The sequence below is a fragment of the Labrus mixtus genome, chromosome 2, assembly GCF_963584025.1.
Source record: "Labrus mixtus chromosome 2, fLabMix1.1, whole genome shotgun sequence".
Lineage (NCBI taxonomy): Eukaryota > Metazoa > Chordata > Actinopteri > Labriformes > Labridae > Labrus > Labrus mixtus.
Genome location: NC_083613.1, coordinates 7,428,906 through 7,573,084, shown reverse-complemented (window position 1 = coordinate 7,573,084; position 144,179 = coordinate 7,428,906). Strand labels below are relative to the sequence as shown.

The 144,179-nt window shown below is 38.8% G+C and overlaps 3 protein-coding genes across 3 annotated transcripts; 2 read left to right on the top strand and 1 right to left on the bottom strand.

The window, feature by feature from the left end:
* Positions 1-3,455: 3,455 nt before the first annotated feature.
* Positions 3,456-23,334, top strand: hoga1 (4-hydroxy-2-oxoglutarate aldolase 1). Its single transcript, XM_061049369.1, has 7 exons — positions 3,456-4,076; positions 4,870-4,998; positions 6,373-6,500; positions 7,913-8,047; positions 16,751-16,847; positions 21,067-21,200; positions 22,578-23,334. Exons 1-7 carry the CDS (start codon positions 3,857-3,859, stop codon positions 22,725-22,727), a joined length of 993 nt encoding a protein of 330 aa, XP_060905352.1. The 5' UTR covers positions 3,456-3,856; the 3' UTR covers positions 22,728-23,334.
* Positions 23,335-38,867: 15,533 nt separating this feature from the next.
* Positions 38,868-56,260, bottom strand: LOC132983048 (MORN repeat-containing protein 4-like). Its single transcript, XM_061049275.1, has 5 exons — positions 56,128-56,260; positions 53,594-53,665; positions 45,623-45,737; positions 43,911-44,020; positions 38,868-42,410 (listed from the first exon to the last, which is right to left on the bottom strand). The coding sequence occupies exons 2-5, from the start codon at positions 53,658-53,660 to the stop codon at positions 42,262-42,264; spliced, it is 441 nt and encodes a 146-aa protein (XP_060905258.1). The 5' UTR covers positions 53,661-53,665; positions 56,128-56,260; the 3' UTR covers positions 38,868-42,261.
* Positions 56,261-59,397: 3,137 nt separating this feature from the next.
* Positions 59,398-141,604, top strand: lcor (ligand dependent nuclear receptor corepressor). The gene is made up of 7 exons (XM_061049338.1): positions 59,398-59,621; positions 100,070-100,135; positions 108,192-108,271; positions 111,213-111,345; positions 117,209-117,673; positions 121,566-121,650; positions 131,026-141,604. The coding sequence occupies exons 1-7, from the start codon at positions 59,525-59,527 to the stop codon at positions 132,161-132,163; spliced, it is 2,064 nt and encodes a 687-aa protein (XP_060905321.1). The 5' UTR covers positions 59,398-59,524; the 3' UTR covers positions 132,164-141,604.
* Positions 141,605-144,179: the final 2,575 nt, after the last annotated feature.

The window sequence follows — 144,179 nt, the reverse complement described above, 5'->3', positions numbered from 1 at the left end:
ATTATAGGGAGATAAACACCTGGCTCGTATCACAAAGGCTGCTTAGTCTTTTCTTTTGGTTTCTCTCCTCCACCTCCAGACACTTCTCACTTTCAACAATGCATTAGCCTACTTAAGTACTTTTCGGAAAGAGAACATTTGTTTGATTATTGTTATTGATGTATAAGTGGTGATGGTGAGCAGTTTTGTATATGTTATATTAGATCTTTATGTAGTAAAAGTGTCTTTATTTAATTATTTATATTAAGAACCAATGATTCTGTATGGCAGAGAAATCTTGGGACCAAAATTAAATCAGGTCTTTGACAAATGTGATAATACAATAATTGATTTATTCCACATCGAGTTCTGTAAGAACCTCTTACATGTTCAAAGAAAGACCCCAAACAATGCAGAATGTGGAGCATAACTCAGCCAATACCCCCTCCTACTAAAAATACCAAATCTGAAAAGTAGTGTCCCCCAGACCTACCATCTCATGGCCCTGAGCTGCAGAGAGCTGAAGCCATAGAGTTAATTAAAATGCTTATTGGCCTTAAATGGACACTACACATTGGCAGATTTCCTGAGCACTGTAAAAAGTCCTCACTAAGGAAAGTCCTGACAATGTACAGACTCAGCAAAGTTTCAGACAGACTCTGCTCTCACACTGCAGGTAGAGAAAGAGCTCCACTTCCTCACATCATTCCCCAAATCTCAGGCTGTGAATGAGGAATACTTCCCCAGAATAACATGAACAACACACACAAAGGCTATAACAACAGCAGGGAAAAACCCCATAATTATTAGATTAGCAACAAAACACACACACACACACACACACACACACACACACACACACACACACACACACACACACAGTCTACGCACATACCATAAAATATTAAACAGTCTCATGAACACAAATTGGAACAATCAATTCCATTTTCCACTTTCAATGTTTATTTGTTGTTGTTTTGTATTACCAGACTTTTATTTTTATTTTTAGTTAGTTTTGTTTTCATAGAATTTCATTATTACTTTTATTATCACAACACAATTAATTGATAGTATTATTACTACTGTACTGAAAATGACCATGGTTAATGTGTTTCATTTGTTGTTATTCAACTGTTTTTATTACATTAACACCAATAAAACACCTCGAATTGATTTGAATTACTACAGATTTGGGGTACATTTTGCTTTATCTATAAAAAACTATAAAAATCTAAATGTTTAAGTAATATCAAAATGTTTGCAGATATAGAATAAATAGAGCTGTTACATATAATGCTGGATATCACTTCCAACATAACTTTTAAGTTACTCACCAAAATGTTCTGTTTATAGTAAATGTGTTTTTTATATTTTTGGGATTGGATTTGTTTGGGCTTGATTTCTTGTACCATCAAACAAACTAAGCAAGGGATTTTATTTTGCTTTCCAACATTTCAGTTAATTTTACAAAGATGTTCTATTTTGCAGATCTTCTATTCTCCAGTCCCCCAAATGGCCTCAGAATTTGGCTCACATCCTGATACTTTTTACATTCTGCATTTTACATCCAGTATTGGGACTTTTTTGTCTTGGCAAACTAAAAGTATGGAAGTCTGAGTATTGAAACACAGCCATGCTGTTCAACCTGGAGACTGGAACTAAACGGTTTTCAGGTTGAACATGCCTCTGTACAAATTCCCAAATCATCCGCCAGCTGCTGACCCATCTGTCTCTCATTACATCATCACTCCTCCTGTGTAGAACTGGCTCACCACACCGTTTCCTCTGCCAGTTTATCAACATGGGCACTCTTGTAGCCTTTTTTTGTTATTATTATTTTTTTTTGCATGATTGGAATAAGATGAACTTTTTTGTCAATGAATGCAAGGGAATTTAAAGATGTCTTTTTTGCTTCCTGGTTAAATAACACAGACTATACACTATAATTACACACACTCAACACATGCATTTCATCAAAGGGATTAGAGCAGATGTTTGTCTGAACTCCATGAATTATATTTATTATATTTATTTATTTATACCATTTGAGTGACACTTTTTCATCAGGTTGTGTTGCACTGTTTATCTGTTGTGTTTTTGTGTCCACTGCTGCAAATCAAATTTCCCTTCCAGGGACAATAAAGATCTGAACTGAACTGAACTGATCGCATGCACCGTCAGCAGTTATGGGGTTCAATGCTTTGCTCATGTGCACTGGGCCAGAGATGATGAACTCTATAGAAGTGATGCCAGCCATCCTACTGTGAAGGAACTCTTCAACTATCAGCTTGTTTTGAACCTGTTTTATTTTAACTTTAACTTTTCATTGTGCAGTATTTTATTCTTCTATTTTCAGCCTTGTTGTCTTCATTTGGGTGCTTAACCCTTTTACATCACAACACACCAATGATGAGCAGTTTACATTCATTCATTCTCAAGGTGTTGTATGAAGATAAAACGTCCCTGCACCAAACTCCATTATTTACACATCGGGTTTTGTGCATGAGGGAAATATGTTAAAATTAAAAAAAGCATTTTCCACAAAAATGGTCACAAAGCTAGAACTACCCATATCAATGTTTCACGCTGCATAAGGATTTTCCTGAACAATAACGACAAGGTTTAATAAAAAAATTAATACATATTTTTAAATAATTACAACTTACAATTTATCATATTGTCATCTGTTTTATTTTATTTTACCGTACTGCCTTTTTGAGCACTGGGGTTAAAATGTTTCTCCACATGGTGGCAGTATTGTTTAGGTTATCAGACGCTGGGGATAAACATCAAATTCAAAATCTGTAACACTCCAAAAAAGAATGTCTGGTTTGCATTGCTCAAAACAAAACCATGTCACTTTGAATCATTGGTTACACTCCTGATGTGTTAAATTACAATATGATGTTAATGTATGCACTCTCCTATAACAAATGTGGTCATTGGCCTTTTTTTTCATAATTATCTTATTTTACGTAGGAATTTTTCAATAGTTTAAGTCTATTTTCATATTTTTCTTTGTCAAAAATCTTATTATAATTGTTGATGGAGAGACTATGTTCATATCAGGAGATTGAAGTGATAGTGACCTCTTAGGAGCCAAAAAAAACAACACAAAAGAAAAAAAAAAACATTTGTCTGCTTATCCGAAATCAAAGTTACTCAGATATGTATCCCATATTCAGATATCGTTTTTACAAACTAAGATAAGAGTTTTTTTGTTTTGTTTTTTACCATTTTAAAGGGAACATTGCCTGTACAGTATTATAATTTCCTTTTGTAGAGCTCTAACAATTCGACACTTCATTTTCAGATTTTTTTTTCTGTTTGAATCATTTTTGGTCTTTTAGCATGAAAAACAACAAACACCTTTTCTTTGGTTTCAGCAGAGGTCTTTTGGAGTAAAGACCCACTGAACCTCCTGTCCTTCCTGGGACAAACTTGTGGGTGATGATCCCTTCCTGCTGCTGGGCGGAGCTTCTGATGCCTTCAACGTAGGCAAACAAAATCAACATCGCCTGGTTCTACAGTAAATGTACAGTTTTAAGTTTCCTGACAGTAGAACTAATAAGTATTGTTTTAAATAACATTTACAGTCATGCAGGTCAATGAGGAAATATTACGAAATGAACCTGTCCGAGTTGAAACTATGGTTGAAACACGCTGAACACTCGCTACGGATTATAAAGCTGGCCTCTGAACGAGTCACTAAAGTGAACACTTTTGGACACTTTCAAAGTTGGTCGTATATCCTAAAATCTGGTGAACATTTACAGAAGAAGGTTAGTGATTAACAGTCGTCCTGTGCTGCAAACAGCTGCACAGAGTCCCAGCTTTAGAGACAGCGAGCACCTCGTCGGTCACTGCCCGCTTCACAATGCTCTGCGTGCGGACATGGAGAGCTCTGAGCCCCCGGTGCAGGAGCGGAGCTCACCTGACAGCAGCATGGAAACAAACCCAGAACTTCTCATCTGCTGCCAGGCTGGACCTGAGCGGGATCTACCCGCCCATTGGCACCCCGTTTACCGACAAAGAGGACGTGGACTACCAGAAACTGGAGGAAAACCTGCAGCAATATGCCAAGATACCATTCAAAGGTAAGACATGTTTCACACTTTTAAGTTAAAAAAAAAAAGCAGTGGAGTTTAGGTGTTCCGCAGTCTAAAGTGATTGGGTCATTTAAAGGGATAAAGATGATCCACGTTAGGGAAAGTAGAGCTAAATAACATGGTTTATTAAAGCAGAGAGGGAATACATATGTGTCACTCTGATAGGCTATACAACTGGAAAACTCTCAAGAAGTTAAATTTAACACGTGAACAAATCCTTGCTAAACCTGCTTTTTGTCAGTCAATGATCAGTCTGCAGTACCTGCTCAGTTAGGGACCTAACTCAGAGAGGACGAAGTTCAACACGGGGAAAAAAAGGAAAATCCCCTTGTTTTGCAGGTGTTTATCGCCATCTAGTGGTTTCCCATTGCTATTACACCAGATTTTTAAAGTCACTGCATTAAAGATAGACTGCCTACTTATGGTATTGCTGCTAACTTTAAGTGATAATACAAATTTACATGTTGGCCGTAATCCTTGTGAATAGTTATTATGGCTTACTGGCTGTAATCAAGTGTAAAGTGTGAATTATTATTCACACAGTTTGTATTACCTACAGGTACAACTTTGTGCTTTGTGTGTTAAAGAAAATGTGGCTTCCCATTGTCACGACAAGCAAAGTGTACGATGATGCACAAAAGCCTCTCTGGACTCTTTTCAGAGGTAGTACTGTCTAAAATGTGCGGCCATCAGGCAGACAGACACGAGGAGATAACTTGACCTTCTCTAAAGATAAAAGGGGGATTTAAAGGCAAACAAAATACTGTGTGTTGTGTTGCAGGTCTGGTGGTCCAGGGCTCTAACGGAGAGTACCCGTACCTGACAGAAGAAGAGCGGGTGGAGGTAGTGAGGGCCGTCAGGCGATCGCTGCCTGCAGGAAAACTACTGATGGCCGGATCAGGATGTGAATGTAAGTCTCCAGTACACTTTTAGTATTTACATTAAAAAGACCATCAAGTTCAAAGGTCACCTCTCAAAGTCTGGCTCATGTTATTTTTCCCTTTATTTTATTTTTGATTAAAAAAGACAGACACAATGGATAACAAGAGATTAAAAAAAATGAAACCCAAATAATAAAATGAAAAATACAATATTAAAGACATTATATTATAGATATTCCATGCCTTTAATATTTTTCCCCTTTCACAAATGAAAAACTGAACTTGGAGAAATGGTAAAATGAATAAAATGTGCTAACTGTTTACAGACTGGAAAAAAGCACTTTAAGGATAATGCTGGAAAATTATTTTTGTTTTTACTATTTCGATGTAAAAAGGGAAACAATCTAGTCCAGACTTTGAAGGAAAACCAGGTTTTACTCTTTATCCTCTCGGGGCTTCGGTGTTATGAAAAATCACTGAACTTGCAGGTTGAATTTTGTAGGTTGAGAAGACTAATACTCGTAGCAGCTGATTGTCCGTTGATTCAGACAATGATTAATAAATTGTCTTCCACTTTTACAAGAAAGCTTTGGTCTAATTTCTGTTTTCTAACATTTGCATTTTAAAGACTCTTTTGAGTTTGGCGGACAATTCAGACTCCTGCAGCTGCTTGAAAACACAAAGTGATTCTTCATGCTTTTCCAATCAAGACTTCAGTGACCTTGATTGTAATCTCATCACGATGTCGTCGTGGTGTCATTAGTTTTAAGGCCTTATAATTGAAGTCAAATGGAGTCTGTAACAGGCTGTACAGGAACAAAGAGAGAGGAGAGAGATGTGCATTAACTCGCTCTATAGCTTCTTCCTCCTTTCAGTGATGATAAAAAAAATCCTGCGCCGCTAACGATCAATAATTGCACAAATATTTGCTCAACATATATTAAAGGATCATGAGCGTTTTTGTTATCTGAATAATCCGGTTTTGCTCGGCCTTTATCCCTGAAATAGTGCTGATAGAGAAACTCAGTTACATTCCTGTCTTAAGCGTTTCTCTTCCTACTCTTTACTGCGTGTTCACCGTGTATAATAGCAGCCAAGGTTGTTGTATTTAGCTTCTTGAGTCGCTGGAAGCAGACATATATATATAGTCGATACGGTATACATGGAGGCCTTGGACATGAGGGCACATGCATTATGTGTACATACAGGAGCTTTAGTATACTATAGAAACACATTGAAGAGAGTGAACAAATAAAAACACATGAATCCTCCTGCAGCACTGAGTTCCTCTGAGATTTATGCCTTTGAATGTTTATCTCACTGAGGGTGAGGAAGAAGCTGCAGAAAAAAGTGTGTGTGTTTTGTTACTTCAGTTGTTTCTTCCACATTTTTTCCACATTAAGCAACAAGAGCCACGGTCAAGCTCACGGAGAAGATGGCTGCAGCCGGGGCGGACGCTGCCCTGGTGGTGACACCCTGCTTCTACAAAGGCAAGATGGACAGCCGTGCTCTGGTCCAGCACTTTACCAAGGTCAGCTGACAGTCAGACACACACACACACACGCACACACACAGTCTCTAACATGTCTTGGCTTGAATATATCCTTTAACTTACCAACAGCTGCAAGAGGATCTGCAATGGCTGCACTGTAGTCTCTGTGACAGTATACAAACTTTCACACCACCAGAGTCCATTGACAAATACAGTCATATTACCTAAACCATGGGGGATATTTGTGTACCTCTGCCTTCCACAGATTTGGTATTTTATTGGGTCCAAGCTAACCTTTTAAGCATTATAGTCAAACAGATATATATTTAATAAAAGAACCAATCAGGGCAGGGATAGTAACTCCTTTGTTCTGCATGGTAAAATTGCTGTTTTAGTCAATGGAGTTTGGTGGCTTTGAGATAGTTATTTGTAGTTATAAAAAAGGATCTTACATTAACTAAAGAAAGTCTGTTTTTATAGGGATCCTTACCAAAATGTTGTATATTTAGAATAACAATCTGAACATCAAAGAATTAGATTGCAGCTGCTGGCTGAGGCAATCCTCAAACTGTTTGTACCTCTTAGTGCTTTAAAATGTTATGTAAAAATGGCACAGAATTAAATTTTACCTTTTAAACCATAAGCCAATAAAGATTTGCCAAAATGTTGTCACTGTTCATGTTCAACTCTTGATAATAAACTCCTTCATCTCATCTAATCCACTGCAGCAAAAACAGAGTTCTCTCCAATAGATTGATGACATTTTAGTCAAAGTCTGAAGGCTTTTGAAAAATGAAGAATTAGCTCTAAATGCTGATTTCTTTTTTGTCACTATAAAGTTAATGAGTCTTTGAGTTTTGGTTGAAAAAAATAAACAATTTTAAGGCCCTACTTGGGGCTTTAAAACTATATTGGGCATAGTTTGACAGTTCATTTGACACGGTTTTGTTTTAAACATTTTTAATCAAACCTTAAAATAATGAATAGTGAGTAATATGCAGTTTGTTTTTTCAAACCCATCAAAACATCAGAATACTAAATCACTTGTTAAAGACTCTTTAAAAGATGCAGTAATACATGGAGAGCTGCTGTGAAAAAACAAATATTATAAAGGAGAGCTGGCATCCTGCCATAATATATGAACATGTAGTTGTATATTATTTTTAAGATTATGTTCTAAAAGTGCAGTAAAAATATTTTAAATCTAAAGGAATAATCAGTGTTCAGGAGGAAACTAGAACACGTTTAAGTTTACCAGTAAAACTTTGGAAGACTTGAGAATGAAACGAAAGTTATTGAATTCAGTAATAAAAAAAAAGACTAGCAGAGATATGAGCGTGTCTAAGGATATATCACATATATATCCTTAGACACGTTGATACTATATATATATAATATATATATATGTATATGTGTCTAAGGATATATTCCTGTGTTTTTATTCTCTGCAGGTGGCCGACTGCAGCTTGGTGCCGGTGGTTCTGTACAGTGTGCCGGCTAACACGGGCCTGGAGCTGCCGCTTGACGCTGTGGTTCAGCTGTCTCAGCATCCAAACATTGTCGGCCTGAAAGACAGCGGAGGAGACGTAAGAAATCCTGTTACAATCTCTTTCAACACAACCTGCAGCTTTCAGCGTGCTGCATGGAAACAGAACGTTATATCTGAGTTTGTGATAATTGATGCTAAGATGAGGCAGGATAGAGACAGACTACAAATATCCAGATCATGTATCAGGGCGATTGATTTCCCTGTAAATTGAAGCTTATTTAATATAAACCTGACAAAGCTAAATTGCATCTCATGAGATCAGAAATTGCTGACGGATCGTTTAGCTTAAGCACCCAAACTGGCTGGATTTTAGAAAAAAAAATGCCTTGGGTTGAAATAATTAAGCCAGTTCCATCGCTCACAGTGTTTCCCCTAGGTTTACAGCGTTATTCATTTAATCAAATCTTGATATTTGGAAGTCAAGTGTGAGGATCTTTCAGTTCGTGAGGACTTTGGTGCTGTCTGAAGACAAAGTAGGTAGAATGACATGACGACTTCTGGGTTATCTGGATTTGGTCATCTTTAAAAGTCAGTGTATCTGGTTGATCCTATCCAGTTAATCTGAGAAACAGGAACAGAAGTTAACTGGATTACCAGATCTTGGATAGAAAAAAAAAGATTTCCAAATCCAGACCATTCTCACCCAGATTGAATCCGTCGTACTACCCTGCCCTGGGATTCTTGACCCGTCTGTTTCCCCCAAAGCAATTACCTGTAGACAGCACGATGCAATGTTTTATGGAGTTTTGTTAGAAGTGGGCGGGGCTATATATGGACAGGGTCTATGAATATAATGTAAAGGTATACTGTAGTGTTTCATCGATACACATTCTAGTTTTTTTTTCAAGCTCATTATGAAAATGAAACTTTATTACATTCTTCCTGTAAAAATAAACGTATTAATAATGAAGCCATGTAAATGTAATGGTAGATTGCTCTGTCTCTCATACAGGAGCATAGATAATAAATATCCATCAAATACAGTACAAAGCAGTTTGTTAGACTTTGAGCTGTTCAATATTTATTTAAGCATTACACGATCCCCTTCTACCCCAAACTGACCATGTTGCTCATAACTACTTCGGCCACTAGAGGTCGCAGCCTACCTATAGGGAAATATGGATCATAACAAGCTGTTGCAAAGACAACCAAAGAGGTTGAACTGAAAATGATATTAATTTTTGTACTGTGAAAGCTGTCTGCTGTTTGTGGCTCGATGTTTTTCTTCCACACACAGATTTGAGTTAGTCTCTCCATGTTTTTCCAAAATGGGAAATCTAAGGAAATGACAGTTACAACGTTTATTCAACTAATTATTTGTAAGGACGTTTAATTTGATAACTAAGGGCGCACTTACACTAGTCAATCTGTAATATGCCCAAGAACGTTTTACCCCCAAAGTCCAGTTTGTTTGACTAGTGTGAGTGGTCCGTACCGTCTTCTTCACAGTCTCTTAAGAATACATCTATTACCAGCAAATACTCCATGCAGGACCAGTGAGGGAAAGGTGGAGACGGAGATATTTAGCAAGGCTCATTGTGCATGGATGGAAATAAAAATGTTGTTTTCACATATATTCAAATAACACTAAAAGCCATGCAAGCTTTTCTTTTCAAGGATGGAGTTGAAAAGAAAATCTGTGTAAGCATAATGTAATGCTGCACATTAGTAGAAACAGCACTGCGTTCACGAGTTGATTTGTGCAGCACGTATTCTGAAAACTTGCTGCAAAGTAAATGAGGAAGCTAGAACTAAAAAAGTGTGTGTGTTGAGTGCATGTGTGTGAGTGTGTTTGGTTTTCTCCCGCAGGGGTGAAGACAGGCAGAGTTGTTGAAAAAAAAAAAAAAAAGGAACATCTCTCGACAAACTCTTAAAACCTTCGCGTCTGTGTGGGAAGTGTTTGCAAGAAGTTGCAAATGGATTTCTGATTTGGGAAATAACATGTTTGTCCACTCGCCGGGAGACGGGAGCGTGGGAGGAGTTCAAGCACGGAGCGGCCCGGCTCAAATGTAGGCGTGAAAAGGCCAAACACAGAAAACAAAGGGTGAAGGGTCAATTTGAGGGAGGCAGACAAGTTGCACAAAGATTATTCAGAAGATGAGTGGAAAACACATCAGCCACATCCTGCTATTTTAGAAATGTCTCCCATTTGAAGCATTGATGGTCTTAGCTGGAATTGAATCTCGTTAAAACTGAAAGTAGATGTGAAAAGGGTTTTCAGGAACTGGAGGACATGTTAGCAGAAAATAAAAAGGTGTTTTTTGGTTGTCCATGTTGAAAGGCTTCTTCATAGTTATTTTCTTTTTTACTTTCAACAAACAGTTTTACTGTGCATACGGCAGCAGACAACTCAGACTAGACCACAAAGTGTTTATGCCACCAGAAGGTCAATTTCATCAGAGTCTACTGTCCTGTTGATTGATAGCCTGCTGGCATTTTGCTACATTTGAACTTTTTATTAGTTTTGAACTATACAAAGGTTTCTGAGTTTGTTAACAGTCCAAAGAAGAACTGTATGTTTGCAAGAATATCTAGCTTGTCTAAGCTTGGCATCTACCCAGGATATCCAAATGGATGAAAACAACACAAACAAAGCTGAGAGCTTAAAGTCACTCTGCTAAACAAACAGCTACAACACACTCTTCTGTCAGTCAAATCAGCTCCTTATAATGCCTCATTTTGTAAAACTCTTAACACTTTCATTTATTCAAAACAGCTGATTAAAAAAACTAGACTGTAAAAGTTGACATTTGAATATTGGACCTAAGGGGGGGATCCTTGTCTTTTGCAGTCAGCCTGAAGTGGACACTCGGGGAAATGCAGTTTTTGCACTTCTGTGTTGGCTTTATTTTTAAGCGCCAGAGTTTGGTGCTTTGGCAAAATGAGTGAGAGACTGCAGAGATTTCATTAATATGTCAATGATCCACTTTCACGTCTTTCAAACAGTCCAACTGTCAAGTTGCTATGAAATCTGAACTGAATGACCTGAATATCCAGACTTGCATGCGTCTATGTGTCTTTTCTGTCTGAACTTCTTTTAAATCAACCAGTACGAATACAATATTGGGGAAATCACTTTTTATTTCTTTAAATCGTTAAATCAACATGATATTGTGATGCTGATGAAAGTTTGAATCGTGAGACGTTAGTCCACCAAACATCTTTCCAGCACTTAATCTGATCTCCTTCAAATATGAAAGTCAAAGAGAAATAGATTCAATCATTTCACTCATCCATACAGCTGCCATTTGCTGCTTTAACATGACTCCTTTCATGAATCATTCAAATGTCTTTTCATCTCTCCTAATCTTCTTAAATCAGAATCCTCATGCCACACACTCAACTTGGCTGTTTTTACTTTTTGTGCTTTGAGCCTTCCCTCCTCATCACAGTGATTTAATTCAGACTGTATGTTCAATCCAAACAATTAAGGCCTCTTAAGTGAAATAATTAAAACGCCCACTACCCAGAGAGCCAGGAACATTTATAGTTACGTCTCAACAGCTCACGCTTGATAGATAGTCACACACTTAACTGTGACATGACGAGACTTAAACTAACGCTGCCATTTTTTCCTCAACTGTCAATAAAACTTAGCCCTGATTAGCAAGAAAAGCTTAATGAAGTTTAAGCCTCCATTTTCCCAGCATGCTCTGTCAGACTAATTACCATTCTGTCAACTTTTGAAATGACAGTTTTAATTTTAAGGCTGTGTAGAAACAGATGCGCTGCATTTTTTATTGAATTAGAATAGAAGAGCCTGTACAACATAAAATATTTAAAATAATCGCTCAGTTGCATATTAAGTTATCATTTTCACACGAGGTAAGTGATAACATAATTCAGTGTCAAAAAATTGTTTAAGTCTCTGGAAACCCAAATTCACAGCAGCATTCTGACTGTTTAATGAATAAACTAATGTGTATGATGGTAAGCATCTCAAAAGTACTATAAATTCATTTCACTCAAAATGTTGTCATTTCAGTTTCTGTAAACTCTCCTGATATAGTTTGAGTTTACTCGAGCTTTGATATTTTTTATTTAATTAATTAAGAGATTAAAGGAAAGGTCTCTATGTTATTATCATCCACAGGCCATTGTCAAACATGGATAGTTATCATCTACAGTGGATGTTTCTTTTCCCCCAGCCCACATCTCTGCACACTTTCATGTGGGACTTACTCAGAGTTCATTGCAAACTTGATGACGTGAAGAAAGTGATCGTACCGCCCCCCATATTTGCACTGTTCTTGGGGTAATCTTGTTGTCTTTATGGGAAAGGACATCTGAAGAGAAACAGGAAATGTTGGGAAGAGAGTGCTCAGACGCGCTTCATAAAACAAATATAAATATAGACGTAATGACGGCTGATCAGTTACGGTGCTTTTGTGAAAACACAATCTGAAAGCACCATGACCATGAACTACATTGGCAGGTAGACGTTGCTGTGCCATGCCTTCACAATCTTGATTTTTTTATCTAAATGGCTAACTGAGTGATTTTTGATGAAGTTTTCTAATGTTAACAAGGGCATTTTGTCACTCAGATTTTAAAGTCATGTCTTGGAAGTTTATTGATAAAAATCCACCCTGATCCTACATTTAGCATTTTAAACCCCTCTATAGCCACGTTTCCTCTTAGTGGTCAGGTTTGGTTCAGTGTAGTTTGGTACGGAGTACCATATACGGTTGATCTTGCTTGCGTTAGTCAAGCGTACCCTTACACATCACTAAATCACAGTGGCGTGACATAGTGTGGACAGCGAATAAAATGAAGAATGAGATGAAGAATATGACACAGTAAACAAAAATAAATGATGCCCTTATTACCGCTGTCGCACAGTAAGTAAAGATTATTTTTCACCAATCAGCGGACTTCAGTGTGTCTAGCTCTAACCTTTAGGGTCAGATCAGTATGCTTGGCACCCCAACAGAAGGGTACAAAAAAATAGGACAGTACGGATCAGTAGTTTTGGTACCATTCTCAACTTTTGACAGTGGAAACGCCAATTATTTCTGCCTTGCTCAGAACAGGCTGTTTCTACGTCTTTAAATGAAAATGAGCTGTGTTTGACCACGCCCCTTTCTGTAAGGGTCTGTGGTTTGGGCTTTCTCGCACCATGCCCTTTTTGTTTACAGTTGAAAGGCGGCCTCAGAGGGCAGAACAAACACCAATCTGTGGGAGTGTCACCCACCTTGGGAAGGGGTTACTTCCCTTTGTGATGTCATGATGGGAAATCTCTTAACCGACTGTTTGAGCTCACATTTTCTGAAAAGTGGAGCAGACAAAAGACGGAGAGTTTGGATTTTTATGTTTTATGTGGACCGACTAGGGACACATAATAGAGTTAGAAAAACATGTTTATGTGTATTTTGCACAATATATGACCTTTAATGGATGCTAAATGAAAATCAACCTTGTATATATTTATTCTAAAGGTGTTATTTAATCATTTCACGTTTTCAAATAAAGAGAAGTTGTTGAAGAAAACACAATTTTGTATGAATTTGTCAAGAAGTATGATCTCTGGTTGGCTATATATTTGATACGTATATATAATTTCACTCCCACACAGTGAGTTTCTTTATCCATTGCCTGTTTTGCTGTTCTGCACCAACTTTAGCCTACTTCTAAAGGCAACAACTTGTTTAGTAATAGAGATGCAGTTCTGAACTGAAATGATGACTTTGGTCAGTGCTTCTGTTGTCTTCTTATCCTTCAGGATGATAATGGACATGGGTGCACATGCATGTCATGGTCTGAATGTGTGAAAGGAACCTGATCGAGTGTTTCAGGTCTTCTTTCGGCGACAGTTAAGAAGCAAAAGAACAGAGTTATATAAGCTTCTTCAGTGAATGAACAGATCATGTAGGGTTCATTATTTCTTTTAACAGTCATAAAAATGTTAACAAGAATAAACCGTGTTAACATTTATCAAGTAAGTATTCTATCTCAAAGTGTTGAGTGGTCGTTGAATTGGGTAAGAATGATAAGTTCCTACTGATATCCAGCGCATACCGAATTGTATTGAATTAGCAAATGTGTGCATGTGTCCTGATGACTGTTTTTTGGGCCAATTCTGACAGATTAGACTGACAGGAAACTTTCAGATGGAAACAATCAGGTAAACCGTGTCCCTGTTGTGATGGTTGCTGGGGGAGAATGTCTCATTAATGGAATCTAATGATTATTTTAGCTGACATGTTTTACCGACGAATGAATGTATTTTGTTATTTTGCTACTGCATCAGAGCTCCGTGAAGTCCAAGTCAAATTTCCCACTGGGACAATAAAGTTAATCTTACTCTTAATCAACTGAAGAGACCTGAGAAAGTGTAGGCTGTTTCAGTGACATCAGGTGGAGTATAGGCTGAGGAAGCAGAAATCCAAATATCAGAGAGCCTAAGCCATCTGCCACTCTTGGTTGCTTTACGTTTTTTAAATAATTATTATAAACTGTAAAATTCCACTTAGTAGTGATTTTCACTACTTAAGATTTCAGAATGCATCCCATGAAGTCGGGAAATCTTAACACTGATTGGCTTTTGTGACATGTAACTACGTTTACATGCACACCATATTCCTGTATTAATCGGAATAATGACAATATTCTGATTGCGTAGGAGTCATGTAAACACCTTATTCCAATTGTCATAACCCGATTAAGCTCATTTTCCGATTATTAAAAACCGGAATAAGACCCCTGGCATAAGCCTGTATCAACCCGAATATTGGGTCATGTAAACGCGTTAGTCGGAATATGCTCCTGAATATGCTACTTCAAGGATTTGTTTACTTCTGCGCATGTTCAACATGGCGAGAAACATGCAAAAGACCTTCCACTTTTGGGACGAGGAGGAGACAAATTTACTACTACTACTACTTCTACTCGCTCCCAGCAGTCCTCGCTGTGAACTTTCATCCATAGTCTCCGCAGGGCTCCTGTTGGTATCCATGGCGTAACGCGTAGAGCTCCATTTCCCATTTCCTCGCGTTCTTGTCGTCCACGGTTGAGGGGGTGAATGAGAACGAGTGTTCCAGTCACACTTTGATGGAGAAGTGATAAGAATATTACACAGTATCGCGAAAAGCAAGCATCTTGGACTATTTGGTGGAAAGGCCAATACAGTGCGTGCGAAAAGAACACCCCTAGATGAAGTCTTGTCATGACGCTACTACTACTACTACTACTACTACTACTACTACTACTACTACTACTACTACTACTACGGTTTATTCGGAATATGCTGATTAAAATGTAAACGGGAATATTCCAGTAGATCAGCACTCTGCAGAGCATGTAAACACCTTTTTCGGAATATTGCCTTAACCAGAATATGGACCAGGAAAATGGTGTGCATGTAAACGTAGTCATTAGAGTCAAGCAGATTTTGTTCGTAGAGTTGAATTTAAAAAAAAATCTAGAACGGATTGTTAGCTGCACCTGCATGCAGATATACTGTATGTTTATAGAGTTTAATAAATACATGTCAGATTGGTGTCAGGATGTCATTATGCCGGATTAAGTTCTGTCTGCTCTTGCTCTCCATACAGACTGTTTTCCCTGCATACAGTAGAGCCTGCTGATACATGATTGGTCAATAATACTCCAACTACAAACATACTGCAAACAGAAACTAGAGCACTTGTTATAGTGAGAACCCAGACCCCTGTCATGTTGTAGGTTTTCACGTAGAACCTGAAAATACAGATTCATTTCAAACTATAATGCTTTTCATTACCTAATATTTTTCCTACTGAAGTGAGATATGGCATGGTGTTACCCTGAAGCAACAAAAAGATATCATCCTGTTGGTTGTCAGGACGCTATTTTTAGACTCTACTTTTAGTGGAAGGTTGGGTTTCCACGCTCTCATGCTGAACACTGAAGGCTAATGACAATAATGAGACTTAAAAAAAGAAAGTAATGAGTGTTTTTCTGTCAGAGGGGCAGACAGTACTCTCACTGCGATGTTATTTTCCCACTGGGGAGATTCATCAAAATAGCCAGCCTGAGCTTTCAGAAGACCAGCAGGAGCTCCTGAAACCTGATTGAGTGACTGATCAATTACAGTCCTGTGTGTTTGAAATGACTGATATGGGGAAACTGATTGACACTTGGGCGGTTAAAAATAGACCTTCCCTGGCAGCAGTGATGGAGACAGAAGCCGGAGGCTGCAGGTTCTTTTTTTTCCCTGTGGAGTTTTCAGCTTCATGTGCTGAGCAGCTGCAGAGTCGTCTCACGTTCTTCTTTGTACATTTCAGGTTTATTTGGATTCGGCGCTTCATATCTGGATTGACAAAAGAGATTTAAAAGAGGCAAAACAAAATAGAGAGATTATCAATTATTCATGAGCCTTCCCCATCCTCCTCCTCCTCTGTTTGAAGCTTATTCCCTTTTATTTCTCACATGGGACTTGTCTTTTTTCTTTCTCTCTCTCTCTCTCTCTCTCTCTCTTCTTCTTCTTCTTCTTCTTCTTTCTTCTTCTGTTTGGGATCTTGAACAACCCATCCCCCACCAACCCAAAAAGCATGTGAAGAGTCCATGCTCGTCTCAATCTGAGCGATTTGTTTACCTTGTGAGATGTTGGCTTTGTCGTCTTATTTCTCCTGTGAAAGCCTCTCCTGGGATAAAATAAACGACAGCAGTTATTAATCCTGACAGCAGGGAGGAGTGACGAATATGAAACATTTCTATTTTTTTTTTTTTACCTACCTCTCTCTCTCTCTCTGTTCCTCAGATCACACGGATTGGCCTGATTGTTCACAAAACCAAAACGCAGGATTTCCAGGTGCTGGCGGGCTCAGCAGGGTTTCTCATGGCCGCTTATTCTGTTGGTAAGAAGCCATTAAAACACCCAAGGCTGTAATCTTCTGTTTCCCTTTCTCCTCTAAAATAGTTGAGTTTTTGGGGGGTTTTTGGTATTTATGTAATTTATGGTCCTTATTGCATAATTACAAGTGTTAAAAAAACATCCACATAACTCATGAATTCATTTTTTTGTTTGTTTTGATAACTGGTCAAAAGCTCTCAGAAGCCCCCATCCATTCCTTTGATGTAACCATCGACTGTATATAAAGATGGACAGCTTGTCTTCATTCCCATTTGTTGTATAAATGTGGGCACTGACAATTTGCACACTTTCTAACCAAAGCACACGTTTAATTTGCTGATAAAACGGCAACGATCAATCAGGTCAGTACAGGCTACAGCAGACGGTCATGGAACTTTCCTTGACTGCTGTGTTAGTCCATGTTACGTCTCTTCCCAGCGTTCCTCCTCTACTCTGTTAATCTAAAGCACACAGCACCTCATTTGTCAACAAAGCTGTCAATCACCGTGATGTCAAACTCCATTGTATGTCATCCATCTTTTTATACATTCTGTGATTTACACAAAATAGAAAGAGTTCAAATGATCCCGTCAAGTTCAAGAACTAGTGGAGTTGGTGGACAAAAATGAAGTACCTGATGCTACTTGTGTAATAGCTTTTTTTTAAGCAATAACACACTGGAAGTTATGCAGTTATGCTAAATATTAGCACGCTGTGATAATCTCTGGGATTCAACCTGCTTCTGTCCGAGTCACAGCAATGCTGATATTCAGTACAACGTCAATCCCTTTTTCTTAACCTTAGCACAGAGACTGAAAAATGTACACAAGAGGACATTTCTTGTCCAATGTGAATTGCATGGCCATTTGTATTTCTTACCTTTTTTTCTTTTCTGTTTAAAGAGCTTTTCCTCTGATTAAAAAAAAAGTTTGGACTGTTCTGTCTTTTATTTTGATCTTCTCAAGGTTCAGTAGAGTTTCCTCCTTCCTGCAGGGATACATGTGATCTTACATGTTAAAGTTACGGTAAAAAAGAAACTCAGCAGTCTTTTCAGCAGCGTTATGAAAATGATGGCTTCTTAGTATGATGGCCACGTACAGTGTACAACAAGCCTGGATTAGATAACACATTCATGGATCACTTTCAATATGATGCTGTGGAACCTAATGAGTCATGTTTTCCCAGTGCAACTCACACACACACACACACACACACACACACACACACACACACACACACACACACTGACACAGCTCTCTGATCTCTGCTCCCTGACATGTTCTCATCTCCATAACTGAAATAGGGGATTAATTGGCTGTGTGTGTGTGTGTGTGTATGTGTGTGTGAGCAAGGTAAAGCTGACTGATTGATATGATAATGAGTTCATGCTGGGAGTCTGTGTTCAAGTATCAATACAGACTGCAGCAGAACGAAGTCATTCGCCCTCGTACTTCCATATTGCATCCGTAACGTCAGAATACTCGTGTCCCAGTGTCAATTCACATCGCTACACAGCACTGTGGCACGCCGAGAGGAGCTCGAGAAGCATGGCGTGTGTGCACATAGCAGGGGCTCCACATACACACATACTCAGGCATGCACACACACACACACACATAGTGCTGTTCTGCCTCGCCAGCTCGTTCCTTTACACCTCTATCAGCACCTCCAGTGGCCGATCAGCAGTGGAACAACTTTGCCCCCCATTCTGTAACCGTGTGTTACATGCTGCTCCAGGTCTAATAGTGTTATGTCTTCAAATGGCAGTCCGTAACGGCCAAATGTCCAAAGTCTTGTTCCCAACAGCTCACTACATTGATGCTGAAAGCACATTTTCACAATTGTTGGCAGGAGTTTACTAGTTATAACTTAGCAGAAGCCAACGCTTTAGAGCGATCATTTAACATTGTATTTTGTAACTCACCATCTAGCAACAAACCGACATGAAATATTCCGATTCTGCTTCCTCCTCTGATTCTTGCTCAGACAACTCGAACAAACGGATGTAGGAAGCGGCACATTGTTGCATTCACCATAGTTGTGAGGGTCCAAGGCAGACATCTATCAAATCCTCATTGGCACACATAAACTTTATAAAAAAGATGGACGAAACGGCAGCTCCCCAAAAGTTAGCCAAAACATTTGGAGCTCCCTGATATACACAATAATAAATACACAATATCAAAACCCATCGTGTATAGTCTACTAGAAACAGTTGTAAATACGCTGTCAATTCTTTGTCCACAATATCCCGCAGTAACACACATTAATGTGTTGAGTCTCCATTTAACACTTCACATCACATTCACTCAGGCTCACTTTAGCACTACAATTTTCTTGTGAAATAGTTTGAATTAAGAGGTGTTACATTTGCTGTAGAGGATAAACTGTCAAAATATGTACTATAATGAGCTACTGTATGTCATTTTGTAAAAAAATGATTGTTGGAGTCTCCGTGGGATTTTTTTCATCACACAGAGATTGGCTTAAAAAAAGTTCAAAAGACTGCTCTAATAAGTAAAATGAGATGATTTTGTATAGTTTTTTTTATAGACATGAAAGCTTAGAGAGATTCATAACTTTAAAATCGTTTGTCCATTTTGAAAATGTCAAGGCAAAGTTCCTGTAGCTTTAAAGATGTCATTGATAATAAAAAACTGTGTGTTGTTTGAGATATATTCCTCTTGCTTCTGGATCTAAATTCAACCTTAGTTCCTGCCCATTTCTGGACATTTTGAATCATATGCTGTCTCTGCTTCTGAGCGGGCACTCCCAGAGCAGTGAGGAGGTGGAGCCACTCACCTGTCAGTCGGCAGTGTTTGGTAAGCTGCTGTCAGCTGTGTGATGTGAGCGACGGCGGCCACAGAAGCATAAATCAGACAGAAAAAAATCCTCCCATCAGCCGCCGCCGGCTCGTCTATCAACACCATCAACAACTCCAAGGCCGCGAACGGAGGCTGCCACTCTCTTCCTCTCCTCCACCAACAGACACAGACAATGAGGTGTCACACTGAGAGGCCATGATATCTTGTTGCCTGGGAAAATGTATGTGTACCCAGCTCTGTAAATAAAAGAGAGACATCATGAGAAGCACTGCTGCCTGCTGAACTGTCAGCAGAGGAAAATAGCAAAATGGAAGGCGGGACTCTAAAAAGGATGACAGTTAATCATTTATTTCTGCATTTTGACAGCTGAAATGTAAAACCAGAGCAGTGATGGATGGATTTATGTAAGAGAAATATATGTCCAGCTTACCATCAGGAAGAGAATGCACATTAGTCCTTTCTGTTACGTTTTATCCTCGCTTGTTTGAACATTGAATCTGTCAGTGTGGAAGCTGGAGGATGAAATGCTCAGACCTCAAACTGGAGTGATCTTGTAGTTTCCTGTCCTGCATTTTAATGTTTTAGCACATTGTGCATGATTGGTAATAATATTCTAATCTAAACACTCAGTGCGTGAGTGATTGCACACAGGGAACTGTTCTTATGAGACTCTGCAGGCCACCTCTTCACACTTATCAACGGCATGAATTACACAGCCAACTGCAAAGAGCTGGACCATGAGTAATCTTTAGTTAATTGTCAAGCTAAATGGTACGATTATTAGGAACCAGGCAAACAGGAGAGGTGTCATATTCATGAATCGTTCATGTCACTCATGTTCCTGTGTTTTGACAAACCTCTAAAAAGTTAAGGTTGCAGTGTTACTTTTGGATTTAGGCCTTTTTTTTTCTTAATCATTATTTTTTTTTTTATTTACACTCAAAATGTCTATTAATTTTATTGTTCTTTGTGGTCACCTTAAAGAAACATTTTACAGATTTGATTGGTTTTCATGAAATTCATTGACTAGATGGATACAGCTGTCACTATGGCCAAAGTACAAGAAATGATCAGTGACTACAGTAATAATGACCCCCTCCCTATTAACAAAAATGTATTATTAGATTTTGCACTTCATTAACATTATTACTGCCATTTGATTGTAAGCATGTTATTTAGCATTCTAAAATGTGTAGACAGATGCCAGTGTTGCTTGCTCTTTTCCTTCTTTAAATAGAAAGTATAGTCAAAGGAGAGGGGTTGACGTTTTAGAAAGTCAAGAACACATTTCATTCTGTGACAGCATCTTATTGTTTCAGGTAAGCACAGAAAAAGAAAAGAAAAGAGAAAGAAAATGAGTGAATTGATCCTTTAACAGTCCTTGTGATCTGTGTGTAGGTGCGGTTGGTGGAGTGTGTGCGCTGGCTAATGTGCTCGGTCGGGAGCTGTGTGAGTTGGAGCGTCTGTGTGTGTCCGGCTGTTGGGAGGAAGCCAGAGCCCTGCAGCAACGCCTCATCGAGCCCAACGCCGCCGTGAGTACCATCTGCTGTGCAGTGGACACTTTTATCCACCGCCCAACCCAAACTCATCTGAGACAAACTCACACTCATAGTGACAGACTGGATAAATAATATCAAGTGGTAGCATTAAACCCCTATGGCCAAAGACACACGAGACAAACCATAATAGTTTTGGGCTAAAAAATGATGTGTACACCATTTGTAAATACCAACCCGGTAAAACGAAATACAACTCCTGACTTAAAACCATTCATATTGATTTAAATATTATATTACATTTTATCTATGTCTAATAAGTAAGTAGTAACTACAAAATGAAGTGACAAAATTCAGATTCAACCTCTGAGATCAAATTATAAAGGCAACAATGAAGTGCTATAAAACTACAGTACCCTGAGTGTCCACTTGAGGCTGACATCCAAAGTGAGTCAATCCCCATTATGTTCCATATTTAAAGCCCAACTTTACAGCAAAAATAAACACGTTTACAGCCTTTACAGAAAACATTTATTTGATGTGTATAGCTCATTTCTTTATTCGTGACAACTGTTCTGCAGGGTTTTTTTTTTTCCAACTCATTTGTTTAAATAAAAAAATAACTTTTAACTATTAACTTGGGTGAATAAACTACCCGTAACAGGTTTATTAGTTTAGCTTGTTTACTCTCCATTTAGCCAGTTAATTAAATAGACTGCTAGTGACTTGTCCTAACTGTTACCACTCACCTGCTCCACCCTCTGGTCCAATAATGACCACGTTTGGCTTTAAAAAAATAAACAAGATGGCAATACAATGCCTGACTGTAGGCCCAACAACTGAGGTAACTGTATACAGTCTACAGACAAGCTGTAATACTTACAGTTCAAATTAAATACAACAACATAAAATATACAAGTTTAGCTTGATTATAGACAAATTGTTCTAGCTTTTACACAACAGAATCTGAGGTTTAAAAGACGGAAACAAGCAGTCAGAACTGCTTACATGGATATAAAGAGTGTTCATTTTTCAAATTGGAGCTCTGAGTTAACTTCTACCAAGTGAGCAGAGCGCCGGCACTTAGCAACACACCGAGGTTAGAATGTCAGAGCGCTGCCTCTTCTCCGAGCTGCTCGGAGCCTGAGTGAGATGTGTGAGGAGACAGCATTGAACAATTAGCTTCAGGCTACAAATGTGTCTGCTCAGGTGTGTTAAATGTCACTGCCCTGACCACATCCACACTCTAGGCGTACACCTCCACATTCTGCAGCATGGAAACACAAGCTCACTGGTATAATGACGCAAGACACCAACGAGACGCAGCAGCCAACTAACAAAACTAATAGATTTGAATGATTTAAAGGATGTTTAGGGGTACACGGAGACTGATTGGGGTCTTTGTGTTTGAAGGTAACAAGGAAGTTGGGAGTCCCCGCCCTCAAGCAGGCAATGGAGTGGTTTGGTTTCCATGGCGGCGCCTGTCGTTCACCTCTGCAGCCGCTCACAGAGGCCGAGACTCAGCAGCTGAGGCGGGACTTTTCCTCAAACGGCTGGCTTTGAGGGGACCCTCAAAGAGTGTGTGAATGTGTGTGCTTGTCTGTGTGTGGGTGTGTTTGGCTTCACCTTATCTGGAACCTTTTACCTATAGACTAAATCTTATCAGTGATATGGCAAATAAAAAGAGGACACACTGCAAAAATGAACGCGTAAAAAAATATCCAAAAAACCAAAGTTATTTTTAAAATGTATTTTAGACAAACATGTAAATTCAACTCAAACTTACAACATGTATTTAACTATGTAAAAGAGCATTGCCAAGCAGACCTACACATACCATACAACTTTTCAGTCACAAAAATCTTCAATCAAAACTTTAATTACTTTAAGTTAACATAACAAATGTTAACATTTACAGAGTGATTGATGGGTCAATCAGTCACAGCAGGTCAGTAAGTTCACTCTGCTGAAGGTCTAAAGAAGTTTGTCTGGTGAGATGTGACTGTTTGGATGGAATTGTTGTAGCAAAGACGTTAGCTAAGCAGCATAGTTCATATAACACGTTTAATGTGTTTGACTGAAATTCTTCCACGCTTACAACGTTACATTGAATCTTAAACACTTTTTATTTACTGTCTACTTAATTCTAAAATAAATCACTGTCATACCATTGTTTGGTTTTCTGTTCAACCCTAGGAGTGCAGTTGTAAAATTGAGTTCACCTACAAAGTTAGAAGAGCACATTCTGTTTAAGCACTCGTTTTTCACAATAAAATTAGTTTTTATTGTGAAGTTAATTTTTATTTTAGTTTTTTGTCTTTCTTTAAATCTGTATGCATACAGATTCTGTTTTGGTTGAGATGTTGTCAGAGTTATATGAAGACATAGGAAGGAAATCTCATTGCTGTTATTATTTTAATGGAGGCGATTGGACGGAGCTAATGATTGAAATCTTATTTGGCTTATGCTACACCCTTCTGGCAGTTTTCATAAAAAAAACCAAAAAAAAAACAGGTAATATTTCTCCTTTACAAACACTGAGGAAAACAACTGATCTTTACAAAAAGTACCACAACACACCAAATACCACTGAATGAGGGATGTTTAACATGGCACTGCCTGGTTGATCCTGTCAGTAGCACAGAAAATAATATATTAATAGAGTACTACACTATGCATTATTATTATTACACTTGCTCTTAAGTGTCAGGGAGTCTATTTTTGAAGAAAATGCATCATCAGCAGACTTACATTAAAGTTCAATAACTATTTAATAAATGATGTGTGGAGTGTACACAACAATTCAGAGAAAGCATTGTGTACACATAAACTAAGATGAGTGATCGATAATGGAACATTGTCTGCACAGTCTACTCTCTGAAAAACACAAATCATTACAGCTTAGCTGAGCAGATAGAAACTGGTTCACTTAAATGTTTGCATTACATTTCCTGTGTGAATTTATAGTTTGTTTCAGACACAAAAAACATATTTATTTCTCGATTACATTACATTTCCTGGAGATGATTTCTCAGACAGAAACTAACTACTGTTTTTTTTTGTTGCAGCTGGGGAGGGCTTGTTCTAAGGTCAAAAACAGATAGATAGATGGATAGTAAGACAGACATGCTAGAATTCCAATTTGTGTTTGGATATTTCAGTGAGAGAAGCTTCACCTGAGCATAAACTGAAACCTACATGTTTATGGGAAATTAGATTCACTATTAATTTGTTTTGCCAGTTCAGCAGGTAAAATGTTTTTGGAGCCTGCATTAGTGTAACAAGTAGTGTTTTGAACATTTCTGCACTTGCCTTCAACTACAGCACAAATCGAGGAAGGACTTTGTATTTATTGTTTGAAGATGTCTTCAGCAAAACCTAAATCTTTCCTTTAAAACATGTTTTTTTTTTGTCAACAGGAGAGGTTGGAGGTTTATTGAGTCTACATTTAAACACAGACCTGATTGATGTCTCCACTGCTAGATCTCAGATCAGACACAGTTCAGCAGGAGGCTGAGCTGCAGGTCACATTCACAGTGTGCAGCAGAATAAACTGCAGGAGCACTCAGATGTGAAAAAAAGTTAAAAGCTGTCATTATAGCTACAATTAAAGCAAAAAGTGGCAGGTAGCCAAGCAATAAGAGCCTTTAGTTTGATTTTTATAGCACTTGCTATGCTTTCATTCAACAATGACTCCAATTTGCACCTTTTTAAACAAGAGAGATTTTCAAAAAGAAACCCTAGATAAAGAAAGGATGCACTGTTTTACTGTGTTCTTAATGTTTGACTGGGACAACGTTCAGGAGAATCCTCAAGGACAGCTGTCATAATACAGCCTTTATGTTGAAAATACCACTTTATTCAGTCACAGTTTCACAATTCTAGCCCTTTATGAACCGAGATTCAAACCTTTTCAAATGATAAACGTTTACAGGCTCTTTCACTTTGGCAGACATTTTGACTTGTCAGATAGTATTAATATTTGCTGTATTTAGCCCAGTTAGCGCACAGGATTCTTAACTTGTATCTTCTATATTACTGGGAACGATTAGGTGTTTTCCTATCAATGTTTTATTTTGACAGAGATCTGAATATAAGTTTTACCAATCAATCATTTTTTTGGATATGACAAACCTGAGAGCAGTCACCTGAGGCATGAGATCTTCAAGATTCTCTTGTTCAGTGTTAGTGAACTTTGCACCCTGATGGGATAGTGATGATGACCCCCATTAACATTAAGAAGATCTCATGCTTCAGGTGACTGCTGTCATTGGATCTTTCCCAAAACTTCACCATATGGCAATAAGTCCCCAAAAAGCCTGTAACTAAGATAATTAATCAAATCAAACATCACAGGCTACGTGAGAATATTGTGTGACAATAGAAGATATTGTTTTGGGGGGAAAAATAGTTGTTTTTATGTTTCAAAAATGCATTCAATATCAACACGTCAACACTAGGCAGGGTAAATCGAAAAAAATTCTCAACTAGACAAACTGACGCAGAGTACTACAACTTCTATCTAGTGAACATGCAAACTATTTGAACTCTGCAACTTTCTTTCTGTTTTCATGGCTGCATGTGTCATTGTGACAGAGCAAGGCTGGCCATAAGTAAGTCAAGTTTATTTATATAGCACTTTTCACAGACAAAGGTCACAAAGTGCTTTACATCAACAAAAAACAACATACCTAATAAAAACATGAACAAAAGAATACTTAACGGACGGCATTATAAAAGCCTGATATAACCAGGAACAATAATTGGCACAGTAAAACTGATCAATGGGTAGACTGGGTGGACCTTGTTATAGGCCTGTCTAAAACATCAACGTTTTGAACTGTTTTTTAAAGACTCAACAGAGTCAGAAAGACGAAGTGAGATGGGCAGGGAATTCCAGAGGACCGGTGCCATGGACTCAAACGCACGATAACTTCACAGTCTTCTGTTGACTTTTCTGTGGTCGCTGTTCAGGAACAAACATTGGATGTCTCTATGATGTTACTCTGTGGACACATCACAAGGGGCTGCATGCTGAGCTGCTGCTCGCTCTTTTGTTGTTTAGACAATCTCTTTGGGTTTGGATTCCCTCAGAGTTAATGCTTCATGAGGCTTTTTTACCTTGCTCCAAAACAAATGTACAGTATAGTTATTAAGACCAGTGGACCAGTTCAAATTGGTCTCATTGGTCTCAAGCCTTTTGCAAGGCTTTGTGGGTTTTGAGCAAAGCTGTGATGTTCTGAACATTTGAACCTTAGAAGACGTTCCAATCACGCACCGATATTAATTCAAACCTTTTGGGACCTTTATTACAAAAACCAAAGAAAATGAATGAAGTCTGTGCAACAGTGAAAACACCTTCAAACCTTTTACCTACGTTGAATCAGATGTTCAAGGACTTCTCACACTATGAGCTGGATTCCTTTCAGTCGTTCATTTGTGAAGTCACTCTCAAAGGGCAACCGTGCTGCTTTGAATTTTTCGCAAAGAAACCAATTCAAAAGGAAAATGTATTGGATATTTTTTGTTTTGAAAAAATGTCCTTTTCCTTTCCTCTATTTATTTAATTAATTAATTATAATTAACATTTTTGCTTTCTCACTGTGAAAACTCTTAGACTTCAATGCCTCCTGAAGGTCAATCACAATAATTTACCAAGTTACCATTGCTGGTCAGTACTCAAAACTTGAATTCCTTAAATAAAAGAAAAAAAAAGTTAATTTGTTTTCTTCTTCTTTGTCTGAGCTGCAGTTTCATCAAGAAGCCACATGGCGGCGACACGCCCCACCGAGCACTTCTTGCTGTGTGTCAAGGGCATCCCTTTGATCTCAATTAGAGGATCTTGCACCCAAAGGGGGGTTGGGGGTGATGCCAGCGCTCTTAGAGGGTATACACACACACACACACACACACACACACACACACACACACACACACACACAGAGGAGGGGGAGAGAGAGTGGGAGGGGGCCATGTTTGTATCTAGCTCCTGCTCCTGGGGCGAACAAATGGCGAGTCAGCAAAAGCTGCCCTCAGCGCTGCAGTGTCACAGAGAGGAGGGTGACGATGACATGAGGAGGACATCCAGTGAGCACACACACACACACACACACTTCCTCTTCTTGCTCCCTCTGCACCTCATCATCCCTCTACACCTGACAGATCCTCGTCCATCTCCTCCTTCCCTCCATCTCTCTCTCTCTCTCTATTCTTCTCTCTCCCTATTTTCTCTTCTCTCTCTCCCCTCTTTCTTTCATTCTCTTTGCACTCTCTCTCCCTCCTTCCTCTCTTGTCATCATCTTTCTATACAGTATCCCTGCCTCTCTCCATCTTCCTTCCTCTCTCTCTTTCTCCTCCCCTTCCTCCTTTTTTTCTCTCTCGTTCCTTCCTCTCTCCCCCTCTCTCAGTCTTTCTCTCTCTTTTTCACCCCTCCCCCATCTTCTTTGTCTCTCCTCTCTGTCTTCCACTCTTTCTCCTCATTGTCTTTCCCCTCTCTCTTTCTCCCCTCGCCTTTGCCTCCCCTCTCTCTCCCGCACTTTTAGTCGCTCCCCCCTTCCTCTTCCCCCCCTCTCTCTCACTTCCTCTTTCTCAGCTCCCCTCTCTCCATGGGTTTTCTTTCTCTCTTCCTCTTTAATTTCTAATTATCTATCTCTCTTTCTCTACCACTCTTCTCTTTCCTCTCCATATTTTATTTTGTATACCTTCATCTCTTTCTCCTCTCTCTCTCTCTCCTCTTTTTCTCTCTCTTTTCTTTACTTGTCTCATTCCTTTCTCTCCCCCTCATTCCTCACTCTTCCTCTCTCCCTCCAGGCGATGTGGTGACCTCTCTGTTTAGTGTACCATGTAATGCCCGGTCCCTCTCTCCCTCTCTTGTTTTCTCTCCACACTCTGGCTGCTCCCCAGTTTAAAAACCCAGCTTTCCCAGATTCCTCCCCCTCCCTCCCTGCCTACCTATTTTTGACTCCTTTTCCTCCTCCTTCACCTCTCATCTCTCCTCACCTTTGATTAGCTGCTGCCTGCCTCAAACCACTCTCCTTCCACTCTTCTCTCTCTCTCTTTCCGAGACTACATCCAAATCAGTCAGATAAATATGAAAATGTCTCCTTTAACACCTCCAACATCATGTTGCCAGTAAACTTTTTAGTCCCTCCAAGCCACTCCACAAATGACAAAATAAAGAAGATCACGTTACATTAAGCACACTTGTGACAGTTGAACATTAAACAAGAAGAAGAAGAAGAAGCTCTTTTTCCGGCTTTACAATATAATCTTCTCCATGGTTGAATATTTTTCTGACAACTAACACTCTAAAATACATCACTTGGAAGTTGTGAGTTTGCTGTTAAAATAGTACCTGTGATCACAGGAAGATGATGAGGAGGTTTAACAATAAGTCTGGTGATAAATCTATCTTTTTCTTACATACATATTTTCACATGCAGTCACATCATCTACGCTGAGGGGAGGAATCCTAAAAGCTGTCATCATGTTGTACTGCTGTGTTTCAGGTTTGCAAGTCGGTGGTTTAAATGTAGAAAATCATAAAGGCTTAAATCATTTCACCCCTTTGATCGACTTGATTGACCTGATTGTTGATCAATAGATTGTGGAGCATCCAGAGGGAAATAAGGAGAGATTGCAATTTATTTGGCCAATTCGGATTTCCAATTTTCCCAAGGTATGACCTTCCTGTTATGATTTTGGCCTATTCCCATTTTTCTTTGTTTCTTTAAATAACTATAATGGACAGTAAAAACAAGTTGTATCTGCGTTATAAAGTACTGACTGTTAATTTACTGTTTTTTTTTTTCTAAAATCTTCAAGTCTGAACCATCACCTCTCAATCTGACTCAAACAAATCTCAAAATATATAGAGCTGCAAGGAACTGTACATGTCTTTTTAAACAAATACAAGTGAAATACAAAATAATTGTTGTATTTCAGTTGCATTAAGGTTTTACTTTCCCTTGAAAAAAACAACACACCAACTTCTTTTAATCACTTTAAATATTTAAATAACTTGTAATCTCGAAACAAAGAAAAGCACACTGTAGTAGAGAGGTAGTGTAACTGTTACGCTCTGTTCATATTCTATGCCTACACACAATGGTCCGTGTCAATTCTGACTCGGGTCAGAAATCTATTTTACATTAATAAAAGATAATGAGTCCTATATTTAATGTCTCAGAGAGCAGAGAGAGTGCAGTTTTTAGGTTTTACACCACCATATATTATCTGTGTGCAGGTCAAACAACTGAGGATCAGACTGAAGAGTGTGGAGATGGATGGAACTGATGAAAAAAATAAAATCAACATATTTTAGGAAACATATTTGAGGGACTTCATGAAGCATTTCTGGGCCCAATAACTGTAGAAATCATCATGAATGAGATTTCTTGATATAGTCTTGGAGCCGACGGGCTGTTTAATCATAGAGCTGCAGGGAGTGACCAAGTAAGCGACAACCTGATTAACAGCTAGTTAAACTGGGTGTTGTAGATCTAAAATTAAGCCTAACTGAGCAGCTGCTTGACCTACTTCTCCCCCAGAAAGGAGACATACCTCAGCAGAGAAATATAAATCAGCACTGATTGTTTAAACGACCTGTATTTTAATGTATCTGTCACTAATGAATAATAACTCTCCTCCTTTAAGAGCTAAGGAAGAAGTAGTGAAACATTAGAACACAGCAGAGTTGGTCTGTGAGGGGGCTCAGAGAAGTTGTAGGTTACTTTTAATGGAAGATATCCATGAGTCCATGAACCGTACACAGATTCTCCTCAAACTGCACCTCCAGCATGTCAGGAACCGACTTCCCTCTGTACACTCCCTCTGCTAGATTCATCATCACCACAGAGATAAACACTTCTGCAAGGAGAAACACTGAAAGAGCTCCAAAACTTTGCAGACACATAGTGTTTGTAGTGACTGAAAGGTGAATAGAGGATTGTGTGCAGTCCAAATGAATGCTGTATTAGCAGCTGAATGGCTTGTGTTTGGTCTGTTACTGACAGCCAGGTAGGTTTGATAATCTGTTGATCTGTCTCTCTGGTTTCGACTGATACATCTCAACAACTGTTGGATTTATTGCCAGAGATTCATGGTGCCCCGAAGAACAAACCTTATGACTGTAGTGATCTCCAGATTTATCACCCAAGGCTACTTTAACATGTCCAAAGTCTGGTTTGTCCAGTACCAATACCTGAGGAACATCCTTTACGTCTGTGATTCAGTACTAAACATAGTGGGCTGCAAAATCCACATCCACGTTCAATCAGACCTGACGTTTGACCCGCCCCTTTCTTTGATATTTTGATGTTTAAAGAGTGCACAGTTGAACTAGAAGAACGAAAAGGTGGGAGGTTCATGCAAATGACAAAGAACTACACAAGCTGTTAGTTGTTTGTGGAGAAGTGTGTTAGAGAGAAAGGACACTTGTCTTCATTTTGTAGTTTCATACTGAAAGACAAATCAGTATTTTGATTTTTTTTTTTTTTTTTTTACTTTTTCATCAATATTAATTCAATTACCGGTAAACTTTTTCTTGAGTGATTTCTAGGACTAAACTAAATACAAGAAATATGCAGCCATTACTTGATTATGCTAAAAATATAGTAAACTAATTTAATCAAACACTGCAACAACAAAAAAAAGTTAGATCAATACTTTGCGAGGCCAAGTGTTTGCCTGTCCATGACCTAAGGCTCTGGACTCAAGGTTGAGCCTGTAAGATTAAATTGAAGTCCTGTTCCTGCTAATTATCAACATATTAGCATTTTTATCATCATGCTGACACACCGGTGTAAGTACAGTGTTTAGCCCCATAAGGCCTCACAGAGCTGCTTTTAGTCTTGTTTAATCTGTTATTGGACAAACATGCCTCATTTATGAGGGTATTCAGATCTGATGGAAAAGTTGCTTCATTTCTAGCAGTAAATGTGTTCAGTTCCTGGTGTTAACAGTTGAAATACATGTGAAGTTCCTGCAATGGTTTATGGAAAATGTGAAAATGAGACAAAGGAGGAAAGGCTTGTTTTTAGAGCTGCAGTAATGTTAAACAAATGTTACAACAAGGATCCACTGCAGAAGATAGAGAGAGGCCTGTGTCTATACGTCCAGCCGTCTCAACTCATTAGAATTCAAACACGCTGGACTTTTCAATTTGAAGGAACAGCTCTCACCTCCTCTTGACCACACACCTTCTTTTGTGCTGACACCAACTTTCTCTCTAACTTTCACTGCAGCATGCTGCTGAACGCTGGAGCTCAACCACCTTTGAGCTGCAGAACAAAAAGTCAGATTGAACATGACTCACAGAGCTGCAGCAGGAATCCGCTGAACTCTGCAGATGGATGAGATGATTCTGAGCATCAAAGTGTCGATTCCTCCCTTGATGGGACTCAAAATGTTGAATATGTAGATCATGTCTTCACATCCCTTGGTACCCTCACCTCCCTCCCCCTCTTCCCTCCCCCACCTCGGGTCTGTTGGATGAGCTCGAGTGTTAGTCCTCTTCTCCAACATTTACACATGCGGCTCCATTCCTCTCGCCCTCCTTCAATCTGCTCTTCTTTTTTTTTTCTTCTTTTGTGCCTGAAGCAGCTGCAGGGAGAAGGCAGTGTCGTGCTGAAACGTTAAAATAAAACCATAAAATTAATGTGTCCTGGTCTTAAAATCAAGATGTGCTTTGATGACTTCCCTGAGGGGAAACTGAAATATAGACTCAAATTGATGCAAGCAAAAGGAATGTGGGGATTACTCTGACTGTCCTGACATTTTAAGGATTACTTTTTTTATATCATCATATTTTTCAAAACCAATTTAGTCAAAACCCGTGTACACTTATTCTTCAATTTGACATAAATATCCCTGGGATTATTTGATTCTTTTTTGCTATTAATGTGCTGAATGAATGTATCCATAAGTCTGTGTTATACCTTCAAGCTTTCATGTACAAAGCAATGCTCGCACATGTTGTGGGATAATTGTATAAAAACTCCTTAATATGCCTTATATCATAGGATGACACTATCACACAACACTATCCTGAAACACAATCTGAGAAACATGATAGGGGGACTCTATGTTGTTCAAAAAAAGTGAACAGTTACAGTTAAAACATTTGACTTGATAAAACCCTATTTTAGCCTTTGTGGGTGTTCTTTAGGACACACAATATGATTATTTCCCTCCCTGAAAATGATATTCAATAAAATATTTTTGAAGGTTCTAGCAGTCCATTTATTTTGTAGACCTTTGTTTAAGCTCCTGTGTGGAGCTCTTATTCACTGTCTATTTTGGCACCCTCTGTGGACAAAAGAAAAACCTCTTCTCTCTGGGGATTCTTCCTGTGCACGTTTTAGTCGTGTTATTTAACAGAAAACTCATCTTGTTTTCGTTTAACAGTAAATTGTATCACTCATCGAGAATCTTTGCCATGATAAACGTAAACAAAGGCTTTTTCTGCAGCACGCTGTTAATAACTCGTCTGACACAGATAAAAATGCATTCATAGAAATGATCAATCTCTCTGCTTTCAGTCTACTTCATAACAGCAAAAGAAAACCAACACAAAGGAGCTTCAAACTTCTCTTTACATTTACTTAACAGCAATCAATAAATCAAAAGCTCTGACAGAAAATGGATCTGTGGGTGAAAGGCCTTCCAATAATTTCATCCAAAAGATCATTTAAATGAAATGTTTGGATGGTGAATCTTTTTGTCTGTTCCCAACTTTATCTGCACGCACTTCACTCGCACCCATTGTGCATGAAGGCAAGCCCCGTTTCCACCAAGCGGTCCCATTCAGTTCGGTTCGGTATCCATTTATTGGCGTTTCCACCGTCAGAAGTTGGGAATGGCACCAAGACAAGGGATCTGTACCAACCTACTTTTTTGGTAACCTTCTGTTGGAGTGCCAAGGGTACCGATCCAACCCTAAAGAGTCCCTTGTTTACTGTGTCCCTGTTCTTATAGAACATTTAACTTCATTAACAGCGGGCTACACTGCGTTATGGCTGCTATGATGTCACACTATTACACATCTGGTTTACACTCTGCTTACCAGATAAGGGTACAGTTGGCTGTGGAAGCGCAAGCAAGATCAAGGTTTACTGCACCAAACTGTACCGAACCAAACCTGACTGCTCGGTGGAAACGGGGCAAATGTTAACTTCAGCTTGGATAGCAGAGAACGGTAGGTTTGATAGTTAGCGATGACAAAGATGCTTTGCATTGCTCTCCATATCCCTCTGTCATGGATTTATCCTGCATACCTTCAAAAGAGCGTACGCATGCTGTTTTTATTTTTCTTCTTAATTTGTCTAAAAGGATTTACAATTTATTGACAAAATACTTTTGTGGGGAGGTTATGACATTTGTAGGCTTCATTAAAGTTGTTTTATCACATGAAAAGAGCGGGGACTTTGCAAATTGGTAAACATCAGCTCTAAGCACTGTATATATGGACCATTTTGGTGTACTGGTATGGGGCTGTGTATATAAAAACAATGGACTTGTGCATTGTTAATTACATATAGGACTATATATTTTGTGTGTGTGTGATGGGGGGGGGGGGGGGGGGGGTCATTGATTAATAAACCATCATCAGATACTGAAACTACCAGACTTATTCTTCCCTTTAAGGGAAGAGGCTCTGAAATGTGTCTGAAATATGATTCTTATTTTTTTTTTTAAGAAGTCAGGATGTGTCTGATGTCTCCCGTTAACACACCCCCTCCTGTAATCCTCCTAGTGTAAGAGTATAAGTGCTGCTGAAATTTTTATTTTGAAAATTAACACACATATTATAAACATCCCCCAACGTACTCATGCATGCATGTTTAGACTCAAAAGCTTGCACCAGCAAACTCCCAAATGTGTGGTTGTGAGGGGAGGGAACCCAGAGCAATTAAAGACATGCAAAATGCATGCTGTTTTTTTTTGTCGGCTTTTAAATGACAGTTATTCGTTTTTTGTTGCATGTGCATCGACAGTGTGCGTCCCTGCAGTGCCAGGCCCCTCTAATCAGTATGCTGTGTGCACTTCCTTTCTAAACATGGCCGAAGCTTTTGGGAGCCGTGAAGCTTCACAGATAAGATAACAGACAAAGCCGGCTCTCTTTAAGGAGGGCGTGAAATAGAAAAATGGGAGATCCCTCCCTGCGGAATAAGATGGGAATAACAGCGGGAGGACAGCACTGAGCAATCTTGTGTTTGGAGGATGGATTTTAATTAAACAAAACAGAGTCAGATATGAAAAAAGGATTGTAGTTATGAAACAAAAGAAAACATGCAAAAACATGCTGCAAAAAGCTGCCACTTCTGGTGTGTTAGGTGAAGATGATCTGCAAAGCATATTTAAATACTTCACCATGGAAACAGGCTCAATGATTAGGGGCAAGTAGGCAAAACTGCTGCAGCACTTGAGATTGAGATGATACAAATTAAGGCAACTCTTGACTGTTTCCAAGGAGACGAAATAGGCGGAGGGGTTAAAGTCCAACCTAAACACACCTTAAAGCTATTTTAGTGACAGCAGAGCGGAGAGTAGATGGGGGGAGGGGAGGACGAGGAGGAAGGAGGGGTGTTTCTGACAGCCGAGCTCCACAAATAATCGCTAGACCTGCCAAGATGTGTGATCAGAGTTCAAAATCCCTCTGTGTGTGTGTGTGTGTGTGTGTGTGTGTGTGTGTGTGTGTGTGTACGCCTTTCATTGTTCTGTGGTTTCAGTGTTTCATGTCTCCCAGCGGCCTCTCACACCTCAGCTCGGCAAAAAAACCCAACACATACACAAAAGAAGAAGAGAAGGTTTGTAGTTCAGTTCATGCATTTTTTTCTTTATTGTTTCTCCTCTGAGGATTCATTTCCATTTAAAACCCCAACACAACTTCTTTTTTTTTTTTTACTTTGTGACATCATCATCTTGCAACAAAATTCCTCAGAAACGACAAAAGTGACATTATGGCTGTGACAACGAGGTACATACCTCAGGTTTAAGTTTTCAGATGTTTCTTTTTGGGTGTTCAAAGGTGCCAGAACATGTGAAAACGACCACACGTGTGTGTCAGAGGGTTTGTTCAAATGATCCCACGCTATCTTTATTTTATTTACCAGCGAAAAAAAACATTCAGATGAGTTACATTTTTACCTCGTCTGCATGTTTAAGTGTCGGAGAAAAATAACGTATTTTCTCTCTTAACCAAAATGTAAATTGTTCCTGACTAAACTCAAAATTTTCAAAACTGACAATGAGGCAATTTGTGTCAACCATAGACTGTAAAAAAAAAAGATGGACGACACAAAAGTTCCCCGATAGTGACTCCAAAAAGTGTCTGTAAGCGCATGTTATTGGAGGATATTTTCACTTCTTGTCAACAGGAATGACGTCCATCTTTTTGTACAGTCAATGGTTTCAACATTGACTTCAATAGGAGCTCTAAAATTCTGCCCACATGTTGGTTGTGTATGACTCCTGAGAAAGCTCCACCGGCTGAGCTCTGAGTTAGGTCTGGGAGCTTTGAAAAGTCAAATGAACCGTTTGTGTGAGATTGTCTTCATCATACTGGGAACTTAGTTTCACAATTGAAGGTGCTTCGTTTAAATGAATCGTAGATACATTTCAGTTTGTGTGAAAAAAGATGAATGTAGATTTGTCATCTAAACTGAGCTAGAACAAAGTACTTAAACGTTGACAATGTTATGTTTATTAAAGCTAATTTCATTTGAAGAAATATTTATAAAGTAATCACTTTTGGCATTGGCTCCAGAAAACATATCATTAGTGGTCTTGGTTCAAAAATTATTAGAGTCCATTCATCAGCAGCTGAACTAGAAAAAACTCCTAGACATGTCCCGCATTAAAAACCACATAGGTCATGTTCTAAACACGACATTTCCTTTTACCTTAAAGTTTTACCATTAACATGTTTCATGTTGGAGGATGAATCAAAACTACTGCTCAATTTAGAAAACGGTTGTGGTATGGGTTACTGAAAGTGAGCTGGTTATGTTGACTAAAATCATCAAAATGATTTATATTACGCAACTTTAACAGTAACAATGTTCTGATTTGCCAAGGACTCGAACCCCATTCTCCTGGCTTAAGGTCTAGTGTTGACTGGCAACTCATCAGTGCAGGACATCCCTGAAAAACAGAACTCATACCCAGTGGGTCTGAAAAGAAAGGATGAAACAATATTGTCTTCATTTCTATTTTCAAGTCTTCTTTGATACATCATTTGTTCATTTTGTAAACGGTGGCCACAATTAAGAAATAAAGCCTGTTTTTGCTAGCCAAAATTAGCTTCCCAATTCACACAACATTCATCGAAAATTACAGATGCCCCTTGTAAAAAAAGATGGTGCTTGAGTAGCTGATTCATTTGCATTTGCTCCCTGTAGCTCCACCCACTTGTCCAAATATGGTCATTTCTGGCTAAAAAGAACCTAGATGGTGACAACCGGACTACAAATGAAAGGCCTTAAAGTTGTAGTACATACACCAATGGCTCATGTCAAGGTGGCTAAGCCTACTTATTATGTACAGTCCAATAAAGATTACATTTATACAACAGGTCTCATCGTCTGAGAGATACTCACTGAATGGAATGAATTAATACTCATTGTTTACAATTAGCAGAGCCATCGTGTTTTTGTTTTTGAAGAAACCGTGACAAATAGATAATGAGGGACGTGAGCCTTTTCCTTTTATTGTCCTTCTGTTGTTGAAAATCAAGTTATTACCTGAATAAGTATAATGCCTTTCAAAGCTTGAATATAATTGTTGTTAAATCATCTTCCAGACATTTGAAACGATTTGTTCTGCCTAAAAAGTGAAAGCAGAAGCTGAGGCCTGCAGTGAGTGAAGGCAGCGTGTCGGTCGAGTCGTTAGTCATCAGGCTATAATCTCAGCAGACATAACTGGTCAGCTAATGTCATCCACCCACACTCTGCCTGTCCAATTTTTCTTCATTACGCAGAGAAAATACAAACAGCTTTTAAAAAAACAGTGACACTTAAGAAAAAGTTGGTAAAACAGTCAGAAAGTATTTAAAGTATTCAAAGCACAGTAGAAGAAGATTTTTAGTTCAGGCACTTGGCAAACTTCCTCTGTCGTTTAGGACTGATTTTTTGTTTTTCTGTTTCAAGTCCTTTCCTTTAATTCTCATCAAAGTGGTGATTATGCTAATGTGTTTCTATATGTGCCGTACAGTGTGTGTGTGTGTGTGTGTGTGTGTGTGTGTGTGTGTGTGTGTGTGTGTGTGTGTGTGTGTGTGAGAGAGTTAGAGGTGAACACTGTGGAACAAATAAAAATGACATTGATTACATCTCCAGTCCTTAAATGTATGTGTGTGTGTGTGTGTTACATTTTTCTGAACACAGACTTTGCCTCTTAATAAATACACAGAGAAAACAAACATTTACATTCAACTTAAACAAACAAACAATCCTTTTGTAAAACAAACACTATATAAACAGTCATAAAGCCTTAAAGAAGCTGAAATATCAAAGACCACTTCAGAATGTACAAGTCTGAGTAAAACAACACAAATAAAACAACGTTTTCTCTCATTGTTTGAAATCAATCCCAAAACAGAATATTCAGTTTCATTTGAAATCTATAACCACTTTTATTTTCCTCAACTTCATCTTTCTGTGTTTTTTGAAATCTTTATATTGGATGATCACGATCATTAGTCTTTGAAATATATATTGACAGGAGCAATTAGACATTTTAATGTAAGACTTTTTAAAAATCATTTTCTTCCTCAGTCATTTAGAGAGATTGATCCAAATTTAAAATAAAACAGGCTTTCGGTCTTGCTTTGCACAAACCCTGGAAACAGGGGGAAACTATAATAGCTTGGCATCAAAATGTATTGAACTGTAAGTATTTTCTCCATGATGAGAACATTTCTAAAATACCTGACAGTTTCATTAAAGGAACAGTACAGCTTTAATGAAAAACAAGTATTCAGGTTTTTTTGTCATGGGTGTGGTTTAAAGATCTATGTGCTTTTCATCTGCTATCTTCCCTTAAACAGGCAAATCTGCAAGCTCATGTTTAATTTGCTCTGACAAACGCTTCTAGTCACCTTTCAGATCTCGTCAATCACTACTGAAATGGGCAGGTTTTAAAGACCTTCTGGTGTTTTCACACATGCAGAAAACTCCTGAAAACATCTGAAAATGTTTGGGTGAGCTGCATGTGAGTCTAATCAAACACTCACATTTTGACTTTTCAGCCTGCTAAAGTTTCCACATGAAGTCTGGGTTTACTCGAAAAAAGCAGCAAACTCAGAAAAATGCATCACAAGCAAGATGGAGGAGTGGATGACTTTCATATCACGTGAGCGGTGGGTCAGCCTTGTGTAACTTTTTTCTGCTCACCTGTGTGTTTCTCTCCTCTCTTGAGTTGTGATTACGTCCAATAACGTTTAGCACTGATAGAAAGGCAAAAACTGTAATTTCACTCAAAGTCTTTGCCTTGCTGCCTGGCATTTTTAGCGTCTCATACATCAAGTCCAGCGTTTTTTTTGTATCAAAGCTCTAACAGCTGAATTGTTTAAAAGGATTTTTTAATTTCTATTTTACACATTTTGAAACATAAATAAATATACCTTTAAAAGAACAGTGTATCAATATATGACTTGACAGATTGCACAGAGACATTTTATTGAGGAGTTTTTTTTTTGTTGACATCTTGTAGTCAGAGTGAGTTTTTACTTGAGTCCCTGAGGTGGAGGGACGTTTCTTTATTCTGTTTTAGGGTGGATTTCAACTACAAACTCGTTTGTCATGAATGGAGACCCTTCACAGTGAAATATTAAATCAGCCATAACAACTACAGACAGTGTTTAACACATGACATCTGCTGGAAACCTGTTGTGTTAATATCAAACGGCAACATTTCAAGTTGAGATTTTTAAGGTGCATTTTTTTTTTTTTAAAGGGTTTTGTGATCCCTAAGTGTTGTTTTTAGTGGTAAGGAACATGGGATCATAAGGACATATGTACAACACATAAAGAACAATCACAAAATACAAGGTCACAAGGTTTTTGCATGATAACATGGCGTCCAAAACTGACAGATCATTTCAGATTCCACTTCAGCTAAAGGCAACAGTCAGCACCATTAAACAGTGTCTCTGCTCCAATCCCAGAGCCAATTAAGAGGTGTGAGATTCCTCCGTCAGTCCCACTGTTCTTCACGTCGCTCGCTGTCAAACTGGTCAGTGGGGAACACATCAGGCCCCCGAACCACATCCTAAATTAATCGCACTCTGAGATAATCACATAACCGGCAATTAACTCCCATTTAATACCCCACCTACCCACCCACCCACCCTCTTACAGTACAACTACACATGCACATGTGACACATCTACACACCGATCTCATTACACAGACAGATGCTGATTCCCAGCAGGCACAATGCACTATGAATTATGTGTTAGTTATCACAATTTAAGCTTAACAGTGATGCTTACACTCTTTTTTTTTTTTTTTTTTTTTTCCTTTTTCTTTCGAGGGGAGAGGAACTTTGGTGAGTTACACGCAAACACTGAACGCACACAGTGACATCATTTTCAGGGACGTGAAAAGGAGAGAAAGGAAACCAAAACAGTGAAGAAAAGGTTTTCAGTTCAAAAAGATACAAAAGACAATGTGAAGTTATCTTTAGCTTTGTTTGGTTAAGCGTGTTATGGATACCTGATAAAAAATTCTCTTCGGACTCTTCTTGCTTTTTAAGATATTTGAATAAATCACTTGGATATGAGGTCCTTTGCATGCATTTATGGAATGAAACCCTTTCAGTTCAGACCGCTCTCTTCTATTAGATGATGCTTTCTGTGCAGAGAGAGCCACCAGATTCTCCTCTTCTCTGACTCTGAAACCTGAAGTACAGAATATCTTGCTTACAGGCTGAAAATGGAACATTATCAAATTGCACCTCCAAAACAGAAATTGCACTCATTAATGCAGCCTGTAACACTGCAGACGTCGCACTCCCCTCCACCCTTCCCTTCTGATGTCTAGCCACTGATTCTGGATCAGCTCCAGCCTGTTGGCACTGTGTGTTTGGCACTGAGGGAAGATTTGTCCACTGATCTGAGATCAGATTGGCTGTAACGGCACTGCGTGAAGAAAAAAAAAAAAAAAAAAAAAGAAAGATACCGCTCACATTTACGTTAGCCAAGATCGACACCCTTCTGACAGTCTGCTGGCTCATAGTAAACCGTTGATTTTTAAATACCAGAGCACCAATGAGGGTTCAGAAGTCAGAACTAATGCACCCTTCAACAGGAAGGCAGGAAGTACAGTTAGCACTGATTTGGTCATTTGAGTGATTCAAAATAAAAAACTCTGATTTTGAAGTTTAAATTTGGCAAAATGTGTTTAAAAGGAGACTTAAATAACATTTAAATTTAAAGCTGTTCAACACTTTTCAATGAAGTCATGGAAATGATGATTTAGTTTCCTACTAAACACAGGGAAACATGGAGATAAAGTTCTGTTACTTTAGTTAAAGTCTTAATGTCTAGAAGCTAGCAATAAGTAAGCATTACACCTCGTCACTTCAACAGTTCCATCATTAAATTATTACAAACATTTGTGTTGCATCGAAGGCTTTTTGTTTATAAAGTTTTGTACTCATTTTGTCAAAGAGTAGATGATTGTTGCTGTAAAGACTCAGTCAGTCAAGGTTAAGACATTTGTCTAGTACACAGCCCAGAATCTGTATTCATAACTTTGCCTGAAAATGCTTCTACACCCTAAATTCAGATCAGGAATGTTGGCACTAATTGGAATTCATTAATTGAAGGTGAAATCATTCAGTGTGCATCACTAAATTAATTAGTTCTAGATGACATACTTTTTTTTTCTGGGAAATGGCCTTGGAAATGACTAATACCATTTTTAAAGATATCATTTCACTTTGACTGGAGGGTTCAAACATCCTAATGACACATCAGGTAGTTTATATCAGCCTTCACTTTCGAACAGTCCGACCGTTTATCTTGAAGATGATATCTTCTAACAAATTCAGTGTAACCAATCAAAAAACGTTCCCACTCAACTTTAGCCGTAAATCATAAATCAGTCTCATATCACGGCCTCCCTGTTACATCTTTAACGACTGTTCACGGCAGCATCTGTTTCCATCATGTTTGATTTAAAGTCGGTTTTATTCCTTTCTTACAGTTAGTTAAGGTAACACAGTCCGATATAGAAGCACACATTATTGTGTAGGTCAGAATTATAACTCAACATAGATATTTATCACTGGAACCTGAATGATGGCACATTACTACTGTCCATGGGTATAAATACAAATAAAGAGAAAATCCATCAATGCCCTCTGCAGGTTTTCTCATTTGCTGGTTTTAGCTTCAGGTTGTTAACGTTAATGAGGCTTTCTTTAAAAAGTTCTTCCTATTAAGGCTACAATAGATAATTATAGATCCACTTTAATTCTTTGAGTTTAGCTCATTTATTCTTTAAATTACTTGCAGATGTTGGACGCTGCACCTAAGTAGAAAGATTGAATGATTGACCAAGGAAACCAGAAATCTTCCAGCTTTCAAGATTCAGCTTTCATAAACCTTAAAATGTTTTGGCCCAAATAATCAAAGTTTAATCCTTGATGTCTGGACGTTTCTTGTCATAAGATAAACAAATCAGTGCTTACTGGAAACACCTAGATGCACTTTTAAATAGAGCTATATAACTGAGCCTGACACAGATTTAGCACCGTCGTTAGAACTGAACACTTAAACTGGGGTTGGCTCGGCTGATCCTGAATCAGTGGCTTTCTCATCAGACGCAAAAATAGAGTGTTACATAGAGTAGACGTGGCCTACTAGACCCCTTTGATTGGTACTCCAAAGAATACTGCAAGTTAAAGGTCAGAAAAATGAAATAAGACAGAAAACATCTGCCTGGAAATGTACAAATACAGCAAACGTTTAAAAGGAGGTTTGGTGATATGCAGTCACAGAAACTGGATGCAAGAAAACCAAGAAAAACCTGAAGAAGTCTGATGGGAGGAGGATGGTTCTGGTGGTGGGGCACTGTGGGTAATGTAGTCCTGTTCACATGGCCAGAGCTCGGGCCTTGGCGGCTGCTGCCTGTGCCCTCTGCAAGGCTCCCTGGCTGTTCTCTCTCCTCATCAGCTGGTTGGTCTCAAACAGGCCCTCATGGCTGACGCCGCCGGGGCCTCCGTCAGAAAACGTCAGCACTCCTGGACCAGACACACTCATTTGAACTTTTTATCCAAGTGAACAGGAGCTGAATGCACTTTTTGAACATGTTAAGAAATGCTGGAGACACAAATGTGGATCTTTGTCTTTAAGGTTTGGGCACAGAAAGATTCCCACATATAACCCCACATGAAATGGATTATTGTTCCTAAAACACACCATGTCTTAATGTTGGCTTCTCAACCAAAGTACATAGAATTCTTGATTTTTCAGGGAACTATTAAGTTTCTTCTGCCTGTTGTAAAAAGCTTGAGGCCTATACCATATAATTGGTCCATCTGATGTATGCTTTCTTGTGATGATCCATTGATACTTGTGATGCTGCAGTTTAAAAATAAAAGTTGTTGCGACAAAATGCTGCAAGTCTTGAACAATCAGAAATGTTCAGTGCGACAAACCTTAACTCCAAAGTTCCTGTACTTTGGAGAGACTATTCCCAGTACAATGACCCTTCAGGGGGAAAATAATGTCCCTGGAATCTAATAAAGACCTTGCTTCCTTAAGTGAAAACATATTAAGTTCCCCCAGTAGATCTGTGTTAAATAAATCTCATTCTGTTTGAATCATTCATGAAAATACTGAGAGTAACTATAAGGAGTCAAGTGAGCAGTAGGTTTTTATTTCTTATCATAGCTTATATTTAACAACATATATCTTTGAGCTGCGTATGAAATCATAGTTTCTAACACTTAAAGGAAGGTTTTATAAATCGGACTGCTTTTTGTCTGCTCTGGTCAAACTGATTGCCGCACAACACATGAAACTTTCGTTTGATTAATTCCCTGGATTAAAATATATCTTACTCGAAACTAAGTCTCACAATAATGTTTGTGTTTGAGCCCCTTAATCTATTGTCCTTTCCTTGAGTTCTTGTTCCCTTTAAACACTGGGTTAGAGTTCACTGTTACCTAAACTTTGGTTGATGTTTAACTAAAGACAGGAAACAAAACTTATAGGAACGGCATTCTCTTTTAAAAACACCTCTCCGCTCTGATTTCAGGTAGTTGAATCTTGGTGAAACTGAACAGATCTTTACGTCCCACCTCTATTTTTACAGGCACAAAAATGAGCCTGCTGTCACAGTGACACATTGTTCTGCAGTCTTCAAATAAAAAGGTGTTGATTACCTCCAGAGACTCACGGTGCAGACACACAGAGGACTTCAGAAGAGACAATTATCACTTATTCACTGATTAATATAATGTAAAAGTGTTTAAAATGTTTGGAATCACAGCAAAGAGCAGAGGGAGGTAAACCCAGGGAAATGTGAGACAGAAATCTCAAAGCAAGTGTATTTATAGAGCTCATTTCAGCAACAAGGTTATTCAAAGTGCTTCATCTCAGAACTTAAACATGAACTGTTCCCTTCTGGAGGAAAGACACAAATTTAAGGTATATATATTTAAAAAAAATAAGCTGCCAAACGTTTAAAGATCGAGGTTCTCATTGCTAAGGAGAAAGAGTTCATTATCAAGTCTTACCGTATCCATCAACACAGCCGCCTTTAAACTCGCCCTCGAACCTCATCCCATCATAGCGAGTGAAGACGCCAGAACCTTGAAATTTGCCCTGCACAAATTCCCCTTCATACCTGCAAAAAGATCCACATAAAAAAAAAAAAACCTTTACAAGTAGAGAAATAACTCCCACAATGCTACAGTTTTGACGCATTTAGAATTGAAACATGTAAAGAACATTGAGCAGAGAAGGATGAAGGACACCTTTCAAAAGCACGAGAAATGCTTTTATATTTTCAGTAAATTAAGTGTTAGTAAGAATTCTTTTACATGAAAACGATTTTGAATTTCTTCAAAAGGCAACGAGCCATAGAAAGGCAGCACTAAATACAGAATTGAGCAAAGAAAGTTAAACGTCTGTTGGGCAAAGGTCTGAAAGATAAAAAACATGGGGGGTGTTGCTCATCTACTGATCTTCAGATTTTATGTACCTGTACAGCCCATCAAGTCTTTCTTTTGGATACATCTTGTATAGTTTATGCAGGTCACCTCTTATAATAAAGATATTATAATAAGACGTTTCTAAAGTTAAAGCAACGGAATTTGAATTGGGGATTCACTCTTTTCTGTTTCTAAGGGTCAGAGAGTCACATCCTTTAATGAAATTCTTTCATGATCAATACCTTTATACACTCCAGAATGATGGACATTCATGTTAAACTTTTTAAATGTTTGGCTGATGATTTTTTTTTAAGCACACACTATCTGCAGATCTGTGGTTTGTTAAAATGATTCTATGGGCTTCAGGGCGACGGAGTGAATTTTGTGCTTCAGTCTGCTTAGTTTCTGTTTTATCTGCACTGGTTCCAGTATGTTTTCAGTATTAGGGACTGTAATGTGTGCTTTATCTTATGCAATTATTATTATTTTTACAGCACATTTAAAAACAAAAGTTTACTTAACTCATGTACACATCCCACTAACAGGTGTCACCAATTCTGCGACCATAATCATCTCCGGCAAGTTTCAAAAGTCGAGCAAAAGCCCAGTCAGCTTTAGATTCAAGACTTGACTTTGGAACGCTCAAAAAAGGAACACCTGAGGACTTGAGGGTGCGGGCTGGCTAAGTGATGAGTCTGTAGCTTTATGCCAGACCCATGCAAGCAAAAGTGATCAGTAAAATCTTAAAATCTATTCTAAAACTAACAGGAAGCCAATACAGGGAGGCTTAAATGGGGGCGATGTCATCTGTTAACACCAGTAAAAAGCCTAGCAGCTGCATTTTAAACTAGCTGGAGGCGGGAGAGTGATTTGTTGGTAATTCTGGAAAAGAGGGAGTTGCAATAATCCAGACTGGAGAAAATGAAGGCATGGATGATTTTTCTAGGTCCCATTGAGAAAGCATTATTTAAATTTTGAAGATAGTGCCTGTTTGATAGAAACATAACTGTACAACTTTTTTTTTTATGTGTGGTTCCAATTTAGGTCACCAATTATTGTGGCTTAATCATTTGGCCAAGTGGCAGCATTTTATAGAGAATAAAATCAGACCTAAAACTGAACCTTGCGGTACTCCACAGGTTATGTTACCATATTGTTATCATATTGTCATTATATTGACAGTAACCCATCAGTGGTATTAAACTTCTGTAACTTAAGGTAAAACTCTTGAAAAATGTTTTAAAAAGTGATTTGATTTTAATACAAAGATCAAATACAGGAAATGCAACACAGACCTGGAGCTGTCGGGGAAGACAAGCACCCCACACCCATTGAAGAGTCCATTCTCAAACTGTCCCGTGTAACACATTCCATCGCTGAAGGTCAGCTGACCCAGGCCGTGACGCAGACCTGCAGCAGCATCACACAGAAAGCAAGTTTATGAAAAAAATCAGGGGACAATCTTTACATAAAAAAACAACAATTATGATAAACCAGGAGTGTTAAAGCTCAAACTCCACTCTTGATTTCGATCCTGTGCACTCTTAGAAAAGATGTAAAAGGTGTTGTGCATGCAGATGTTAATGTGTAGTATTAATTTAAAAAAACTTGTCTTTCTGTGTTCCTATATATTTCACAAATTCATCACCAATTGTGCTGCAAATGCCGTTGCAATGGATCTTTTGGTGATCTTTGTATCCTCATACACTAAACCATTGGTTCTCAACTGGTCTAGCTTCAGGACCCACCACCAACTCCTTCATGAAAAATCGCAACCCGAATTCAGATATCTTTCAAGGGCTTCATAGACTTTTTGACACCATATTTTTTCCAGGCACACATTAGCGACCCACTGAAAATGGCTCTGCGACCCACTTTTGGGTCCCGACCCACCAGTTGAGAAACACTGCACTAAACAACATAGCACATGATCTGAGACCAAATAATTGATTCGAGAAAAGTATCATAGTGCATGACCCGTGTTTGTCCACCCATCCACAGCCTCAGACCACCTTTTCATTGTTTTTGGTTTGGATTTTATTAAAGCCAAACCCACAGTTAGTTTTTTTATTTATTTTTGTGAGTTTATTTTTTGTGTAAAACAAATAAACTTAACTAAACCATCCCAGCAAACTTCATCAGCTTCTTTCTAAAGGTTTTGTGGAAATATACTTTAAAATGGAATACATTTTTTTCAGATTAATGCAAAGAGAAACAGAAAGAAGTAAGTTAGTGTCCATGTGTACCATACTTTCATTCTTATTTCATATTTCATAACAACATCCATGAGACTTGGTTGGAAAGCCTTCAAATCTTTGAATTGTCCTGCTAAATATAAAAATAGTATAATAATATAAAATCAGTTGTGTGGTAAAATTCACAACTTTTGTCTATATAACTATATTCTGTATTTTATCTGTCATCTGTGTTAAATTCATATACTCTCTATTTCATATGTAAGAACTTTGTTTACTATGTTAATCCACATGCTTTCTGTTAAAGCTGTAATTAAGTTATATTTTACAAGGACAAGCTTTTCCTATGAGCTACTTAAGACAGCAGACTCCAGCACAGAGGTGAAAAATACAGGACACCAAATACAAAAATGAAACCTACATAACAAAGTACGTTTGGCCTTCCAAGATCCTCCAGCTTGCTAATGAGTGGATGCTATAGAAGCAATATAAACCTGAGATATAATACTCATTCTATATAGTGACTACTTCAACAGCAGATGCACATACTTATGTGTGACCTACTCAAACAAAAACAAACCCTTTTACTGGAAACCAGCACAATCGGCTTGCAATGCTCAGAAATCGTGCCTGCATGGATTCTGTCCTTGGAAAAACAAGTTAAGTTAAGTTAAGGGTTAAGTTTTGTTGTGGTCTGAGAGACCCATGCGAAAGTGAGACATCTACTGGACATCTACTCTGAAAGTTGCATATATCTTTAGACATGTTTTATATTTAAGATTTGATATTCTGTTGTGTGTGTGTGTGTGTGTGTGTGTGTCTTCCTGCCCATCGTCTGCTATGATTGTTAACTAAAAAGTTGCATATCAGCTCCTGAGACTTTGCAAGATTTCCAGTTTTGAGAGTCCAGATTCTGTGTGAATGGAAACTTTCAGTGTTTGGTGTGCTTTTTATGTCATGTTGTTACTCTCCACACATTATAGACACTTAACTGTTCAATAATGTATGGGGTCTCTCACTTTTTCAACATGCTAGGTTTAAAAATGTATATATTTTAATCTGGGCCAGGCTAAAGGTATTCCAGAGATATCAGATTAACAAGGATTAATTGAACAGCATCAACCAATCATCGAGGAGAAAGCATCCAGAAATGACATACAGTGTTAGTTACAGCAACTTATTGTGGCTTTTGACTTCCACTTCCCTATTTGACTAAACCAGGAGTGATGAAGTGGAGTGGTTAATTTTGGCTCATTCGTCCCCGTTGCACAGTTAGTTACACTTCCCCCCTTGGGACAACTGCATGTGTAAACACAACCTCCAAATCATCCTTTAATTTTTCTAACTGACATTACAGATTGATGTACAAGGTTAGAGTAAATTTGCACAATAAATTCACACATTAAAATATCCAGGCCCAGAAAAAACGGTTTTATTTCACCATGAATCCTAAATCAAATATTTCTTCACAGTTTTGGGAGAAGTGTGTAAGTAATTTAGGGAAATGAAGAGGTTAATAGCATCATTATTTTAATTAAGAATTCTCAATTAGCAAATCACAGATGGTGCTAAATTTCCTTTTTCATATTTAAAATGTTCCCACAGAGGTGAGACCTAAATTTCCCTTAAATTTAGCAACATTTTCAGAATTAGCAGCATGGCAACAGAAGGAGACCGGGAGGGGAAGCGAAGAGAAGAGAGCATTCCTCCCTCCTTGCCAGGCTTTATTACCAGGCCCAGAGGGAATTAGGAGAATAACTGGATGTGAGGCACAGTTGGACAGGGGCTCGAGAAGGTCCTAGGTTCCTCGAAGCAGCTGTAGGCGAGGAATAGGATTTACCGTGAGCTCGCCAAGTAGCATGGATACTGATGGAGGGGAGAGGAGTGAGGAAGCAGAGGATTGGGATTTACAGGAGGGGGAGGAAGAGGGTGAAGCGAGGGTGAACCCGACGAGTGTTGTCCCTTTGCTCCCAGCTAATGGCAAAGTAAATTAGGCAGCCCATCTGTCAGGGCTGCTTAAAGTGCTGCTCTCTGCCTAATCTCAGCAGGGTTTTCACGGGAGATTTGGAGATGAGATTTGGCCCAAACGAAATCTGGTTCTCTACATTCCATTTTCAAAGTCTTTTCCTCCCTCCCAAACATCCTGCATCCATATGGGCAGATGTGTAGAAGTGTTTGTGCGTGCACGAGTTTGACTCAATTAAGTCTATATGGCTATGAAAAAAAAGGGCCAACAGGGGCTTAAATCCAAACTCTTTAGCCCGTGGGGAGCCCTATGAAGAGGGTGAGAGCCCCTGAGGCGAGAATTTCACGGACGAGCTGCTGAGTGTCAAGGGGGCCGTGGGCATCTGGACACAATGCCAAAAATGACATCTTCAATCAAACATTAGAGGAGTGTTGAAGTAGGAATGGTGTTATTAAAAATAATTTAATTAAGAGGCAAAAGTGTAAGCAGTTTAGATAGACAGACAGACAGATTGGCTGTAATTATAGACTGACATTAGTACTAACATTAAGAAGTCACATTAAAATTAGAATACAGAAATCTGTGCCATTTCTATAAAAGACACAATAAAACTACTCCAGTAATTAGAACAATTAAAATTTAACTGGATATAACTATCAGTATAATTACTATAGAAAAAAAATTAGACAGCCTGCAGGAGTTTGATTGCACATTTTGGTAACTAAAACAAATTTCCCAGGTATCCATATCATTTTCTTTTTACTGATCACGTATCTAACAGAGATGCAATGATTGTGATTTATTTTGGCTGATTTCTGTTTTTTTTTTTAAAGGTCTGACCTTCCAATATCAATTTTGGCTTATTTCTATTTCTTTCTTGAAAGAACGTATTGATGGTAAAAAAGAAAAACATTTTGTTTTTGTTTTCTTTTACGTTAATAATAAAATGTTGACTGCTAAGTAACTGTTTATTTATTGTTTTTAATCTTCAAAACTACACCTGGATCCATGAGAATCTCTAATTCTCAATCAGACAAATCTCCCTAGAAATGCCAAACCCTTATTTCCTGTATTTGTGTATGGTGTTCGTGGCTGCAAATAGTTTTGATCCAGTTTAATATCTGTTAATAATCAATATCATTAATCATATTTATAGTCTCACAGCAGGACAAACCTTTAATCCCAGGCTTACACACTGAGGTTTTATCATTTCAGTGTTCCATCAAAACCACAGACTGTTACAGGAATATGAATGAACAAAATCTTAACATACTGTACTCCCCCAGCCCTGAGTAGTGAAATAGAGATGGTGGGAGCGCATACATACGGACAGTACAGATGCACTTTGGGCAGGGAGTTACTTTCAGCAATTAGGGGTGAATGCTTGGAAACGATCTGTGTTTGTCCTCCAGTTTGTCAATGCTTTTTCTCCTCTGCTGATGGGAACCTCACATCCTCACTGCTGACAACTTAGCTTGAGTGTGTGTGGCTGGTGGGTTAATGATTCTGTCGCTGTGCATGTGGCATGAAAGTTGTGGCTCATGTGTGTTAATCGAAACAGAAACAGCTATATTTGTGTGGACCGGCAGGTCACCGATCACAGCCAACAGGCTGAAAATTGGACGATTCCCTTCATCAGCCGGTCAGTCAGTGCATTTAGCGTCAAAGTTTAAACATTTTGGTATTGTGACAACCCTAGAATAAACAGCCAGATATACAGCACAGATGTGACAAAGTAAAAAAATCAGCCAGATGTCTATAAAATATACACTCAAAACACTGAGTAGACTAGATCTGATTACAGAGAATACACACTCAGAATAAATACTGTAACAAGAATACACTATGAGGTAGCACACTATCAATAGAATACACCATATACTATACACATTACTTTTAAGTGGAGGTACCTACATTAAGACAAACAGTTTACTTGTCAGAGAAGGGACAGGTTGTCTGCTTCAGTAAGGGTCAGTGGATTCCTCTCTGTCCCTTCAGATCTGATCCCTCCAGTCTCTAATCTGTCACTCAACTCCTTTGCAACGCCTCTCTCTAAACTCGTGTCGGGTCATGGTCTCCGGCTTATTATGGTTCAGCTGAATTTGTCCTGCTTTTATGGCAATCAATAGCGGTAATGCATAGATGTTAAACGACTGCATGGGCAGAGTACAGTTGTAAATGGCCTTTGCTGTTACAGTTGATGTACCCGCCCGACTTCCTGTAACCTGATAGCCCCCGGTGCCTGTCTTCAACCTAGCGCTCCTCTGAATTATTCATGTGACACCATAGACCTCTGCCCGACACACATCTACATGTTTGTGTGCAAACAGTGGCCTGACACACATGGACACAGAGGCGCAACGCACGACACGCATCAGTCTGTGTTCATGACTACATCTCTATTCACACACACACACACACACAAAAACACAAGTATTGATTCTTTAAATCATCTTGTGTTAAAAATGTAACAGAATATGTAATCACACATCATAAGAAAATATTTCTGTCATAGAGAAGGGAGTTAAAGAGCTGGAAAATAAATCCCCAGGTGTGCTTCGGCTCTGTTTACACATGGAGTTCTAAAAGGTGGGGAGTGCTACTTAATTAAAAAGAGATTAACGTCAGGTAAAACAAGCTATTTACAAGTAAATGTGGAAAGAGGGAGCCATCTTAAAAGGCATTAACATCGAGATATTGTCCAACAAATACTTCCCATGAGGGAAACTATCTTGTTTTAAGATCACAAGACATAAGAATTTGTCGGTGAACAGACTAGATGACTGTTTTTTGAGAAGAGGACAAGCTTTTAGCAAGATTTTAACCAACTCCAGAGTTAGCTTATTGCTAATGATTAAGAGCTACATGTCAGGGCAACTATGTAACCTGAAATTGATTCGGAGATCTCTCTTTATTTCTAAACTGTTCATTAAACATAAGAGCAAAAGTCCTTTAAATGCTGATAGACACAAAAAGGTAATGTACATAACGAGGGACTTACTTCCATCTGCCCATTATTGTTGCTTTATTGAATCCATTTTTCTGACTTTTATTGTTTTTTTCATAAATGCTATGACTTCTGCCTCTATGTGGAGCACATAAAGTTTATGTTGCATTTTGTGTCATATTCAAATTCGTTTTTCTGTTGATAACATCATATGATAACGAGCTCTAGTGCTCTAAAACCTGAATGTAACAGAGCTCACCATAGCTAAACCAGTTTTTCACTAACTGCGCAGAGACCATATGTTTCTCCCTGCAGACTCACGCTGCTTTGGTGCCATACTTTTGTTCTTTGTTTAACCTTGCCCTAAAAGTCGTCAGTGTGTCTTTGTCAAACTGAAAATACTGGTTTAGGTAGTGTGATATCCTGTCCCAGCGGGCACTTAAGCACCAGATGGTCTGTGTGTGCATGTATGTACATTTTTCTGTAGTGGCTGACTTCACTGACACATTTTTCTGTCTATTAGCTACAATCTGTTCAAGTGCAGGTTCATTTTCAAGACAACTTGTGCTGTGACTCAAAGAGCAAATACTTTTCTTCTCAGCATCCGTTCGTCAGGAAAACCCTCTGGTCATTCCTTAAAATCTGCTATAGCTTTCTTTTAACACAATTTATATCTAACAACATTTCTGTGATCCTTTTTGTCAGCTGGGTTTGGTCGCATAGGGCTCCTGAGTGATTTATAAGGCTGAAAGCCCACAATTAAATAGGAATAGTATTTCATAGAAACCTCTGACATTTATATTCAGAACTCATGAAACAGCTTCCTTGCTGTTATCCTGTCTATTTAACCCGTTTCTAAAGCAAATCTCGACTAAAATCGATCTAAAATAATTGGCATATCATAATGTGTTGACAACATTTCATGCCAAACCTTAAAGTTTTTAAAAAGCTTCAGGATAGAAGCTAGATCATTTTGGATTCATGTGCCACTCGTGTGAATTTTATAACCTGAAGGTGTGCTTTGGGTTTGTCTTTTTAAAAAACTGAAGTTGGGTTTGCATTCAGAGGAAACACACCAAAACAAACAGTGTGGAGCCTTGAGGTCTAACAAACATGCTGGATGCATTGCCTCCCTAATTAAACATTTACAAATCAAAGTTCTCTTGAAAGTTCAAAACATGCATTGTACCCTGGGGCAAAAGATCTATCCAACCAGAATGTGTCATTCATTTTCACACTACTTGTCAGCAGTAAGGTGAACATGTTTGTTTTCTACATGTTTTTCAAAGGTAAATGTGCATCCATGTTACACCGTAAGCCAGAGAGACCAAAGTGCTGATGCTTGACACTGATTGGTCAGATTTCTCAAGACAGAGGAGGAGGTTGAGGGTTTGGGACTTTTTCTTCTAAATGAAGTCATACAATTCAAGTAAATTGATGTGTGTCACTCGTTTCAGGCTACTGACAGTACTGTCAGCAGTGAATAGAAGGAGATTATTCAAAAGGGTCCACTGTTAGGACTATGGGACAACTAACTTTTGAGCATTTATTCTAACTATTGATACTGACTAAAATGTGTTAAAATATTCAGAAAACATACACCAGGGTCTCCAGGTTTGAATTGAACCAATCCCAAAACCTGTAAAATATCCGACCGTACTTAGCAACATCATAGATATGAAACTTTATCCCCGATCATGAAAATATAAACGTATAGAAGAACTGACAATCAGCAAGTTCTCAACATGGCCTACAGGGTCAAAAACACAATTTAGTTGTATAAATATTTGGACTGGTGTCTGTAAATGCAAATAGCATCTTCACATACTTGTGTGTATTTCTTACAGAGCTGCCCCTGGCCAAAGTGAGGCAGCTGGGGCCTTGAGCAGAATTTCTCTTAGGCCCCCACTGCAACCTCCCCTCCATTACCTTGGTAATATTTGTCATATAGACATCAGCCCAATCAGTAGGAAAACAATCTTGCAAAAACATGAAGCCCCCCCGAGATGATGAAGCTTTACGCACAGAGTGTGTTCTATGTGGGGTGGACCTGTACTTCATGCTCTAACATAACCCAACATTTAAAGAGACGCTTCATTTGTGTATGAATGCAGACAGTGATGGAGGATGGACAGGTGAGTGAGCAGGTCAGTCTTACCTTCTTTCCATTCACCATGGTACTCCTCACCGTTGGAGTAGCTGAAGGAACCTCGTGTCAGGGTCATGGGTCCTGATGGCACAAACAACAACACACAGAAATAAAGACCTAAACACACAAGGTTTCACCTTTTGACATGCCATGGATTATTTGCGACTTCTTGAATACATTTTTGAGCGCAAAGATTATGCAGCAGCGAGCCACAGAATACCCTCTTTGGTATGACAGACAACAGCATTTTTTCCCCTGCAATACATCCCAGGAAAAGCAAGACACTGTACGACCTAAAAGTGTGTGTGGATAACCCAACTTTGAAATGTGCTGACAGTTTTCCATTGTGATCATTAAATGTTCTGTATTATGCCTCATTGGTTGATTAACAAACCAGCATGAGTTCATCCTGGGTGCTGGTTTTGGTTTTATCAGACTATAGCTGATCAGCTCTCCTTTGTTTTCTGTCTACTTTGGGAAAGGTTAGTCTCCACCTGCACTCTTCTCTTGCACTGAAAAATGGCTTGATTTTCTTCTGAATCAGAAGAAAATAATATGGTAATGCACAATCTGCACAGCTGACAGTGCAACATTTAGTGCTGATTATAACGTTTTGTATGCTAAATACTAATAAAAAATGTAGCTGAACTAGTGCGGTAGCTTTGCTAGGTGTGGATCTGCTGCTTAAAACACTGTATAGTAAACACCAGACAGGTCATAAGTAGCCAAAAGCCCTATTCAGAGTGTCATTTCCAGGTGCAATATTTACATCCCTGTGACGTATCGCCTACAATGTGTATGTCCCAAAGGCGTAATCGTGGGGGGGGGGGACAAAGTGACCCCCCTTCTGTACTGTCTTTGGAGGTAGAGGTGTTACAGGGGCAAGACAGGATCAGCTAAGCCAGCAAGAGAGCGCAGCGCTGTGTGTGTGTGCATGTCTGAATTTGTGTAGATGTGGAGCTCCTGTGCTTCCGCCACACAATGTAAATATAAAGACTGAGACACCAATATGACACCGTTTCAGAATCAATGTGCAAGAGTCTGGGAGAGTTTATACACATACAGATAGACCTGTTGGATATATGCTAACAAGAAACCAACAATAGGCATTTTCCTGACAGCTGTTGAAGGCTCCCTTCTCTTTTTTAGTCAGGAAACAATCAGCTGTCTGTCAGCTAAAGATATCTCATCACAAAAAACAGACCAAGTTGCATGCAATTAGACCAAGACATGGTTAAACACCTTCTTTCACACAATGTCACTATCACAACAAACGCACAGTTCCAACCACTACATCACCCATCATGACCTGTTTGTTCATTTTATGTGGCATTATATTGCCAACAGTTTTTAGGGTTCTGTATTGAAATGAATTGAAAAAAGTACATGTAGAAAAGTTGGGGAACGTCTGATGTGCAAGTTTAGGTTACTTTAAAGCTCATCTGGGGTCCAGCTGATTTGACCAAGAATAAAATGCGTTTGTGTAGTCTTTCTACAATCTTAATATGCTATCAGTGCATCACATAGCAAGTTAACAGGGCACTAGAAATGCTTGTGATAACTTAAAGTTGTATGCTTTTGCTATTAGCTTTATTTTCGGTAACTCTAAACGTGTGCCCTAATGAGGTAGTTGATCTGTGGTAGGCTGGTGACGAAGGAAAGGGTGTTTTATTAGAATAGAATAGAATAGATGTTTATTGCCATGTGCACAGGTACAGGACAGTACAGGTACTTTGGAATTCTTGTGCGTTTCTCCCTGAGTCAGTTTCTACAAAAAAAAAGTTTAAATTATATATAAAATAGAATAACAAGAAAAAAAAAGAGTAGAAAAGTACAACGACAAAAAAAAGTAAAAGTAAAAATAAATAAGTTGTAGTAACAGCTAAGTGATTTAAAATAAACTGTACAGAAGTTATACACTGTATTAAAGCAAATATATAATACAAAAAAATAACAAAGGGGAACACTGTACAATGAGATGAAAATATAAATAAGTTTTCTTGTCTCTAACTTTCTACATTTCTTATTGCACACATATTTTTCACATTATATAATTGCACTGTTTTTTGTTTATTGCACACTTGTATTGCACTGTGAGGTGGTCAACTGTCCATTTAGTCTATTACTTTAGTTTAGGCCTTTTATTTATTGTAATGGTCTATCTGTGCTCGTTGTTACGACCTGATACTATACAAATCATGTTTGACTCTAGCAGGATATTCTTCTTTGTCAAGCGGCTGTGGTCCCAGAGGGATGTGCTCTTCTTTTTCATCTGTCAGACTGCCACCGACAGCAGCATCAAAGAAACATTTAGTCTTCACAACACTAAAGGTGACATCTACGGTCCGTGAATTAGTCTGAATAATTGCTGAAATGCCATCAGGCTCTGTCAGATTAGAGGAGGAGTGTGTATCCCTCCATCTAATGTTGCCACAGTAACGGCGCTCAAATCTCTTCCATCCTGCCGGCATGAAGCTGTCAGCCTCCCACAACACGTACACACAGCCTACACACAGGCCCGGAGGAATAAAATAAACGTTTACCTTGTTTATTAAAGAGCAACTCAGTCCTTTGTCTCTACATCACTGAACATAGCGGCAGGTGGAGGATTTCTTGCTCCTCTCAGCGACTATTTCGCCTTTTCCGTAGCTTGCTAGTTCCTTGGCAGGAGCTAACTCCGTGCAATCACAAGGAGCCGTCATCTGATTGGCTGCCGTACATCCGCTTCGTCTTAACGCGAGCTCTTATTGGCTGCTCTTCTCCCCGCTGTCCCGCCCTCCGTGGGAGACATCTTTGTCGAGGGCAACGGGTTCAACGAGTTAATTAGGTGGAGTGCTCCACCGTTAAAGCTTTTTGCCCTTTCCTGTTTTATGTGCTGCCAACTGTCTCTGCAGGATTGTAAAAACGACAGCGAGGTTCCTGTTAATGATACGGTGTCGTTTCACGTTTCAATTTGGTGATTAGACACGCGTTTTGGCGAGTTTTATGGAACTTGATTTATAGCGCTAAAACAGCTGCACTGAGGTTTTGACTGTTTGTTAAATAACTTATGGATTCAAAGCCTGTAGAAGAATTCGTCCTGTAGAGCAAGGTGACCCAATTGATGCAATACTCTGTCGCCCTAATTTAGTTTTTACATGTAAACTAGGAAATGGATTGAGCAGTAGTCTGTTCAGGTGACTTCAGGGAAATTGGAAGAATTTTTGCGTTTCCATCTTTGGTGAGCTTTCTCATCATGAATTTTTTAAGTAGCAAAATTTCTATGAAGTTGTTTTCTATCCATTTTAGGAGAAGGGAAGTTTTTTTTAATTATGTTCTAAAGATGAATCGCCTACACTTACCCTTTTTTTGTTATTTAATAACAGAATAAAGGGATGATCTTTCCCCCACATTTCTCTGACACAGGCCTGCACACAAAGTTCTCTGTACAGTAGCCTAACATTAATGGTTTGTATCTAACATCATGTAAAATAGTGTTATTCTGGGAATTAGTAGCCAATAGTTACAATGTTACGTCTATTTCAGTAAAACCAAGCACACATACATTTTATTGTTAAATCAGAGCATTGTTTTAATGTCTAAATGAACTGCTGTTGGGAGCCAAAAGTCAGCCCTTATTATTATTGCCGTGCTTAGACAAATGACCCGGATCACTCAAAAGAGCTCAAAGTCCCATCACTACTTGGCATGGCACATGTTTTATTGAGGTTAGGCTAGGTTACTCTATTAGTGTAAAATGGACAAGCAGAATTTTACCGGGCATTTCTTGGTAGCTGGCAACTTCAGGCAAACATCGTCCATGTACATTTTTGTGTTTGGTTCTGCACACATTTTTGGAACAACTGATTTGGAGCATATTGAGAATACACAAAGGTTTTCTATTGCAAGGTTGATCATTTTCTATCAAAAGTTGAAGAAATGTATTAGCTTTGACTAATGCATTGTTTTTTTTTTCATCTGTGTTACCTGATATTGTCCCTGTTGATGGACATCGGCCCATCGGAAAATAATGTGGCATGAACCGATGTCAGTAGCCATTGTTCATCTGTTGTGTCATATCAAATCAATGCTGGCACCATAACTACTGATTCAGAGAGACATTTTTTTATTGGGTAGAGGAATCCCCTGTTGGACAAAATTCAGATCTGATTTCATGGTCAGATATGAGAGATAATGATGACATTGGAGGATTCTTACACCAAAATAAAAAAAAACCATTAAATTACTAAATATTATTATTATTATTATTATTATTATTAGATATTAGTATTTTAAACATCAGTATTAGTATTGTCACTGATTTTCACAATCAACCATATTATTTGACCCTGTAGGCTTGCCCCGCCCATAATTTCACATTAGTGAGGTCATGACATTTTCACTTTATCACAGCAATAGGGCTCAAAAAAAGTTTTTGTTTTCATTCATAAGGCGAGAAAAAAATACCTTTTTGTTCCGCTCTTCCATTCAACCTCATGCCCCGATCACCCTGAATTTACCCTACTTTAAAATGAAAAAATGGACATTAATGAATTAAACTGATTAATCCAGGTCTATCAATATCAGCAGTTTACACCGTAAACTCCTTAATCAAGATTTCAAACATGCAATATTCATTTCAGAACATTGAAGATCTCATCACTGTTGGGTTTTTTACCAAACATGCAATGCAATTATATGTCAAAGATACAGTCTTGGCTCAGGGCTTTGTCTGCTGAATCCATATATAAAGAGTCAAAAGTATGTTAAATGTGTTCTTTACCAACCCTGGGAACAAATTCCTCTCATATTTCCTTTTTTTTTCTTCAATAACAGCTATTTTAGGATTATCATGTGTTCCTTCCTGGCAACTGCTCATATAATGCTTGGTTTCATTGAATTGTTGGGAAAGCACTTTTACAAACAGAGTAAAATCCCCTATCTAAACCACATTTTGGAAGTCACACCTTGGAAATAGGCCATAATAAAGATAATGTAGCTTTGTAGGCTATTGGATATTATCTCCATTGTCAGTTTTTTCATGACACACTATCTATTGGAACCCCTCTTGTGATCATCTGTAATTATTAGTTTACGAGTTGTTTTGTTCAACAACGTAATAACTAATGGCTATTTAAAATCAAATGAGACAATTTTAAACTAAATTAACACTAATGAATGATAGGGGGGGGGGGGGGGGGGGGGGATCCTGAAGAATTTTGGGGGAAATTATCTGTAGCCTATATGGCACTCAAGATGGTTGACTGAAACAGCTTGGATTTATTTGTTTAGGAACGGCCAGTAAGGAAAGGTAGGACATATCTTATCCATTCAACAGAACCTGGATTAACTATTTAATTGACCAAAGAAGAATATTAAGTCATAGCCTAACTGAATTGACTGTTTCAATTGTAAACATTGTGAGCACATGAGCATCTTTACACTGAAGGCTTTTTAAATTGTTGAATAAAGTGAGCCTATACTTCTTGTATAATTTTGATAACATGGCCCCTCTGTTTGCATAGCCCTTCTAGCCTACAGTTATACTGCTGCACTGAAACATATATCCGCTAATTGAAACAATGCAGCTTCTTTATGCACATTTTAAATCCGCGGCACACCAGCGCCCTTTGACACACTTAGCTTTGAGCCATGGCAAATTTGGATCACAGGCGCCATGTGCTGTACCCTATACAACATTAAACAGACAAACATCCCGTTAAACCTCCAATGACAGCACATCCTCGCGCAGAGATGCTGGGAGGGGATGAAGGAGGAGGAGGAGGAGAAGGGGGCGCTTTTGGTGGGTGGGACGAATGAGCGCTATAGAAAGGGGGATGCTGCAGCCCCGTCCCCTTCATATCTCACTCCACCCAGCCCTAGAATAAAAAAGCACCGGTGACGTGCGCGCAGGGAAGCATCCAGCAGTATGTGCGCGCCCACGGGAGGGGCCGATAGAAAATGGCGAGTCTGTGCAAAAGGCAGCAATGCACGATAGAGAGGCGCGGCTTTCGGCAGGAACTTGACTCTTGGAGGCACAAACTCATTCACTGTGTAGGTAAGCTCTCTTGGCATTGTGTGTGTACGCGTGTGAGTCGTGGTCCGGGGCGGCCGAAGCGTGCCGGTCCCTGTGTTTGTGTATGTTTTTTTTTTTTTTTTTTATCTGTAGGACCGGAGACCTGCGACTGTAATGTCCACTGAAACCTATAGGCTCTCAGGAAGCTGTCATTTTTTTTTGCACCGCGCTGCTGTTGCCTGGCGCTGCTTGCCTCCCACCGGACACAGCCAAAAAGATTCAGCTCTCAAGTTTCTGAACTCCTGCACTGCTTTATCGCTTTACCTGCAAAAGAGTCTGTATGTGCTGTGTTACTGCTGAGTTTTGTTTTATTCAAAGTATGTGCGCTTTCGAGCCGCGGGGGACTTTTTTTTATACATTATTCCATGGCTGTTTATTTATTGTAAGCAGGGAGTGTCACGTGTGTAGACGGAGCTGCGCCTCAGCCAATCACATCCCCCTCTATAGGCAGGCCCGTGCCCGCTTGCGCGTAACCTGGGTTGAGTTTTTGGACGAGGGGGGGAGGGCGGTGCGCGCTCTCAATCTCCAAACATGCCTCCCCCCGCCTCCTCCTCCTCTTCCTTGACTTCCCTGGAAATCGGCTTTTGGGAGCGCGCATTGCTGCATTGGGGGAAATGTCAGTGGAAATAATTTTGTATTTTAGGGGGGGAGGTGTACAGGCGAGGAGGGGTCGACAGGGAGAAAGCCTGTAAACCGGGTTTGGTATAGGCCTACTTGTTGACACGGGCGCTGCTATGGATTTGGAAAAAGTCTGCGGGTGGAGATTTGTCCGGTGTAGTTTGCGTAAAGACATATTTGTTAGGCCATATGTTGAGATTATTATTACAGTACGTGATCTCTGTGTCACTGCACAATCAAAAGCAGCGCATGTCAGTCTTTGTCCTCCTTGTAAAAGCCCACTTTGTTACCTCTCATCGCTTTCCACATTAGTTCATGTTGGCTTTTTATTTTGGATTTTCTTATCTATACATCTAACCCACCATTCAACCACACCCCCTTCCTCCCAAATCCTCCATTTCTGGTGTATTTCATTAGCTCACTTTAATCCGGTTGCACTGACCTATCCCGATGTTATAGCAAAGATTATCATCCACTCTTCGCCTCTGATCTCCTAACCTCTACGGGTCTCCTCGACTTTCTGCCCGGCTCCTAATCTGGCTTTTATCGGCTGTGTAAAGCGGAGCATCTCAGCGGCGGCGGCAGCAGCAATGGTGGAGCTGGTGGAGATGTTCGGGGCTGTTTTTGGACGCACTTGTTTGTCCAGATGTTGAGCACTGACCTGTCACCTACTTACCCATCCGAGCGTTTTATAATAACTCACATGGCCTGATTCCAGCGCAGGCAAGCGGGGCTTTTTAGAAAGCAAACCTCCTAATGAGGGGATGTATAGTGTTGAATTAAAAGGCTGGTAATCTCTGACCTCTGGATGGTGTGATCAGCATAGAGCCATAAGGAATCACAAGCAGAAAATGTAAACAAAAGGCGTCTCCTCCATAATGCACTTCTATTATTGTCGTTTTTTTTTTCTTTGAGATTATTGCACAGAATGTGTTAACCTATTTTCTAGCTCAGTCTATTGAATGCAGCCGGCTTTTTTTTTTTTTTTTTTTTTTTTTATGCTTTTAGAGTCTAATTAGTGCTGTTTTAAGGATTTACTGGGTCACTGGGTTGGAGTTAAAAGCAGTGGAGGAGTCCTCATTAGACACATTTTGGATGGTTGTAGTTTCACCATAATGAAAGCTGAAATAAACACATTAAGGCATAAGTTTATAATTCTGATATCTGTGACTATAAGTCTCCACATTATTTCTGTAGTGATACTAAAGTCTAGAGAGAAACCATAAGAATATAATCACAATGTAAGCTCACTATGTGCACCTTGAATCCATGCAGTAATACCACAATGATACCACAGCTGATACACAAAGTAGAATAATGAACTCACAGTGGGGTATTCCAGATTTCTTTAGCACTCTGTTTGAGCTGCTGCTGTGTGTGTGTGTTATGATGTGTGTGTGTGTGTGTTATGGTGTGTGTGTGTGTGTGTGTGTGTGTGTGTGTGTGTGTGTTTTCGACATTTTTCTTTACTTCTGCCTTTTACTCTTCATTGGTTTGCAATGCGTGATGAGTTTTATGACCAAGCGCAGCAGAAGTTATCAGCGCTCAGATTGAAGTCTGACATGTTTATCTGTTTGACGGCTGATCAGATTATGAGACTGTGAGAAACTGGAACATTGAAGGAAGTTGTTTTTATTCTTAATGGCTTACGAGTTTGTCTCTGAGTTTGTTGCCTTTACAAGTTTAAGAGTGTACAGTTTTGCATTTTGTTTTAAGGTCTAATTAAATAAATCTAATCTATTTTTATTAGGGCTCTAACTTTCACCAAATCATTATAATCTATGCATCATAATCAAGCAAAGATGTCAAACAGTTGCTGGTTCCAGCTTTCTAAAGTCAGAAGTTGTAGCTTTCTCATTTTGTAAAGGAAAATTATTTTCAAATATTGGACAAAAGAAGCAATTTAAACATCACGTTGGGCTCAGGGACATGTGATTGGCTTCTTTTCACAAGTTCATCACATTTTCTAGACCAAACAATAAGTTGATAAAATGTATAAAAATCTAATAATTAACTGATAATAAAACATGTGGTGTAACAGTTATGTTAGAGCAGCAACTGTTGCAATGGGCCTTGACAACTTTGTGTAAGGTAGAGCTACAGGCGACAGTTTTTCTTAAAGTCCATAGCTCAATTGATCATTACAAAATCTTATAAAATAGTGAAAAACAGTCTAAAACCCAAGGATGTTAAATTAACTTTAAATATCTGATAAAAAGCAGCACATGTTTACGAAACGGAGAGTTAAACTATTAACAATGGTTTACATTTAAGCTTGAGAATTGACTTACAGATTTATTAAAAATAGATGAATTAATTGATTGTGAGTTTCAGCTGTAGATTTAAGAAAACAAATCTTTGGTCCTTTGGATAAAAGGAGGAAGACTGAAAATTACTTACAAGAAGTGAGAAACATTTAATTTTCACTGAGCTTCAGTCCAAAACCCTAACATGTTGATTTTACTTTTTAGAACAAAACATAATCAGCAAATCCTTTTAACGAGGAGACCCTAACTGTTTATTTCACCTGGAAAATAAATAAGATTCAAGAGTTAAAAAAAACTAAAAAATATAGTGAATATTTCGGTTTGCCTAAAATGAACCTAAAGAAAACAAAAAGGTAGGCTTATTATTTAATTGACTTGTTGTAGGAAAAAAATGAACAAATGAAGCTCCAAAAGATCTGCTGGCGTGACATATTCGTTTTCCCTTTGTTGTGACTTGTTAGTCACACCTGAACTTACGAGCCTGTCTCGTTATGGAGCACATTTTGATCATTCGGTGTAAGAAGGTCAGGTGACACAGGTGGACATTTCTCAGCTCTCGGTGATGTGAGAGGATGCACCTTGTCGCCTCGTCCTCTTGCCCGCTGCTGTTCTGATAATAAAGTCGGTCTATATGCCACAGAAAAGGTTAACATTATTAGTTAGTAGCAATTATATCCCAACTGCTGATTCCTTTGGCACATTTTCTGGGTAAGAAGTGCAGACAATTTGATTGCTGAAAGGTTGCAGCAGAGAGAGAGAGAGAGAGAGAGAGAGAGAGAGAGAGAGAGACTGAGAGAGAAGAGAGAGAAAGAAAGTGAAAGAGATACAGGGAAACAGAGGTGTAAATCTGGGGGCAGATTTCTCTTTGTTTCAGTTAATTCATGACTAAAGTGGGTTTTTTTATTAAATACAGCTCTCTCTCTCTCTCTCTCTCTCTCTCTCTCTCTCTATCAGCAGTCTGGTGACTTATTTTGACTGCAGGCTAACATTGTAGTTCCTTGCAGTACTGACATATTTTGGGGGATGCCCTTTCACACATGTCCCACACAACAGGAGATTGTACATGTTTGCTGGGGCGGTCCAGACCTTTATTTTTTGGACTGGTGTGGCCGACCTGGGTCAATTACTTATGCAGGGGTGGCATGAAGGAGAACAATTGACTGTATAAAAGATGGGCCACATGTGAGCTCCCCAAAAGTGAAGCCAAAACATTTGGAGTTCCCCCTTCTGACTGGCTGAATTATATGTCATGAGCTCCACTTCATGTGAACTGCTGGGACATGGGAATTCAAAATATGATACATTTTATTGTCCCCTTAGGGATATCTGTCTTGGTGCTGCACACATTAAGCTGCCTCCACAGTAGAGAAATAACCCAATGAAAGTAAACGACAATCTGCATGTAACAACGAAGCACATGCCAGTGAAAAACACAATCATATTACGTACCCAACCCAGAAACATAAACATTTTATGCCAATGTTGTTTCTGTCAATACAATTAGTTCTTTTATGCTATTAGAAAGGGCTGCAATACCATGATTGACAGCTCAGCACTAAATGATTCACCCTCAGATCACTAGAGCTCTGTTAGTTTACAAGTCCCTTTTTATTTGCAGTGCTCGTCACTTATTAGCCACATCTATTTTCTACATTTCTTTTTTATAAATGAATGAATAAGATGGAGATGTGTTTTGCTGGAGGTTGTGACATTTGACAGCATGGCCAGACTCTCTAGAAAACGGCAATATCTCCCAATTAAATCGGCCACGTGCATGATCATCCTTTTGTGGTCAGTGCGTCATTAAGTGAACAGATTTCCCTCTTTCTCTCCATCTATCTCTCTATATCTGTACTCCCTCGATTACACGGTGCACTCAGAGTCAAATCCCTGTCTTATCAAGTCCACAAAATCCCTCCAGCACGCCTCCTCCCCTCAGAGCGGACGTCTTTTATTTCAGTAATGGACAGATGGACGCCCCCAGAGATCTGCCGGCTACTTTCTCATCCTGTTAATTCTTTTCATGGCTTTTTTTTTTGAAAGGGAAACAAAACATGGCACATTTATCGGGGAGAGTGGCAGCCATCCCACCCATCGACTGGACCCTCTGCCAACACTGTAAATCTCTGCGTACCCTTCTCATCACACACACACACACACACACACACACACACACACACTCACTGCTTGGTTTTAGTGTGTGTGTCTGTGGATCTATCTCAAGGGCTCATCCATGCCAACCAGGAGCCCCGTGGGAGGAGGGCTGCTCTCTTTAGGGTGGGGTGGGGGGTTGGGGGTTTGAGTGCAATCTGTGGAAAAGCAAAATACACCACTGGCACTGAACGAATGTCGACAGAAGGTGTGTGTGCGTGTTAACGTGTGTGTGTGTGAACCTCATTTATCCAGGAAATCGTCCACTGAGCTCTGTGCTCTTTTGCAGCAACGTTTTTTTACACATTTATCAGAACGTGTGTCATCAGTCTGCTTCTTTTAGCCCAAATTTTGAGTCAGTTTTTTCCTACATGGCCTGTGGAAAAAAAGGCAAATATTTCACAGAATGATCCATTTAGTGTGACGGAATCAACATGGAAAAAAATAAGTGAAGTTAGGAGTTTTGTTGTTGTTTGTTTTCAGTGTCAGGTAGCAGGATTTGTTGCTCTTAAAGGACTCTTAGAAGTTTGGTCTAGTATATTCTGAAAGCTGAATTCAACTCAATTTTCTTCTCCTCCTTTTGTTTTCTTCAGCAGGCAAACTGCAAATTAAATAAGCAGCTGATGAATAGAAAATTTGTTTCAGCAATTAAATACACAGTCGCATTCTTCTCAGTTTCAAAATTCTATATTTTTGTAATTTTGATATTTTCAATTCAATGTGTTTTGCCCATCATTAACATTCTGTTTTTATTTACATTACGTTTCCCAATTCTTTTTTGATCCATATGCTCAGGGTTTAAAAAATAACAAAGAGCCAACACCTTGTTATTCCCTCTTTGAACCAGAGACCAAAGTCCTCCATTTCCTTCATCTAAACTTTGTACACAGCGTTCCTGCCCCAACCCAAAATTTATATAACCTTTCCATTGTCTGTCTGTGTGTGTGTGTGTGTGTGTGTGTGTGTGTGTGTGTGTGTGTGTGTGTGAGAGAGAGAGTGTGTGTTTGTGTGTGTGTGTGTGTGTGTGTGTGTTTCTTTTGTTATGTGAGCTACCTGACCTCCCTGGTACATATCTGACGCCATGTGGGCTCATGCACTAGAGGAGTTTGTGTTTGGAGTACACACACACACACACACACACACACACACACACACACACACACACACACACACACACACACACACACACACACACACACACACTACACACACACACAAAGTTGTCGTGGCTTTAGAGCAGCAGGAATGTTTACTCTGACCCGCCTTCTCTGAATTCTCTCTGAATTCCTCTGTGTTCCTTAATAATGGAAGCTTTTGTGTGGAAGGTCAGATTTGAGACATTTGATTTTTAAAGTATTTGATCAATAACATTAAGGTGTGTATGTGTGTAAGAGTGGGTTTCTGTGTTTGTAGGACTAGCTTAAGACATTTTTGGAATGTTCTTTCTTTTTTTCTCTACACTTCTTCAAAGAGCTGTGTGAAGGTCAACTCCAAAAGGGAGTGTCTTAATATTTGAAGAAGGGAAGGAAAGTGTCTGTGTCTTTCCTTGAATTCCGTATTAATATTATTAAAGTAAAAGTGTGTGTCATCCAGTCTGTCATTAACAATTAATTTATACTAAGTGGCACCTCAGGACTCCTGAACAAGAGGATTCAGCTAATGAGATAATAATGGAGCTGAACAGTCGGTTAAGCAGAGTTAAGCTGTCATGGTGCACAGTTAAAGGGACAGTCCGCAGGAAACTACCTGATCACTCTCAATTAGCAGAGAAAAGATAAATGTCTTGTTCCCGGCTTCTACAGAATGAAAACTAACTCCTCTGCTGCAGCAGGAAGTGAAGTATAAAATCTGTGTGTGTGTGGGTTTAACCTTTGCCGGTTTGTTTAATAAAAAGACTCACCACCCACTGGGCATTGCAGCGTTGCGAGGCCACTGCTGCTGCTTTGGCCCACAGGTGCACCCTGGGAAATGTAGTAGCTTAAAGAAAGAGAGCGCCAGATGGGGGAAACAATAGAGGGGGGGGGGGGGGGAGAATGTATGTTGCTTTTACACGACCAGCCCTGTGAGGGCACACGACGGACGAGTTTTGCACAACAAATGACTCGTAAACAATGAGCCATTATTTGCAATTCAAAGATTGAATGGCTGGTCATAATTGTTTTGCCTTAGACAAGGGAGTGCAGATGAACACAGGTAAACCCTCCGCTGCTGCTTCAAAACATCAACTCTGTAACCCAACCAATATCTTTTTTTTCTAAACATGTTTTTCTTTTTCTAAAAAGTAGTAAAACTTCAGTTGTTTTTACTTTTTTTTGATGCCATAGAATCTATCTCCTCTGTGATTCCAATAAAAAAGTTTCACACCAGTAAGTTGTCTAAATCTGCTGTCAGAAAATCGGAATGGATCTTCGGTAATGTTTTGTTAACAACGCCCCGAAGTCATCACCCCTCAATGAACAATCATAACATAACAATGAATTGATTAAACAGTATGAAAAGTTACAAAGTCTCTGGAGTAACTTTACAAACTGGCCGGAGGAGAACAAAAAAGGAGGACTTCAAAAACGTGACGATCTGGACTTTGTAACTTAAGAAACCAATAACTAACCACAAAATGAAAAACTGCATTTTGAGAGGAGAGGTCCTTTGTTTGACCAGAAAACCCTCATAAACCTGTTTGAAGATCAAATTGGGTCTTTTAATTATTAGTTTAGGCTGTAAATTGTACTTTTATTAGTCTCAGTGAAACAATACCAATAGGGATAATTATTAACAACATAGGTAATGGGAGATAAGTTTCTGAAACCACATGGTAAGCCTTTAAAATTTAAAACATCTCAATATATTATGAAAAGTAAAAAAATAACGTCTTAAAGCTATCAGGAGTGTTCACACAAATCTGTAGTAAAGGGATCTTTTGGTTCAGTCTGTTCGCTACAATTGTGTTTCACTTCCTGTTCCTTCACTTTCAGCTATGTTTAATCAGCATTTTAATAATAGCAATAAAAAGACCTTGGTATAGATATGAAATGTCACTTTTTTATTTATTTCTTTTTTCTTTTTGTCCCACCTGGATAAACACGCCAAAATGCACATTCACAATGTGAAAAAGGACACACTTATTTGAGAGTGGGAGTGGGTGGAAAAATGCAGGAATTAACATTTTCATTTGTAGATTTTCAAAAAAACGTGTGCAAGGTTTTCTGAAATGCTTCGTTTTCTTTTTCTCTTTTCACTCAATATCTTAGCAAATATAGACGTTGTGAGCTACACACTGCAAACCATCATCTTCGCTATGTCAGAATGAGCTCAATTTCAGAGCTGTCTCCATTGCGGCCACATTCAACAACACAACAACCACAGCCGGTGTCATGGCGATGTCAGCGTGGTGCAGGCACACAGGCGTCTTTGTGTGAAGGGCAGAACAGAGGAGGTTCTCCTGTGATGTTTTCTGAAGCTCCGGGCGTGTTGGGGTCTGACTCACAGCGCTCGAGGAAGACTGACCTCGCTGTCGTTCTTCCACATATAAAAACAGTCAAGAAGCTCCTCATACAGGCTGACTTAGGGGAATAGATTCTGCTTTCTACAAGTACAAAGTAGACAAATCTGATACAAGATAGCTGCTCAGATTAAGATCGGAACATCAGTTGGACATTTGGTCTGAGAAGTGAGTGACTCCATGAGATCTGATTTTAATGGATGGTAAGGGACAATTACAGGTTTACAGAAAAAAATGACATTTTTCCCAAAGTGCTACCACCAGTACCGAAATGTGCCTCTGATCACAGTTCATCAATTGAAAGCCACATACTGTAGAGAGCTAAATAACAGATTTATATTACGTCTGTAGTGGATTTCATGATCCACAAAGGATAAATCCTTGTTTTTGTAGACTTCCCCTAATTCTCCTCTAATGCTTCCACATAAAGCTTGATACTGGATTTATGAGGCAGACAATAATATTGATATTTCAGAGAGGTTGTGTATTTTATGGCTTCATGCTAAATTCTCAAACAATCTGAATAAGGATCTTTTTTCCTTTTTTTAAGTTAAACAAAATAAATAATTTTAAATTTGAATAACTAACGTCACAGTAGGGTCAAGCGATATGACCACGTCATTTTCTACATTTTATTTCTTGTTAAAGCTTAATATGTAAAAAAACCCCAGATCTTCAGTGTTATTGAAGAGGTCTTTGATTCAGCCACACCACACCAGGAAAACAAAATCGAATGAGCAAAATGAGAAATCATTTACTGGTTTCGTAAGTTTTAACACTTATCAAACCATTTCAATCTGGTTCCACACTGTTACAAACTCAAAAGACACTCTTAATCCCGATAAGATTCTTGAAAGGGATGGTCATTTTTTCCATCCTGATATTTATTTCCCCTGTCAAAGCCTTATTTGTCACGAGGCTGTCATTTGGTTTGGTCTGTGCTGAACAAACACCACATGCTCTACAGTATTCCATAATAATAATAATAATGTTTACCTCATATTTTACATTATATCAAAACAATCTCAGCCAAACCTTTTAGTATTTTGTTAGTTTGGTGTGAAGACTGTTGTGTACTTAACTTTTTTTAATGATAATTATTGCTATTAATAAATTAAAAAGGCTCACATCAAGCAGTGCTGCATTTGAATTTAAAGCTGACAGTTGAGTTAACAGGGTCGCACATTAATGTCCGCTTGGGGGCAAAAAGCCTCTTAAAAATTCATAGCACGACATCATTAAAACAAATGGACAAAAAAAGTCTGTTGTTTTTTCACCATGCACTTATTGAAGCTGTGTTGTTGACACACTGCAGGGCCACATTTATCTCCTTTGGTACACAGAGCAGGCAGCTGGTAATGAGGGTTTGATTATTTCTTCTGTGATTTGTGTAAAAATAATCAAAAACAGTTGCAGTCGGGGCTTTTGTTGAAATGTTCTATACATTTATTGAGAAGATTCAGAGGTCAGCGTGGCAGATTTTCTCTCAGATAAGAGCAGTTTCTTCAGCACTGCCTCCAGCCCAGCCTGGCTCCCACCATACGAGCCATTTCTGTTTCTTTGTCTACAAACCTTCAGCCTGTCATTCACCCAGTTTTTTTCTCTTTTTTTCTGCAGACTGCCCGCTGCTTTGACAGTTGCTCTAACGTGTAGGTGTGCGCAGTCAAATAAATTTCTTGTCCTGTTTGTGAGTCACTTGTTGTATTACCTTTATTTTATATATATCTTTATTAACTGTTAAAAAAAGATGCTGGAAAATCAAATTGGGTTTGGTGAAGTTGTGGAGAACTTTTGGAGGAAAACTAAGCTTTGATTCTCTTGACCATCACCTACTTTTGCATTCTCATGAGTCTTATTAGACTGTTGTTGTTTGCCTGCACGCTGCAGCAATGTACATCAGTAGTGACAAGAGTGACTGTTCTATTCACCATGTTCATGGTGCTGATCGATCTAGAAGCGGTGAAAGGAAAACGAATGGTAAGATTGTCAGTGTTATTACAGCTAACAATATAGACAGTAGAATGGAAATATAACAGCTTTTGAGCTTCCAACCTTGAGCATAACGTCAAAGGAGAACGTCTGATGTTCTAATGGTCAATGCAGCCAGAAGCAAAAAAATTGAGGATTTTTTTTTTTTTTTTTTGCAGCTCAAGCCACAAGGGCTGATTTATTGTGCTTATTAATCAGCAGTATTGAACCACAAACCTGGCAACCCCTGCTGATAATTTATGGTCACATATCCCAGTTGGACTGTAAAATTATTTAATGCACCCTAATGCTCACAGACCCCATGCATCTGGCTTTAACATAGCATTAAATGGACACACACACACACACACACACACACACACACACACACACACACACACACACACACACACACACACACACACGGTACTGTACATGCAGAATGGAGCTGGGCAGGATAAGTGGAGATGACAGGGCCAGCTGTGCTATGTGAGGGGCCAGGCTGGCTGGCAGAGCTGGGGGCTCTCAGCTCTTCTTTGTGTGACCGTGTCACCCTCAGTTAGGTGTCAAGCCCACCAGGTTGCTGCACACTAACACACACAAATACAAACACACACACTGAAATAAAAGTGAAGGTCAAGCAACAAACGCTGTTCTGCTGCCGCCGTCACTCCCGTCACCAGGAGAAAATGTCACTTGTATTTTTATCTCCTCCATCCCTCCTCTTCATAGTCCTCTCTTCCCTTCTTCTCTTCCTTCTTATTCGTTATAATTTTCCTTTCCCCTGTCCGCTCCTTTCTTCTCCTTTTACGTCACTTAAAAAAATGAAATTCATAATCTACTTATCCATTTTCCTTTGTTTCTTTTTGTTAATCCTCTCATCATGTTCTCCTTTCTTCTTCAGTGACTTTCCCCGTTTGCTTTTATCTACTCTCCTTTTCTTCCTCACATTCTTTACTTTCTCTTCATATTGTTGTTATTAATCGTACTAGTCTCGTTTGTACATTTTATAAAAATTATATCTTTCAGTGTCACTGCACAACCCACTGCAGGTCCTTCATCGTCTAATGCATGGAGAATAAGAATTCATCAGCTCTCGTCCCTTCTCTGTTTCCCTGAAGGATCTCTCGAAACGTTTCCATTTCTTTCCTGCCAAGAGGCACTTATATTCAGAAACTTATTATTGGTCCATTTTCTAACACCACCCCTTCAAATAAGTGTGTGCATGTGTCAAACACACACATACAGGGAGTGCAAATAGCTGGGGACATTTTTGTCTCAGACTTAATTGAGGCGTAGGCAGGTTGTTATATTTCTCTGCATATTTTCTTTTGTGTTCATTTTTATGCTTTACATACTTTTCTTCTACTAAGTAATATTAGTTCTTCTAACATGCACGTACAGAATTCATGCCACTGAGCTAGGATGATGTAAAGGTCCAGATCTCTGTTATAAATGTGCATATAAGCTTTGGATGGATTGTGATGATTACATGTGCACACAGTTTAGCCGCACAATATATACAAAAGGTATATATATGTACAAAAGTGACATTTCTGTGGGCTCAATATTCTAATTGGGATATAAAATATGATGCATGTGGTGCAAGTTTGTAAAATAATTGCTAATTTAGTGCTAAAAGAGGTTTAATGATTTTAGAGCTTGAAGCATGCAAAAGAAATGAGAGCCCCCCCCCCCCCCAATGTGACACTAATTTGCAGTCTTTTGGTATGCTTTGCTCAAAAAGCTGCATGAAACACATTTATCTCTGCTTGATTAACATGGAAGCTCATACAGTTTGGAGATTTCAGCCGCCTGTGTTGCAGTTTTGACAATGAAACAATGAAAGCTCTGTGCCGCACGCTGAGGAGCTGAGAGCCGTAGTAATGAATGGAAGGGTCAAAACCAGAAGGACAAATTCCTTTGAAACATCATCTAAGAAAGAAAAGGAAGGGCTGGAGGGGCATCAGTGCTGGGCAGTGAAGTGGGCCGGTTATATTCGGGTGGAGGTAAATGTCAGTGAGGGATGACCGACCTCGAGAGAAAATCCAAAAACTGTATGGATGTAGAGATCTCTCTGTTAGAAACTACGCTTGGTTATTAAAAGCTTTACGACGGTTGGGATAGGAACCTGAGGGAAGAAATCAACTACGACTCCCAAGAAGCATTGCGGTGAGAAAACTCTTACTGAGCTTCAAATTCAGTAGATGTGCAGCTGAATGCAGAACCCTTAAGGTCGATAGATAAATTTAGCAATTTTCCGTTAGAACTCAGATTGACACGGTTAGCTTTAAATGTCTCTATTGCAGCATTTGAGGATGGTGCTATGGATGCTGGTCTTCAAATATAAATGAACAGAATAGAAATGAAGTTTCAGACACAACGTCGTCTGTTGTATTGTTACATGTTGCAGGAGAATCCTTTAATTTTAGTGTGGGATGAAGTAAAGAAAAACCTTTAAGGGACATTTTATAGTGGAAATAAACAGATTACATGGCTGAAATTATGAGGATTTTTTAAGATTTGTACATTTTTCCTTAAGAAATGTACAGTAGTGCAGTTGGTCGTGTTTAAAAAAAAAAATCGACTTGAGTTTCCATTAAGGAGAAGATGTTAAAAAAGTTTGTTTTTGTGTCAATTAAAGATCTCTAAAGAAGAATCGGAATGGGTAGGTTAGCAATCAAAGCATACCTTGAGTGGGCTCTCTTAGTGTGGGATGAAGTAAAGAAACTTCTTAAAGGGACTTAACAAGAAGCAGCAAAGCTGATAGATAGGACACATGTATTCCACCAAGAGATGCTGTCACTGATGAATGTCAAGAGTTGTCAAGTGGATCCTGGCTTACTGATAAAACACAGATTCAGTATGCTACATTCAAAGTTTGAAGGAAGGAAAAGTCTTGTTAACGGCCTACTAGCTAGTAATGCTAACCCGGCTGATGTTACATCCTCAATCACTGCAGTTTTAAAAAAAAAACTTGCATGCACGGGCAGCTGAGGTCAAAGGTTGCTTCATGTTTCTGCCTCATCGTTTGCTTTTATGATGGGATATAATCTGAACTAAAATCTAATTGTAGTCTTGTAAATAGTGGCCTTGCAAGATACTGAGTCTTTGCAAAATCTTGTAATTTATGACTCATAGGCCTTTAGATATCAGAGAGTCAGACTTTAGTCTTTTAAGGGTCGTCTAGAAAGTCTTTCAGGGCATAAGGACTATAAAAAAAACAAGCATGTCCAGGCATTTTGTGGCCATATTGTGCATTGTTGAGAAGAAGAAATTGTGTTTTGACGTGTAAAAAAAAAATATTGCCGGTTTAGATTAGAACTGTGTGAATGATGTGAACGGTTTCTTCTCCCTCTAACTTGTAGTTATTTGGTCTCCTTACTTAAAAAGCGGCAGTGAAGTCATTCTCTCTGGCTTATTATCTCTGCAGGCTTGTACGATTTGAGCCTTTATCTATCAGTGATGCAGTTGAAGCACTACAATAAGATCACTGTGGTGCACATGAAGGAGCTGAATCCTGTACAAATGAGTGGAAGAGATCAGATCCACAAGGACAAACTCATGTGAGTCAAATCAAAAAGAACATGTAAAAAAAAGACGTATTACATTTACGAGGGGTCGTAAACAGCCAGAACATTTTTTCTGTTTAAAACAAAAAGTGGAATGGATATATAAGCCACAGCCGCAGAAAACACTGCTCTACCACATATCTGATGGAGGTTAAATCACTTCAGGACAAATCAAACATAGCCTTTGTTCAAAAGATTAATCACAGTTTTGAAGTATTTACTGAAATATACATTACAGGAAAGCTTCCGGAGTAGTGTGTGCTATAACAGGAACTCTTTGAGACAGTTTTCAGGGTATATTTTCAGCTTCTGCAGAAAGAAAATGCTTTCTAAGATACACAGTGGAGTGTTGGGTGTCTTTATCTGAGTCACATTGTCGTGCAGTGTGTGCGTTTTGGATGTTTGGTTAATAAGTCTTGAACATTTTGTGAACTAAGGTGTGTTTGGGCCTATCAGCAGCTCTTTGAACCGTCCACCTTTGGACTGCCGAGACAAATTAGGCAGGAATGCAGTTTAGGGAACAGTTCAAGGATAGACACGGTTGTAAACCACTTCCTGTGTGTGTGTGTGTGTGTGTGTGTGTGTGTGTGTGTGTGTGTGTGTGTGTTTGTGTGCACACAAAGAGTTAACCAAGAGAATATTCCTCCATATCAGTGATAACATCATCTAATATTAATGTGAGGAGGCTCTGCTGCCTCTGTGTCAATATTGAACTCTCTGCTCTTTCTTTCTCTCTCTCTCTCGCTCTCTCTCTCTCTCTCTCTCTCTCTCTCTCTCTCTCTCTCTCTCACCTTTGATTGGCAAAAAGGTGAATATTTATGACCAGTTTAAGGCTCTCTTGGGTACAGTGCTATCTAAGTATGGTCGTATATCAATGACAAAAGATTTAAGAGAGCACAAAACAAATGTAAAGATTTATCTGCCTGTTAGTCAACAGATACTCAAAGGATCACGATCAGATATAAAAGCACTGCACACCAGTTTCAGGACTGGCTGTTTGTTGCAATGTGAGCTACAGCTGTAGCAAATTATTCAATTAGTGGATTGATATTTCCAAAATGAATTATTAACACCTCAAAATGTAAGTATTTGCAGACCTAAATGTAACGTCTGTTGGTTTAAAATAGTTCACAAAGACTGTTGAAGACGTCTTTGTGGACTGTTTTTTGGTGTGTTATTTGAAAACGTTTTGTCATCATTATGCATACAATATGTGTTTGTATGTGTCTATGTGTGTGTGCAGACCTACAGTGATGTATAGACATTTTCATTTTGTGTGTTTGCTGTTGTGAGTGTGAAGTAAGGTGACTAAAAAGCAGCCTTATGGTTATATTCTTAAAGTGTGTGTGAGTGTGTGTGTGTGTGTGTGTGTGAGTGTGTGTGTGAGTGTGTGTGTGTGTGTGTGTGTCACATGGTTGGCCCCTATTAAACTGACTGCAGCACTTAGCTCCAAAATGGCTTCAGATCTCAGGCGCTCAACATGGGGTGTACCTTTTAATGCCATTGTGTGTGTGTGTGTGTGTGTGTGTGTGTGTGTGTGTGTGTGTGTGTGTGTGTGTGTGGGTGTGTGGGTGTGTGTGTGTGTGTGTGACCAAGTGCAGGTGGATAAATAATGTTTATTCTTCTCTTCTTGGTTTCTTTTTTTTCTTCTTGATAAAATGATTCCTCTGCTTTTGTTTTAATCTCAGTTTACAGGACGTGTTTTTTTTTCTTCTACTTTCTGAAACTGAACCCCCCGGAAACAAAACTCCTTCCTTTTTAAAAGATCAATGCGTAACTTCTCAGTGACTCTTCAGTCCTGTGGCTCTGCTCCTGGAGTCATGTCACAGCATTTAAATGACCCAATTGCCCAAATAAATGCAAAATTATTTTAACAGTCAAATTTGGTCTCGCTGGTCTACATACCTTCAGCAGGAGCGGCTTTGCCATTCAGCTGCAGTAACAAGTTGTTAAATAAAGGTTATAAAAATATAAACCAGCTTCAGAAAGAAACAGAGAATAAAAATAATACTGCTTCATCCGATGTTCAAGTGGTTTTAATAGTTGATGTAGTCTGTTTTGGAGATGAGGAGACCCCTGAAAGTATTTTGGCTTTCAGTAAAAACCATGAGAACAACAACAACAAAACAACAGATTTTTCCAACCCGAAAATGCTCTTTACAGTTGTTATTACTGGTGTTAATCACCTTCTGTTTTAAAGAGAAGACCTTTAATGTTAATCTGGATTCACTTGAAAAACCTCTTGAATGGCTTTTCAGTCCTTTTAGTGGTTTTAAAAACCAAGTCTGTTTGTTTCAGAGTCGTAAAGTAAACATTTGTTGGGCATTTGGCTCCAGGTACAAAACCTCATGAAACAGGGACACCACACTGATTAGTGCTTTGTTCATAAATGTTATATCGTCTCATGCCAAATTTGACTGACTAGATGTGTAATCATTTAGATTTTGTGCACTGATGACGAATCATTGTCTTTAAGCTTACTAAAGTTCATATATACTGAATATCACAAGGAGAGAAAATTCAAGATGTTTTATGTTTTTTGGAACAGCCTTTTTCCGTTTTTCTGAACTAAAAAGTAGTCACTTACAAACAGACAATCATCCTGTGTGTGTGTGTGTGTACGTGTGTGTGTGTGTGTGTGTGTGTGTGTGTGTGTGTGTGTTTAGGGGAATTTCACTCACTCAATGCATACATCCTTCCCCTGATGTGCCACGCTGTATCTGAATCCCTGCCTTTGTCCTTCACCCTGTAAGCAGCACAAACTTCATGTGAAAATCATATGATAACAAGAAGCTGCAAACACAGTAAATTCATTGAGCACAAAATCCCCCCCAACCACACACACACACACACACACACACACACACACACACACACAAACACACACACAAACGCACACACACTGAAGTCCAAAAATATGTCTTTGTCTGAGCAGCTCAGGGCCTCCTGACCTTGTTAGCTCACCCAGATTTCCACCAATCCTCACATCTGGCTGATGCTGCTCGGCCTAAAAGATGTTTAATGAATGTGAACACACGCCCACGCACACACGCACATGCGTTGATAAGTTGTTTCCTACTGATCTCTGTCATTATTCTTGTGTTGTAAATACATCAAGGCAAAAAGACTCCCAAGGCCCAACTTATTATAAAAGTGAAGTGGATGTGAAAAATTTGATTCTGTTTATTTCAAAAGTTGATTTGAAATGTTAGATATGAATTTTTATTTCCAAATCTCTGTTTCTAAGAAGCATCAGTGCAAAATGTTTTTTTAATTTTATTTTCATTATTATTGTATAAAAAACAAACAAACCTGTATCTCCTTTAAATATATTTGTTTTTCATTCCTAAATAGATCTAAATATTATTTGAAAAGTGTCAAAGATGTAATAAAAATGGACCTGAGTTTCCATCTTGTTACAAAAAACAGTCTTTGTCTCTTTTCTCTGACAAAAACATTTTTCATTTTTACCTAAAAAGAAAAGAATTGATCATTCAAATGTTTAAATAATTTCAAACACCAACAGCCGTTTAAGAAAGCTGCCGAAACTAATAACAGAACAAAATATGATTCATTTGACTGAAATGAGTCAAACTATCCAATCAAAGTTTTTAGTGTTTGACTTTTGTCTCATGCTGTGATGTTATGTTCAGAAATGTATGGCTGAAATGCAAAGAAAGCATTCAATAAAGGCTGAGTTAAAAGAAAAGTGAAAAATCAACACACTTTAATTTGTCTTTGGTAATGGCCGTGGTTGGTTGATGACACTTTTGCGACATAAAGAGAAAATCATTTTCATTGTTTTGGATAGTTTATATTGTCTCTTTTATGTTGACACGGATTTTATTTTGTTATTTTTGCCAGTTATTTAGAAAAAAAAAAGATCTAACGAAACTTTTACATGTAGTTTTTGTGTGTGTGCGTGTGTGTTGGAGAAGTGTGTTTGACAGTTTTCCTCTGTATGTGTGTGTGTGTGTGTGTGTGTGTCAGGCTGCTCTTTAAGTTTTCTCACCATTATCTCTTGTGTGGTGTTCTCTCTTCTCTCTACTGCTGGCTCTCTCACTCTCATTTTGCACATATATCTTACACAACACACACTCAACATACACAGCACACACACACACACACACACACACACACACGCAAACATACATAAATATAGAGTTAGTCCATCAGTTAGCCAGCATGAGGCCTCAGTAAAAGCCTGCATGTGTTTATGTAGAGAGGGGGAGGAGAGGGGCACAGCGGGGCAGTTCCCTCTCTCTCCATCAGTTCCTTTGTCTCTTATTCAAGGAGGGGGACGCCTACTTCTTCTTCTTCTACACCTGATATAATGTAGCTGTGAATGTAGTCTGTAGTTTGACAAAGTGAGTCATGAGAATCTGAAATGATGAAAATGTCCGTGGGGAGCAGAAATCAGTGAATGTGTCACAATATGAGTTTTAAATGTCAGTTATATCACTAATAGTTCAGCAGCACAATTCTCCTAATGACATCATGTTCAACTTGTCTTTGCTTATTAATCAACAGAAACACTCAGCTTCAGTAATGATGGGATTATTACAAGAATGTTGACAGTGGTGTGGTTCCAGTTTTATCTCAAAGTTTGCAATTCTAAGTATAACCTGCATTTTTCTCTCGCTTTAATTAACACAACTATTGATTCAACATGTTCATGCATTCACTTCGATTTTCTGTCACACAGATATCATAGAGAATAAAAAGTGAAAATTGATTGTGATGAGAATTTTGCAGATCTGAAAATCTGATCCTCTGACTTAATATTGTGAAAATATATATTTATTAACATTGTTAAATTTACTCCGAAAAAGATATTGTATATTTCCAGAGCTGAAATAATGACTCATTGATAACTTATAATTATGTTTATAAGGGAAACAAACAATTGTTACTTACATGTTTACCAATCAGAAATTACACCAATAACCATCTTTATTTATATAAGTTCATTTTTTAAAAGTATTTTTATAACCTAAAAATAAATATAAAAAGCCCATGCTGATGAAATAATAAATGAAAAGCACAGAGAAACTAAATGGCTTTAAGTGGATAAGAATAACGGATATAAACAGCATGAGAAATATTCCAACATTAATTCAGATAATCAAACATGAATTTAGTTTGATTGTTAGAAACATTTTGACGGACCCATCCCAAAACAATCTTTATTTTTTTTTTATGTTCTTATTTTTATTTTATTTCGTTTTTTAAAATATTGCGCATATTTCCCAGAATTGAAATTCATTTTTGCTCCATTGTCATTACAAAACAAACAGATATTTTAAAAATTTAAACAACAAATTCATTCAACAATAACAAACCTTTATGTTACAATATAAATACAGTCAAACAACAGGGAACAGCTTCTGTAAATGTGACAAATATATACAAAAAGACAAGAAGGGGAAGAGACCGAAACCATGGAGCAAAATTTTCTTGAACCTTATATTAGATTTATTTTATATTGAACTGAAACTTATAGTTTTTATAACCATGAAAAAGGCCCTATCACATTTCCATTGACATAATACAAACATGTACACACAGCCACGGTTAAATGTTTTAAATAAAATGTATTGTTCTCTCACCAACTCTCATTGGTTGAAGCAGAATCTCTGAAGGATAAACGTAGCAGAGTGAAATGAAATAGGATAAGATGGACTAATGTGAGCGACTTGTACTTTTCTGCTCATTTAAATGTTGAATTGACAATCTTGAAGTTCAGTCTGTAGGTTGGAAAAAAAAGCTTTTTAAAGGGTCAATGACGGGCTTGAATTCACTTTTAGAGCAAAACATTCATTGAATTACTTCAGGAAATTAAAGGAAGGACAGAAGGAGTAAGAGAGGAAAAGAAACTGAAGAGGTCTACAAGGATCAAAATGAAGGGATGTCATTGAATGAAAAAAAAGGATATAAAGGGGGAATGTAAAGGGTATTACTGTGAAGAAGGATGTGGATGTGAAAATGTAGGAAAAGGTATAAACAGAGTTTCTATACTGTGTCTATGAAGGTCGCATTAAGATCCATCCTCGCTCAGCGTGCGGCGCTCTCTTTAACCCCCACACACAGTAAATATAGCATCATCACATAAAGCCACTGTGTGTGTGTGTGTGTGTGTGTGTGTGTGTGTGTGTGTGTGTGTGTGTGTGTGTGTGTGTGTGTGTGTGTGTGTGTGTGTGTGTGTGTGTGTGTGTGTGTGTGTGTGTGTGTGTGTGTGTGTGTGTGTGTGTGTGTGTGTGTGTGTGTGAGTGTGTGTGAGTGTGTGCCGACCCCTCCTTCTCTCTTTTGTCTCATCCAACATTTAAATCTTATAAGGAATTTACCCACGTGCTCCGGCGGGTCAAGAGGAGAGGAGAGAGAGAGAGAGGGAGGGGGCCAGCTAAAGAGGTTTGACTTTCTGTCAAGGTTCAAATACAAACTCAGGGGGGAAAAACGTACCCCAAGAAATATTTTAAAATGTTTCAAAATAATAATATTGAGAGGATTTCAGCAGCTTGCCGTGCGATTAGATAACAGAAAGTCAAAGATACGAGATGATAAACATGCAGACGACAGAATCAGGAGGGCATCCTGGTGGCTCAGTGGGCTAACAGCAGACACACACTGCAGTCAATAGGAGATGTAGCGCTGTAATGTCTTTGCTGGCAGGCATGGTGTGTGTCGCTGAACAATGAGAAGAGGGTGGGTTTCACACATGAAGATTCAGCTCCCAGTTTTGTCGTGCGGGAAGGAGACACCCTGCTGTGTCACCAAAACAAACCACAGGGCTCATTTTCTTTTGATTCATTCGTTCTTCATCTATTTCTGCGAGTTTTCTAAACAAAAACACGTCTTTTATTCACTGCTTTTGGCACCGGATCCACATACAGATTCTGAAAAATGGTGTGAAATTTGCTTCCAGCATGGATCAGTCTTCAGGGACTAATCAGCTTTTTTTCAATACAAAAAAGGTTTTGGGAAATAGACATACACAATGCTTGAAAAATAAGCTCTTATCATTTGGATATTTTTTTTTAAATAAAGAAATAGCAAGGCAATTATGAAAAAGCATGTTTTTATCCGTCCAGTGTAACAGGAGACATCCGGCAATCATCTAACTTCACAAGTATAACCTTTGATTTAGAGAAACTTTAAAAATGTATTCATTTAATTATTCAGAGTATAAAATCCATAGTATGCAAAAGTACTGAAAGCTTGTATCAACCTCCAGATCGTGACTCACATTTCAGTGTGCAGTTATTAGTTTGCTTGCATTCTTTGGTGATAAAAACAAGAAATTACTCAACTTCCTAGAACTTCTATTTTTGATGATGTGGTTTTGAAACAGGTATCGATATCATTTATTTATATCTGGTATTATATATTGAAATTTAAAATTCTGGTATTGTAGCAACCCAGCTGATTACGGATATAAAAGCAATGCTTTCAAGTTTTACTTTGGTAAAAGAACAAAAAATATGAGCCCAAAAAATACCACAGGAGACATCATTCCTTCACCTGTGTGGACGATTTGCAATAACCACTCTTAAGCATATCTATGAAACAGCGGAGGTTTGTAGATGCTTCAGAAAAATGTCAGTTTTAGATTATGATGAATAAAAGTTTACACGTCTGTGCTTTCATCTCAAAAGTGATTTCATTAAAACAAACATTTTGGCACCTTTAAGAGCAATCTTGAGCTATCCTTACATGCTTCAAGTTTTAAATCACACTGTGATGGTTTGAAGAAGTGCCAGAGTGGAAGTTTAGCTAAGCCTAACACTATTGAATTCAGGGTTAAATTGTGTATAATCAATAATATATCAATAATCATAATGTATAAAGGCTAAGAGTTGTGTATAAGTTTGCATAATGAGAGGCATGGTCAAGTTGCCTGACATGTGGGCATAGTGTAGCTGTTTGCCTCCTCAGCTCCACCACTTTGCCTCTGTCTGCGCTGATCGAAAGTTTGAGATAGCATTTCCAATATGGCGACTGCTATCGCTTCATAATGCCTCTTCAGTACCCAATGGGTGATGGCACCGAGACGGTTTCCATGTTTTATAAAGTCACAACATTGCTCAAGTTTTAAATTTGATTTGGCCTTAATGTATTTCAATATGAAGCAGCTGTGGGAATAGTGATGTTAATATAAACATCATATAAACATTACAAGAAACACTTGTGTCTTGTGCAAATCCCTGAGTAAAATCTTGCCCCTTTGTCACTTCAACACAGAAATGAATACATTCATATAAGCTCTTTGTTCTCTAAAGAGACCTATGTAAATAATAGTCTATTTAATGAGCTTGATCATTCTCTACTGTATTATCAAACTGTGTACAGTGCTAAGATGTTTTATTTATATACGCTCTCACATATCCATTGAGTCCTGTTTACAACATAAGCCATGACTGTGGCCACGCTCCGAGTCTCTCTTTAGTGGAGATTTTTGTGTTTCATCTCACCAAAAAACCGAGGCACACAAAACCCTCTAAAGTCATGTGGTGCGTTCAGGTGCAAAATCAAAATCGGCTTTTGATTTAACAAACTGTTGTTTGTTTCTTTCCGGTGTCCCCTTGTTGTCAGAGGTTTGATGAAGCCAAAGTTTAACACCAAAAAGTCTTCAAAAATGTTTGAACAGTCAGGATATGAAGCATCCAGTGGAGATTAAACGTATTCACAGCAGCTGCTCCAGACGCTGGAAGCTTCACATCTGTCCACTCAGCGCTGCTCTGCTGTGTAAAAAAATACAAATAAAAAAAAGGATCCGACGCTTAGTGGAGAACCTCGAACCTTTCCTCCGGCTTTAATCACTGGCATTAAAAGCTTAAAAAAAAAACGGCCCACCCAGCCTGCTTCTGTGTTTGGATTGGGTAGGGGGTGGGTGGGGCTGGAGGGTGGGGTGTGGAGGTGGTGCGTTAGGTGGCCGCGGTCCTGCTTGCACAAATTGGATTTTCTGCTCTCCAGTAGCTCAGCTGTTCACTAAACATGATGTCACTCTAGATCTTTTCTCTTTCTCCTCGTCTGTCTCATGCTCCTCCTTACCCCTCTCTCTCTGTCCTCTCGCTCTCTCTCTCTCTCTCTCTCTCTCTCTCTCTCTCTCTCTCTCTCTCTCTCTCTCTCTGCTCTGAGCGAGTTTTAATTCAAGTGAAATCTGGGTCAAGTGGGGAACAGATGAGATTGTTTAGCACAATATCTCTGCCTGATGCTCAAGAACAAAACAAGTAGTGTGTTTTTTTTATTCAGCATGTGTGTATTAGTGTGTGTTTGTGTGTGTGGTAAAGCAGTGCATCTTTGCTCAGTGGTGTGTGTGATGGTACAAGGAGTCACTGAGTCTCATTAGTGTGTGTTTGTCTGTGTAACAGTTACAGCTCAGAGTCCTTCAGGCTGAGATGTGCCAAATGACTCAAACAGAATCAACTCTGAAGCAAAAACACTCTTCCAAAAACCAATAAGCTACGAAAAGTGTTTCTGTAGGAGGCTTACCCCATCACTTTGATCAAATGGGACATTTTTATTAAATTTAGATCATTTTCTTTGTTGTGATATTAAAGCCCTGTGCTATCATTTTCTTTTTTAAAGCACTATTAAGCTTTACCTCTGGTATTTATTTTGCAGTTTTTTTTTTACTTTCTTGGACATTTGATATTATTTTTTGATTTCATCTTATTATTTTCAGTCTTGAAAAACTTCTTTTAAAATTGAATCTTTTCTATCCATTTTATTCTTTTATTTTCACATCTTTGTGAAGCACTTTCAGCTGTGTGTATGTATGAAAGCGCTATAAATATAAAGTCAAGCCAAGTTTAGTGTTACAATAAAACCGAGCCCTAGCTGCCTTTAGTCATATTTCTTTTCCAGGAATGTTAATGGAATATATTTTAGGGCCTTATTTGGGTAGAACTTAACGATGACTAACAAGGAATGGAAATACAGGAAGCTCTAAAGATAAAGTGTAGCTCAGTGCAGCCAAACAAACAAATAAATGAAGGTGAACGAGTTCACTTTTTGGACAGTGGATATGAGTGTGAACGAGTTCATTTGAATATGTGTGAACTGATCTATGAGCAAGCACAACAGTGGAGGAATATGTAGAAAGTCATGTTTAATGTGTGCCATAGAAAAAGGTTGGATCATTGAGCAGCATTTTGTTTCTGTTCTCTTTATCCAAGTAGAAATATGTTAGGCTGTTCTTAACAACAAAAGACTTTGTTGACTACAAATCTTTCAGAAGTCTTTTCCTGCTTTGGGAATATTAAAGAAAGCAGTGTGAAATCAGTCTGAACTGATCAACTCTTTTTATTTCCCACAAAACACCCTGGTTTTATTATCCAGTGAAAATATATTTTCTTTGCTTTAGTTTCTGGATAATTGATTGAGTTTTGGTTCATATCCCAATAATTTGATTCTGTTTGATTCTGGAACTTAAAATAAAGCTTGACTCTGTCTGGGAATCTTCTTCGCTGTGCGTTGCTGTTCAGTTCAGCTCGTACATGTGAGAGGCATCAAAATGAGGATTTCAAGCCTCATAATTTTTGGAGACAGACTTGTGACCATAACTTTTAATCTCTGAGAAAAATCTGAAGTGTGGAAAGACAAAAGTTAAAAGTTCTTCCCTTCATCATGAACTTCATGAACTTCATGATGCTAAGGAAATAGTTTTTTTCCATATCAAAATTACAAGGGACGTTAAAGTAGATCTTTTCTTGAGAATGAAAAATAAAGCAACTTAGTCGTCATGGAAATCAAATGATGGACAAGAATGTGCTCAGACAGTCATGGGAGTGTGATCAGAAGGATTCCGGTGAATAAAATACTTTGGCTTTTAGGCAGCGCGAGAGGAGAGTTTGTGAAGCATGGAAATGGAAGTGTTTTCTCTCAGGAAATCTAACACCATTCTGTCTTTTCAGATGTTTGAAATATCTCGTGTGCAGTTGAGAATTTTGGTTTAAAGGTTGAACTCGGATACAGACTGTACGATTTTGGTCTGGCCAAGAAGCAAGATGATGAATTGTGACAATACGGTCATGGCTACAAAACAATGGTCTTTTTTCGCACTGTGAGAGAGGATCAAAGATGACCCTTCTCACTGTTTGGTGACCGAAGATAGCCTGCAACAAATGTCTGATGATGAAGATGAACCACATAAAGCTGGCATCTTCACCAGAATCTAGGTTGATTAACTTCCAGACATTTCTTGAAAAGGTCAAATTTCGCAAGTTTTGTTTCACCCACAATGCTACGCATCTGTTAATCTGTAGTGCAATCCTGAAGGCTAGATGAGTTTTCCCTTTACATTCAAATAAAGACAAAAACAAAAAAGACTACATAAACCAGAAATGTGACGGTGAAGAAGACGGTTAACAGAAAATGTCTGAACCATCTCACTCTCTTTGTCCGCCTCCTGCCACACAACTGAACAGATCAAAATAATCCAACCACACCGAGGTGCACATTACAATAATAAACACAGGCATAATGCACTCCTATAGTCACATAACTCTGACCAAACACCATACCATCTGTTGTTGTTAACCTCCCCTATGTGATGTAGCTCTTCATACTGACAGAGTCCAAACTAAAGGTTAGGGCTGAAATGAGGGAGTGTTAAAAAAAAACGAGCTGCTGATCAGACCCATAATGATGTTGAAGTTGTGAATGCTGCGGAAAAAAAACCCAGAAACACACACCGCCAAGTCAGCTCAACTAACAAGATGAGATGCCAGCCTTGTTTGCTTTCCATTCTTGTTTCTCATTTGATAGTCCAACGCCTCATTTGTGCCATGGATGTTTTTATTATTATTGTTTTGTAACACAGTGGAGCCATTATGTTATCTTTTCTTGAAAAAAAAAAGGTTATTAAGATAGTAAAATTCCCCCACCTCCCTTTGCAGAGAGCTTGATAGTAATTACCAGTGGAAGATTGAGCAGGGAAGGCTCGGTGTTAGCAGATAATGACGCAGACACAGACTTCGGTTTCACAGCTCTTTGATGCTAACGAGGAGATCCAGCAAGCGACTGTTTACTTGTGTGCCATCACCACAGAACTTTCCAACAGTCGTACATACGTTCATTGTTCAAACTTTGAAGAATCAATACGACCAACCATCGAGTGAAACATGCTCGCTTGCTTGACAAAAGCTCATAGTTCTGGTTTTATTTGGTCCAACCCCGATATATCCCCCAAATAAGACATATTCAGTCTGATAGTTAGGGAAGGATCCTGTCTGGAAACATGGACAAAGAGATATAAACTATTCATTTATGTAAGATCTTTTTTTTTTTTTTAATTCAGAAACATTCACTACCTTGTTCTCATCAAAGCCAACACTTTTTAACAAAACGTTTTTATTTCTCTAGGGATCATTTCCGTGGAGATAATGGACACAATAATAACAACCTGAGAATCTCGGGGGACAGAACGAACCCTTTTGGAGAACATGTTTTTATTGAGCACATTGCCTTCAAGAATGACTTTGCCGCTATTTTTGGATCTATTGGTCATTTAAACAAAAAAATTCCTATGGTTTAAATATATCGAGTAACATTTGAAGGTATGAATGATGACACTTAATTCACTTCCACAAAACAAGTACAGAAATGTCTCTAGATGATGAGCAGGTGGAACGAGCATACATTTGCAGCTGAGCTGGGGAATGTGTGTTTGGGGTCAACTTTAGTGGAATCTCTTAGTAGGGGCAACGATGTCAGCCAAAATCATGAAAGAGGAGATAAATTCAAGGACAGAGGGAGGGCCGTGTGTTGCCCTCTTCAATCTGAAAGGTTTCTGTTTCCAGTGGATTGCAAATTGCTGCCCTTTAGAAATGATAAAAATCTCGAGTGTTTGTTGGAGGACCTCGTTGCAGAGAAGCGAGGTTGTCTTTAAAAGGCAAGGTCTCTGTCTCAGTAATAGTTTAAACCTTTGTTATTTTAATAACTTCCCTCTGAGCTGCAACCTGACTTTTTAGATTCTTTTCATGAATTTAAATAGATGTTGATGAGCAAGAAAATATGTTGAAGGCATCAAAAAAGGGGGCTGTAATTCATTTCATTTCTTGTTTTGTTAACTCTGTATGACATTCATTTTCAATGTTTTTTCCATCTTTCACTCGACCTTGCAACGTAATGAAAGACCTAGACATGTATGTGGCGAGAAACCTGTACTGGCAATAGAATGAAAAAAACTCTTCTCCTTTTCATGGGGAAGGAGAGAATTATGCATATTTAAAATGTAGGAATCAAAGGTCTTAGAAGTAGGCTACTTCAAAAAATAAAATAAGTTTCTTTAGAGGAAGCTGAATGAAAGCTCTGGCAAAGTTTATAGCATGTTATCATCATTATTTGATCTTTTGGTAGTGTCGCTAGAGTTCATGTGTCAATGTGCTGGAGTACTGAAGGCCACTGCCAACAAAAACCCAGACACTGACCCATTCAACACCCCCTGTCTCGTCAAGTCAGTCACTTTGAATTATTTTGTGCTTTGAATTTCTTTTCTTCAAAAAAGCACTTCTTATATCAAGGACATGAAGCCACTTTAATAAGAAAGATTTAAGACTATACCTTGTATTCATATATAAAGAAGTACAGGTCTATCTGATGCTGATGAGCAGACATACAGTGTTCACGTGTGTTCAAACCAAAAGGGAAATTTTGTTTTGCGCATTGTGATTATACAAAAAGCTCAATGCAAAGATGCAAATTTGCAAGGTGGGTTCAATTTGCATCAGTTGAATTTCAACTCAGAAGTTGTATGACACTATGTTTTCATTCCTGATCTTATAACTGAGTTTGTTTTTTACACGTAAAAAAATCCAAATGTTTTCAAAACAGCGACTTGATGTATTTATTGCGACATCATTCTGGACAGTTTATTCTTAATAGATCACAAAGCAAAATCTGTTCATTTTGGGTTCTTACCACAACAGAAATCCAGATTTCAGTGAATGTGTGACAGTTCGTGAAAGTGAATGGTGGTAGTTGGTGTCCATTTAAAAAATCCTTGTACCAATCTCAGCTAACAAGTCATCAAATCGGTCACTGGTCAACATCAAACACCTAGCATATGTTGCAAATAAGAGGTTCTCCATTGTTGTAATAAATGATGGGTATAAGAAAACAAATCTAGAGGAAAGAGGAGACAAGTATGAAGGATGTTTGACTGAATAGATCAGATCTGCTTCTGGAAAAAGCAGTGCTTTTTCTAATAGACAAATTCTCGGCATTAAGGGCATGTTGGCAGGTAAAGCATGTTAGTTAATTTGGAAACCCTTCCAGTACACTCTCGGGCTCAGAGGCAGATGGTTGAGAACCGCTTGTGCAGATGGTGCCAGTGCTGACTGACTGCAAGCACCAACCCTTAGAAAAGATTAACCAACACAACGGGTTAACTTTCCACGTTCTTCTCCTATTTGTCGTCATTAGTTGAACCTCCTAAGATCTCACTTCCCGTCTATTATTTTTTTCGGGCTTTCAGTAAAGAGGTGCAATCATACTTACAGCTGTTAGCGTTCTTTAGCCTCAAACTGACCATGTGCAGGGGAATCCAGGCTTGTAAACAAAAGTCACATGACTTGTTCATATCCGCTTTGGACAGATGTTTAGTCAGCTGTCATGTTGCCAAGTTTAGAGATTTTTCCTGTTAGAGTTGAGTCAAAATAAATCCGATTTGAGGTCCCTTTATCTTTAAATAAGCGTGTTGGATTTCTCAGAGCTCCACACTGTTAAAAATGATTAACTGAGCTTAATTTGTGCAGATCAGAGTCAGATTGGGATTTCCCTCGATTTGTTGTGTCATGTTTGATTTTTCCATCTATTAACTTAGCATGTTATGCCTAGTTTTGTATGCTCTATTTCAATAAGTACATTTTTTACACAAAGAAAATCCAACCAATAATGAAAAAAGATTGGTTTAAAAGATGGATTCAAAATGGTCTGTAATGGCTGAAATGTAACCCTTGGTGGTAAATCTCCCCAAATTGAAGTACGTTTACTAAAAGTTCTTTTTTTTTTGTCGATGAGAGGGTCCGATTGTTATTCTTTTTTGTCTGACAACATTACAGAGAGGTTCCATTTAACTTATACCCTTTTAAAATAAAAAGCAAAAAGTAAAAAAAAAACGATTTTAGATTCACCAGAATGAACTCTTACATTGCTCTCTTCAAAACTACCAGATTACACAGAAAACACTGCCCTGATCAGTTGTTTTCTTTCTGTATTGTTTGTTACACAATGAATGTGTTATATCCACACAAACAATTTGAAATACCAGAGTCATACAATATAAAAGTAAACAAACAGATGAAGGCATCACCAGAAACTACCCGGTTATTGTTTTTGTTAGTCTGGATCTATTGGGTCTATTTCTTTGGGCCATTTGTTCCCCAAATATATATTAAAATGGCCACAGGTTTTAGAATGCTGGTTTTAAATTACATACATGTCATTGTTAAGCAACATAATTTCTACAGAGACACCAAAACCCTCAAGAACTGAAATAAAAAGCAGACTATGAACACTTAATCAGTTCATCCCAGTAGTGTCAGTCCAGTCTGTATTCCTGCAGTCTGTTCTCTCAGGTCTTTTACTCCATCATTTAACTATTGTTTACCACTTAGGCTGATTAGTTTAATTGGCACCCAATATAAGAACACACCAATTACCACTCTCATTCTCTTCAGTGCTTTTCACCCCTCCACTCCCCCCCAAACTCATTCATTTGAACAAACACAAAAACTCCCCCATCACTCCTGTAATTGTTTCCAATTTGTTTCTTGTTAGCATTTGCATATACCTGCACCTCCTTCTTTTCTTTCTTGTCCTCCTTCCAACTGGGTGCAGAAAGAGAAAAACATGCAAATCAAACACTTAATTGCATATTTAATTCAGAGTATGGAGAAATGAGGCAGTCAGATATGCACAGGCAGATCAGAATCAAAAGCAGGAGGCTAATGCAGAGAGATAATATTTCCAGGTGTCATCACCCGGAGCACAGAGGGCAAAAGGAAACACAAAGACCATCTTCATCCTCCTTCCTGCTCTCAGGCACATAATTGAAATAATTAGATAATTAGACAAGTAATTGGACAGATTTTTTTTCCCCTTTCCTTTTGCTGTGACGTCTGTTAGGCTGCAGCAAAGCAAACTCAAAGGAAAACCGAGCACCATTTCATAGCAGCACCACACCCCATCTGAGTGCCCCAATGCATTATGGGGGAAACAGGTAGCCAAATTTGCCTTGACCATTTAAAAAAATTTTTTTTTGCATTTTTAAAATCACTCTTGCATACATACATTTTCTGTGTGTGTGCGTTGAAGAGGAGAGTGATCTGCTGAACACACATGCAGTCATCCGATGTGCTGCTCTTTGATGTTAGGGGCTGATTCGTCAACCAATCAGGGAGCATGACCTATTTAATGTTCTCCCTCCGCTCCCCTCCCCTCCCTGAGCCATGACCATGTTCAAATGTAACAAGTCGGACTGTTACAATACCGTGGCAGCAAAACTTCAAAATCCACTGTTTCATGTGTGCATTCTGGTCATGATTCACCTTCTTTTGAGGCACAGCCCAATTCCGATTACTCAAACATTGTTTTTCTTCTTCACGTGTGTGTGTGTGTGTGTGTGTGTGTGTGTGTGTGTGTGTGTGTGTGTGTGTGTGTATGTGTGTGTGTGTGTGTGTGTGTGATGGTGGTGTGTTAGTCACAGAAATAGCTGCCAGTGCACATCAGCCTCCTTTGAGCTCATCACCGGATACTTCAGAGGGAGAGAGAGATGAGATGAGATTAGGGATTTGGTTTGCTGAGAAGCCGTCAGATTGAATCGACACACTCTGTTTAGGGGGTGTGTCTCTTTCCTTTTCGTGTGTGTGTGAGTCAATGTGTGTGCTAGTGTGTGTTTCCTGCAGTTTGTTTGAGTTTCTGTGTACCTCCACACCAATCATGCACATATTTGCTTATTAATTTCCCCCCTCATTCCCCAACACAGACACACACACACGCACGCACACACACACACACACACTTACAAATATACATGCAATCATTCTGTAAATGCACAATCACACTGCTCAAACTTTGCCAGGGGTGGTTGTGACTGTGTAAACAAGCTTTTGTGTTTGGCAAAAAATTATTTACTGAAGTTTGGTCCCTGAAGAGAAAAAAAGGATTTGGTGAATTGTGAATTGGCCTTGGTTAAATGACTCTTTATTTTGCAAGAATTTGATAATGGTTAAATATAACTCATCCATTATTTGGTATTTTGTAAAAAAGTAATGTTTAAATGGCATTTATGTCAAACATCGGATAAACCAAATAATTAAATGTAATACTTTTATTACTTTTGCTTTCATTGTTTCAGGAGAGATTTACTAAAACAGAGTTCATCAAATTGCTCTGGCTCTAAATGACTAACAGGTAAATACCATTTTAGAATTGCTCCAGAAGATTACTTCTGCTGGAATTCTCTAAAGGGTGTTGTTATTGAGTGTCATTGGTTTTTATTGTTATTTTCAATCAAACATATTGTTTTTACCAAAACAGACTCTTACAATGAAACGTTTCTGGTAGACAAAAATCTCCTTTGTTCTCAAGCTCCGCTGAGGCACCAAGGTATATCTGAATTTTATTTCTAAACATCAGTCAGTTAAACATCCACCAGTCAAACCAGGCAGCCAGTGGCCTTGGGGCGACATCTTTGGGTAAGAAAGAAATAAAAGAAGGAAAAAGAGCTTTCAGAAAGTGACTCACTTTAACAACCAAGGCCAAATATTGTACAAGTATCTCTCTCTAAAAAAATGTAATAAAGAAAGAAAAATGACCAAACATGACGTGTAGGTTATAGAGCAAAATATGTTCTGTATTCACAACAAATAGCAAATTACCTAGAAATAACATTTGCTTACTAGTTCGTTAGCTTGTCATGTCCTACTAAAGGCTGCACTGAAGCTTTGGACTGCTGATGTGGTTAACTGTTTCAATCTTATTTACCTTAAGATAGCTAAAAATGCACTGCAAATAGCCAAAGGAAAAATTATGTTTCTTAATTCTACAGTTGCCTTTTTTTTTAAACCTCTTCTCCTAAAGATTAAAATCCATGTCCTAATCATAATTTATATATAATGTGCATTTTGGTACATTAGCAGAAGCTAGCACTGAGGCTCAGGCTCCTTTGTGTGTGACGTTAAAATGGAGGCTGACCATGCAAAGGAACATACTTAGACATGAAAAAGATCAACTCTAAGGTTAACTGTACATTTCATTCTGCAGTCCAATGCCTAATGTACCCCATTAGACATACTGTATAGTTTATCACTGTTAGGAGAATCCAAAACACAGTAAATATGGAACGTGTGGAAAAAATGCATTAGTCTGCCAGTAAATTTCTGTTTTAGCGTTTCTGGTTGCTGACTTGTCATGTGATGTCCCCGTGTCATTCCAAATCCTGACTCCTTTGCCGTGTCCCTCACTGTCACCAGAGTGGATAAGCCTGAAATGTTGCTTTATAGAGATTATACACAGGGTCAAAGAGCAAAGGATACAGGGTTTCTGTTGTTTTTACCTAAGAAGAAAAATGTCTCAGTCTCTAATTGGAGCTAATTTGGAGAACGGAGATTATAAAAATCTGCTGCTGGCTTCCAACAATTTGGGATAAGAACACTCACACCCATTCTTTTACCAAGAAAATCAATGTCCGAACAAAGCAACAACACTTACCAAAAATGTTCATCTGAGTTGTCCTTTGCAGCTAATGTGACAGGTTAGGAATGCAGCAAAATGATGCTACATTCCTAACCTGGGTCCCTTGATCACCAAGATTGTTTTGTCTACTTGCATAAAAGGAAATGATTTGAACTTAGGGTTGTACCGCGTGTACAGTTTTAATAGTGCTGTTACTGTTGAAAGAGACTGTACAGAAAACTTGGGAATGTAGCCCTTAGGGTTTCACATGGGAATGTATGTAATATATTGGTAACAGAAAGCCCCCATGGCTACAGTATTTCACATGTGTTTTTTATTTTCCCTTAAAAATCAAAGGCTTGTTTTAACATCTTCAGAGGGCTTTCAGCACATTAGCAGACCAAGACAAGGCCTCAGCGCTGTAGCTGTGCTCGAACCAGCTGACCAAGCATCAACTGTTTAATTCATGCTTTTCCATTAGCATCTCTAACATCCACTGATTGGGTGAGATCACCAGTATCATCAGATCCTTTTCATACGGCTGTACTGAGCACCCTTCACAACATGTCAAATCCATTTTTGTCATGCCAGACTGCTGCAGCTCCTTCCTTACAAACGTTTCCTCATGTTTTAAGCTAGGCTTTGGTTAAGATATTAATGTACGAGTGGAGCGCTAGTGCTTTCAGACAGTAACATTGAAGAGAAAGGCAGAACCATTCTTGTGTCTTTGCCACGAGCGAGTCTCAGCTGCTGGCCAATTGCCGTTCAACCATGAGCAGCTTTGGCCATAGTTATTCTGTAGTGTCTTGCGTCCTTGGCCTCAGTCTTTGTGTGCTGCATTGTTAAGAATGTAAGAGAAGAAACGTTTCCACTTTAAGAGGGATGAATTAAGAAAGTCATCCTGTCCCTGTAAGATTCTTCTGCGAGACAGATTGTGTGTGAGTGCAACTTCTTTGCTAACACACAGCCCACATCGCGCAATGGAACAAACAGGACATCAATGACCTGGTGGCTTTTGTCGCCACTAGGTTTTAGATGAACATGGGATGAAAATGCGACCACCACAAACTAACTCTGTCATGTTCAAGGGGGACTGACACGCTTTTATTCTGCTTGTAAGGGTAGAGAGGAATAATGTTTGGGTGAAGTCCAGCTGTGGAGGTAGTAACAAAGGCCTAACAGAGGGGAAATCTAAGTGTTTACAAGTCACACCTCTCACACTGGGAATCCAATATGACTGTGTTGTTTGGTCGTATGTAAAAGCACAAAGATGGAGGAAGGTGTCGCTTTGTTATTGCGCTCTTTCGTAAATTTCGGTATGAAAAAGGTGTCAGGTCTAAGGTGTTAAGCTAACTTGCCTTGTCGATCCCTCCTACCCTTCTCCTGCATGTTGTTTCACTTCCTCTTCCCTAAAGGCCAGATCCCTGTTAGGGTTAATTAGGTATTGATTTGATCATGTCCAGGCATGGGGGCCCTGTTCTGTGGACCTGGGTCATGCTAAATTATGAATGCGCATGCAGTACTATATATAGTTTATGTCAAATGGTCACAAGAAAGCCAAACATCGGGTCCCCGTTCTTCTGCAGTCTTTGTTTTCCTTCCCTCTGCATTCCCTGTTCATTCTCACATCGACTGCTTCCTCCGGTGTTTGGCGTCTCTCCACAGCTGTTGTAAATGGGAAAGATGATGTTTCTTCCCATGCTTGTATGTGTGTATGTGCATTGATTTGACAAGCATAGCCTGAATACATTTTTGAATAGCTCAGTTGCTCTCAACAGACAGCGAAGCATTGCTCCAACATCACTCCGGATGTCCCCCCCCCCCCCCCCCCCCCCCCCCCCCCTTACATGTTTTGATGTAGTCCTAAATGGATTTTTCTGTTGTCATGTCCACATTGAGGCAAATTAATTAAACATTTCCTCGTCATTTGGCAACGTTCTTTCCAAAACAAAACGTCTAATGGTTTCTTCTCTGGCACAGTCCACGTTTACTCTGTTTTTGTCTCTGCGGGAGCCTAACTGATAGATAGGTCAGGTCAGTGTTTACTAACAACACATTTATCATATCGATGGTACCCAGCCATCATTGTCACACCACAGCTTAACAGCACACTTCAAAACAGCCGATCCAGGTTGTTTTCAGATTTAACCCACCCCCCATACCCTCAGGTCTCTTGCTCCAGTGTTCCTCTATCTCTCCATTTGATTATCTCAATCTACATGCTTTAGCCGATTAAATTACTAGATTTGGCATCTGGTGGTCCTCCACATTTCATAGAACAGACGTAACATGTGCAACTCCTGTACTGGTTGCTAATGGCTTCCATCTCACTTGCATTGTCTGCATTGTTCATTTTCCCACAACCATTGCTTAACGGGGGGAGGGGATGAATAATCTTGCCTTGCAATTTTGAATAATACAAGAATCCCAGGCACTATAGTGGAGCTTCAAACAAAATAGATCAGAAATCAGAATCTTTTGTTGATGTTATTAACTGACTCTACTCATGAATAAGGCAATATTTACTGCTACTTTGAAAATGTTGCTATAGGTGGTGCCTTTAAATATCCTGTTTCACTTCACCACAAGTGTATATTCGCGACAAAATTTGTTTTTACTTCTGTACATCTCAGTATAATTTTCGGACAATTCAATGAGTATAAGGGACTGGTTTGATCATTTAATTTACAATAACAAGGCAAAAGGGATTCTGCTGCAATGCAGATTAATTATAGCACTAATTAATGTTTACAAGTCATATTAAACCCTAAATACCTTTATTAAACGTCAGCTATGTGTATCAATAACAGCATGGTTTATTGAGATTCTTGTATCAATAGATTATACTTCAAACTCATTGTCTGCAGGTAGTGGGAAAATCAAATCAGTGACTTTCTTTGCTTGCAGACAGTGGATGTTAACATGCCTGCATCTAGGTTTATCGGGGTTCTGCTGATCCTCCTCCAGGCATCTAAGTTTGTTCTGAAACTGGAAGTGATCATGGTTCATTTTTTTGGTATTTTCAATCTTGGACACATGAGAAAATCTCCTCAATCTTTTAATTTCAGTGTACAGTTCATGTGGTCAAATTTGTTCAAAATCTTGCATTATGAGTTGTCTTTTGTTCCTTCTGGTACAGATGTGTGTGTCTTGTGATTCTCTCCATGCATGTGTGTGTTTTAATGTGTGTTGTAGTGCATGTGTGAGTCCCTAAGTTTGTGTCACACTGCTCTGGGCTGTGCTGCCGGACGCTGAAGTGAAACGATGTGACACAGTGGACGTTTCAGGGATTGGGTACAGCTCTGTGTGTGTGTATGTGTGTATATGTGTGCATTTTTGCATAACACACTGACAGAATCCCAGGCCCCATGATGCTCGATGTATAGATGTGTATGTGCATTCTCTCCCTCAACCATGTCATGTGTGAATGCTTTTGGGCCCACAGTGCGTTCACTAACTGACCTACATTTCTGGAGCTTTTTGCCTGTGGCTCGGGAGACTCTGTGGCTGTAATCCCATCTAGCCAATCACATCCCCTAAACTCGTTTGTCCAATAACATCCTAGAACTCATCTATCCAATGGCAGCCTCTGCCTTGAGGGGGGTCATCTTCTACTTTACGCTGGCCACTGCTGAGGGTGCACATGTGACCGACTGTCAATTTAAATATGGAAACACTCTGCATCTTATGGCCCAAATAGTGCAGAGGCCTGTGTAACTTTGACTCTCAGAGCTCATTACTCACAATGCAGCCCTAATTATTTCCCCTTGACTTGAAAGCATAGCTGTGTTTCTGTGAATATTGGCAGCTGGAGCCGAGGAAAAAAATTGAAGCTTTTGAAAATTCTTTGAAGCTTCCGATTTTTTGTTATCAAAGCTGCCTTTGTAGGCCGTATGAATTTTGCATGTGCAGGTTTAAGAGAACTTTGTGATGTGGATGTGGATGTGTGTGTGTGTGTGTCTGTGTGTGTGTGTGTGTGTGTGTGTGTGTGTGTGTGTGTGTGTGTTTTTTTCTACTTATGCAGTGCTGAATTACTTTAAGAAAGCAAGATAAGAGGAGAGGTGTTGTATCCTTGCCAGTGACATTTTCATGTGGCTGATTTGAATGACCAAAATAAGAATTTAAATTTCATACAAAGTTGTAATGCTGTCCCTGACACAGGATTATGTCACTCTAATCTTAACTTCAAATAAAACCTTCTGAACACTGACACTAAAAAGTATTTTTTTCAGGCTCTGTGTTTTTAATGACAGTTAAACCAATAAGGATTCAGCGGACACAATGAGGGCTGAATTGAGGATTCTCTTCTGATTATACTAGTTTTGGAACATCAAAGTAAATGTTTTGTATAATTTGGTCACTGGCTTTGATGGTCAATCTTTCATACATATCTAGAAAAGGAAAAAAAAGGATTTTCAGATGGTGTTGTGTTTTGTTAATTTTCTGCCTTATGTTGCCGCTGTTTGTTGGTGGTGCCCCCCCCCCCCCAAGCCCCCTCCTGCTTAGTATGTGAAAGGTGATGTGCCTATCATACCATCACCAAATGATAGGTCTTGCTGGAATCTAAAGAATAACAAAACTGAATTTGTTCCTGGTGCTGGGCCAGCACAAACTGAAAGAAACAGTAAGTAAGTATTAATGAGGGATTTGGCTCCACAAACACACACACATCAGATTAATGCGACTAAATGCAACATACTGGCATTTCTGCAAGTATAAACCCATAATCAACAATGGCCTCATTGATTTGAAACGAGCACATTAAAGTCGTTTTTTTGGTATTTTACTTCAATTAGCTGAAACAATTGAAAAGACGAGTTGATACAATTTGAAGCAATTGGTATTTCACCCCTGTGGTTCAATATGACAGTGAGTGTTTGTTGGTGTTCTTAATGTTTATTAGTCATTTTGCAAGGTAATCTTTTGGTTCAAAGTTTCATGCATTGGCCTATCAGAACAAAAATGACAGGTGTAGTTTTATATTTTGTTGGCAGGTATGGCCCAAAAAACTGCCTCGTCTATTCGTCTTCTTAAGTGTTAGCTTTAATATTGTCCTTCTGAGGTGTGATCACATGATTTAATTCCTGAAGTTTGTGGTTAACCCAGAAATAAACTCAATCTTTGTGCGATACAGTCCATAAAAGTCTCTATTGTTTGTGTTGATTTTTCCCCCCTTAAGAAGTGTAATGAACATGTCAATGTTACATTTGTGTACTTCCCCCTCACAGTGTTGCCATGCTGCTTAAATGACAGCACAAATTCCAAATAGTAAAAAAAGAAAAGCCAGTTTGCCCAATAGAAAATCCAAGAAATTAAGAATTCAGGCTGTTGCAGCAGTTTGGGGTGACTCTGTCCATGGTGCTGAATCGGAAGAGGAAAGCACCAATCCCAAAATACAGTATGCTTTAAAGTCTCTCTCCTTCACATGCACCCACACATGAATGTTTGTACTTCTATACTTGTAGGAACTCTTGTAGACATACAGTCATATATTCTCTAGCATCTTACACTATACATCTTAAGAGATGTCTAAGCAATGTAACATTTTTTTAAAGGGGATGTTGACAAAATATTTTTTCCAGGGATTTGAAAAAATGGGCTTTTGTTGTTATGGAACATTATTAGGACTATTTTAATTTTTAGAATATGGGCTGCTGAAACACTGGGCAGTTCCCATTAGGGTAACAAATATTGAATTGTTTGGCATTAAACTCCAGCACATTGGGACTGTATAATGGTGGAGCAAGTAATAATTCGTAGAGTTCATAGTTCAATCCAAAGCTGCCGTTAGTGTGTGTGTGTGTGTGTGTGTGTGTGTGTGTGTGTGTGTGTGTGTGTGTGTGTGTGTGTGTGTGTGTGTGTGTGTGTGTGTGTGTGTGTGTGTGTGTGTGTGTGTGTGTGTTGGAAAGATTAAATGTGCTTTCAAAATAGTAGCATATAAACAAATGCAGGGTAATCAGATAAAGTTCTGTAGTGTAGGAGTGTAGAGGTTGATTTTCAGCTTTAGTTTCAGGATGTTTACTTTCAACATTAATTATGAAGAGAATTTTACAACATAAGAAAATATCAACTTCAAAACAATGCAAATTGAAATACAGGGAAATGTTTTGTTTACAATACCATATCTAATTACTCCATTTACTTTTGATAGGGTTTCATTCGTAATATTCCCATAATACTGTTCAGCTATGTATGAAAACACCCTCAATGAATCCATCATTTGGTACTGTAAACAGACCAGACTAAAAGAATACGGTTTGCCTCATCCCTTACAGACTATACAGTATATTACTCAAACAATACATCCTGAAGCAGGACACACAAAGGAGAGAAAGAGGATTAATAACTGACCACATATAAGTTATTGAGCACAGACCTATAAAACTCCTCCACAGACCTTGACTCTTTGACACGTTGCTGTCTGTTGACACGTTGCTGTCTGTTGCTTGTAACGTCGCTGTAGGAGCTAATGTTTTGCTGCCGTGAGGTCTACTGTAATGATTTTATAAAAGAGAAATAAATATCCATACAGACTGTGCTTCATGCCGATAGTTTTTGTCCTGCAATGTAAAGTATGTGGCCTGACAAGTGGCTACACTTGAACTGCGTGCATTTGTGTGTCTGTGTGTACGAGAGAGAGACTGTATGTGCTCCGTTAACCTTTCAATTCCACGGAATAAATGCACACACACACATTTATACACACACACACACCTACATGTTTCTTTGTCTCTGTTTCTCTCCGTCTGCCTCTGTTTCCATTTAATGGAGGATGGGGTGGGGGAGGGGAGTGATGGGAGGGGGGGGGGGGGTCAGGTTGAAAATTGCAATATGTATTTATGTTTCTCTTCTGTATGAGGTTGCCAAGCAACAGCCGAACGAGGGTATTTACAGTTAATAAAAAAAGTGAGTGACATTAGCCTGGTGTATTAGGTAAAGCACTAATTCGCTTTAAGAGCTGGAAAGCAAGACGAGGGTGTGTGTTTGTGTGTAGGTCTTTTGTGCATTTGACTAATAAATGCTTCGACACTATGTGTGTTTAGGCGCACGTGTGGGTGTGTGTCTACTGTGTGTATATATGAATAATAAGTGTCACACGGCCTTCTTTGTAGATATTTAGGTGTGTTTGTGTTTTATGTTTGACGAAGAAAAGTCTTTGTTCTTTGTTTTATGTGCCTTCTAATCATTCTTCACTCAATCTGTATTTTCATTTCATGTGTTTTTAATGTGGACGTCGGTACACACAACATACATATATTAAAAAATATTATTCTGGTCAGTATTCATTTAATTGATCAGAAAATACATCTGAATTCAGAGCATGATTTAATAATACAAACTGCTTCATGCTGCTATTATTGGTTTTTGGTTTTGGTTGCTGCTGGGTGCACTGGAGGCTGTGCATCAGCGAAATATGTCCTACGGGAAAAACGTCATAATTTAAGTACCCCCCCATCCCCCCTTCAAAAGAAGAAGAATAATGCTTCAAATATCTTTCAAATGATTCATTGAGTTCTTGCTATATATATAAAAAAAACATCTATGAAGTCATTGCATCCTGTGTGACAGTAATTCTTTTTTATTTGCTACAATCAGTATCTAAGCAGCAGTCTTTTGTTGTTTTGATGATAAACATGTCGGCTTGAATTAATGTCACGTTTCTCCACTTTTTCTCAGGTTTTGAAAGCATCTTGGAAGGCTTGTTTGGGCCGGGACTAGTCAAAGATATCACCCTTTTCCAAGGTAAACATGCTCACATACTTACAGCACACATTCACACATCTTAGAGAGAACATAGAGAATAGAGATCAGTCTTAGTGGGTTACAAACTATAATGTCAAATTAAACAATATGTATTCGTATGCACAAATACATACACAGCTATAAGAAAATAAATTGTTGAACGGTTTCTGCCAATAGTGATTTAGTTTTTGATTTTCTGTTGGTGGCCTTTGACATTTCGTATGCACAAAAATCATTTTTCTGCACGCAGGCTTTAATTTGTTTTGCAGAAGCTCCGCTACAGTCTTGCTCAAGCTTGTGGGAGAATGTGTTTGATGTGTGTTCAATGTAAATACCAAAGTGAAAAAGAGTGTAGCAGCGTCTCTCCATCTATCTATTAATCTATTATAAAGACATTGTTTATTTTACAGCTTAGAAAACATAACAGTATAATTCATTTATAAAACAGACATGTTTAATTAATGCCAAACCCGATATGTCAATGAAAAGAGCAGAAGAGAGGAAGAGGAAAATATGGCATGAACATGTTTATTAAGGTGTATTGGTGTTTTCACTGATTTAAACTTGGCAGATCACATTCTCATCGTCAACATGTGTGCATCAGCTATTAATGTAGAAATGACCAAATGCACAAACAAAAGCAGCTCTCCTAATCACACTGGAAGACTGTACTCTTGCATAACCGCTCTGTCTGCCCCATCTTTTCTTTATTTTTGCTGATCAGCTTTTTTAAGACAGGATTTTATATTCAATTTAAACAGTTTCCTCTAGTTCCTTTGGATGACTTTCAGTTTCTGTTTTGACGGCTTTACACAGTGAGATAAGAGGCAGCTAGAGGGTCATTACAGGAGACTCAGACAGATGGATCCAGTAAGAAACACTTCCTGCTGCTTGACACATAGATGAAAAAACAAGTGTGTTGCCATGTTGGGATGTAACACTCATTATAAAGCAGAAAACAATAGATAACAAATGAAGGGACAGCTTTGCTGTTAGATCCTTACCAAGATTTTATTTTATTTTTCTGGGAAGAGACCTGATATTGGAAGTTGATTGAGCCTCCAGGGCTCAACAGTGCGTAAACACGGTTCTGTGCATAATGTGTGCGTAAAAACATTCCTACGCAAATAGTGGGATTTATCAGCTTGTACTTTTACTTAGAAATGTGTGTAAATATAAGCATAGCTCTGAGCATGCTTACGCACAGAATCTAGCGGTAGAACATTGAAAACTACAAATTAAAAGCACTACGAGTGTCACAGAATCAATCTCACCGTAGAGGCGTGTTCCGAGTTTTCTTGAATTAAAAACCCCAAATAAATTATTTGTCATGTTTGGAACAGACGTGTTGCCTAAATTAGTTCCAAAACCTTAAAGAATACGCTGTAAATGCACCCTTCTTGGGTGAAATTGTGGATTATTCTGTTATGCTCCAGCTGCAAATGCCTCTCGCTTTTGTGCCGTGATGCGTTTTATTTTTTGCACTGAGCTTAATCTCAAACTTCATCTTCGTCTTTTCTCCTCTGACCTGTCACCTTCTCTCATGCAGCATTTGTTCTTTTGTCACTTAGCGTGAGAGTTACTAACCTTATTTTATCTATTTATCTATTTATTTATTTATTACCATTTTTTAGTCAACCTCATCCACTTCAATTTCTGTTATAAAGCTCCTTTTCTTTGCTCTCGTATTATTCCGCAGAGGTAAATATGTTCACGTGGTTTTTAAAGAGGTGTGTTGTTACCATAAAGGGTTTAGTGGAGGCGTTTCTGAATGCAAATGTCCCCGAACATGCACGAGCCTGCTGGTTAAGAACATGTGGGATTTATCAACACTGATTACCTACCGATGTGTGTTACCGATGTCGCCTTAACCCTGCATCCTTTCTAAAGGCCAGCAGGGGGAGATGTTTTTGGTTCCAGAAAGAAGCACTATTAAATAACACCTATGTGAAAAAGGGCCTTCTTCTCACTTGATTTATCCTCTCAGTGAACAGTTCCTTAATGTGTTAATGGTCTCATTCGCTAGTTTAACATCTCCATCAAAATGGCATCATGCTAGTCTTGTAAATTGCGGTCCCATCTACAGTTATATAATAAAGCAGGAGATACGTAAGACCCTCTTACTGGGCGTTTGCTGTAAATACACCATTCATGGTTGGATGTTCTTTGTTCCAGTTGAAACCTTTGTTATACCTGTTTTTACAAAAAATTAAGTAAACAATAACCACACACAATCACAATAATCTTAAATTATTGATGCAGCTAGCTGTAAAGGTTAGCACTAGCTTGACCTGACTGCTAACCCCTCACTCTCTTCCAGCTCCACCAACCTTCTAAATATGGTCGCTCTAAAATAACAACAACAACAAAATAACAAAGATGAAGCAACCTAAATGCCAAACCAGAGGCTTTAACACAGTCCACTAGAAACCATTGGGTGAAGTCACGGTGGTAATGTTCACTTTCTTATCAGCAAACAAACACAAGACATTGTCATACTTCATTTTGATGAGAATAAAATTATAAAAACTCAAACTGAAATAGTCAGTGTGAAGAAGTGGAAATCACAAAGCCTTAGCGATGTACAAAAAAACCTGGATTTAGGATGCTGTTAGAGCTGTTCTGTGTATTCAGTCATGTATGCTATTATTTATTTATCTCTAGGTCAATGCACAGTACTTAAATAACAGTATGCATGTATGCATGTCATTTAAGCAACAGAGAGGCTTAGAGCCACAAGGGAAGTAAGGCACGTAATCATTGACAAAAATGAAGGTATACAACTGATCTAATTGATGGGTTTTCTGCTCAGAGTGACACAAATCGAACATGAGAATAAAGCCAGCAGAGCCCAACCTCACCAAAACCTCCAGCTTGCTCTCTCTCTCTCTCTCTCTCTCTCGCTCTCTCTCTCTTATTCTCTCTGAGAAACGAGGTCAATATGTTGTGCTGGAATCATGTGACTCCTCCCCCAACATCTTAAGGCATTTTTAGAATATTTCTGACTCGACAACGTCATTTTCACTCATGCATCACACTACCACACAAACACATATAATACACTCTGTATTTGGTTATTTAACGAGTACCAGATATAGAAAACACAGACACACACCTTCAACATTCAATAAACCTGCAACAGTACAGTTTGATGTTGTAGCATTGAAACCTTCACACACTTGAAGACAAAAAAAGAAGCTGTTTCCAATCATTATTCCCTCAATGGGCTTTTATCATGTTTCACGTCAGTAATTTGTCATTTCCCAGAATTCCCCATGGCATTTTGCTTTAAGACAGGTACTTTCTGGTTGCTTTTTCTGCTGTCAGTCAGTCCTCATCAAGTTCTTAAATGTAAAAAATAATGATCATGTTGTATTGATATATTAGCAGGAAACCGTATGCATTATTAGTTGGCAATGTTCACAAGGGACAAGGCAGAAAACCAATATTGGATGTGTGTGATCCTCGAAATCTAAAGCGGACGAAAAAAACGAGACGATTCTGTCATGGACATCCCTGCATGGGCTCAGGAATACTTCCAGAAGCCTCGCTCTGTGAGTACAGCTCATCGCTGCGTTCGCAAATACAAGCTGAAACTCTACCATACAAAGAGGAAACACTATTTAAAATAGATTCAGAAACCCTGCCGTCCTTTATGTGCCCTGGCTGATTTAAAAAGGACTGAGGCAAAGTGAGACCTGCACTGTGGTCTCACGAGTCCAAATCTGAAATCTTGTTTGGAAGTCATCATAATCACAGTTCATAAGCCGCCATGCATGATGGTATGGGGGGGAGATGAGCCTGAATCCGAGTCTGAATTCAGAAAGGCACGGATAATGACATGGATAAAGACAAGGTTTATATCCTAAAATGCTAGTTATTATCCATAATTAAAAATAAGTCCATTTTTATGCCATGCGCTTCGATGAAGCAGCATGCGCCGCCTGAGGCTATGCAGCTCCAGTCATCTTCATCTGCTCTGTCTGCATTCATTCAATGAGGCTGTGGCTTCATTTCAATCAAACCTCAGCAACCTACATCAAAAAAAAAAGAGAAGAAACTGTTGTTTTACAGCATGTGTTCATTTCTTCCATTTCATAAAGCCCCAGTCGAAGGTCGTTTCATGTTAAATGGACCTGAGCTTGTATAACGCTTTTCTCTTCTGACTACTCAAAGTGCTTTCACACCGCAGGTCACACCTACACATTCACTCACACATCGATGGCTGCTATGCAAAATTGCCATCAATTAGCTAATCCCATTCATACACATTTACAGTGTATGCCGCCATTGAAGCAGCGGGAGGAAATTGGGCTTAAGTGTCTCTCTAACCCCCTATAGACACATTGGACCTGAGGAGTTTGGTATTGAACCCCTAAGCTTCCAGTTGAGACAACCGACTCTTCCACTGATCCACAGCCGCCCCAATTCAGTCCACATAACATAAGTTAATCCCTATATATTGTGGAACCCGTCTCTCTACTCGCAGGCCGCTGCACACTGCCGTTGTGGCCATCTCTCATCATCTCGTATTGGGGGAAACTGGAACAATACATCTAAAATGGTGCTACATGTTGAACAGCTGAAATCCCTAAGCACTAAGCAAGTATGGTAAAACAATCCACTTTCAGAACTACACAAACTGGTCTCCTTAGTTCCCAAACGCTTACAGAGTGTTGTTAAAAGAGAAAGGGATACAACAGAGAGGTAAACATGACCCTTTGCAAAATGTGTTAGATCATATGTGAAATGGGCATATTGTTTTCAAAAAGTAGTCAAATGTCTCAGTTTCAGCATTCAATATGTTGTCTTTGTGCCATTTTTCAATTAAACGTTTGTGTTTCCAGCTATTTAAAGGTGGGTTTGTAATAGGAGGAAGACATAAAAATGCTACAAAGCTGCCGTGTGGTGGGATTCACATTTTCGGGAAAGCAAAGGGGATTAATTATCCACTCATCATTGAATAGTTCCCAGTGATTATCAAGTCATATTTTGCATGAATTTCCCATCCCTAGTATATAACTTGTTAAGCCAGCTGCAGGTGTTTTATCAGCTTTTTTGTACCTTGGTTGCAAATCATGCACCTTCCCAGTGGGCGTGTTTTACTCAATTTTAGAAAGAAGTCTTTGCTTTGAGATTTTGAGTTCCTATCTCTAAAATCTGATGATTAGAAATGACATTCACTTACCAACATTTTATAGAATCTTTGGTCTACGGCCGGCTTTTGACAAATAAGAAACTATAATGGTGGTGACACTGATGTAACTAAAGAAAAATGAGTCCTGCAGGTTTTCATATTAACGTAAACGCCGTCACCATCTTTAAGCTTATACTCACACAGGCACAGAGAAACTTGACCACAGTAAGAGGTTGCAGGGTCACATTAGCAGAGGGACTGGAGCTAATTGGTGTCTTCGTAGGGATGTTGTAAGCAGCACAACCGCAGGGTTCAAATGCAGCCCTTGACCTTTTAACCTTTTTCAATACAGCAAGTGGCAGAGCAAGAATGAAAAAGAGAGAAATAAAATGTCCATGCTGTATGTGTCAAAGGAAAGGAGACTGTGATTAGAAAATCCAAAGGTATTATCTTCTGGATAATAAGGGACAAAGAATGTATGAACTTCAGCTTGTGTACCAACACACAAACACAGATTGAAGAGATGAAACAGGGAGTTCAGGTAGAAACGAGTGACAGGCTCACACTAAAGATGGAGGCGCATGTCATATATGTCCGAGCAGTAGTCTTGCTGTTCACGCTAGAAGCACATTCCACCTCCCTGTAGACAAGCTGCTGCTCTGCTCTTTTCTCATCACATGTACGACTGATCTGTGTCATCATTTCTGTCTGCTCAGTTTGCTCTCGAGGGTGTGTGTGTCTACCCGTTTCTCATATCTGCTTTACTGACATATTCTGTGCAATTTGTCAGTGTGAAGGAATACTTAGGCATATAAGATTTTATATATCACTTTAAATTAACCCTTTTAAGTAAAAGCTTTCTTGTAATGCGAGGTGAAGGACTATGATGACATAGAAAGGATGAAACATGTGAAACTGAGTTTCTACTGTTAAAAAGCGGTTAAAAAGGTCACATTTTGGAGAAAGGGGGTTGTGATGTGACATAAACTATATGTTCCCAGTATACTGTGACCATATTGATTTGCTCTTGTGTTTCTGAGCTCTCTCTCTCTCTCTCTCTCTCTCTCTCTCTCTGGAGCTGACCCAACCTTCTGTTTTTTCTCTCAGCAACACACTCCCTTTACTTCTCTCCTTCCTCTCCTTTATGGTGTAACTCTCTCTCTCTCTCTCTCTCTCTGTATATGTCTCTTTTATATTCAGTGGTTTTTCTGGCTGAACTATAGGTTTTTAAAAGGCAGTATAGCGCCATGGCAACAGCTCAGCTGTAACCAAGTCAACTGCATTCTCCTCTCTGTTTCTCTCTTTTTTTTGTGAAGTTCTGAAGCTTCTCTACTGGTTAAAATACACTTACAATTTGACTTAAATGTACAAAAACCTTTATAAATACACAATTCTGAACTCAAACTAATCTAAACCTGAACTGACAGTACACATCACCTGAATCAATCATAAACCCACAAGGACAGGATTAATATTGATAAAAATCATCAATGACTGACGGTTCATTGCTGAGATAGTTTAAATTCTGTATGAATAAGTATCTGAAATCATTTCAAATACTCCTATTAGCACATTCCTTTTTTATTGTGGGTATGAAATCTGTTTGTTTTTGTAATAAAAATGAAATGTTTTTTTATTTTATTTTATCTTTGTCTTACAAATGAATAGCAGATCCTTAATCATTCATAACGTTATTCAAATCGTAAATGTTAAGAGTTCTCTCTCCATTCAATCAACACGCTGCAACTCTTAACACAAATTGTAGTTAATCTTTTCATTTATGCACAGATTTTGACTTTTGGTGTTAAGAAATGACTGCAGGATAGTTGTTTGCGGTTGGATTATTTAAAAAATCTGATGTTTTTAAGAAATCTTGATCAGGTATAGACCTGTGCTTGTTTTAAATCTAACCTTTTTCAACCTGTTTTTTGATATCATTGCACACCCAATACAGATGTATAATACAAAAGTCTCATGTATAAAATAAAAAAAAAATCTTTGTATAAAATAAATACCTAGAAAGGAGTGCTTCCTGGACTCAAAACAAGAGTTAACATTTGGATTGAGATATATGCAGTCAAAAACCAAGGACATAAGGCACCCTCTTTTAAAGAGCCATAATGTCTTTATTCTGATGGCACGGTCATGTCTCCTATGTGTAGGCATAAAGCCGTCATCGGGAACTGTTTGTATTTTCTTTTGCTGTTGGGTAAGAAGAAACTAGAAACCTGGAAACTGAGCAACCAAGAGAGAGCAGCGAATTTCATCATCTCACCAAACCTGATGTACAGAACGTAGTCTTGAAATGGGATAATTACTTCCTCTATAATACAACTTTAGGACATGAATACTTCACTAAAAAAATAGTAATATTTACTTACATACACTGAACACACACACACTCAATATATATTCACGCAGTGTTTCTGGTCTTTAGGCAAGTATGTATGCGACAGTGAAGTGAGCTTATCTGTCGATCACAGTAGTAGTTAAGTTTTGTATTGGACGAATGAAGTTAGTCATCGCTGAGATTTACCCATCATCTATAATTAATAGTGAAACATTTGAATGCTTCCCTCGTTGGGGTTGTGGTCTCTGAGCTGTCACTCCCTGCAGGCTCGACTGGATGCTGAATGAGAAGAGACGATTACCCCGACTATTTATCCACTTCAAAGCTTTTTCTAAAATGCAAACTGTATCAACATGATCAATGAAAATAAAACACACAATATCAACTTCAATTAAAATGACGATATTTTGACAGAAATCAAAGATTTTCTTTGCAGTTCTTGTTATTCTTGTCAATTTTAATTCATGAACTGCACACGTGTGATTTGTGATAAAGCCTACTGTATATTTGAGATTGTAGATGAAGCTTGAAATAATTTGATAATAAATCTGTTTTCCTCTCTCAACCAGACTGCGAGCCAGAAGAAGTGTCAGACTGGTCCTTTGATGAAAGCTGTCTCTTCTGCTGCTTAAGACGTGAGAGAGTCAAGGTACGAGTCAAGACTTTAAGTTAGAGCTTTTATGTCCTAACTGTCCGGTACTGCTGGACATGGTTGGTTTCATCTCTTCTCCCCCCGTTATGTTTACTGGAGTCTTCCTAAGCTTCATAAATGCATGTTAAAGTGTAGCACTCTTTGCATTGCTTCTGGCTTTTCAGTTTTCCATTAACTACATTTTTTTAAACTTTTACTCATCTCAACACATTTAGCATCTGAATTGTCTAAACATAAGGAATATCAGGGTTTTAAGTGTTCACTTTTGCAGTCACTTAATCAATGAATATATTTGGAAAATATATGATTAAATTAAATGGCCTTTAATAAAACTTAACAAGAACACAGCATGTTTGACAAAGACAGGGAAGGGACTGATTGTTTCTTTTCCTAATGTTAAACTCATTTAAAAAACACATTTCTGACTTGGTCACGACTATGAAATAGTTTCCTTTCTCCGTCCATTTTGTGTCTTTTTGTGTGCCGCCATTTTTGAAGCTTTCTGTTGGACGCTACACGTCTTTGTCTCTCGTCGTGCTCCTCCTCCTCTTGCATACTTGTTATTTGTGTTGTTCAACCATCATGGTCCTGACCCCAATTTAGCTTATGAAAGGAAAGAGAGACATAATGATTTGAAGGTTCTTGTGTTCTCTGTATATGTGTGTGTACTTGTAAGTAGCGGGAGGAGGAAGATGGTGACATGGGTGTAAATTAGTGAGACTGTGCCGCCACCTCTTAAGAGTTTCTCATTGGCTAAAAAGTGATGAGAGCAGAATAATAATGGGTTTAGGGGACCTAATACTACTTAATACACACAGCATATATAGAAGTGCATACATGGGCCTTGTTGTTGCTGTTTCTGCATCTTCTGCTGCAGACAAAGCCTCCATTTGGTGTAACCATTCACCATGACAGGCATCCACTCCAGCACCAAATACAAAATGAGGAACAATTGGAGTTCTGTGGGTTATCTGCAGCGTTGCCCGTGTAATGAAGAGTTGAATAAATTACTGTAAAAGCGAGAAAAGATACAATTGCCAAGTCAAGCAGTATTTAAAATGGATTTCTTTTCCATCATCCGAGTATTTTGAGGTCCTTTCTGTTCATGCTTTCCATCTCCTTTTTATTTTTGCGATGTGATTGAACAAGAAAAATGAGAAGGAGAAGGATTTAGGAGGGGCGTCCTTCCCCTCAGCCGTTGCTTGTTTTTCAACTTGACCTAGGTCCAACCTCTGAGGTCAGCCATCTGGCTCCTAAAAACATCCTTGCAACACCACCACCCCCCCTCACTCAACCCCCATCTGTCTCTGTTCATGGTTATAAAACCATGCCAACACTCGTACAAAAGCACAATAAAGTTCTTGTGTTTCATGCTATAATTGCAGATAGGATTTGAACAGAATAGAAAAAAAAAATCAAAATCAATCAGCAGAGCAAAATCAATTAAACAAAGCCCAGGAGACTGCAGGATATCTTTTCAGCAGTATTTTCTGACTGGTCAATAATTATGTTAGCCACTCTTAGTGTGCAAATTATAATAAGACTAAATTTGCAGCAGGCTTAATTACATTCCTCTTCTCCCTCAACACATTTTTTTTTATCTTTTATTCATCCTTTAGGGCTTGAAAGCTCTCTCCGTCTCCCTGTTATTACCCTCTGCTTGTTTGTGAAATGCCAGAGGAGCTTCAGTGGGTGGGAACCATTGATTCATTGATCTGAAGCCATGCAAACTGCCAGCAGATAGAGAGAGCTGAGGGGGGGTAAAATAAAGAGAGCGAGAGGAATAGTGAAAGCCTTAAAAACACGCTCTCATCTCTGTCTCTGTTCTTTAATGCCAACAGACACACACACACACACACACACACACACACACACACACACACACACACACACACACACACACACACACACAAACAACGAGATCCCTGTTTAGTGTAGTAAATACAGTGGCAGCACACTCATTACAACTAACAACGACAGTGTTACCATTCAGTCTGACTTCATGTTCCAACTTAGCAGTATTTATTTTCTTTTAGAATGATCTCTAAATGGCAGACCTGTTCCTTCATCAGGTTCAACAGCTTTGATATTTAAAAGAAGGCATTTGATTGGCTGTCAGCTTAAAAAAGGCCCACTTCCAACACCTGAGCACCAAATTGAGCCACCTTGACGCCTCTTCTCCCTGTAGTGGGTGTTTTTTATCAGAGATTTGTGAGCTCATGTTGTATGTTCCTTCTGCTTCTTTTAAACTTTACACTGTTGCTAGAGCTCATTAAATATCATCAGTATTATGCAGAATTGTTGTCCTTAATATGGAAGTATTTTTGTATCATTTTTCAAAAGCAATGTTTTGCAATTTGGAGCATTATTTTCTAATATTTCCCTGTACTGGAGTAGTTGCTGCGTGCACTTGGAATAACTCTGCATGTCCTTGCATGTAAAGACTTTGATCCAGATCCTCAAACCATATATGTCTTTAGTACGCCAGGGAAAATGTCTGGTACCAATAATCCTAAGGGCAAGCATACATTTTGAGTACAAACAAGTCAAAGTGCACAGGTGAGTGCAGGGTTGTGAGAGAAAGCGTTAAAAATCTAAATGTATAAAAACAAAGTTACGTTTAAAAAATGAAAGTCCACAGTCATGCATTATGACATCAAACTGAAACCTCTTGCCATAATTGCCCTGCTTGTACTTCGTCTTCGCATTTGTGAAACATTTGCAATGTGTCTGAATGCAAGCATACAGTCTGAGTACAAGCAAAGCAAATCTAAGCACAATACAGTATTTCAGTGTGAGGAAGCCATTACAAAATCTCAATGTTCAATCATAATTTTATGCTGTCAAATTGACTAGACTGACTCTGGGGTGGGTTTTTCTTTTTCTATTTTTTTTTAAATCGGGTATTTACTCACTGACTTTCTGTGTTCAAATGTAGGATCACGGCGTAGACAACGGTGGAGGCAGCCAGGTGCTGTCGGAGTGTGAAGACTTCAAACAGGAGCAGTCTCGGATCAGCCGGCTGGAGAGACAGGCCCAAGACTTCCTCAATGCTGTGTTCCACAAAAAAGGTCCAACACCATCAGCCATTATTTTTCACATTTTTGGATTACATTGTGCAAATACATACATACATATATATATATATATATATATATATATATTTTAGGGAGGTATATTTTAGACAAGTTAAGTCAGACAATAAGGTTGATTCAAAGGGTATCCAGTGAATATAAGGGAATTAAATTAGTACTTGTTTATTATGATCACTGTTTATTATGGTTTAAGAATTAATTTTTTTAGACTTGAAAGCAGTCCAAATTACTAAAAGACATAATTTTGGTCCAAAATTTTAAGGTAATCAAAGCATTTTAGTTTAACCTTGGGAAAACTAAGCTTAGGATCATGCTACTCATACTTATGAAGGACATAAGTCCCTAGCCTGATGTGTGAACTTGTGTGTCTTCAACAAAATTTTGACATTTTTCATGCAGTTTAAATTGAAAGGGGACCAGGGATTGATCCCTGAGGGACACCACATGGAACTTTCTCTGAGTTTTTCAATTGGAACAGACGTGTATACCCTCCAGGTAGACCCTAAATTGGTTAAAATCTGGGCCAGAGCCAGACCCATTTTTCCGACCTGTGCCATCATTACTTTGAGAGGCCATGTGGGAAACTCTGTACAAGGTCGTTTCACTTGCTGGTTTAAAATTGAGCTAAGGTTTAAAAAAGAAACTAGTGCGGATTGTGGGGGGAACTTTCAAAATAGAAGAACTTGTATAAGCTTTAAGTGAGACGTATTAGTACATTTTTCACATCATGGCACAAATACAACTAAACAATATGAGACTGATCACATACTCTTGTCAGAGCAAGAGGGGTGAGGAGACGGACTTATGTGAGGCATTTTAAAGGTGTGAAATCGTATAAAGGCTAACTAGGGTCTAAAAACTATTTTTCACTGTAAGAATACTATTGAACTATTGAAAACTGCAGCAGTAACTGTTAAGAGGTAAACTTCAATCTACACCCGGGATTGGTTGTTGCACACTTACTCTAAATTATGGTGGAGGATACCATTCAGGCCATGTAAGTGACATTTCCATTATAGGCAGAATGTGCGACGTAAATTTCTCTCTTAGTCATGACTGCTAGTGCTCATGGGCGACATCTGCTGGATCAAAAAGTCACACATTCTTCCTTTAACTTTGACATTGTTAATTTGAGTGTATTTTATGGTTTGTTTTTTAACAAACATAGTTTGCATTGCTATTTTCAACTATATTAGATTATACAGAGAGGTCTATGAGCAGTTATCTGCATATGAGTGCAGATAAGAATTCAAATGTGCATTTCCATTTTAACTCCAAAACCATTCTCACATTTCAAGTTCCAAGTGGGAACTGCAAACAATGAGCAGTTCACAAAACAGGAAGTCCTGGCCTGTATATCAAATAACAGTTATTGAGGTATGGCCTGGCTACATTTGAAGCCTCAGAAATAATAGCTGGCAAACAAGAGTCAATGGATTCCAAGATTGGGAAAATAACTACGGTAATTGTTCATCATCGTCATTTATGATAGAAACAACTAATTTACTTAAGATTTCTCAGTTGTTTTATTTATTATTATCTCAAGGAAATTAGGGTCCAGCTTTCACATTCAGAAATATCAGATGACCAATAATTTTGCCTCTACTTTAGTTCAGGTGCAGGTATCTACATACATGCACCGTCAGCTTTGGTGCATGGCTTAAATCAGCACCCATTTAAAGTCAGAATATTTGCTGAGTTGCTGTAACTCCCTCAAAACTGTGAGTGTATCGTGTTCTGTCCTGAGGCAGGTTGATATTTAGTGTCATAAGAGAGCTGAGCTTGGTACATGATTTCAGGTGTTGTATTTTTTCCGAGATGGTGGAAGAGAGGCAGGGTTTTTTTCTGGCTGAAATTAGGCTGAGGTGCACACATGTACAGGTGTACCCTGCTGACAGGCTTTACGAAACACCTAAACACTTTTTTACCATCAATGTATTTCAGGAATTCTGATTATTGTGAAATTTAAGAAAGGATAATTCTCTCTTTTTCTAAAAATATAAATATACCCTGTTCAAAATTAACAACATAAAAGCTAATGTATTGGTTTACTTAAAATCACTGGCAGGAACAACTCATTGGCAGCTGGATATTGGTAAAGACATGTCCCTAATATCTCTACTCAAGTTAATGTTCTGTAGCAATAAAAAACACCTCTATCCACAGAATTATTTTCACTTCTCTTTTCCCCCTTGTTCCTCTTTCGGCAGCACATTTTTTTTACAGTATGTACTTGACTGATTACAATTAGTACCTTAATTGCAGTTAGTAATGACAAATTCACAAAATGCTGTCTTCTTCCTAATGAAAATATCAGGGGTGCCGGATAGCATGGTTATGTCACCATAAGGAGACATAAGGTGTCTCTTCTAAGGAGGCTGTAGGCTAATGGCCCTTTGCTGTCTTCAGCTTAAAAAAAACCCCAAAACATCAGACTTTGACGAGGACCGGGGCAGAAGGAAACTAGGCAGAGGCTGCCACCTCGTAGTTTTGTATACAAGACGAACCCTGGGAGAAAGCAAATGTCTGCCCAATCCATGCTCAGCCCCAATCAATCTGGCTTCGCTTGCACAGTTCAAGCTGCCTGTGGAGATGCAATATATAGAATGAAAAAAGGTCACACAGTCATAGGCATGATGGGACACAAACCCACACTAACACAGGTTTTAATGCAGTAACACACCTGTCAGAACAAAGTCAGAACAGTTAAAAAAAACAAATTGTATCAACATATTCAAATTAAGCTCAGGGTTATGCTATTATGCAACATCTCTGAACTGCTGTACACGCCGCACTACACTGGGTATGGTGAAGACAAATCCATCATGAACTTCCTGTTTTTACCACAGGTAATGTTCATTCTGTAGAGGGAAAGAAGACAGCTGCATTCACTGTTGTATTTTTCAAACCAAGCGTATCTGACAGGGCTGTTATCGTTTAAAAAAACAAAATATCTAGTTTGTTTATAACCACTATCTTTCTTACCGCAACATGATATTGATTCAAAAGGCCCAGACAACACACAGTGGCTCAGCAACACATTCACGACAAAATGTGAGCTATAGCCAAACTTCCTCTCTCAGGATGGAAGAAGGAATTCCTCAAAAAAATGCAGCTGCCAAATCACTTTGTTGGCTCCGTGATAGGAAAGGGAGACCCCATATGAGGCTTTGTTGTAGCAGAGCAAGACCTGCTGTATCACTTTGCACAAGCCTGTGGTGTAATACACAACAGCCATACCAAGCAAGCAAAAGACTCCCAAACACCTCACAGATTTAAGGGGTGGCTTTTTTAAAACCTGCTCCTTTCAAAGTGGTGCTGCAACATTTGGACACATTTCCAGCAAGCTCAACCCACTTCCTATGTTTTCTTAGCATTTCAGGTTTGTTTGGTTGTGGCGGAGCAGGAAAAGGCCACACAATGCTTCTGCCTACCAGAAAAAAAACCCTAGTAGATCTATGAACTGCTCTCGGGTCTTTGACAGAACACAGATTTTCAGCACAGTTTAATCTCTTTTATTGCTATGTCAACAACATAATTTCAGTGGCAGGGATTACAACTTGAGATGCTTAGGTGGAGCAAGAAGTCAAATAACATTAACAAAGGATTACGCAATCTATCACAAACAACAAATGGCAACAACACCTGCACACACACACACACACAGCGGCACGGCCTAATAGCAGCCTGGGGTCGACACAAAGTCACAGGTTGATTATGGAGACTGCATATTATTAAAGCTATAACACCATTAAAATAAAGTGTGTATGTATCAAATACAGGAATAATGTACTCATTGGGTTGCTCAGTACATAGGGTTTATTGTTTATGATGTACTGTTAACGTCATTGTAGCTGACTGCATACATCCTATATACGAGGGATCTAATCTTCCTAAAAGAAAAAACATTTTTATGTATGAATTGTGAATGTACTCTTTTTATTGATAATTACCCTTGATTGTCTGAGATTTTGTGTTGAAGGACTTTTTTCGATCCATCCATTCAAAGGAGTTTATGACTGTTCTTTAAAACATTTCCAGGATCAAACATTACAACTTTTAGCATTATTATTTTTAGCTGTATTTGAGTGTTTTTTTAAATTCATGTCTGACATTTCAATGGTTCAACGCAATGGTACTTTAAATCATCTGAAAGACCATTTGTTTTGTCTTGTTCATTGTGTTTTTGACGTTCTTATTGAAATGATTAGAATTGGTAAGCTAAAAAGCAAATGTGAACATATAAAGATTGTCTCAGTGCAGGCTTGTCTTTTTTGAGTGTGGGTTGTTCACTGTAAGCTCATAAAAGCAAACGATTTTTTGAATCACTTTTCACACTAATGCTACATGTTTGACACATGTTCAGACAGATGTGATCAAAAGCTGTTCCTGCTCCACGTTTCCTTTTTCTTATGTAAATCCCAGCCAGGCGCAAAATGGAAATGATATCAACAGGCAGCTAGCTGGAGTCTTTTCAACAGTGACACCCAGTCTTTACAAAATCTTAAGAGTCAACAATGACAGTTCTTTAGTTGTGAGACCTTAAATGTAGTTTAGGGTAGTATCACATTTTTTAAAAAGTAACTAAATGAACAGCTTAGGGATACACGTGTGGAATAAGTAGAAAAAAAACACACAACTTTAAAAAAATAAGAATCATGACAAGTCACATTAAGTCCTAATGGGAAACAACAGTGACATGCACCTGCGGTACACTCACACTATGCAGGATTAAGTGCTGTATATACAGAGCAGTATATACATGTGGTTTTTGGATTATTTCAGCATAGCTGCAGGATTAGATTTTAGGGCTGATGTATTGTTTGGAGGATTTAAGGTTTGACTTGTAGGCATGCATGAATGAGTCTAAATGATATAGCTGCTGGTTATGAAGAGATAAGTGCAGTTGACTTATCTGGGACAACGCCAGATTAATGCATTATTAACAAATGTGTCATCATTGTCGCTGTTTTGCTCAGGATGAATTAACCAATGAGATCAGTAACCAGTGTTTGATGTGGGTTTTTTTTATCACAGCGGGAGATAATGGAAAGTTTGATTTAACATCTGTGATTATTTCCCAGGCTCATTGTGGTGTTCTGGTACTTGATGCACTTTGAAATAGTCATTTCAATACATTTATTATGGATGTTACTGCACAAACCTCTATGAGACCTAGTCTGGATGCTTTAACCTTTTCATATTGTCATTTTTAGAAATACTCTAACTGTTGGCATTGTAAATTGTTGAAGCAGCACTTATCTGGTTGGATTTTTTTGTTTGTCGGTTATGTGTTCTGTATGCACTGGTGCCTTTAATACAAATGAAGTTCTTACCAGTTAAATAAAGTTATGTAAATTCAAATCAATTGTGCTGGTTAAAAATAAAACAAGGAATGTAAATTGATAATTGTTACAAAATTATTTGATCAAATTTGACATGATATTAAACAAAATAATATGATCCAGTAGTCTAATCCTACAGTTCACTATAACACTATATGCCTGAGTACAAATAATCATTACAAAAAAAAATCAGAAATAAACTACAATAACCAAATGCTTACTTAAAAAGGAGAAGGCAAATCCTCAAAAAGAGAAGCAGTATGCAGAGGCAATGATCTGCTGTAAACACTGATATCATGGTTGATGCCATCAGGGTCAAAAGGAGGGATTAGATTACGCTCCTGGATGATTTTAGGATTATTTCAGTAGAGCATCAGGATTACATATTCAGGATGATATGAGATAAAATAACTGGCAAACATTTCGATGAGTGTAGAAATTCCTAGAGGACATGCTGCTAACATATGTCCCTCTGTTTTCTTGTTTCTCTGCAGACCTCCCAAGTTTCTCAGAACCTCACATTCCTCTAGTGGCTCGTGAGATCATGCAGCGAATGATCCGCCAGTTCGCTGCCGAATATACCTCAAAAACTACTCAGGACGACTCGCCCCTGCCCAACGGCATCATGAAGGACCAAAGCCTGCCGAGAGCTGCGTTTCTGGCCCAGGCACCCGGCTCCCCGCCTGGGCCCCTGCCCGCCCCAAGTTCCCCTCAATCGTCTGCCTCCTCCTCTCCATCCCCCATCCCAGGCCTCAGCCCCACCTCCGCCGCTGCTGCCGCCTCAGCATCCGCCTGCAGCAACGGTACGGGAGTCACTAACGGGGTCGGAGCAGGAGGAACGGTTGTTGCCTCTGCACAGAATCCTGTCCTCAGCAAGCTTCTCATGGCCGACCAGGATGGCCCGCTGGACCTCTCCGTCAAAAAGAACGACCAGGACGACCAGGAGCCCAGCCAGCAGGGTGAGAGCAACAGACCGGTTGTTATTTTAGCCCTGACCCTAACCCTAAAATACTTATATCAGTCAAATCTAGAGGGTTTAAGGTAGTGTAAAACCTCGATTTCTACAAGATAAGATGATTTTTTTTTTAAACCAGAAACATCACTCTCTCCAAAGCCACAAGTCTCCATTCACAAAAACAACAAATGTCCCTGGGAGAAGTCTTTCTTTTTCTACCACTGTCTTTATCAGTGAGTTTTTTTGTGTCATTGTTTATGAAGAAACATCTAAACTTCTAAATCTAGCAAAGGGCATTGCCAAAGTAGATTGAAAATAGGATAAATATATCCAAAAATCCAAAAACTTGTAGTGAGTAAGATATAGAAGATGATGTAATAAAAATGTTTCCATCACCTTGACGTTGTAAAAGGACAGACTGCCTGCACAGGTTCATTTTCCACATGCAGAAACACATTGATCACATACTGATTCGTCTCATGAACAGATCGCTGAAAAGCCATCATCTTTTGGACTGAGCCTTTGCAGCGGCGTACTGATCTCTGAAATGTAGCCCAGGGCTCAATCTGCCTTTAATCAAAGTAAACCAGCAGGGAGTCTGTGTTTCCATCAACCAAGCCACAGTCCCCTTTTTGTAACCTCCACCGCAGAGTGACCGGTCACCCACTCTAATACCAGCTTTTTGGAATCTGCTTACAGTAAGCCTCCTTAATTTTGACAAAAAAGATTTAGGCATTTACATCTACCTCAGCCTCACACATTATCTCTCTCACACACACACACACACACACACACACACACACACACACACACACACACACACACACACACATGAATGGAATCACCATTTAGACAAAATGTTTCACAGATAATCCTCAAAGCTGGATCAGATATGCACATATAGTTTCAGGGGAAAAAAAACACTGAGTCTAATCGATATATCTTCATTAACAATAAATGAAATGACTACATGTTATGTAAAATAGTGCAGTAATGAGCATACAGGGCCCTATAGCTCTACTGATTTTTAATCCTCTTTTGGCTCTCAGTTTTGGTGCGTTGGGTACGTTAACTGTGTGGTTAAGCCTCAGCTATACTGACTGTATATGCCCATACAAAAAAGCAGCAGGTACTTTTTTCTGCAAATAAATAAGCGATCTTACCATTTTGGCTTGTGTAGGAGTTACGGTTGAAGTAAGAGGGAGACAAATAGCTGAGACATTATTCTAAACTGACAAATCAGATTCTACCAACTAAATTCTGAGTCGGGTACAGCCCCTAAAATTAGCTCTGAAGAACCTGCCAGGCCAGCTCTTTACAGCTGTCAGACAAAGTTAGCAATAAGCTTTTAAACATGGTGGAACATTTAGCTGCTTACGAGTCAGCAAACAACTAGCAGGAGAGAGAATCCAGGGAAAGTTCATCAGGTTAACACAAACTCAACTACAGGGAGCTCTTTGTATTGCTCTCTGTCCACTGTATCTAGGGTATCTGTTTCCTGATGCACGGATTTATCTTACAAGGTGATAGTAGGTCAATAGTAAGTGAGGACGGTTGACAGCTGTACAGTAAGCTTCAATAAGTAAGGATAATGATTAGCAATAGTTTATTCTACTATATAGAAAGTTATAATTTGCTTGTTTTTTCCACCCTCTGCCGCTGATGTATTCCAGGAGGTGTGGCTGATCCAGCATCAGAGCTGAAATTACAAATTAAGACTGGCTGTTTGCGCTGCTACTATCAAGCAATTATTTGTATCTTTATAGCTTCAAAAAACAACAAAGGTGATCTAGTGGCAATGTTCATACAGGGCGCAAGTGACAGCACCAGCTCCAATACTCTTTTAAATATCATTTTCTACTTCAGAACAATATGTTTGGTCAGGGCATTTTCCAAATAGCTGGGAATACATTACTCACCAAGAAATTTCTTCACCAATGTGTTCGTAAAGGTTTCTTATTATAAATATAAAAAGATTTAAATTCAACTCCTGTAGTCGGGGATGCCTTCCGTAGCCAAATAAAATGTCAGCAACAGATGAATTTACATCATGGTGTCTACTTTATTTGTTACAGTCAGAAAATGAGGAAACATCTGGTCCAAATAAAAAATACCTTCAAAGTCATTTGAAGAACTGTGATGGCATTATTGAATTCTCATATTATTACTCGGTATCGCTGAATAGCTAAATCTAAGTACTTGTGCTTGACCTGAAAAAAAAAGTGGTATCTGGCTGCATTTCATGATGTGATTAGCATTTTGATGTGATCACCAATTTGCATTAATCTGCAAATTTACTAAAACAAGAGTATTTTGACTCTAACCTTATACTACAGTGACATAGATCACTTTTTTAGAACCAAAATAAGGACAAAAACATAGCTGCTTAAGTACATTTTTATGAGCTCAGTAAAGACATCATTTGTTTTACTTTTTGTATGATGTTTTAGATGTAAACCCTGCACATTTTGTGACTAATGTTCACTTTGGTTACGCTTCATTTCAGATTGCAGCTTCATTTCTCGTTCTAGACTATATCCGAGACGCTAAGATTAAAATGAATTTTATTGTTGATATTCAATTGCTCCGGTCTTTACCATGACTGTTTTTCATCTTAATATCACCTCGTGTTTTATTTTCGGTGCGATTAAACAACGAAAAGCTCCTAAAGATTAACAAATCCTTTGCCCATATAGGACTGTGTGGGTTAGAGGGGTCAGAAGGTCAGCTGCACTCTAGGGATTACAGCCACAAAACCCACAGAGAGACACTGAGTTCGTTCATCATCATTTACAGTTTTGTATTTGTGTGTGTTAGCTGATTTTTATAGACTTCAAAAAAGATGTCAAATCTAGTTTTCAAAAACACTTTTTGAAAAGCTTTGACCAATTTTGTGAAAATAATCATTAATAAAATCGTATCCATTTTCTATGTCCAGGCTTCCTCTGTCATGATAACCTAAGATTATTTAATGCAGGTCTCGAGTCAGGACAAAAAAAAGTCTAAACCTATAACACAAATTAAATCAATTACAGTCAGACTTGAAGTTTTTTTTATACATTCATATATTTCTTTAGTGTGTGTATGTGCGTGTGTTTCTGTGTGTGTATTTGTTATAAAAATTGATCTGACAGCTTCTCAAATAAACTGAGATTTCACACACAGCATGTTGCCAGCATATTCCCCAGACTTCACCGCTTAAGTGTCCAACAGAGTCCACCTGTTCTGAACCATGCAGGATATCTCAAGTCTTATTCAAAAAAGAAAAACAGAAGTCATATTGAATGCAAACACACATAAATATTGACTTGCAGATGCTGTTTACATAGCGTTAGAGGATGATTGATTTCATCGATAAACAGATTGTGATCTGTGATCCCCCCATGGAAGCTAAATGGTGTAGTTTCCTCGAACAGAAGTCTTTTTTTGCAAAGCTAAAGATGGATTGCAATTCTTCGCTGCAAATCACATTCAATCTAAGACTGATGTCATAGAAATGATAAAAATGCTACGTTGATTAAATAATAAAATCAGTGCATTAGCCCTGTCAAAATGAAATAGGCTTAAATTGCAGGGGATAAAAAGTGTCCTCTTTGGGTTGTTTTGCTCAGGCCAGCAGCTGAAATCATTTTTAGGTTGCGAACAAATTAAAGGAATTACCCCTTATCCCCCTAAAACAATCAGTATCTCTTACATATACAATGTACTACACTGTTCAATATCCAGCAGAATGATGAACCTTCAGGGAATAAATAGTTTATCACAAGAATGTAAGTTTGTGATTGACCCTGTTTTTTTATGTGTTTTTTCAAATCTTCAAAGCAGTAGTGTTTGGCAAAGGATTTGGAATCAGTTGTGTTGAATATTTTCTTCTGTGTGTGATTCTTTCTTCTCAGACGGCGTCCTGGACCTCTCCACCAAGAAGACCGAAAGCGCAGGCAGCCACAAAACCGGCTTCCCCCCTGCGCCTGGGGTCAAAGGGTAAGACAACAGGACTAGTTCAACTGGCCTCTGTTAGCAGAGCAGTGCAGTCATGTGCCCAAAACAACAATGGAGAGGTTAAAACAGTCACTGCTATTGTGTTTCTGCACCAACCAGAAATCACTCATCAGTTGAACAATATGTTCAACGATCAGACTGAGATGATGATGCTTTGGTCTGATTCTTGTTGTTGTTGATGTTTTCTCGATGCAAAACCACAATCCAGCTTTTCTTCTTTGCCAACGAAATTGATTTCACAAACAAATGACCATCATTTTAGGCAGATTTCAATCTTATATGCCCTTTTCTTGTGCAACACAGGATTTGTTCTACCATTTAAACTAAACTAAACTAAATCTCCTAAAAGTACATAAATGAAAGTAACTGAGATAGCTCCATGCTACCAAAACAAAGGTACCGTACAACCTAAAGTCCTATTGGCAGATTACACAAATTTCAAAGATGGTATAAGCAAACAAAGAATCTCACTCGTTAACAATGAAATCACACGCTTACAACAAAATCGCGTTCAGATAACGAATATTTGGATAAGATTGTGACTAAAACACTTAACTTTGTCAGACATTTATCATGCAGAATAAAAAGAATTTCTCAGAAAGCAGTCCCTTCATGTCTTGCTCACAGCATGTAAGCACAGCCCAACGTTGCCGATGTATTGTTCGTATCTAAAATACGTTATGGAATAATTTTTAGCACAGTGGATGAGCAACATCAAATTCAAAAAGACATCAAAAAGAAACCAAAAAAACGAAGAAAAAGATATATATTTCCTAACATCTATTCGTCTGAATACATGTGATGGGGAAGGTGAAGGAAAAAGAAGAGGTTTCAGATCATATTGATAAATGAACTTGAGTCCATGATGGAGGTGTGCGTCATTTAAATGTTTATCTGTCAGTCTTGTTAAGAATTTAGATGTCATTCATGTCAGAAAAAGCTGCTTCACAGAGCCAAATAAAAACCACACCAACTCCAGCGGTTCCAACTACTCGTCACATTGATTTGAGAATCTCTTGCACCTCTTCGTGTCCTTCTCCGGCTGCCCAACTGCATCTGCAGAAAGCACAAAGATTCTCTGTGCCTCTATTCTGTTTTAGCACTAAACTGTAAATAAGGAATATCTGACTATTTTAATTTTACTTCTCTGGTCCCTGAATCATGTCTCCCTACACCATGTTGCTGCAGTGAATGGCTTCTTCTGCTTTGTTAGGATGAGCGGCGCATGAAATGATGTCTCTGTTGCTGCGTTGCCTTCTTCGTCAGCTCATCCATCTTTTCAGTTTGTAGCATTCAGAACACAGGCAAAACCGGGCAAAACTTGCCATGGACTTGAATGTGGCACTCCATGTCTGGTCTTTTGTCAAAAGTTTGGAACTGTGAAGGACCATGTCAATCAAATATTTTCCGCTGTAAGTGGAGAGCTGTTAACACTTTAAAGGTCAACAGATTGTGCTGTGACTTGACCATGTTGACTTTTAGAGCTCGGGCTGAGTGAACTCATACTTCTAAATGGCTGCAGGGTGTCCATTATTTCTTGATAATGGACACCTACTGGGTAGTTCCAGTGAAACAGTCACTGGAACTGCACCAGTGCAGAAGCCTTACTTTTATTTATTTTTTTCAAAATAATGTATTGGTCAGGATAGATACTGTAGCTACTGTCTTTCTTCATTTAAGATCAATCATATCTTATGTGAACATTACCGTTGGAGAACACCATGTAAGGGAAATAATATTTCCAAGTATTCAACTCCATTCATTCCTAAAAAAGGGACAATTGCCTGAGTATGATCCATTATGTATTTGCTTATGTAACTAAAAATAATCACTTACTGTATGTAGCAGTCATCACCATAAACAAGCACAATGAGAGTGAGTGAGAACTGGAACATCTGGTTATGGATGCAAGATGGTACACCTCCTATTTACCTGTGTGCATGCTGTTTTTGCTCTTAATTGGAACACCAACAACTGAAACTGCTGCGCTCACACTGCTGGCAACAGTAACCTAGATCAGATTCTTTTGCTCTTATGTGACTCAGATCTGATATTTGTATGACTATGTGATCATCACAAGTCACATAGAATCTGATCTTTTTGAATCAGATCTGGGCTCTTTTCAGTTGTGGAGCCAAATCAGATCTTCAATCTTTTCAAACGTGACCTCAGTCCGAACAGTGAGGTCAGAATGCATGGCACTTTGACGTCACTCGCTGGCAGCACTGGAGGGGAGAGGGGGGCTTTCATGACAAACAAGATTATTCAACAGTCCCAGGCATTCATGATCATGGACATGTCTGCTGTCAACAGATCATCATATCTTACAAACTCAGAGCAAACTGTAAAATGAAAAAAGAATGTATGTGTTAAACACATAATCCAAAATTAAAAACACAACTGCAGCCATGAATGAAGAAAGAACTTTGGAAAAAAATCTGACTCTGAATGCACAAATTAAGGCTAATAATAAATCACTTAGTGCACAATACATACTGAATATAATATTCTCCACTTCTCTCTTTAGCATATGGCATCTCTGAATGTTAAAGACGTAATATCGACGGTACACGAAGCGGTATGTGGCTTATAAAAATGAATGAAAACATACTTGAAAGTAGCAGGTATGCTTAATTGGATATCTTGTACATACAAAAAAGTAAAAACAACTTCAGTGCTTTTTTCAGTCTATGTTGTGGGATGAAACTGCATTATTAAGTTATTTCACCATCATATATTTCAAATGAAAAAACAATAACAGGAAACACAACTCCCCTCTAACAATCAGCTCACAGCGCTCCATTAGCAAGCGATCTGATTGGACAGCCAACAGAGTTTCATACAGTTTGGTTTCTTCTTTTTAACGTTAGCCTCTCCGGAACATGACCTGCTGCAGAGCAGGTTATATGTTAAGCATAAGTAACCATGGTGATCTACTCAGGTAAGAAGTGAACGACTCGATAGTAGGCTTCTGAGAGAACAGAGTTAACCCTGAAGTTACCTCAATAACGGTAAAGGACGTCACTTTGTTCATCTGCAGGAGATCGTAGATCATCAGTTCTGCCTGTTATGAAATATTCTCTCTTCACACCACGCTGCGTGTGAAGTCTTGAAAGTTATTGTTCATACGTGTCTGTTCAGGACCATGACCAGTCCATACAGGATCTGATACAGGGCACATTTTTAAAAGTAATGAAAACAGCCAAACTAAAATATCAGATCTTAGTAAAAAAAAAAAAAAAAACAGAAGTGAGCGGCTTGCAGTGTGAACCAAGTCTTAGATTGTTCAACTAGTTGTTGCTGTAGCTCCTCAAAAAAAAAATATATATACAAGATGAATTAAAAATTAAAAATGACAAAACCTGTGTAATATCAGTTTTGTTGTTTGTTGATGAAATAAGGTATCGAGTCTCAGAAATCTCAGATTCCCACAGTGCATGAATGCATCACAGCACCAACAACTAACAATCAATTCTCAGTACACACCGCTTGTCAGCTCACACGAGACTTCGAGTCAGATATGGTTAGTGGACAAGAGCATGCCAAAGCACCAGAAACATTTTCATAAAAGATGCATGAAACAAAGAAAGTGAACAGTGAATCTGTTGCTTTGCAGCACCACAGGGCCCCTTTAACCACCAAACAGAAGGACAATTTGAGAGCATGGGGTCAACTTCTGTTCAGGCATTATTGAACAAGCAATATGTGTCTCCAATTCAGAGTGTAGTTTGATGCTGAAATGACACAAGAACCATCACATACAGTATATTCTTGTTTTTTAAGCCCACAGCCCAGCCTTTCATAAAACATATACACTTTGAATATAACTGTTGTAACAGGGATTAAAGCAGAAAATCAAAATGGACTGAAACTTATCAACATATAAATTCCCTCTTTATTGTAGAAGGTCAGATTGTTTTAGTATAGTAGCATAGAAGCTAGCTAACTATTTAGAAAGAAACGGTTTGACACCACAGTGCAGAAAGCAGGGTGTAAAGAACACACTAGTATGATTTAGTACCTGATTAAGGCTAAAGAAAGAGAAAAGGGACTTACATGTGGTATTTTTAGATCTGGCAAATGAGTTTGGTTCGGTGCTACATAGTCTCATTTGGAGTCCTTTTGACTTTTTTAGTGTCGGGCTGGTTGTAAACCTGGTTGTTATGAAGTGCAGAAGTACTGTAGGTTTCACAAACCGGTGGCAGAGGCTAGAAATAGGCATTATGACAGGATGTACTTTTTCCCCACTAGCATACACAATGGTGATGGGAAGAGGTGGGGAGAGACGGCAGGATGGGCCGCTACTCCCACCAATTAGGACCGACATGATTGACATGACACTGATGACCACAACAGTACCATGTACAAAAAGGTGTAGTGTACAGTGTAGTGTAACAGAAATGAACTTACTGGTGCTGATTTTAACATAAGGAGTAGGCTTGTTTTGATGAACAAATAAATAAGTAGCAGTGGAAGAAATAGACCCTAAAAGCAGCCTAATGGTTTTAATACCATAGTGCACAAATAATCTGACACATGCTAGAGACCTGCACTGAAAATTGCTTGAATACAAAATACACCTGTGCATTTAAACATTTAATGTTTTCAGCTCTTTGTACATCTATGGTATGTGTGTATGTGGAATCTTTTTTTCTCCTTGTTTTGTCCTTTCACAATCAAATCTCTGTTAAAAGTAAAAGGAATGTCCCCACAACAAGCAGGTATTATATTAGTCAACGTGATATTTGGCATTCTATTTATTGGGGGGGATTTGAAGGTTGTTATGTTGAGGAGAAATCTGAGTACAAGAGTGTCAAGAACAGCTTAGGCCGAGCAAATCCAAGAACAAGCAGGGACCTTTTGATTGCAAGCACAGGGTTTTGTGGGAAAGCTTTACAAAAAGTGAAATCAGGAAGTAATGCTTTTAAACTTAATATATCCTATAAGATAAAGATTGGAAAGAATCCTGTATGAGTATTATATTTGAATATTCTCTATTTTCATATTCAGTTGCATGGATTTCTATCACTCCAGCAGAATGCTTATCACTAGTTGCAGCAAGGTTAGAAAAGCCTGCTGGCATTGACTTGAGTAAAATCGACTTTGTGGGAGCAGCGAAGCTAAGCTCCACAGGTCTTGAAAGAGCGATGCACTTAATGTCTCCCTACGTTTTGGGGGCAAACACTTCGATCCTCTCCAATGCCGTTTGCAAGAAAGTCCTGCCAACGCCTCCCAGCTTGCCTTCACACTTACTAGTCCAATCCAATCGATCAATTCTTGAGCTCCAATGCATCCTGTGGCATGCTGCACATACTTGTGTACAGGTGGTTTTAATTTAGACCCTCCTAAGTTCAACCCCACCAATCCCATTCTTTAACTGTTTTTCTCTATTCCTTCTGCATGTCAGTGCATTTATTGATAATCCTGTGTTGCATCCCGATCATTTATTGATGAACATGTACTCTGCCTTGAAGTCATGTTTGGATCAGTACACATCATACTTGGCTCTTCCATCAAGAGGGATACCAATCGACGCTAATCGTGGTTGCCTTTTTCAGAAAGACTTTTGACCTGTTGGTCACAAATGGATTTACAAAGGCTCAATACACCTAGAAGCCCCAAATGCAGGATTGCGGCGAGGCTGCGTTTGTGGGAGATGTGGGCATAGAAACCTGCTACTACCATGTAGGAAGGATTGCTTTGAACCGACAGTGAATACAACTTCAAATTCTTGCTGAACTGAGATTTGAGGAACATTTCATTGACATTGCAGTTATGATTTTAAACAGCCTCCACATGAGAAGATCTTCCTGGTGAAAGCTACTGTTGCCTACATACAAAGCTACCAAACAAAGCCGGATTTATAACATATTATTTATGGAATGAAACAATCTTCGATCTTCCTGGTTAAATTTTATTCTGCTGAACTTGCCACATTTATTAGCACACACATTTCAGGTAGGCTGCCATGAGGGATTATTGTCCAAGGGAAAAGGGTTGGGAACCAATATATTTTATATTTGAGGAAAGCCTCGAGAGAATATTTTCAATGACAAGCTCAAATGTTAACTATGACTAAAGGATAAACTGATTGGATTTTTGTGTGCAAAGGCCATGGTCAAGATCTATCTTTGTCTCGTGTATATATCTCAGCTTGGCTCGAGGGAATACTGTTAAATCTAGCATTATTTTTGTATCTGTCCAAAAGACGTAAAGCATGTGCAGTCAATTAGTGGACAATCTCCCCTCACCATTAGCATCCCTGTTGGTTCTGCTGTAGTGGTAATTTCTACTGAAAATTGCATTATCTGCTTAGAAACCCAGAAATAGAGAGAAATATGTTCTTTGGTAGTATCTTGGGCCAACTTCCCCTTTTATTGTTGACCTCCTTTTTTAAGGTTTATTCATACATCCAAAAGAGTCCTGCTAACTACATTCATGCAAACAGACTCAACTGGCTGGCAGAGAAATACAACCCCAAGACAAAAAATCAAGTTGGACTTGCCTGCTGACACACTCACCAAGCGAACACCAAGCTGATAAAACTAAGCATGTTGAAGCCTTTTCTGTGATAGGGCCAAAAGAAAAATGAGATGCAGCACCTTAAGCCCTTAAGGATGAGACTGTGTCTCTTGCCTTAGGGTTCCAAATCACCCCAAACTAGTACTTAGGCCCCTTGCCTTACTGGGAGTATCTAATGAACAGGTCATGTAATATTAACTACAGGAGGAGACAGAGCATGTAGATCAAACCATAGTATCACAAATATATCTTTGACAGAAAGCCAAACCCCACAAAAACACACACCAGGATGTCGTGTGCATTGCAAGTTACTCGCCATTATTTTAAAACTATTTTCAGTTCTTTAAAAAACCTCAGGGAAAAAAACTTGTATTAAGTTAGTGGGTTACCAGGTATACATTTAGATGGACAAGTTCATTTTTCAGAGGAGCTGAATACAGTTTTGTATTGAAATTAGGTAGGGCTTTTAATGACTGCTTAAAATGAATTTGTTCAACTCAGTGTTTGCTGCAGGTTTAAAACTGCCCACCTTCATAAACTATTCTAGCCTCTAGAGCGCATTAATGTTTATGGCTCACAGATCATACAATTCTGTATTTATTTTCTCCTTTTATTCTCATAAATGTGTTCTCACATTGAATCATCAGATCTACAGTTACTGTCTGGTGCAGGCTCCCTGATGACTGGATGCTTATTGTAACAGAACGCTCTATTAGTGTAGACTCCAAAGCCTCTCATTAACCCTGTATTGTTTGCAACAAGCTATAGACCGCCCACTGCGGTAATCTGTCTTTAAGCCCCTGCTGAGGACTCCCCACATCGCACAGCTAGTTGCACAGTATCTCACTAGACTATGCCTTTCACTGGAGAGATACAGCAATTCCTTCAAGTTTCTTCTACCCCATGCCATCTGATGTCTTGACAAGCTAGTTCCTGTTTTTATGAGCCTAAGGGAGCCGTTTTTAAAGTGCTTTTCTACTGTTGCAATAGTAACGTAGTAGTAGGAACATTAGCTGTAGATGTTAGAGTGGAGGCGCTTTGCATATAACGGTATGTCTACACAGCAGATGGTTTTCATAAATTTGAACCAAAATGTGAAGGGCTTGCAGAAAAGACATGCTATATGTTCTAACGAAAACTGAGGTAATTTATTTTTGGAAAATCTTTGAAAACAAGACACAAATTTTAGAGTGTGGCATTGTCTGCTTTCAAGCCATCCTGAGAGGTTCTTTGTACTTTGATGTTCTTAGATGTGAACATTTAAATACAGAAGCAATGTTTTTTTGTTTTTCCGTTATCTTTATATTCAAAGGCAGGCTGCACAGGGATGGGGTGGTAACCACTGTCACACAGCACGAAGGTACCTGGTTCAAATCCCCGTCAGACAGGGCCTTTTTGCATGTTTACCCATCCCTCCGGGCACTCCGGCTTCCTCTCACAGTCCAAAGACATGCTCGTTAGGCTAAGTGGTGATTCTTAATTGTCTGTAGGTGTAGGTGTGAATGTGAATGTGAATCTGAGTCGATGTGTTTTTCTGTATGTCAGCCCTGTGTTTGACTGGGGATCAGTCCAGGGTGTACCCTGCCTCTCGCCCAATGGGATCAGCTGAGATCGAGTCAAGCTCCCTGTGAACCTGAGAATAAGCAGTATAGATAATGGATGGCTGGATGCATATTCAAGGGCCTTATGAAAGGTTGAATGATCTAGTATCCCGAAATAAAAATGCCAATATTAAACAAATAATCATTCTTTTCAAACATAAACAGTTAGGCATCTGAAACAACATACAAACTGTAAGTCACAACACATAAAAAATGTCCTGTTAGATATATTTTTTTCTTGTATTTACCATTTTCTTAAATCTTTTTTTAATTAATTATTTACACTATTAATTTAATCAAGAATATTTTTTTCATGTATGCATTTTATAATATGGAATTTTGGAGATAAATGTTCACTAAATAGTTGTTTAGAGTGTATTCTGAAATGCCTCAAATTTCACATATTGCATACATATGCAGTGGATGGTTTTGTTTTATTCCTAAATCTTAAATCTTTCAACCAAACGTTTTGTGTGGTAACACTCCAATGAAATATGTTTGTCCTTTAAGGCTTCTCCTCCAACGTATTACTCTATTATTTAACAGACACAGCTGCTACACCTCCTACATTACTTTGCTTTAATTTGTATAATCTGTATGCCTACTATACCTTGCATCGTCACAATGTCAAATACTTAACAATGGATAAGGTTGAAGACAAGTTTGTCCATGTCCAAGTCTGCAACAGTTTCAATAGCATGAAAGGAATTTTGGATACAGATGACATTTCCAAGTTTTTCAGGGTTTACTTAGCAGATCTATAAGAGCATCTATATTTTTTTTTGTGAATTCATGAGAAAACATTGTTTTAATCAAGTCACACAATACTCTAGTATTACATTTACCTAAGGGTATTTTTTGCAGATTGTTTTTATTTGTTTAGCAATGACATTACTACCACCCCTGTTTAAACACCAGATCATTTTTTTAACTGTATTTAAAAAGAATGAACTAGCAACAGGTCTTTTCAAAAATTACCCTAGTTTCTATATATTCTACTAATTCACTTTCAAATGCATTAATTCATGTAATGCAACCCATTTTAGGTAATAATAATTTTGTTGCTTTTTCCATAATATGTCAGATGGACCCTATGAAACAAGTTACATTTTCAGCAACACATTTGGGACTATTATCATAAGTAACAAACTGTAGTTTGCATCACACCCTATTCCAAAGAATCAATTTGAGATCTGTGACACTGGTCCTAATTTTGCCCTTTTTTTCCATCCAGACGTTCTCTCAAAGTGGAACATACACTACCAGAGGTGGATGAGGAGGATGGTGTGCTGCAGAGAAGCTTTCAGGATGGACGGAGGGCGAACTACACCAACTCTAACTCCTTCAAGCCCCCATTGGCCCGCTCCCTGCGTATCAAGGAAGAGCTCCTTAGCCAGAAGCACTGCCTACTGAGCCAGCCTGCTGCTCTTTCATTGGCTAATCTAGAGTCTGCTGGCTTGCTCAATCATGTGCAGTCCCAGTCCTTGCTTGGCCAGAAGGGTTCTTCCTCTTTCTGGGGAAGCAAGGCCCACCTTGAAAGTCTGTTGAAACTGAAGCAGGCCAGTGGAGCTCTAAGCGGGGCACTCAGTGACCTCAAAGACCTGCCGACATTCCTGGAGAATCACCACCACGGAGCCTTCTCTTACAAGAGTTCCCTCCATCATCATCTTCACAATCAGGTCTCCAAGGCCCATCACCACCACAATGACGGGAAGAGAGACCAGGGTCACTCACCTCCTGTTGACCTAAAGATCCCCCAAGTTCGAGGCATGGATCTCTCCTGGGACTCCCATGCCTCCGAGTTGTATGGCTATGGTGCCATTGGGGTTGGGGGTGGTTGCCATGGGGAGAACACCCTGAGCCGGAAGCTGAGAGCCATCCTGCCCAAGCAAAACCGCCGGGGAGGTAGCCTTGGAAGCCTGTTGGATGGGGCTGACTACTGGAGCACTGATTTGGACCACTCTGGTTCTGGGCCAGCATATTCCACCTCTGATGTTGAAGGCGACCCAAACTCCAAGCAACCAAGGAAGAAAAGGGGCCGCTATCGCCAGTACAACAGCGAGATCCTGGAGGAGGCCATAGCAGTTGTGATGGGTGGAAAGATGAGTGTGTCCAAGGCTCAGAACATGTATGGGATCCCACACAGCACCCTGGAATATAAGGTCAAGGAGCGCATGGGAACCCTGAAGAACCCCCCAAAGAAGAAGCTCAAGCTGATGATGAAAATGGAAGCAGGAGCCCAGGATTATCCTGCTGAGTCAGAGAACACACTCACCGCAACCCCACAAGACGACAGCCAGCCACTGGCAGCTGCTGAGCTCAAGGACAATGTAAAAGAAGAAATTGATGACAATTTCAACCCAATCGACTAAACGACTTACACATGAAAAACCTCAGTCTAATGACTAAAGTAATTTGAAAAACGGATGTGGCTTTATTTGTGCCAATTTCCTTTGCAGTATCTGGGTGAGCACAAATGCAGGGATAATATAAGGAGGAATCTTAAAACAAACTGGAGATAACAAAAAAGGATGATTTTTAACAAGCGTTGCTCTAGCAACAATGTATAAGCATTTGTTTAGCCTTTGTGTCCAGGGGCTTAACAAAAACAGCTACAGACATAAGTAAATGACAATTGATTAAATTTCCATTAGCATGCTGATAATCCCCTGCCCAAATACAATCCCCATCTTTTGTGAACTCGATACACTGAACCATTGCTGCTTATAAATGCAGTATGTGCTTTGGACCATTCCAATTCGGGGAAAATGAGGGGAGGTTTAAGATTAATTCCTTGAAAAAAATGACAAATTTGTCCCTTTACTTCTCCCTTCTCCTATGGAGTACTAGCTGAAAATTGGTAAGTGAATTGTCTATTACATTTGACTCCAATTGTAAGGCTTAATCATACTATTGATATTTCTTACCAGGGTTGTGAATCAAAACCCATACTCTTATTGCCAGGTAGCCATGACGCATTAACTGCAAACCTTTTTTCCCTCCTTAAAATGTTCTGCTTATCTCTGTGCGGACGAAACAACATTAACCTGTCCTTTTTGAATGAGAAAAGACACACAAAAGTCATTCAGGGATGCATGTTTGTGAGTTTCGTGGACACTACTGACTTCTATAATCAACAACTTCTCCTCAATCTTTTAATTTGATTTATTTTGCTTTCTTTTGCACTACACTCTGGGTCTGGCGCTTACAGACCAGGTTACCTCGGCATTGTTGCCCTTGCATCATGCACTTATTATGGTCTGTCTCTGAAGCCCAGTCGCATCCTCGCAATGGGTCAGAGGATGCACATCGCCTGCATACGTTGATCCATAATCACGTCCCGCAGAGCTCCAAAACCCTCTTTTTTCCAAGGGAGAAGTTAAGGGGAAATCTGATTGTGGATCAGCTGTATAGCGAAATGCTACCTCATGGACCTACATCAGTCGCTCACTGCTGATCCTGGAATGCTGGAGCCGCCTTCGGTTCCACAACAAATGGCGACTGAAGTGAACTCATCCCCTCATGGAGATCTTATTGGATGGAGGCTTTCTAGGATCAGATTGTGAAACTCAGCTGCTATCCAGTTGATCATCAAGCTACTATACAAAGCTTTAGCTAGCCTTAGCTAAAACGTTTTAGCTAGTCTTAGCTTACAGCAACATATTTCTGATGTTTTTTTTTTCTTCTTTTCTAATCAAACTAAGCAGAAGCGGCTTCACTAATGAATTTTTAAAGAAAGTCTTTTCCCTCAAACTCCACAGTTTTAAAGGCAGTTTATTACAACAATGTGCATTTATAAACGGGTGTTCATTTTGGGATGGTGGGTGGGCAATATGCAGTGGGAAGGGGTAGTTGATTAAGGTGAGGGAAAGGCAGATTTAATATATTATAAATTATTGTGACTGATGACGTTAAAGCCAATCTGTGATTCTGGATGACTTCTTTCTCCCCATTTTAAACTCAGGGTAACTGAGACAGATGATGTGGGTTTCAAATATGGTAATTTTCTGTTGGACCTATAGACAGACAGGACGACAAGACATGACCCTCCCTAATGCTATGTCTGCAAGAGCAGTCATGTGAGCAAATATAGCAGCACCATCGCAGACAGACCTGTTGATGAATCATGAAAGAGAACAGAAAATGCTGATGTTGGGTTAGGAGCTAGAGCTTGTGGCGCTAAACTTCTAAAATAGCACTTTCAAAAATGTGAGAAAAAAACGAGAGAAAGAAGGCTGTTTGAGGTTATGCATGTAGTGTAGCTTTTCTCTGGGGGGGTAATGGAGCAGGGCAGAGAGATGGAAGAAAAAAAGCTTTAGTGTGAAGACTTTCGGAAAGCTGCATCTCAGTCCCATATCCCCCTCCCCCTTGATTACCAGAATAGAAAAAAGATTGACAGCTGGAACAACTAGAGTTTAGTTTAGCGTTGTCTCATTGTTTCCCCTACCATCGCCAAAGTACCAGGGATAGAAAAACAAACATCATGTTTTACCTAGAATCCCTGGGAGGACACATGTGGAAAGAAAAGAAATTGCTCTTTTGGTATTTTCCATCAGGAAAAATTGGTTGTCATGTCTTTGTTTCTTTTATTGCTCTGTGGTTAATGTTGCTTCTCGCTCCTGATACTGCCTGGTGCTCACCCAGTCTTTGAGATTTCTAAGATGAGAACTGTACTTCTGTTCAAATGAAATTATGAATATCCACTCCTTTTGAATTGTATTGTAAATGTATTTATTTGATTTTTTTTCTTTGATTATTCTCTTAAAATGGCATGCACCACTTTTTTGGCTGATTTTGGGGGTCAGGCCATTGAATAGGCTATTCTATGTTGAGAGGATTTAACACAATTCCTCCTGAGCCTGAGATTTTCAAACTAATACAAAGTTATGGATGAATCATGATCTAATTATAATTAGAACAATGTACTACCTGTGGCATACAATCTTAATTTTTCCATATTTGGTTATTGATTATCCCCTTAAGCTTTGTAGCTTCTTAAGCAGATAAGCATGTCCAATTAAAAAAAGAAGCTTTAGGAAAGACCTCTGGATCATCAGTATCTCTGAGGCTCATCATGCATGAAATGCGTCCAACACTTTGACAATGCTGAGCATTTGAAGTGTCTAAAAGGATGTGGTGCACCTCAAGTTGGACCCAGCGAAGGACAATGCACTGATCTGATAGTTAAAACAGGATCATAGTATTAATGGCAAAGCACTTCTTGTAACCATGCTTTTGATAAATGGCATGATAGCTACTTAGTTAGCCAGCAATGAATAAAGTTTGAAAAATGTAACTGTGTGCCCCCCCCCTAAAAAAGAACTCAACAAAGTCCTGGCCCTCTGCCTGTTCAATGTAAAGCATGAATTTGTGATTCGAACAATTTAGATTTGGTGTAGAAATAGAATAATAGGCACTTAATGCAAAGGTTTGTATGAACTCCAACAGCACTTAAGATTGAATTCCCCTAAGAGGGGTGATTCTTTGGGGCCAAATTCTCTGTCTAAATTTATACTAATCTAGACGTAATTTCTTACCCTTCAAGAAATTCTTGACTCTTATTGTACATTTGTCAATTGTTTAAACTTGCCATTGCTTTTAAAAACCACTAATGTAACATTATAAAAGATTCCCATTTTCAGCTTGATCTTATCTACTGAGGTGCATGCCATTTAAGGTATATTTATTTCATTTCATTTGATATTTCTTGGGTTTTTTGATTGTTTATAGTCATGTGGTTAACGGTTCCCCCTGTCCAAAAAAGTCCTCCTTCTTGCAACTGAGTCTCACTGCTGTTTTAAAGAAACCTCATACTATATTATATACTTTAGAGAACAGTATATCTATTCTCTATCTATCTATTTATATACATATATATTAACAGATACTCACATCATGAATGTAGTGAACTGACATGAATATCTCAAACTTACATAACCATTACAGTGATCCTCCAAAAGAGGGCATTGTCAGTTTCTTTATGACAGACTGTTGTTCTTATTCTTTAGCTTTCAGTTTTGACTTTACGCTGCTTGCATTGAAAATAGCCGTTTTCTGACGCGGGCGTGCGACAGTAGCCTTCAGTACTGTAAATGTCTCAGGATCGAGCCAACGGGATGGGCAGCAATATTTGTCAGTCGGAAAATGGCACAGACTTAACTACCTGTACTAGATGTACTTATATATACAGAATATAAACTATATGTCAACTTGGTCAGCCGGGACCAAGTGCTATACCTCAATCTCAGAATAATGACTCCTTTCCGTGCCTCGTACTTTTATGTAGACCTTACCTGGGAGCCTGGCGAAGGGATAACTGATACTCTGGGAAATATAGTGTGCTCCGCTGTATCTTTTATTATCTGTTCATATTTTTCTTTGTTAAACCTCCCTTTTGTGAAGGGCGGAGGGAGACGCTTCAAGTGTCTGACTGACCAATATTTGCAACCCTACCTCTTTTCAGGTATTTTTGCGCAACAACAAAACCTTATAGAAGTATATATGAGCAACAGATTGAGAAAAAGAAAGACCTGCAGGGAGTATACAGCTATTCCTGTACTTAGCACTGAAAGAGGTTGGTGTGGGAGGGCTACCAACCTCTCATTTCTTTCTCTAAAAGTCAAAACATTTTTGGATTCACTCGTCTGGTTTCACCCTGGAGGCGATCAGTCAGGTCAGTCACACCCTGGTCTGAGAACAAGGTCTTTTTTGTTCACTGTGCAATTGTGTGTTTTAAGGTGCAACAAAACTCCAGGTTGAAACCTGACGGGGGGATTTTTTTTTGTTGTTTTTTTCCTGCCTTGTTTATTTCTCAAACTTAGAGGAATCAGAGACCTAGAGGGGAGATTGGGGGACAGGTGGACAAGTTAACCTTTCTTTATCTGCTGTCTTGTAAAAGAAAAATATCCTATCCAAAATCTTTTACACTGCATTCCAAAAAACACCCCACACACAGAAAAATGTACCTTTATATGATGAAATTGAAAAATTTATATACTTATGATATATATGTATTTATTTTACTGTTTTTTGCATCTTCAGGTAAACCAATCTATTTCTCGTTTGCTTTTTAGGTTGGTATCTTATTTATTTTTTATTTCTTCTGAGTGACAGACTGTCAAAAAACGTTGTAAAAATTATGAAAAAAAATGTCTAACAGCAACTACTGTAACCTCACTGAGTAGGCGCCACATGATGTGCCATTTACTTTCATGATGGTGTGATGCTATGGGCTACCAGGCAAGAAAGACCCAACAATGTATATGATTGCCATGCTCCTCTCTGCGCAGAGGCTTCTTCTGTTTCTTTCTGTGTCTCACGCTGCGTATCTGGTTGTCATTTTTACCTCAGGTCTGACCACTTCAAAGCAGCTGATTGTACACTAGAAACACAGACACACACACACACACCTACACACACAAACACACAAGGAAGAATCAGGATTTTTAGTACAGCTCGTTTGCAGTTTTTAAATGTAACCGACGGAAGCAGTTTTTGAATAATTGTCGTTTCTTGTTGTTGTCGTTGTTCGTACTGTTGTTATTCTGATGACACCTTCTTTCCCTTTCTTTGTTTTCTTATAAAGGAAAAGATAAATTCTTAAAAAGCCAGAAGCCAAGTTCATATGAATACAAAGCTGTATTATCTCTAGCACATACAGCCGTGGAAGAGCAGAACGCACACGTACACATAAATAGAGACATGACGCACCTACAGCAACAAACTCTCTCTCTCTCGCTCTCTCCTCATCAGGTAGCCACACTTTGTGTGGGCGGGTTATATGTATAATTATGAAGCTGGGAGTCTGTAGCTTCTCTTTTAGAAGCAGGTGGGTGTGTTTTGTCCACAGCCTGCAGAACATCAGCCCCGCTGGCTGATTTTGATCTGGCACACCGGGACTCTGCAGGCAATGCCTCTGTGAAAATCACTTTGTCTTGTTTCTTGCTTTCAACAAAGACTGTTTTTCTTCCTCTTTTTTTATATCGGCCTAACAATTGTTTTGTTAAAGGACAAATCCTCCCCTCAGTTGTTCTGTGATGTTCTTAGCATTCCAGCGGTTGTTTTTTTTTCATCTTCCTCTCTAGTTGCCTGGTCTATCATAAATTGGATTTTAAAAACAAAACAAAACTACTAGCTAAAGAAAGAAATGATGAAGGAACACAGATTTGCTGTTTCTATAGTCAGGATGCTAAATCCATGTCTGAGAAACAACCTGGTGTGTTTTGGATGGATTTCTCTTTTAACATGTTACAATTGTACTTGTGTGTTGTAAGTCTTGCCATGCTGTCTTATTATTATTTTTTAAATATCTTTCAGACATTTGTCAAAGAGACGCTAACAGATCTGTTAAAATGTACATCTCCTCTGTTATGGAGTGTGATGCCCGGAGTTGTAAATGTCAAGGTATCTGAGAAGACATGTCAAGCTCAGTGGCTTAGTAGCAGTCTGGCTTGGAAAGCAAAGTTGAATACTGGTCTTAAAGGCCAGACACACCTCTGGAACAATGCTGATCTGCTGACACAACAGGCACTGAAACTGCCTTCGGTTATAATTACCCTGAAGAGAAATTTGGCTGGGGCTTTAACTTAATCCTTGCTCTGTACATAGCTGACACTCCATCCAGAGCACTGGTCAGTCTCAACTTGCTGTAAGTGAAAGATTAGCTTATCTAGACAACGTAAACATGGCATGCTTGTATTGGGAAATCACCACACGTAATTACAGCCCTGTTGAGACATTTTTCATAGCTTTTGATTTTCAAGCTATGATTAGGGCTCTTAAATCTACAACAAGAACCATGCTTAACCTGTTTACTCACATTCAATCTGACTTGCCACCAAGAATAATTGATTATATATTTGTTATTCTTCAATCAGTGGAATCAAGAGTGCCTTTGAAGACTCTAATCATGTTCTCAAATCTAATAGGGTTGGTTTCTTAATCGCATATAACCGCCCGAGTGTAATCACAGAGCGGCTACTTCAAGAACAACATACAAAATGTCATGTGAGATTCAGGTCAAATTTGTCGGCTTAAATTCCCAGCCCCCCGTGATTATGTTTCACTGGGAAAAAAGAATCACAGGCAGACATTTTCTCACATTGTTTGCTCTTGCCTCTGATGAGACCATGTTGTTGGCGTACGTCACACCCTCCGCCTCGTCAGAAAACATTTTGCAGATGATAGAAAGACAGATTGTCAGTCAGACATTGCCATCTGAGGAGGTGGATGGGAGAGCGAGGATTAAATCTAAGTGAAGCACAGAAGAATAAAGACTGCTGAAGGTCAGCATCCCCATCCCCACTGCACAGTTAAACAACAGGCTTTTAATGGAATGATGCTGAAATTCACCTTGCAAACGAACACTACCTCGGCACATAGCTTTTATGATTTAAACGTACTGTGGTTGATCTGAAACTCCACTTAGAGAAAGAAAAAGGGATTATTAGCGACATAATTTCAGACCTGATGTTGAAGGTTGAAAATACATTTTCAGAAAATAAAAGCATGAGCTCTGTAAAGTAAATCTTGTCAAAAGGCCCTGCGATCGAGTGCATTTCATCAGGTGCCCTTGTGTGTTGCCATGACAATCTTGCAGCATTGTTCCCATGTGGTGTTTTGTCTGGCCCTTTAAAGCCACCTCCATGGACCAGCTGGTCTCTGATGCTCTGAAGCCAGATCTAGCTCAGCTAACACTGCTTGTTCTCCTGCTTATGCACACAATAATATAGATTTTGGTTCAAAACCAGAAAATTTAGCTGATTGCATCTCATTGCAAAAAAAAAACCACTCGTAGACTCCAGATGCCGCTTTGAGTGTCAGTTCCTCAGGCTTTGTTGTGAGCATTTTCAAAAGAATTATGTTCAAAAGCAGGCAATTTTCAAATGTCTTTGTCCAACACTGGCAAACAAATATCTACCACAAAATGTCTCTTATTCTCTTCTCATATTATTTCCCTTCTTTTTACTTCTAGCTGATGTTTCACTCTTTGTTTTGCTCCCTTTTGTATACATGCAAGGGCATCTGGGAAGAAGTGTTTATCCTTTTCTTTGCTTGTTTCTGAGATTCTCTCTGCTGCTTCTGCTACCTCATTCTGCCACAAGGACTTGACAGTTTCAAAAAGTTGGTGGGAAAACTAAAGCATCATTGGGCCTTATAAGTTCTGAATGGTTCTAATGGAAGTTTAATGAAGTGGAGAGAACACATTGATTGTCTGCCGACCATTTTGGTTTCCCGTTTTGTGCTTCGCTCTCAGAAATGTGTCAGATCTTGATTGTTCTGTCACTCAAAAGTGTGAAGTTTCTGGAGATGCATCGTGATTGCTGATGCACTGCTTGAAGTGGCCAGGTGGGGCCACAAATCATCTTCCACACATCTGTAAACACTGTTGGATTTTATTGTCACTTTCTTTGATGAAAAGTCGTAAACCCCTTTCCTTCACCTTCGCCCCCTAACTATTTGTCATCCTCACAGCGTCCATGGGTACTGGGGCGTGAGCGCTGTGGGGCTGACAGGCCCTTGTTTATCTCAGGAGAGATGGGGTGTTCTGCGGCAGCCCCAGGTCTTTCACCTCTCATTAGACCTCCCTGCCATCTCTTGGGATTGTATACTTGACCCAAAGGCACCTGAACACGGTCTTCCCTCCAACTTTCCCCTTTTTTTCTTTTATCTTTTCACAGAGGATTTGCCATGCTCTCCCCTGATGAGGAACTTATAGATTTAAATTTCTTAATACAGGGCTTCAGGTTTTTCAGGGTGGTCATTATCCTCTGCAATACTGAGAACTGTTTCTAGAAAAAAACATAAACATATATGAAAATTTCATGAACCCGCTCCACAAGAGATTCAATATTTCAAAGGTTTGGCCGTTAATGTTGTATGATGTCTCCGATCTCTTGTTTTGATGTTTCGAGGTAACTGGCTCGGGCTTGACTTTTATTTTCTGTGTAGAAAAGTGGAAAATATCAAGAAAAAAAAAAGGCTAATGACTGGATTTGTGTTTTGTCATAATTTCTATCTCATTGCTGTGATCCTCTTGTAGCTTCTTTTTGCAGTCTTTCAGGTTTTGACATTTGAGCTTTTGAACTTAGGTGTTTTTGAAGACCAAGTACCTTTCTCTGTTACCTATCAGTTGTGAAGTCTACACTACATGCAGTTAACCACAAGAGCTGGAGTTGTTATAGTCGAGGAGCAACACTGGCTAATGAGCAATGATTGATAGTCAGGTCAGACTGACCTATACTTGGTGAGCGGATATGGGAGTTCAGGCCTCAGAAAGCAGGCTTGTGAGTATAGAAGATGAAGTGTCATGCAGATTATTCCCTCTTCTAAAAGAGAAACTACTCAAACTTTTTTGAGGAACACCTTGGATTCATCTGGCTGAAGTTGACACTTGAAAGCCAGAACATCATCACTTAAAAGGATCTTAGAAAAGCCTTTTTGTTATTTTTAACTGAACTGTACATTGTTTTCAGCCAAATGCTTTTTCAGTGCTTTATAAACAGCAAGGATTGTAAATACTAATAACTCTTTTTGGAGGAGGCTCATGCAGAGCTTACTTTACTTTCCACCTTGTGGATCCTCTACAGATCTAAATAATAAGACTTGGACTGTTGCCTTCCTGGAAGTGCAAATTAAGGGAAACAGAGTGCTTTGACCTTAATCTGCTTTTAGGAAAGTAACGCTGAGTGTTTGTTCTTTCCGTCAGTCTTTCATAATGTTTTCCATCTTGGTGTTTCTTGGTGGCAAAAATATAAAGAAGATGAAAAAAAAACCTTACAACACAGAATACCTCAGAAAAGATATCCATGTAACCTTGATAACCTCCACATTATAGTCAGATCCTGTCCATGAAGACTCATCTCCTGGGCACTTTCATCTATCGTCCTTTGTATTTGTTTTTCCTTCTGCATTTTTTGCCATTTAGAGTGTAGTGCCCAGTGGAGGTTCCATAACTCTTTACACACGTTTGGTTTCACATCCTCATATGTGTTCTGTCTTTTGACTGATCACTCTTGGCCTAGAACCTTTCGCAGCCCACTTGGTGTTCTTTAGTCAAAGACTCAAAGAAGGTGGTATCATACGTTGAGTTGACACGATATGCTGATTCATCGAACAGAGCGCCATAGAATAAACTGTCAGAACCAGTGCAAAAAGATGGGCTGTTCATTTTTAAAAGTGGGTTTGCTGAAAGGATGAAGGACAACACGTGGAACACTGGAAGCCACACATTTCCTGCGGTGTTCCTTTTTCATACCTCTTTAACTACTTATCTACTCTTTATCATTGTTAAAAACTGAATGTAAAAAAACCGCAAACAACTAACCTCTAATTTAACTATACATATTTAAGAATAAGAAATACTCTATATGTGCACATAGATATACCTATACAAGGCCAACACAGACACAAACACAAATGCATATGTATATACAAATCTCTAATGTCATATACTTTTATCTTGAAAAGGAAGAGGATGAGCCTTTTCCATTAATGATTCAGGGAAACAGTACAGAAGTCAAGTGCAGTATGTAAGGTAAAATCACTCTCACTCTGTTGCTTTTGGTGTTCCATATTCTTACTCCGTTCTTGCTTGTTTTTTTCCTCATGATGTAGCATAGGGCAAAGGGGGCACGGACTTGAGTTTTTTGATAACAGAAGGAGTAACGGAACTAGGATTTAATGTAGTTGTAGTCTTTTCAAGTCGGATTCTGTGAGAAGAGGAAGGGGTGGGTGGGGAGGGGTTTTTTTCTGAAGCGAACACTGTAAGGACAGTATATTTATGAAGATGACTCTAAAGTGAGAGTCACACTTTGGGGGGTCGGAAATGTTTGTGGGGGGTAGGGATGTCTTCAAGACAGTTGTGTATATAGAACTGCTTTACCCATCAACCCTTACCTGTCTTTTTCACAGGCAAGATGGATCTGTATATTGAAGGCACTGCAAAGGAACTGTTTGTGTTTTTATGTCTCGAAGAGTAAAGACTGTTTTAAATGAAGGACATGGATTGGGGGGCTGAGGAACACAACAGACAGTGAAGTCGTAAGAAAACGCATCTTCCTCAAGCTTTTCTGAGCGCGACAGACGGTTTCGTGAACGTTGACCCTCGATATTTTTGCATGCTGATGTACATACCCATTTATCAGTCCTTTTGTTTGAAGAGGCTGGTTAATCCAAGTTTATAATTTTTGGGGGGATTTTGTCCACAGGACAAATTCTGATGTTTTTAAATATTAAATATTGCCCCTAAGAAAAAAATCCCTTTCCCCAAAAGAAGCACCTAAGGTGTTTGTCACTGCAACAGCTTTCGTAGTGGTTTTTGGCTAAAGCTCTTTTGCAATCATTTTCCTTTTTTCCTTGTGTAAATTATCAAAAAGTGTGTATGAGTGTGAATCTGTGTGGACGTGTAAGAAACAATGTGTAAAGCTCTTTTTGATTTTCCTTTGATCTTTTCCTCAAGCAGTTTTTAACCTCAGAGCTGTTGGTAGGACCATTTCTGTCCTCTTACGGTAACCCAATGGAACACTGATCACAGTTGAAGAACTATCTTTGATCGTACACTGGCTGCCTGTAGGAAAAGATGCCAATCTCTGGGCACCTTACAGAGCCGAATTATATTACCCAGAAACCCTCAGGGACCTTCAGCTACACTGCTCTCATTCTTATTCAGGTACTTGATCTTCACTGAGGCCTAGCAGTGATCAACTATCGTTTATTCTCACAGGCCTGTTCCTATGAAGACTGAAAATTACCGCCAAAATCCTAAAATTTAAGAAGCAGTTTTCTTTAACTCCCAAAGTTGAGTTTTTCTGTGTTCTACTCATTGGATTACTTCTCTTTTTCTACCCTTTAGCGTTCTTGTATCTGTTATTTTCATCTATGGAGTTTTTTTTTATATCTTATGAATGTCAATCTTCTTCTCAGTTAAGGACTGCTGTGTCTTTTTTTGCACTCTGTCCTCTCTATGACTTGCGTCTGGTGCAGTGGCTCCACCTCTGAGCCAAGCTGACGACGCAGCCATCTGGTATTGTGTGGCTACATAGCACCAACGTAACAATGACTTACACCAAGCTAACCTCTTAAAAACATTTCATACAAGTGCACAAAAGTGGACTGGCTTTTAGACAGTCGTTAAGCCTCCACAATTCGTATGTAGGTTTATAAAAACAAAGAAAGAATGCTGCAGTTTCAGTACGCATGTTCAGGTATCTGTCTAGTTTAAGTGCTAACTTGAGTTCTCTTCAGCTTAAGTTTATTCTTTTCGGGGGTACACACAAAAGACGAATGTGACAGTTCTGCCTTCAGTTCTTCTTGAGCTTCAGGGAAAACTTAGTAAGCCTCACTCACCACAAGTGAAAAAAAAAAGAAAATGACCTCACTCTGTCTGAT

Excerpts from the sequence above, each read along its gene's own strand:
- hoga1 (XM_061049369.1), top strand. The coding sequence starts at position 3,857 with ATGCTCTGCGTGCGGACATGGAGAGCTCTGAGCCCCCGGTGCAGGAGC. Across the intron at positions 4,077-4,869 it reads TGCCAAGATACCATTCAAAG|GTCTGGTGGTCCAGGGCTCT; the intron begins GTAAGACATGTT and ends GTTGTGTTGCAG. Across the intron at positions 21,201-22,577 it reads TCATCGAGCCCAACGCCGCC|GTAACAAGGAAGTTGGGAGT; the intron begins GTGAGTACCATC and ends TTGTGTTTGAAG.
- LOC132983048 (XM_061049275.1), bottom strand. The coding sequence starts at position 53,660 with ATGACCCTGACACGAGGTTCCTTCAGCTACTCCAACGGTGAGGAGTAC. Across the intron at positions 45,738-53,593 it reads CCATGGTGAATGGAAAGAAG|GTCTGCGTCACGGCCTGGGT; the intron begins GTAAGACTGACC and ends ATGCTGCTGCAG. Across the intron at positions 42,411-43,910 it reads CGGCTGTGTTGATGGATACG|GAGTGCTGACGTTTTCTGAC; the intron begins GTAAGACTTGAT and ends TGTCTGGTCCAG.
- lcor (XM_061049338.1), top strand. The coding sequence starts at position 59,525 with ATGGCGAGTCTGTGCAAAAGGCAGCAATGCACGATAGAGAGGCGCGGC. Across the intron at positions 59,622-100,069 it reads CAAACTCATTCACTGTGTAG|GTTTTGAAAGCATCTTGGAA; the intron begins GTAAGCTCTCTT and ends ACTTTTTCTCAG. Across the intron at positions 100,136-108,191 it reads AGATATCACCCTTTTCCAAG|ACTGCGAGCCAGAAGAAGTG; the intron begins GTAAACATGCTC and ends TCTCTCAACCAG.